This window comes from Pelodiscus sinensis, chromosome 18, assembly GCF_052426305.1.
Source record: "Pelodiscus sinensis isolate ZL-2025 chromosome 18, ASM5242630v1, whole genome shotgun sequence".
Lineage (NCBI taxonomy): Eukaryota > Metazoa > Chordata > Testudines > Trionychidae > Pelodiscus > Pelodiscus sinensis.
The window spans coordinates 24940764-25084942 of NC_143069.1; the positions used below are offsets into that span (position 1 = coordinate 24940764).

At 48.3% G+C, this 144179-nt stretch overlaps 1 protein-coding gene and 1 long non-coding RNA gene across 2 annotated transcripts; one reads left to right on the plus strand and one right to left on the minus strand.

Annotated features, from left to right (window-relative positions):
* Positions 1-9879: 9879 nt before the first annotated feature.
* On the minus strand, positions 9880-10808 carry LOC149523303 (uncharacterized). Its single transcript, XR_016347180.1, has 3 exons — positions 10671-10808; positions 10400-10504; positions 9880-10010 (listed from the first exon to the last, which is right to left on the minus strand). It is a non-coding gene; the product is annotated as an uncharacterized LOC149523303 (long non-coding RNA).
* Positions 10809-28849: 18041 nt separating this feature from the next.
* On the plus strand, positions 28850-83523 carry LOC149523304 (maestro heat-like repeat-containing protein family member 2A). The gene is made up of 5 exons (XM_089770420.1): positions 28850-28955; positions 31880-32022; positions 35344-35466; positions 36296-36458; positions 83498-83523. Exons 1-5 carry the CDS (start codon positions 28916-28918, stop codon positions 83521-83523), a joined length of 495 nt encoding a protein of 164 aa, XP_089626546.1. The 5' UTR covers positions 28850-28915.
* The last annotated feature ends 60656 nt before the right edge of the window (positions 83524-144179 follow it).

The window sequence follows — 144179 nt, forward strand, 5'->3', positions numbered from 1 at the left end:
GACTTACTGACTGAATTGCTCCTCATCCTGGAGCACTTGAGTTGGTGCACGCGTAACCGCAAATCCAGGGCACTAGATCTGTGACTACACGGCTATAAACCTGGCCAAGTGCCTCTGTCACCAGACGGTGCCTGTGGTCGGTCTTTGTGCATAACAGCGAGATCTGCAGCAGGAGCAGGCTGCGTTACCTGCACTGACCACTGATAACACCAGAGCTCCAAGAACAGAAGCACTGAGCCACGCTGCTGAGGCAACCACATCACAGCTCTTAACACTAGGAGCCCGTAAGTACTCCTGTAGACCCTGCTTTCGCTGGCATTAAGCCAAACAGCGTCCACAGAGCCCCCTGGCACTCCTGCGCCCTGCTGTGCAATGCAGAGGGAGAGATGGAGAAGAGAAAGGCCCACGTGTTCCTTTGCCCTGGCCCAGGCTAGCCTATGCCACTTCCCATGGTTCTGTGGGCCAGACTTGCAGGGCGGGGAAAAGAGATGTAGAGGTCATGGTGGGTAATCAGCAGAACATGAGCTCCCATTGTGGCGTTGGGGCTTAAAAAGCTATTGTAATTCTGGGATGTATAAACAGGAAACGCTTGAGCAGGAGTAAAGAGGCTGTCTCGCTTCTGTGATGGATGGGAGGCCCACTGTTCTTTTCTGAACATCCCAGTATTCAGTAACTAAAGGGTTAAACCTAGCTAGCTAGAAAGTGTTGGCAGGGAGCCAGGAGCACCAGTGAGAAGAAAGAGTTCAGATCTGCATTAAAAGGGAATCTGTCTGCTGTTTTTCTTTGTGAGTTTAATCCTGGAGCTGTGGAAGGGGATGAGGGGGGGGATGAATTGAACTGGGCAGGGACATCATGCCTAAAAAAAAGAATACCTGGGCCTAGAATTGGACTGGACCTTGGAAGTGTGGATACTTGAGTAGATAGAGAATGTTTATTTAGATGCGATCAGGTTATTTTTTTGTTTTGTTGTTTGGTTAAACTCCTCTGTGCTAAATCCATATCCCCTCCTCTCCCCACTATAACTTTAAACTGAATCCCAGGGATGCAATTGTCTGTGTTTTAATCTGTTCTTTTCTCAGTTGCGCTATAACTCCTAGCAGCCAAGTCAGCTTTACAAATGAATACCTTTTTGTTTTCTTAATATAATCACCTATTTTAAGGCTATGATCTGATTTTGTATCCTGGAAAGTAATAGGAGGTCTGTGTATACCTGCCTAAGACTAAGAGGACAGCTATCAGAAATTACAGTTTGTTTTCATTTTTCTTTTTTTCTTTCCAAGTGCTAAATAAAAGGGAATAATCACATCTCTGGATCTGCTGGCGGTGCTCCTCCTAATGCCCCCTAATATGCCATTAGCCTTCTTGGCTACAAGGGCACACTGTTGACTCATATCCAGCTTCTCATCCACTGTAACCCCCAGGTCCTTTTCTGCAGAACTACTACTTAGCTGGTTGGTCCCAGGCCTGTAACAATGCTTGGGATTCTTCTGTCCCAAGTGCAGGACTCCGCACTTGTCCTTGTTGAACCTCATCAGATTTCTTTTGGCTCTTGTGTAAAAGAGTTTGGGGTACCCTTCTGGAATACGTTCCCAAGTGACTTCTTCCTGCGTTCAAGAAGAAAAAGTTTTTTTCCACTTGGGTAGAGGCAGCAACCCTCCTAAGCTCAGGGAATCTGTGACCTTGGGGAGTTTTGAAGCAGAAGCCCATAGAGACACGGTATTTTAAGGTCTCTTTTGGGCCCACACCTTCTGCACTCCAAGTGCCAGAGTGGGGAACCGACTTAGCCTCTTTATTCGGCACTTGAACTTCTGCTGCTGGAGTTCTGTGCCCAGCTCTGGTGACCAGAATTCCAGATGGATGTTGATAAATTGGAGAGGGGTCATGTCAAGGCTGTTTCCCACTCTGGCACTCCAAGTGCAGAAGGTGGGGGCCCACAAGAGACTTTAAAATACCCTGCCACTGGAGGCTTGTGTTGGTGTTGCTGCCATCATCCAAATGCACAAACCCCTTTGAGAACCAGACAGGCGCATTTCAGAATTCCCTCCTGTGGGGTACCTTCCTTGTCCTTGACACTCCCTCCAGAGAGAGCTTGAAAACCTGTAATTTCTCCTAGAAGTATGGCTTGCTGTCTTAGGCACGTGCATACAGAACCTTCCGCCCTCTAGGATGCAGGAATCAGATCATGGTTTTAAAAATGTGACGTCTATTAACAAAACAAATACACTTGGTGAAACATTACTTAGAATCATAGAACCATAGAGCTGGAAGAGACCTCAGGAGTCATCAAGTCCAGCCCCTGCCCAAGGCAGGACCTATCCCAACTAAATCAACCCATCCAGGGCTTTGTCAAGCCAAGACTTAAAAACCTCTAGGGATGCAGATTCCACCACCTCCCTAGGGAACCCATCTCAGTGTTTCCCTACCCTCCTAGTGAAATAGTTTTTCCTAATATCCAACCTAGACCTTCCCCATTGTAACTTGAGACCATTTCTCCTTGTTCTGCCATCCGTCACTACTGTGAACAGCCTCTCTCCATCCTCTTTGGAACCTCCCTTCAGGAAGTTGAAGGCTGCTATCAAACCCCCCTCGCTCTTCTCTTCTGCAGACTAAACAAACCCAAATCCCTCAGCCTCTCCTCATAGTTCATGCGCTCCAGCCCCCTAATCATTTTGGTCGCCCTCCGCTGGACCCTCTCCAATGCGTCCACGTCCTTTCTATAGTGGGGGCCCCAGAACTGGACACAATACGCCAGATGTGGCCTCACCAGAGCCGAATGAAGGGGAATAATCACTTCTCTGGATCTGCTGGCAATGCTCCTCCTAATGCACCCTAATATGCCATTAGGTTTCTTGGCTACAAGGTCACACTGTTGACTCATATCCAGCTTCTCATCCACTGTAACCCCCAGGTCCTTTTCTGCTGAACTGCTACTTAGCCAGTCGGTCCCCAGCCTGAACTATGCTCGGGATTCTTCCATCCCAAGTGCAGGACTCTGCACTTGTCCTTGTTGAACCTCATCAGATTTCTTTTGGCCCAATCCTCTAATCTGTCTAGGTCACTCTGGACCCTATCCCTGCCCTCCAGCATATCTACTGCCCTCCAGCGTATCTACTTGGTTGCTAGGTGTTACAAAGAAACTGAAAAAAGAAAGATTAAAACACAGAAAATCGCTTCCCTGGGATTCAGTTTGAAGAGTTCTAGGGTAAAGGGGGATAGTTACATGTGCTTAGCAAAAAGAAGTCCAACAAACTAAAAAAATAAAGAAAATAACCTAGTAGCGTCTGACTAAAAATTCCCTGTTCTACTCACATCTCTCTTGTTCCAAGATTTAGTCTTTCCCTAGCCAAGAAAGTTGCTGGATTCTGCTTGCCCAGGTTCCTGGCTTAATTCACATCTTCCAGGCATGATCACACAACAACAGGCACATCACTGCTTCCAATTCAAAACCCCAAATTCTGTTTCCATTTTCTTTCCTGGCCTCCTGTCAACTCGCTTCCTGCTTCTCTAGCATTCCTGGAGACTTTCTAGGACCTTTTGTCTATGGTTTCAACCTTTCCAGGCAAGACAGTTAGGGTTAAGTCCCAAGACTTTCAGGCAACCGTCTGCTTTTGACACGACCTGCCTGTTTCTCTTCAGCTAACTCTTGCTTACTTTGGTTCAGGCCTCAGGCCTTACACCAGGCCCATGCTTCAGGCCCATCCTTTCTAGTACAGGATGTAGCCTGGTAACAAAGCCCTGACTGTGGTATCAGGAAACCTGGGTTCTATTCCTGCCTCTCCCACAGGTTGGAGAGGTTATTCCCTGTCTGTAAAATAAGACTAATGATACTAACCTTCCCTTTTTAGACCTACACACAGCAACTAGGGATTTTTATTAACTACTCAAATATCGGTGAGCCTGGCTCGCTAGATGAACCATCCGGTTCCTCTTGGAATCATGTTAAATGCTTGATCCCCATGACCAAAGTCTCAGATACCGGGAGAAGTGACACGGGGGAATAAAAGCTGCTGTCTGAGGTAAACTACCTGGCAGGAATCCCCTGGAATGGGAGCCATCGCTACCAGGAGCCCAGGAATAACAAGACTCCAAAAGTCCAGCTGCCAGGCAGTTTGACCATCTCCTTCAGGCCAGTGGCCCAGAATTCCAGGACATCTTTGGGCCTGGGTTTAAAAAGAGGCAGTACCGTGTGCTCAGCCCCTTTTTATCCATCCCCTTTCCCTCCATTGGCACGCAACCCTCAAATGGCCAAAGGTTTCCCTTTCCCTCCCTCCTTGGTTAAACAAGCTGGTTAAACAGCTCGAGGTGATGGCGTGATAAGCACCCACTGACAGAGTCGCTCGGGTTGCAGGGCCAGCGTAAGTCCGCTTTTAAAACTGCCGGCCATAGCTGCAGCTACGGGAGGGGACTCTAGCAAGGGCCTGGAACAAGGAACAGGGCTCCACTCCTGCATGGGATTCGGGCTTCCCCCAGGCAGATGCTCTGTTGCTGCTTTCCTGTCTCTCCCTTCTCCAGGTGGAAGAGGACGGTTAGCCAGTGTTCCCTGCAAGCTGAGCTCTTGGGCGGCCAGCCAGGAGACATTCAAATGCTGCCCAGTTTGCTAGCCGGTAGCATGTGTTTCTACTGGTGGTGCATGTGGTGTACTGGGTGTAGACATAGATCTTGTTGTTGTAGTAACTGCGTTAGGTCACTGGGGGTCAGCCCAGCTGGTTTGGGTTTTTTCTAGCTAGCTCCGTGCTATGCAATAAAATGGACACTTGCAACTACTCAAGCTCTCTGTATTTCCACTGATTTCTTCCCATGCTGTGAAACTCCACGTGACGTAACAGTGCACATCCGTGCATGCCTTGGTGCACATAACAAAATGTATTCCGCACAGGAGTGGGGGTGTCACGTTACTGAATTGGAGGGAAGCAGCCAGATCGCTGCTGCACCCCTAGGTGGGGGTGTTGGCCCCAGAAATTGGTATGGGGGGAGCCATGTGGGGTATTGAATGGGAGATTATTGTTTGTTAATCTTATGTACACTATTTATGTGAGTATATAATGTCTGTGTGTGTAGGTAGGAATCTGTAATCTGTGTGGAAGCTGAATATTTCTGTGAATGTGGTTAAGCATGGCTATGGACAGGCTGAGTAGCAAAGCCCTGTGGAACAATGACTCTCAATAGGCTATGGACACACCCAAAGAATGGGATTTGTCACCTGAGGGCAGCCAGCAGGAAACATAGAGTTTGGCCTCTGACCAGGTGACTTGCTGGATACAAGAAGAGGCCAGGAAGGGAATAAAAGGGGCCATGTGGTCGAGGCCATTTTGTTCTCAGCTCAGCACTTCATCCCAGAGGCAGCACTGCAGGGATTGAAGAGCCCGGAAGACCTGTGAACCCATCCTGATCGTAGGATGTGCAATAAGGACTTTTAACCAGCAGTTGCAACATCTCTGCTAGAGCCTGCATCGAGACCTGGGAGATTCGGTGCATGTAACGTACTGTACTTTAATAACCTTACTCTCAGGCTTTTCTTTCTTGTAATAATAAACCTTTAGATATAGATTCTAAAGGATTGGCCCAGCGTGATTTGTGGGTAAGATCCAGAGGGTAAATTGACCAGGGATCTGTGGCTGGTTTCTTGGAACCGGACAGAACTTGTTCGGGGTAGGTGGGATTGGGTGCTAGGACCCCCCACCTGTGTACAGGCCCGGGGCCATCTGTGGCACGGATATTGCTGGGGTGTCGGAGGGGTTTTGCTCGGGAGACTTCAGGCAGGCAGCTGAAGCGCTCTGTGAGACTGGTTTGTGGCCTGTGTGGAGAGGTCGCCAGTCGGGGGCTGTAAGGAACCCTGGATTTGAGCAATTCGCCCTGAGCGGATGCCCTTAGCTGTGCCCAGACACGGCCCGGTCCGCCACAGTATCCTGCCGACTACGCCACTGTGGCGGACCGGGCCGTGTCTGGGCACAGCTAAGGGCATCCGCTCAGGGCGAATTGCTCAAATCCAGGGTTCCTTACAGCCCCCGACTGGCGACCTCTCCACACCCTTCTGTGGGTGGAGCCGGCCTATGACCCCATACCAAAATCAATTAAGTGGCCCCCTTCTGAAAATTATCGCCCACCCCTGTCACAGAATCATAGAAAAGTCTGAGTGGAAGGGACCATGATAGGTCCAGTGTTTCGCAAACTTTTTTTATAATGTACCCCCTTTAAAAAAAATGTGTAAGTACCCCCAGTACCTACAGTTTTCAGACACACACAATTTTTTTCTACCGTTGCAACACATTTGTTTAAACAACTGCATCGTAGCCGGGCGGGCGATGGCATTTTTGGGTGTAAAAGGTACAAAAAGAATAAAGCGCTGTCAAACTGAAAACAAAAATTCAGTTTTCGCCAAATTTCAGTTGTGTTGACGTATCAGTTGTGTTGACGTATCCCCCAGACATCTCTTGAGTACCTTTAAGGGGACTCGTACCACTGGTTGAGAAGCACTGATCTAGTCCACCCCTGCACCGAGACGGGACCAAGCATGTTTGTCTCACCTCTTGGCTCCTAGGACACGGCTTGAACTAACGCACTTGGAAAGACATTATCGTTTATACGCCCAAAGTGCTTCGTCTCAGTGTATTACCATAAAATCTAACTGACCGAACTCTGACCTTTCATTTCCCTGTCACTTGGCCAGCTACAGCCTCACACGCCTTCGGCATCGATCTCAAAGCCCTCGTCACGCTTTTACACACCTGTGCTGACACGCTTGTGAGCCAGGCACACTTGTGCGACACGTCCCAAAGCACTTGCTCCAGGGCATTACATCGCACTTGCCTGCCTTTGATGGACAGGGAAAGGGAGACCTGAAAGGCCTCTCCAAGGTCACCAGTGCGAGAGTGAGCGCAGAATTGCGGAGCAAGGGGTCTAACACACAACTCTGTGCCTTAGTCACTAGGTGGCATTAGATTAGAACCCGGGAGTTCTTACACCCAACCCCCTGCCCCCTCCACTAGGCCATGCTGCTGGCCTCCCGCCTCTCCCCCAGGGCTTGGAGACAGACGGGAGGCTGGAGCCAGCCTGCGCAGAAGGGGCTGTAACGCTTACAGCACGTTCATGACACTGCCCCTGCGCAGCCCCTCTCAGATCCACACTCGGAACCCACAAGAAACACCCCAAGAGCAGAGATGAAACCGCCACTCACCTGCAGCCCAGCTTCCAGGAAGGGCAAAGCAAAAGCGGCGCTCGCGGATACCAGCCCAGCCTGGCACCTGCTTCCTGAACTTTGGCCCCTTTCCTCCAAGATAGCAGGAGGCTGCTCTGGGCCTTTTGTGCCCACGACGGGGCAGAAAAGCAAACTCAGCTGTTGGTTCCATCTTGCGGGCAGAGCCCCGGCAGACAGTGGCAGGCGGGGGTATCGACTGACCCTCCAACCCAGGATATTCCCCCCACACCTGGATTCGCTTCCTAGTCATCCCCATCTCCCTGCACGATCCTTGTTTCTCATCCCGCCGGTCCGAGAAATTGTCAGAGCAGGTTGATCCCGACCTTGCCAAGGGCTTAGGTTACATCACAAGGCTTTGCCGCCACAGCTGGCTTGGCTTGGGTGTGTGGCAAAAGCCCCCCCCCCCACCCCTCCCCCCCCCCCCCCCCCCCCCCCCGCTGGCACAGCTATTCTGGCAAAGCCGCCAGGGCAAATGGCAACTCTGCCGAAAAGCATCTGCTGGCTTTAAGCTCCCTGCGAGCTGTTCTCATCGCTCAGCCATCACCACCACTGCCCTGCCTCTGTCCTGCTCCTCATCCCCGCCCCCACTCCTATCCCCTGCTCTCCTCCATCTCCTCCCCCTTCCCTTCTCCTGCCCCTCCCCATTTCCACCTGCCCTGCCCATCCCCGTCCTCTCCCTCCCCCCGTCTGTCCCCCTCTTATGTGAGGGCTTTGCTGGAAACGCCCCCCCCCCCAAGCCAGGGAGATCTCCCCTCCGGGAACAATTCAGCCCCCCCCATCTCGCTCCCTCCACTCCACAGTATTTCCTCCATTCCCCACAGTTGAAAATTGAGCTCCCCCATCCCCTCAGGTGACAGTCGGGCTCCCCCATACGCAGCTGCCTAGGTAGGCACCTCCGCAGCCAGAGCCTGCCCCTGGCGCCCACGTCCCCTCCCCGACTGCCTGTCCCAGGCGACCACCTGAACCTGCGTCCCCCATTCCCTCAGATCACAGCTCCCTCCCTGACCCTGCACCCCCCGACACCCCTCCCCCAGGCCAGACTCCTCTCTGGCACCCGCACCCCCTCCCCCAAACCCTCTGCTCCCCCTTCACCCAGGTCACAGCTCCCTCCCTGACCCTGCACCCCCCCGACACCCCTCCCCCAGGCCAGACTCCTCTCTGGCACCCGCACCTCCTCCCCTAAACCTTCTGCTCCCCCTTCACCCAGGTCACAGCTCCCTCCCTGACCCTGCACCCCTCTAGAGCCCCTCCCCCAGGCCAGAGTCCTCTCCTGCGCCCATACCCCCTCCTGGACCCTGCACCCCTATCCACCGCCCCAGATCATACCCCCCCCCTGCACCCAGGCTCCACCCCTAAGCTCCCTTCTGCACCCAACCACCCCGTCCCAGACCCCAAAGCCCTCGGTAGAAATGTGGCCCTTGATCAGTTGCCAAAATGGCCCCCCCATTACAAATTATTGACCAAGCCTGATCCAAATGTTTTTTGAAACATTGTTTAATGAGAATGTAAATACAATTCAATACAATTGGGAGGGTTGGGGGGAGGGGGACGCAGCTGCTGGCTCCTCAGCTCTTGCTGCTCTCACTGGGTGTCTTCCTGCTGCAAGGGAAGCAGAATCCGTCACATTCATCCCTGGGGACTCAGGGGAACTGGCCCCCCAGCATTTCCACCCTCCTCCCCCCTGCTCTCTGGTCACCCCCCGTCAGGCCCGCAGGGTGAGCTCCTGACCCCCCCCCCCCAGAGCTCCTGACACCTCGGCCCCCTCCCGCCTCCTAGGACAGTTTCTGTGTTCAGAGCCTCCCCACCCCCAGGGACGCTCGCAGGGGCAGGAGGGATTCTGCCAGCAGGGACGTGGGGTGGGGGCAGCCTGAGGAAAGGGGCGGGGGACTCCCTGAGGGGATGGGAAGGAGACCCTGGCCCTGCCCCACTCTCCTGATCTGCTCCGGCTGCTCACCATGTATTCCAGGAGCTGATGGGCCTGCCCATGCAGGGCGTGGGCCAGGACCAGCCCGGCCTGGCTGGGGCGCCGCAGGGGGGAGCGGGCAGCGAGCAGAGCCTTGTCCAAAAAGCAATTCTCCTGCTCTGCTGTGAAGAGCTGCCCAAAGACCTGAAATCAAGAGCACAGGAGGTTTCAGCTGACGGCCCAGAGCCCGGCCCCAACTCCTGGGGCTAAAACAGCTTCCTCCTCCCCCAAACTCCCTTCCAGACCCTGCACCCAGACGCTCTCCTCACCCGGCACCCCAACCCCTGCCCCAGGTCACAGCTTCCTCCTGCCCCCAAGACCCTCCTACCCCCACGAGGGCCCCAGCCAGCCCCACCCCCGAGCCCTGCCCTGCCCTGGCAGCGCGTCCTTACCTCTCCCACCCTCACGCTGTTGCTGTGAGCCAGGACCCATCTTTCTTTGTAGTAGTGTCTGCACCACAGGTCCTCTGCCTGGTGGATGTTGAGGCCTGCAAGAGACACAACAGGGTCATTCTGCTGGCAGGTCTGAGCCCTTCCCCTCCCACGGGTCCCTGCAGGCATCCCTGGGCAAATGGAGGGGCACAGGGGGCAGAAGGGGAACACAGAGGGACGCATCCCCCCTTGGGCCAGTCTGGGGGAAAAGGGCTGGGTCCCCTCCCCCCGCCGCCGGCACCCTCAGGGTGTCCCTGGGGCCCAGGTCCCGGCTGGGTTCCTTACCCCTGTGGTGCAGGAGGAGTTGATACAGGCTGTGCACCCCCTCCCGGGCCAGCCGGCTGACGTCTTCGGATGGGTCCGAAATAAAAAGGCCCAGCTGGGCCACGTGGTGCCCCATCCTCGGCCAGTCGGCGGAGTTCTGAGGGGAGAGAAGAGGGGGGGTCCCTCAGCATCCTGGGGCTGCACGTCCCATGCAAACGGCCGCCGAGGCGGGTCTGAGCTCGGGGGACGGACAGAGACACCTCCCGGGGCGGGGCGGGGCCGGCCTTGCGAGGAGACAACCCTGAGCAATGGCCCCGACTGAAGGGTCACTCCGGGGGTGGAACAAGGGGATCCACTGACGGCCACTCCCCAGTCCCCAGGCCCAGTCCCTCAAGAGCCCCCCTGAAGGGCCCAGGGTCGCCCCTCCCTGGGGAAAGGGGAACGCGGCCCATTCCCGGCCCATTCCCGGCCCTGCCTCTGCCTCCCGGGGACGCTCCCAGCCCCGCGCCCTGCAGCCCCAGGCCCCCCGGCTCCGAGGTCACTTACGTCAAACCCCGGGAGGGTGGTGGCGACTCCCAGCAGGGCCGTGGTGCTGCCAAGGGCCCTGGCTCGCTCCTGGGGCAGGCGGGACTCCAGCCACGGGCTCAGGTGCTGGGGGGGAAAGAGGCAGGTCAGGACCCGTAGGGAGGTGCCGGTTCTGGGCAGAGCCTGGGGCTCCTCTCGGACTGTGCCCCCCCCAGCCACTGACACTGCTCCTCTCTCGGCCCCCCCCCCGAGGAAGCAGGGACAATGGCCCCGTCCCCCCCACAGGGCTCACCTCCATTATGAGCTGCAGCCGGGCGGTGTCTGGGGACTCGGCGAGGAGGCTCGCCAGTAGGGCCTGGAGGTCGTAGGGAAGGGCCCGGATGAACTGCTGCAAGACAAGGGGGAGCCCTGGGTCAGAGGGGGGTTGGGGGATCCAGGCCACCCGCTGGCTCCGGGGTCCAGCCTAGAGCAGGGTCTGAGCCGCCTCGCAGAGCAGGGAGGAGCCCAGGCTGGGCATGGAAGGGACGGGCCCCCCGGGAGAGCAACGGGAACTCTGGAGGGAAGGATCCAAACCTGCAGCTTCTTCCCTCCCTCTGCCACCCCCCCCCCACTCCTCTCTGGAGCTCCAGCCCAGCCCAGGAGCAGGGCCCGGAGGGACGTACCTGAGTGTTGATGGGCTCCTGCTGCCAGTCCCCAGACACAGTCTGTCCCACGGCCGCCGTCAGCAGGGGGCTCAGGAGCTGGGCCCGCAGGGGAGGCTGCAAGGTGCTGGCAGGAGAGAGGGGCAGAGACTGTTAATTGAGCAGCAGGAGACAGAGACTTTCCCACTCCCTGGCCAGGGGATCTGCTCTGGGGGGAGTCGGCGGGGGGTCGGTACCTGAGGCTGCAGGCGGCGTTGAGGCAGTCGGCCAAGACCAGCGGGGGGGGCGAGTCCTCCATGATCTCCTGGGAGACCCAAGGAGACAAAGGGGCGTGTGAGGCTGGGCCCCCAAGAGACGCTCACGCAGCCAGCGCCCCCACCCAGCAGGATCCAACCCCACTGCCTCCCGCTGCCCTGTAGCCCCCCTGCCCGGCACAGGGCCCCTCCCAGCACCCCCCTCCCAAACCGGGACCAGCTCAATCCTTGTCCCCAGGCCGTCTCCTGCCCCTCACTGCCCTGGTGACCAGCCTCTGAACCTCCTCATCCCTGCTCCCCAGGCGCATCCCCAGCAGCCCGCTCGGCTCCCTTCCAGCCCCCCATGGCCCGGGGAGACCCCTCCCTGTCCCGAATCCCCCTTCCTGTCCAGCACCCCACACCTGCCCCATTTCTGTGTCCCTCCCTCCTCCAGCATCCCCACCCACCCTCCCCATGTCCACCTCCAGCCCTCCTGGCTCCACCCATCCCGTTTCCAGCACCCCCACCCGCCGCCATGGCCCAGGCAGACCCGCGTCCACCCCACGTATCCCCTCCCCTCCTCCCGGCTGCCGCGACTCGCTTACAACGATCCTGGCCATCATGGTGTCCTTGCAGCAGCGCGGCGCCAGGGTGTCCTCGCCCCTTTGGAGGGCGGCGAGGCAGGCGAGGGGGATGGCCAAGAGGAACCGCTGCAGGGCGGCTGGGCTCTGCACCCCAGAGAGAGTCTGTGAGCCTGGGGCCTGCCTGCCCCCCACGGACAGCTGCAGGGCTCAGGTCTCCCAGGAGTGGAGGTGGGAGCTGCTGGTTGTCCAAGCACCCACACTCCCCCCCCAACTGCTGCCTCAGGCTTGTGGGGGCCCAGCTGGTGCATGACAAGAGCCCCCAGCTTGGGGGGCCCAGGTCATGCAGGAGAAGGGGCCCCAGGGGGATCCCCAGGGACAAGCCCCTCCCGGAGGGGGGGGGACGTGCTGGGAAGGGGCCGGACAATCTCGGGTCCCCCCCGTGTGGAGAAGGTTCCTACCGTGTCCCGGGTGTGGAGCTGCTCTTCGATGTCATAGATGGCCCCTTCCTCCACCCGGGAGTCCACCCGCTCCTGGCAGAGCTCCGCCGAGGCGCAGGGGGGCTCTGTGCGGGAGGGAAGGGACCAGGGTGACTCCAGCGGCCAGCAGGGGTCACGCGCCCCCATGTCAGGGACCCAGGGCAGGTTGGGCCCCACACGCCCCTCGCAGGGACCCATCCCCCTGCCACCCTCACATCTACCAACGCCCTCAGCAGAGCCCCCACCAGGAACAAGAGAGCCAAGCAGCCCCCCCCCCCATCCATTGCCCTGGCTGCGGGGCAGACACTGGGGCTGCCCCCCCAGGGTACTGGGTGAGCCCCTGGGCCCAGCGTGTTCACGGCCCCTCACCTGGGTCTGAGCGGCTGCAGGAGGTGGCCCGGCTGCAGCTGGAGGCCCAGGCGCTGCTGCTGACGGACCTGGACCCACAGCTGCAGGGGCTGGTGCGGGGAGCGACGGGCTGGGGGCTCCCGGAGACTGGCAGGTCCCCGGGGGCCGGGCAGGGCGATGCCCCCTGGTGGTAATGGGGGCTGGGCTCCCGGGGCAGGTGTTTCTCTCCACAGAGGAGGCCCCGGAGCCACCCTACCCGGCTCCCCCGCTGGGCTGGGTCCCGCCTGCCCAGCCGCCTCTGGAGCCAGGTCCGGGGGGGCCTGGCCGGTGGGCGAGTCGCCCCGAGCTGGTGGGATCCAGCTTCCCCGCCCGCGGGGACGGAGAAGCTGCTCCCCACCGGCCCTGGGGCCATCTTCAGGGCTTTCTTGAACCACAGCCGAAAACGTTTGGCCATGCTGGAAATGAGGGGAGCAAAGGGGAGCTTGGGGCGCAGCCTGATGAACGAAATCCAGGGGTTCCAGCTCCCCAGAGCGACTGCCCCCAGCCCCCAAATGGCCCCTTGCTTATCGGTTCGGTCTTGCACAGGCACTGCAAGGACCTGAGGGTATGTCTACACTACCCCGCTAGTTCGAACTAGGAGGGTAATGTAGGCATACCGCACTTGCAAATGAAGCCCGGGATTTGAATTTCCCGGGCTTCATTTGCATAAGCGGGGAGCCGCCATTTTTAAAAGCCCGCTCGTTCGAACCCCGTGCAGCGCGGCTACACGGGGCACGAACTAGGTAGTTCGAACTAGGCTTCCTAGTTCAAACTACCGTTACTCCTCATTCCACGAGTCTCCTGCCCATCAACAGCCCCTTCTTGGCCAATCAGGGGAGAATCTAAGGTGTGGGGGGTGGAGCGTTCTCCCCAAAGACACCGGCATAGACTTGTTCCAGCCCCACCTCCCCAGTCCCCACAATGGGGGCTGCATCCCCCACCCCACGGCTCCTGCAAACCACCCCCCGTCCTTCAGCTAGTCTGTTGGGTCCCAAGCTGGGGGAGGCAGCAAGGGAAGGTCACAGAGGAGGCAAGAACAGAGCAGAAATGTGGGGGGATGGAGGAAAAGGGAAACCAACCAGGAGAAAGCCCCAGTGGCGCTAAGGACGCAGCCCAGGTGAGGAATCACCTTCTGGCCCTTGACCGAGGGCTGGGCCTGCCTGGAACCCAGCCGGCCCCGGGCGGGATCCAACCCCTGGGGGCTCTTACCTTCGTCACAAAGGTGTCGGGATGTGGAACTCACAGAACGCGAACGAACCGTGAGGAGGAGACGCACCAGAGCTAAAGCAACCGGGGGTCTCCAAAGTCCCCTGGGCCCGCCCCCCGCTTTTATCAGCCTGAGATGTGGGTCCCTCTGTGAGGTCACCACCTCCCCACCTGCCCTTTGCCTTATATGCTGAGGGCTGCCCAAAGCCCCTGTGAGGTCACCGCCCCCCCCTCACCCTGCCAGGCAAATGTCCTGCCTCTGGCCACCCCCCTGGGAAGTTTGAGCCATTACTAGGGGTCCCTCCCCCTCCCTCATAGGCTGCTCCCTGCCCTACACTGCAGGCTTCTTGCACGAGAGCTGTTTCACACTGGAGTTCTTGCGCAAAAGGTCTCGTGCAAGAGTGCCTCCACCCTGCCATAGGCTTTTGCACAAGAGCGTCCATGGCAGTGTGAACGCTCACTTGTGCAAGAAAGCTCTGATGGTCATTTTAGCCATAAAAGTGTCTTGCTCAAGAAGCCCCTGGTGCCCGTCCACGCTGCCTTCTTGCACAACAGCTCTTGCACAAAGGGGGCTTAGTCATCGTCGGGAGAGGAATAACTCCTGTGCAAGGAGCCCTGTTCTCTGATGCTTTACTGCAAATTTACTTCTGCAAGAACACACGTAGAGTGTAGACGCGCCACAAGTTTTTTCGCAAGAACACGCAAAAACAAGCCATGTGGATGTTTTCTTTTTAGGCAAAAGCCCCTTTTTACACAAGATCGGTCGGCCTTTTTGCAGGCATAGGGATCTTGTGGGAAAAGGGGGTTTTTTGCACAAAAAGTAAACATCCACACGGCTTGGTTTTGTGCACAAACCCCGAGCACAAAAACGGATCGGCAGAAAATATGCAAATGACATTGCGTGTCATAGAGTCCCTCGTTAGCATATTTGTTGCCAAAAAAACTCGTTGTGTAGACGTAGCCTAGGAGAGAAGCGATCTCAGACACAAAGCCCTTCAGTAAGAGGGCATAGCCCTGGGGCGTGGTAGGAGACGTACGGCAGACATGGGAGGTCACTCTCCTAGCTATTTGGCACGGAGGAGGCCTCAGCTGGAGCACTGTGTCCAGATCTCAGGGCCATGCTTTAGGAGAGAGAGTCCAGAGGGGAACTATGAAAAGGGATTAGGGACGTTAGATATTCACTGAGGAGTCAATTAACCTCATGATTTCTTATCGGTTACTTGACTTTTCGATAGTCCCCAGGGGCCAGCTGTCTCAGTCCTGGCTCGCGCTGGGTCCGGGACCTACCCCCTCTGCGGCTCTGCATTTACAGTGTGTTAGGAGCCAGGCAGGCAGGCAGCCTTGCTCAGTTCCAGTTTGCACCAGGTCCAGAAGCTCAGACCCAGCCCCCAGGCAAGGGCTGCTGCCAGCTTGTGCTGCTGCCTCTGATACAGAGGCAGCAGTACGGAGTGCCAGGAGGGAACTGGTCTAAAAAGCACCTCCCCTTGCGACCTGGCTGCCTGTCATCCCACGCTGCTGCCTCCGTTTTTGGCGAGAGAGAGCCGCCTGTCTTGAGACACCGGTGGGGAGTCGGATTTTCAAAAGGCAGGTCTCTGTCCTTTGTGAGCCTTCCAAAGCGCTTCGGTGGGGGGAGGGGGCAGGAAGGCGGACGACACTCAGGAATTGTAGCACCCAAATCCACGGAGTGTTTCGCCAGCACCTCCTGCAACAGAGCCCAATCCCTGACAGGCTTTTAGGCAAGAGAGATCATTTGAAAAAATGACAGACACAGGGTTTTCCGTCACCGCTCTCCCTTTCTTTTATTTCCCTGGGCTAACTGGCTTGTTCCTCTTTGGCTAAGGATGGAAGGGTATGTCTACACTACAATGTTAGTTCGAACTAACAGACGTTAGTTCGAACTAACATTCATAGCCGCTACACTAGCGCTCCGCTAGTTCGAATTTGAATCGAACTAGCGGAGCGCTTAGTTCGAACTAGGAAAACCTCATTTTACGAGGCTTAAGCCTAGTTCGAACTTACTAGTTCGAATTAAGGGCTGTGTAGCCCCTTAATTCGAACGAGTGGGAGGCTAGCCCTCCCCAAGTTTCCCTGGTGGCCACTCTGGCCAACACCAGGGAAACTCTATGCCCCCCTCCCGGCCCTGGACCCCTTAAAGGGGCACGGGCTGGCTACGGTGCCCGTGCCAGGTGCAAGCCTGCTAGCACCCAGCCAGCAGACCCTGCACCTGGCACGGCACAGAGCCACCCATCCGATGTCCCCCAGCCCACCCCCTCTTCCCGGGACCAGGCTGGCGGCTCCCGGAAGCTTGCCCGGGACCGCAAGAGGCGGGTACATTCCTGGGCTAGTGCGGACATCGTGGACCTCGTCCACGATCTCCGCACTAGGCACAGGAAAGTGGCCATCTAGGGCAGGAGAGCTGCCAGCCTGGCCACCCAGGAGCAGGTTTGCATGAAAATCAAGGGGGTCCACTGAGACCCCCGACCCTGAGCCCTGAGCTTACAATGGCCGTCCTGGGTCAGACCAAAGGTCCATCTAGCCCAGTAGCCTGTCTGCCGACAGCGGCCAACCCTAGGGACCGTGGAGGGGATGGACCAAAGACAGTGACCAAGCCATTTGTCTCGTGCCATCCCTCTCCAGCCTTGCACAAACTTTGGGCAGGGACACCACTCCTACCCCCTGGCTAAGACTACTCCATGGACCCAACCTCCATGACTTGATCTCACTTCCCTTTAAACTCTGTTCTAGTTGTAGCCTTCACAGCCTCCTGCAGCAAGGAGTTCCACCGGTTAACTATTTGCTTTGTCAAGAAGAACAACTTTCTCTTACTAGTTTCAAGCCTGCTACCCAGTCCTTTCCTTTGGTGTCCTCTAGTCCTTCTTTATGGGAACTCAGGAAGAACTTTTCTGAATGCACCCTCTCCACCCAACCCCTGCTTTTAGAGACCTCTATCCTGTCCCCCCTCCGTCTCCTCTTTTCTAAGCTGAACAGTCCCAGTCTCTGTAGCCTCTCTTCATCTGGGACCTGTTCCCAACCCCTTATCATGTTAGTTGCCCTCCCCTCTCCCAGCCTTAATCTTCCCCTCTCCCACCTCCTTTTCCCAGTCTCCCCCAGTTTTGTTCAATAAAGACAGAGTCAATGTTGGAAGAAACGTTATCTTTATTTTGTACATCAATAAGAAGGGGGGCAAGGGAAGGGTAAGTGGAAGGAGGTGAGAGAGGAATGGGGTACAAGCCCCCGATGGGGAGGACTGGGCTGGCTCTGCAGGATTCTGGGGGTGGAAGCTCTCCTGCAGCCCCCCGATTACCCCCTCTCCCCAGATGGCAGCCTGTGGCAAGTGCAGCCGGGCTGATGGCTGAGTGGTGTGATGTGCCCAGTGTGGGTACTCCGGGCACTCCAAGCCAGGACTGGTTTTCAAGCGGGGCACCCCTTAGAACTGTCTGTCCGGGGTGGGGGTCGGGACCCTTTAAGCGCAGCCCTCGGCTAGCCTGAGACTGCATCTCCACGCTCTAAGTCCTCCTCTGATGCCCTGCTGGCACTGCTTCCGGCCATCATTAAGCCCTATTCAGAGTCCACTCAATGTGGACTTGCTAGTTCGAATTAGCAAAACTACTTTTTTAGTTCTAGACGCGTTAGTTCGAATTAGCTTAGTTCGAACTAGCGCTGTAGTGTAGACATACCCGAAGAGAGGAGCCAGCAGGGGTAGAATAAATTGTGTACCAGGTCCTGGAAACAAGAGCATCTCCTCCAGATCACCCATCCACACCTGAACTGTTTAAAAGCTTGGCTGCCAATAAAGACACCTTAGCTCAGCAAATGCCAAGCCAGGCACCTGTGTTTGGACACGAGGGGTGCACAGGGATGTGAGAACCAGAAAGGCTGATCTGTGAATTCACCCCCAACCGTCCCAGTACAAGACAGACGCTTGCGCCAACCAGCAGGGGTCACTGCTCCTCGGGTTTGGCTTGGACAAAGGTGCCCATCTGTTTGGTGTTCGCGTCTCGGAGCTGCGCCAGCTGCCTCTGGCCACGGCGGAGCAGATACTCGATGTGCATCACGTCGGTCCGGGGGATGCTGGCGTTCTTCCGGAACTCAGCCTGGATGCGAGGCAGGAATCCCGGCTTCTCCCGGCCGGTGCGCAGGAACTGCCTGTATAGGCTCAGGACGTGCTTCTGCATCTTGCTATGCCGGGCCATGGTGCGCCTGGGGAGCCCTCCCAGGCCACGGGGGGGCCAGCGCCACGAGGCAGGGGCTGGAAGTGAACAGAGGCGGAGATGTTAGAGCAGCATCTCATTCCCAGACGCGCCTGTGCGGGCATTTCCATGCACTTTTCACCCCCACCTGCTAGGGTTACCAGATGGTTTAAAAAAAATACCGAACAGCAGGGGCCGGGGGGGGGGGGGCGGGACTGGCTGGAAGAGAGGGGGTGGGGGGGAACCGGCCGCCGGGAAGCAGGGCTGGCTGGGAGGGGGCTGGAGGGAGCGGGGCTGGCCGGGGGGCAACCAGCCGTCGGGAAGCGGGTCTAGTTGGGTTGAGGACCAAGAGGTGGGGGAACCGGCCGGCAGCGCTGCAGAGATGTACCAGAGCCTGGGTCGGATTCATCTTTGGTGGGCCCTGGCTCCTAGACCATAGACACACTCCCCCCCTCCCACCCTCCCGGAGGCCCTAGGGAAAATGGCACCCCGGCCCTGTGGACATGGTGCCCTCTCTGTTTCCCTTGGCCCCGTAGGCACTAAGCTCCACTCCTGCCGCCCAACTCCTACAAGGCCCGACGGATTTCTCTGTGGCCCCCGACCCAAAAAAGGATCCCCCCAGCCCTGTGTTAGGGGATACGAGGGAGTCCCGCACCAGCAGCGGTCTGCACTGGACAGGAAACCATCCGCCCAGCACGCGCGGGAAATCACAGGAACCCAGCCTGGACGGTCCGATGCCCCAGCCCTGACAGAAGAAAATCAAGGTGTGCTTGAAGTGCCACGCCCACCATCCCTTGGTCCTCTGGGGCATTCGGCACATCCTGCTGGGTGAAAGGGCCGGTCACAGCTCCAGGGTCTGTCACACTTCAGGGCCTTTGCCATTTCCTATTCACCGGGGTCAGGCAGATAATCGCCCCGAGCTTTCCCAGCACTTTTCAGCATCAGCTCTCAAAGGGGGGCAGCGTGACCCCCATGGGATCAGGGGAATGTAAAAGAAGGAATGGGGCAGGGCGGGGCAGGCAGCCAACGGCTTCGCCTAATGCAGTGGTCCCCAACCATTTGAGGTTTCCCGGCGCCAAGGGGCGTGGCCGTTTGCCCGCAGGGCGCCCTGGCGCGGGGACCCCCATTGTGCACCTGGGGGCGGGGACCCCCCCATAGCCACATTGCCGGGCGGGGCCCCCCCATAGCCACATTCCCAGGGCCGCCCCCCCCCCACAAGCACCGCACGCCCAGGGCCGGGCCCCCGCCAAGCGCCGCGCGCCCGGGACCGGCGCTCTCCCCCCAAGCACCGTGTGCCCGGGGCCGGCGCACCCTGCAAGCGCCACGCGCCCGGGGCCTGCGCTCCCCCCATGCACTACGTGGCCAAAGCGCGGCAGCCAATCTGCGGCGCCCCGGGGCCGGCGCTCACTGTGCACCATGCGCCCGGGGCCAGCTCCGGCACCGCACATGCGCCACGTGCCTGGGGCCAGGCCAGCCCTGAGCAATTGGCGGGCGCATACAAATGCGAGCACCGTGTTGGGGACCACTGTCCTAATGTTAGCAGTGGGGACACCAAGTTTGGAAGTGAATGGTTAACCAGTAAGCCGGTTATGGTTAACCAGTGGGGGCTGGAGCAGCCCTCCACCAGGCATAGGCAGAGGGCACTCTGGCACACCACGGGTAGGGTTGCTCAGCAGTCACAGCAGTGTGCCACGGGGGTAGGTGTTGGGGCTGCTCCAAGTCCATCTTTAACACGTTCTACGTGTCCCATTTAATCGGTTAACTGGTTCAACATATTGTTTAACTGGTTAGCTAATTAAATGAGATTTTACATCCCTGGCACCAAGGTGGCTAAAAGTATGGTTGAACTGGGACTAGAAATTCCAGGATTTTGACTTTTTTTTCTGATCTCACACAGTTCTGCAAATAAATTCACATTTTGTTTAGATTTTAACTATTTTTAAATGTATTACGGTGGATTACGGAAGATAAACTTTAAAGAGAACAAAGAGAACATTTCAGGAATGGAAAACTACATTTTAATGTTCTGAAATGGTGGAGTTTTCCCCTTCCAAACAAAAGGTCCCTAAAATCAGCGTTTTCCAATGGAAACACACCCCCTCTGAAAACTTCCTTCCAGCTCTAGTTAAAACGGCCGTATTTTGAAGTGTATAATCAACCTCTGGAACTCACTGCAAAAGGATATTAATGATGGCGAAGGAAAGGGGAGGGAATCATAGAATCATAGAGCTGGAAGAGACCTCAGAAGGTCATCAAATCCAGCCCCCTGCTCTAGGCAGGACCAATCCCAACTAAATCAACCCGGCCAGGGCTTTGTCAAGCTGAGACTTAAACACCCGCTGTGTACAGCCTGTCTGATCCCTTCTGGGGAAGCATGGGTGGGAAGAAAGAATTAGACAGGGTTAGACAAACCCGTAGGTCTTGGTTGACTTCGTCCTGCTTCAGGGCAGGGCACTAAACTTGGAGACTGCTCTAGTCAGACCAACATTTCAATCAATCTTGTCAAGAAACAGGCAAAAAAAAAACCCCAACCCAAACCAGGGAGAAACACGTTCCTTGGTTTGTAAACACAGACACAGAGAACAGCTCCTTCCGCTGGGGGGGTGGGAATAAAGAAAATAATCCCTCGCCCCCTCCCCTTCCTATTTGGTCCTAAAGGATGAAGATTTGTGCAGGCTGAGGGCGCAGGACTGATATTCAGGGAATGGGGAGCATGGGGGAGAAGGGGGCAGCTTGCTTACAATCCAGGGGCAACCCCGTGTCTCGGGGCTGGCCCAGCACAGGCAGGATTTCTGCAGCGCAGGGGGACACGAGGTGAAACAAGCAGCGACTCGGCCGATTGGGGCTTGTTATTGTAGGGTCGCATTGAAGCAGACACTGGCACCAGCGTCGCCTCCAAGAGCGAGGGGAGCGCGCGGCCTGGTAACCCCGGACGGACCCGGACCAGGACCCCCCTGCGCTGGGGGGCCAGGAGTCACCGCCCCCCGCCCCTCACCTCCGCCTCCTGCCTGCTCGCAGCTCCCGGGCCCGCGGCAGCAGCTGTGCCAGCCGGCTCCGAATGTTGAAACACCAGCAACCTTAGCCCTCGCTTCCCATTGGCTGGAGGGCCCCAGGGGCGGGCGCAGGAAAGGGGAAGCTCCGCCCTTCGAGAGCCACGTGGGCCGGCAGTGGAAGTTGCAAGTCAGCTGGAGGAGAGAGGGGCCCGGCCCGGCCTGCGCACGTGGCTTTCACCGCAGCGCTCACCTGCTATGCCCAGGAAAGCTCATGATCCCATTGACACGGTTTGTTAATCTTTAAGGTGACTATATGTTGTGTTTTAAGTTTTTCCTGTTACAGACTCACTCAGCTATCCCTCTGAAACTCGTGGGCTCTGTCTACACTGCAGGCTTCTTGCACAAGAACTGTTTTGCAGAAGAGTTCTTGTGCAAAAGGTCTTCCATACGAGCGCGTCCACACTGCCATGTGCTTTTGCAGAAGAGGCTGTTCACAGTGGTGACGATGGCAGAACGAGGAGTGATGGTCTCAAGGTGCAGTGGGGGAGGTGTAGGTTGGATATTAGGAAAAACTCTTTCCCTAAGAGAATGGGGAAGCACTGGAATGGGCTAACTAGGGAGATGGTGGAATCTCCATCCCTAGAGGTTTTTAAGTCCTGGTTTGACACAGACCTGGTTGGGATGATTGAGTTGGGATTGGTCCTGCTTTTGGGCAGGGGGCTGCACTCGATGACTCCTGAGGTCTCTTCCAGCCCTGGGATTCTATGATTCTAAGGCAAGGGACTTCTTTTATTTGAGAGCCCCAATTCCTTCAACAGCAGTATAGCTCTAATCCATGGAGCTCCTGAAGAGCAGCTCTGCATCCCTTTCTATGGCAGCCCAACTGTCCTTGGAACTGGTCAGACCAGTGTGACATCCCCCTGTGTAGGCATAATGAGCTAACGTGTCCTTCACTCCCATGCACCAACTTTGCCACTTATCAACTATGTTTTTAATTTGTTCGAAGGGAAAGCTGAATGAAGCCAAAATTAATGAGTGTTTTAACTTGTAACAAAATACAGGACTGTGTAGCACTTTAAAGACTAACAAGATGATTTATTAGATGATGAGCTTTCGTGGGCCAGACCCACTTCCTCAGATCCACTATTTGATCTGAGGAAGTGGGTCTGGCCCACGAAAGCTCATCATCTAATAAACCATCTTGTTAGTCTTTAAAGTGCTACATAGTCCTGTATTTCGTTTCAGCTACACTAGACTAACACGGCTACATTTCTATCACTGTTCTAACTTGTGTTTCTGTTCCCAGGAAATGTTGAAACGGTAGATTCCTAGGGACTGTCAAGTAGAAAGATTGACCCAAATTAGTTACTTGTTTACTTTCTTTGGCTCCACTGGAATCTTACAACAGGGATTAACTAGCTCCATTCATATCTATAATTAACACAAACAAAATCTACGTTTAGTGACAGGTAAGGTTTCCTGAGCACATGTCTAACAATCCAGACATTTAAAATCAGAAGTTAGTGGAAGGAGGCTGAAAAAGGTGAGGCTTTCGAGAGAAAAATTGCCCGAGAAAGGGTTATTTTGAACTCCAATTTACTCTGTATCAACCCATTTTTCCATTAAACCAACCTAAAGTACTATAAATAGGACTCAAAGTTTATGTCCTATGTTTTAGTTTTTGTCATAAACACCACAAGAAAAAAATATGAAGCAAATGGGAAAAAAGGGAGGATACGCGTTATGAAAAAGCAAACAGTTGATAGGAGAAGCTAAAATTGGGGGAAAAAATCTATAACCAGTAACATAAAGGATAATTAGGAAATGTTTAAATATATCGGGAACAAAAGAAATCAGAGGAATGGTAAAGATCCATTACTGTATAAGGCTGGTCAAATTGCCAATCATGATGAAAAAAAGAAACTTCAGCAACCTGCTTGGAATTTAATGCGTTGAACTACACACAAGCCATAAAGATTGGATGTCTTTCTAAAACATATGTGGTAGCTCAACCGAGGGATGTTAAATTGCGCTTAATCAGCTAATCCAGTAGTTGGTGGAATTTCCATCGACTACTCAATTAGTCAATAAGGGTATGTCTACATTAGCTCGTTAATTTGAGCTAGGTAGGCAAAGCAGGCAACCGGAGTTGTAAATGAAGCCCGGGATTTAAATAGCCCAGGCTTTATTTGCATGTTCCCGTCCGGTCGCCATTTTGAAATTCCACTAGCCCGAAGTAACTGCCGCGCGGCTATAGAATGAGATGTAACAGTTAATTCGAACTAAGGACTTAGTTCGAGTTACCGTTTCATTGCCACATGTAGCTGGCAGGAAGGGACCTCGAGAGGTCGAGTCCAGTCCCCTGCCCTCATGGCAGGACCCAGTACTGTCTAGACGAGTGTTTCTTAAACTTTTTAAGACCGAGGAACACCAAACAATTTTTTTTTAATGAGGATTTTTTGTTGACTCCTGAGGTCTCTTCCATTTATAGGATTCTATAAATGTGCTTGGTACCTGTGCCTGGACCTTTATGCTTGATCTGGCTTATACTATTTCTCTTTCCTGCCTGCGGGTCCACTGAGCCAAAGTCTTGCTTCCTAGATTTCAGGCCTGTTGCTGTTTTTATGTTACCGGCCTTTATTCGGGCCTGCTGATTTTATGTTACCAACCCGCAACTTACTACAGAGGCAACTGAGTCCCAAAAAGGAGGAGCAGCTTGTTCAAAAACACAGCAAGCCAGTGGCAGCGCTAGGAATAGGACTCGTATGTCCCAACTCCCTGTCCCCTGCTGTACTAACCAGACCAAAATACTTTGACCACCAGGGTCTGAAGCCCCACAGACAGGGGCCACGGATGGGGAGGGGGAGAGGCAAAGGGGGCAGTTGTCCCGGGAGCTGATGATTTAAAAGGGTCCAGGCCTCTGGGTCACTGTATCGACTATTATGGCAGCCGCCACTGCCAGAGACCCGGGCAAATGAAATCAATCCTAGAGCTCTGTCTGGTGCAGGGTGGGTGGCGCTAAGGCCTGATTGGCCCTCGCCTTGTCCCTCCTACCTTTAGCTTTGCCCCTTTGAGGGGGTCTAGAGCCGACCCCCTCCCATACATTACCCAGGGCCCGACAACGTCTGTCACCAGCCCCGTTGACATGAATGTCCCCAAATCCCTCAGACCCAGTACAGTCCCCCCCTCCTCCCCCCCCCTCCGGATCCTTAATTCTTCTCTTGTCATCTGATTGCTTCAAGCATTGTTACAGGCTGGGGACCGACTGGCTAAGCAGCAGTTCAGCAGAAAAGGACCTGGGGGTTACAGTGGATGAGAAGCCGGAGATGAGTCAACAGGGTGGCCTTGTAGCCAAGAAGGTTAATGGCATATTAGGGGGCATTAGGAGGAGCATTGCCTGCAGATCCAAAGAAGTGATTATTCCCCTTTATTCGGCTCTGGTGAGGCCACATCTGGAGTATTGTGTCCAGTTCTGGGCCCCCAACTACAGGAAGGATGGGGACGCATTGGAGGGGGTCCAGGGGAGCTTGACCAAAATGATTCGGGGTATGGAGCACATGACCTATGAGGAGAAACTGGGGGATTTGGGTTTGTTTAGCCTGCAGAAGCAAAGAGTGAGGGGGGATTTGATAGCAGCCTTCAACTTCCTGAAGGGAGGTTCCAAAGAGGATGGAGAGAGGCTGTTCTCAGTAGTGAGGGATGGCAGAACACGGAACAGTGGTCTCAGGTTACAGCGGGGGAGGTCTAGGTTGGACATTAGGAAAAACTATTTCCCTAGCAGGGTGGTGAAGCTCTTTGATGGGTTCCCTAGGGAGGTGGTGGAATCTCCATCCCTAGAGGTTTTTAAGTCTCCGTTTGACAAAGCCCTGGCTGGGATGATTGAGTTGGGGTTGGTCCTGCCTTGGGCAGGGGGCTGGACTTGATGACTCCTGAGGTCTTTTCCAACTCTAGGATTCTATGATTCATCCGTGCAATGTCACTGGAGACGCAGGGAGGTACACTGTGGGCGAAAGCCCCGATCTTGCTTCTGGTTTTGTACAGGCGGCCGTGAAAGTAACTTTACAGTTTCTCACAGGTACTGTCCTATTGCAGCCCAGGTCTCTGCAGTTCTTGCTGGAGCTGCGCACCAGGGCACTTTCACCTCTGTGTTCAGGATTCAGAGTTATCTCGTTTCCCAAAGATCTTCCCTGGAGCTGTTCAGAGAGAGCTTGCTCCCTCTCGCCACAGTCTCTCTTAAGGCAACCATGTTCTTCAGAGCCTCTGGCCTGACGTGGAACGGGACGGGGGACACCACAGAAGAGGCCAAATTCGCCGGGGGAAACACTCCAAGGAAATGGATGCTAAAGAGGGTCCATTCGCCAAGACTCATGTGCGGGGCCTCTTTGATTTCAGTGTTGTTACTGTAGACCAGCGCGCGCCCGTTGAGATTATGGTCCCTGAGCCTCTGTTTGTACAGCGGGACGTTTTCCTCCTTCAAGCCGATTGTGTCCATCTGGAAGAGAAGTGGGAGCACCCGTTAGTGCCGTGCATCTACTGAACATGTCGCCAAACACGTTTTTAGGAAGGGTCCGCTATAGCTCCCGAGAGGAACCTGTCTGGGCTTGCTCAGATTCTAGCAAACAAGGCGGGCCGGCCGGCTGTGGGGCCAGGTATGGTACCCGGCACACCCCACTGCCGTGTGCTTGGATTCTGCTAGGGGCACCGCTGAGCAAGTTGGCACGGCAGGGGAAATAGCATGCTCTCTGCAGGCAAAAGCTAGCAATGCAGGGATCACTGGAGGGGTGTGTTGAAATGAAGAGGGAAGGTTTCCTGACCCTGCTTGTAGGCTGGAGGGAAGCATGCAGTCAGCCTGACGGGGGTGGAGTTGGGCCTCTCGACCTAAGGCTATATCTACACTGCGGGCCTTTGCAGGCAGAGAGTATGCTAATGAAGCACTCGTTAGCAACTTCTTGGCACTCATTAGCATGCTCTCTGCAGGCAAAAGCTAGCAGTGTAGACATAGCCTCAGGGTTCCTGTGTGTTATTCTGGATAAGGGGTATTACGCTGCAGGCCTCCAGCAAGAGTATTTATGTTTTTGCCTCTCTTCTCTCTGGAGTGCATAACAGACAGCTACGGGTCTCCCAGTCTTAAAACCGACCAAAGTCACTTCAGAGCGTAAAGGATGAACCCGGGGAGAGCCAGCCAATGGCTTCGGGGTTGGAGGAAAGAGCTGCAAGGAACCGAGTTGTTCCAAGAAGAAATGTTTTGTGCAAACCAAGAGTCAGGAGCAGCAGAAAGTGGGGGAACTAGCAGAGCCCGGACTGTGGCCATCACCCTTTCCCCCTCATCCTCACTCTGCCCATTCCCCCTCATGTGCCCCCCTACTCCTGAGGCCTCAAACCCACACTGCGCCTTCCCCGAAAGCCCCCATCCCACACCGCCTGTTCCCCTCAACATCCTACCCCCACTAGTTCTCGCTCCTCTCCCTCCAGTTATGCACCAGTTATGTGGGACAGTTTTCTCCCAGCTCTGGGGCCCGTAGTCAGGGCTGTCCCTAGGCCCATGGGAAATATGTAGCTGCATAGGGCACCGGAAAATTTGGGCACCAAATTTTTGAGTTCCCCAATGCAGCAGCCATGTGTTCTTGTATGTCTGAGGATATGCCTCTGCCGGTTCGTCTCTGGGGACGCTGTGTCCTGTCTGCTGCAGGGCTTTTCCCTTCGCCCTCCCCCACGTGCTCCTCTCAGCTGGCAGTGTAATCCACACACCTAGTGTGTGTGGTTCACTGTCCCTTCGTGTGGCAATTGGACCTCTTAAGCCAGAGATAAGAACAAGGGAGCTCTACATCCTAAGCTGGGAGCCAGCTGCCTTCATGGCTCCAGCTGTCGAGGCCTCTAGGGGTGTGTCTAAACTACATGGCTCCATCGATGGAGCCATGTAGATGAGGCTGATCGGCAGAGGGAAATGAAGCCGCGATTTAAATAATCGCGGCTTCATTTAAATTTAAATGGCTGCCGCGCTCTGCCGACCAGCTGATGATCAGCTGTTTATCGGCAGATCGGGGCAGTGTGGACGCTCCCGTCGACATGAAAGCCCTTTGAGGGCTGCCTCAGTTTACCCTACAATTTACCAGCACTGAGGTCACGGAGCCTTGCAGGTCCCTTTGGCTCTGGTTAGCCAGTCATAGCAAAAGGAGCTGTGGCTGCTGCTTCCCATGGCTCCCTTTGGCTGCAAACAGCAAATCGGATCCAATGGGAGCCATGAGGCTTTGTGGCTGCGGCACCAGTAAATAAACACACCAGTGTAGCCAGTTAGCAGTTTTCTCAAAGTGGTTTCATGGACCATTTTGAGTGTCACTGCTTTAGACGTCTACTCACAAATTCAAGGAATAACAGGAATAAGCAGTCAGAATTGGGAGTACTAATAGACAAGTCATAACTGAGCTTAAGTGGCATCTCAGATACTTGATGGGATAAATCTCATAACTGCAGTATTGGCATAGAGGGGTACATCTTGTTCAGGAAGAGCATATAGGAATAAAAGGGAGGTGGTGTTGTATTGTACACTTGTTCTGAGTTCCAGAAAGAGGCACGAGGCAGACCAGCTGAAAGTCTCTGGGTAAAGACGAAGTGGGGAAAACACATCCAAACCAGGAGGAGGAGGGAGATGAGGCATTTCTAGAACAAATAAAACAAATATCCAGACCCTTATAGTAATGAGGGACTTTACCTACCTAGACATCAGTGGGAAAAGTAATATGATAAAACACAAAATATCCAATAAGTTCTTGGAATGTCATGGGGACAATGCTTTGTTTCAGAAACTGAAGGAAGTAACCCAGGGCATAGGCATTTAAGAATTGATTCTGACCAACAGGGAGGAGATGGTTGTGAACCTGTAGGTAGAGGCCTATTTGGGAGAAAGTGATTATGAATAAGGCTGTGAATCATTCATGGAGGTCACAGAAATCATGAAACAAAAAACAGGACTATGTAGCACTTTAAAGACTAACAAGATGGTTTATTAGGTGATGAGCTTCCGTGGGCCAGACCCACTTCCTCAGATCAAATAGTGGAAGAAAATTGACACAACCATATATACCAAAGGATACCATCAAAAAAATGAACACATATGAAAAGGACAAATCAAATTTCATGTGTTCATTTTTTTGATTGTATCCCTTTGGTATATACGGTTGTGCCAATTTTCTTCCACTATTTGATCTGAGGAAGTGGGTCTGGCCCACGAAAGCTCATCACCTAATAAACCATCTTGTTAGTCTTTAAAGTTCTACATAGTCCTGGTTTTTGTTTCAGCTACACGAGACTAACACGGCTACATTTCTATCACAGAAATCATGGATTCTGTGACTTTCTGGGACCTTTGTGACTTCCACAGTAGTTGGCGTGGTACATCTCAGGGCATCCCTGGGGCCAGATGCTGTGCTGGAGCATTGGTTGGAGAGCAGTCAGGGTACCCTGGGCAGTTCACCCACCTGGAGTGGAAGTAGTAGTGGCACCCTAGCCTGCTCTCAGAGCGGTGGAGTCTGCTGGAGTGCTGCCTTTCCCCAGCACCTAAAATTTATTTAGGGCAATTTTTAGTAAAAGTCATAGACAGGTGACAGGTCATCTTAACCATAGTTCTCTCCAGCAAAGTGACAGAGTCCCTGTGTGCCTACCTGGTCATCAACAGTTTATGGAATTTGCTTAGGTCACAAGGATGTCACAATAGTGCTTGTGTAAGTTTAACTGGAAGTTCTGGTTGACAGACTGAGAGGCCATCTATCTCTCAGTACTGGAGCTAGTTGGAGAAAGGATTGAGAGAAGGTGTTGAGGAAAGACTAAACCATGAATACATTTGTGAGTGAACAGGAGGTAATTGATAGAGGTAAGGGTCACTATTGTATTTTTTATATCCAACCTGTAGCCACACATACACATTCAAGAGCATGGGTGCATAGAAACGTGTAATATTCTCCATTTCTATGACCAGATCATTAGCTGCTGTAAATCCAGTGAGCCTCTACTGACTTCCCTTTTAATTGACGTGAGTTGAAGGACTGGCCTACAGCCTCTGAACCTGGAAACTTTCCTGACAACCTGTGTCACTATTGGATGTTATGGGGAAGGTCTTCTTTCCTTTCTCCAGTTGTTTTATGTTGTTAATATGGGTCCTTATTTTATGACTTCTGCATCCTTGGAGCCAAAATCCAGTGGTGCAAAGCATCAGAGATGGGAGAAATTAGAAGAGAAAACACAGAAGGACTTCTCTTCTAGCTGACTGTGTCTAGACTACAAAGTTCTATCACTTTTCTTTTGAAAGAGGCTTTTTTTCTGACAGTTGGCCCGTCTACACTGGGCCAAATGTCAGAAAAAAAAGCCTCTTTCAGAACATCCCTTCTTCCTCGTAGAACGAGGTTTACTGAGATGCTGAAAAAACATGTCTGCTTTTCCAATATTTTTTTGGAAAAGCAGACGCATTCCTTGGACGTGGCAGAGCTTTTCTGGGATATCTCTGGTATCCTGGAAAAACTCTGCAGTCTAGATGTACCTGCTGTCTACTTAAGATATTAAGTGGATAGCTAGCATATTAAATGGAGGATAACAAAGCGTTTCTTAGCAACACTAGTGCTCTTAATCCTTCACCATTACTATTGCAACTCTATGGGCAATGTAAGTTACAGTTCTGATTCCATCTGCATCTGGGTGTTGGAATCGAAGGGTAAGGATGGGTAATCGCCTAATCTTGAGCAATCTTTCATGGGAAGGGTAAATTCTGATCAATTCCTCCTCCATGCCTTGGAATGCTGTTACAATGGAGACAGATAAATATGGCATTTCAGATTTCTTGTTAAATATTAAGTCTCCAGGAGAATTTCTGCTCAGAGACACATGGGAGATAAAATCCTGATTTTATTAATACATCAACTATTTCACAGTTTCATCGAGTTTAAGGCTGGTAGGTCATTAGATCATGTACTTTAATCTTCTGTATGTCACAAACCATTACGTTTCACCTAGCAACCCTATGCTGAAACCAAAACTTGTCTTGGACTAAAAATTGTCACTCTTGAAGGGTATGTCAACACAGCAGTGTTAATTTGGAATAACTGATGTTATTGCAAAATAACATAGTCCGCATCTACACAGCAAGCCATTATTTCAACATAATGTCAAATAATGTCAAGCTGGAGGACTTCTTTCTCCGACTCCTATAACCCGCATTTTATGGGGAGTAAGGGAAGTAGGAGGAAGAGTGCTCTTTCCCCGACTTCCTGCTGTGTAGACAGCGCCAAAAGCCAAAATAAACTATTTCAACTTAAGCTGCACAATTGAGAGCTCAAGTTGTGTAGCTTATTTCTGCTTTAGCCCTGCTGTGTAGATGTGCCCAAGGCCTAGGAGACCAAGATGCTGTGTGCTGCAGACAGAGGATAGGAGAAACTGAAATGCTACCAATGCCTGAGGCCTTTGCAATGGTAGAGAAATGATTAGGTCAGAAATGCCCTGATGATCCTGGTGGTTGATCAGTGCCCCATACTCCCGAAGAAGACAAATTCCCAACCTCCCAAACAATAATCCCTGCTAGTCTGACCCAGGGAAAATTCCTCCCCACCCTCAAATCTGGAGATCAATTGCATCCTGACCAATGTTCTCTCCAATTCTACGTGTAGAATACATTTTATGTGCATTGAGGCATGTACGGATGTGTACAACCATTAGAAACACATGTCTGCCACCCAAGTGCTCAGTTTACGGGTAACACTGATCCTGACTATGTGAGCAAGACTTACCAAGACTTAATCTCTGAGGCTTCACATAAAGGTATGGGGCAATCACCCTACCCATGGAAAACACCTAGCTAGATAATTTCATGGAGGTTAGGTCCATAAAAGGCTATTAGCCAGGGGATAAAATGGTGTCCTTGGCCTGTGTTTGTCAGAGGCTGGAGAGGGATGGCAGGAGATAAATCGCTTGATAATTGTCTTCTGTCCACCCTCTCTGGGGCACCTGGTGCTGGCCACTGTCAGCAGACAGGATACTGGGCTAGATGGACCTTTGGTCTGACCCAGTACGGCCGTTCTTATGTTCTTATGTTGTGCATTGGGGGAAAATCTTTTAGGGTCTCTAGAGGCAACTGGACAAATACCTATTCCATGTGTCTTCTCTGCAAGTATTTAAATTACCATAAAATAAAACTGAAGCCTTTTTTCAAAACAGAGTGCATAAAGTTTGACTTCTAAATTCATACAGTGGGGTCTTTAAAAAGTGGCTTGATTTTCAAGAGATACTGAACCCCTAGAAGTTCTTTGCACCATCCATAGGTAATTCTGGGTGCTCAGCACTTTTGGAAATGACACCCTGACTAAGCAAAACACTTCAGCATGTGTTTAACTTTAGATTTATTTGTTGGCATTGAGTTAGGCATGTGATTAATTTGTTGAATCAGGATGTAGGCGTGTTAATATGGATTGAGGAGTTTTAGTTTAGGCACCCAGTTTTAAAAATCTTGGCTCTAAATTATTCTGTGTGCTATCAAAATGCCTACATTAATAGTAAAGGTGGAAAAGATTATTTTATGTGGGGATCTTTTTTAAAAGGAGCAGCTTTTCCTTATTATAATCCGTCCCCCCACAATAGCTCTGCAAACAGACATGGTCACCATGAGGGAAGAAAAGGATTTGCATGATTCCCAGGTCCACTTATCACCATGTCTGGTCTCCTACAGAGTCTTTACTAGATAGTGAATTAAAGACACAAGCCCTGAATCCCAACATCAATGATAACCAGCAGAATCCTTTCCTTTAATTTCAGCTGTTTACAGCGAGGTTGTTTTCCTCCTGGACCATATGGACGATCAAGATAAGGCCTCTATTGCCCTTCAGATTGTCAAGATAGCTGAGACCAAACTGGCTGTCGTTGTGACTGTTCTGCTAGAAAAACTTCAGCAGGATGAGGTAGGGCAGTTTCATCAAATCACATCTGTTTTCCATGTTTCCACTCCAAATTCTGTTTGACTTCATGGAAGTAATTCAATACAGAACTTGGCTCAGCCCACCTTCAGTGTAAGCAGTATTTACCCTTCTGTCTTCATGCAAAACTCATCATGCAAAATTCTGTTACAGATCAGGATGATATAATAAAGAGACACTCAGAGGAGCACTGTCCTTTTGTACACACTGGAGTACATGGGCTGTAGATTATAAAAGTGCACTGTAGGGGTATCTATAATCTCTTATAGCAGTATTTTGTCCTCCTTTAGCATCTTCATCCAAAAACCTCAAAGCACTTACCTACTTACGCATGAATTAGGTTTTACAGCACCTTTGGGAGAGTGATAAACATCCCCATTTACTGATGGGCTGTGTCATGGGGAATTAAATAACTTGCTCAACACCACATAGTGAGTTAGTAGAAGAATGGTGAATAAAACCCATGTGAACTGACTCTCTGCTCTAAACCCAAGACAACACTTCTTAATTATAATGACATATGATTGGGATATAGCTCTGAAGGGTTCTTAAATAATCCAAACCCCTTTTTCTTTTATTAATACTCGCATCCAGCAAAGTCCATTTCTCTATTAAGGGTCAACACAGAAGGCATTTTAGTTTCAAGTACCAGGAAGCCAAGACAAGCAGTTCATTTCTGGCTCGCTTGAATAGTGTGGGGCGCTTGTATTCATAAGTTATCAATTATGATTTTCAATTAAAAATCCTCCTTACATTTAAAAATGAATGGAAAGAGGCAGAGCCTCTCCCCACTAGAGCAGTAATAATAGAAGTTTGCAGCAGCATCCTTTAAAAGCACAACCACTGGAATGTGTAGCCAACCATTGGCTTTGAACATTCCAAAGTGCTTTATGACCTTAGCAGGCAGTTCACACCTTCAGCTGCCTGAATTCAGAGTTATAGACTCACAGGAGACAGATGTGAAAGGCTTGTTGGATCATCCAATTTCCCAGTAGTGCCTTTTTCATTTTTTTGGGCCAAACCAATTTTAAAAGCTCCTAGTGACTGGGTTTCCACCACTTTCCAATGAAGACGATGTAATAACCTGATAGATGTCTTATAGCTGGGGCATTTTTCCTGATGTTAAAGTCTAAATTTTAGGTCTCTGATACTGCCCCCTGCTGTGCAATGTACGTGCTGCAGGGTAAGAAACACTGACTCCTAAGCATCCTCACTCCACAGTGCATGCTATGCAGCAAGGAGGTGGTGGCTGGCTGGAGTAGGCAGTCACGGTTGTGCTGACTCTGTGGAGGAGAGCTGACCTGATCTGAGCCCAGGGGAGTCCAGTTGTTTTCCCACTGTGATGTGATACGATTCATTTTAGATCCAAGAGAAACCAGGACACTCCAGGGATACTTAACCACTTTCTTATTTATTGCAAGCTTTAAGCAGTTATGACAGTTGTTTAAGTTTTACAAGCCTTAAAAACAATTACTACACAATTTAAACCTTAAATGCCATACATTCTAAAGCAATAAGATAGTGCAAAGCAATGCAAAAGCAATTAATAAAAGAGCTACTATAATACAATAAGAAAGACTAGTTCACTTACACTTCACCCGTATGCTACCTACAGTAGCAGGCAGGAGGTCAGGGTTCCTTTTCGTCCCATGCATTGGAACACCATGCACTGGATCACCGGTGTGAAGGGCCTATTTACTTCTAGTTACATCGAGCAGTACCTGTTGGTCAATCCTGCTCATTCCCTCCCACTGATTGTTCTTACTAAGCCCATTTTATAGCAACGCGAGACTTGGTTGTTCTAATAATATTTACCAATTGATTACGTATTGTGTAGGATATGGAACATGCCCAATACCCTATCTGGAGTACATCCTGTCACTCAGGATGTTGCTGCTATGTGCATAGTTGACAGCTGTATGGCTGCATCTGTAATTTGTGGTTATCAGAAACAGAAGTACCTGTACAAGATTGCTTGCCATGTGTTCTTGACATAGTCTCACGTACCATGCTTCATCTGCATTGTTATGCAAAACATTCCTTCCTCTCACAGCTTCTCCCATGACCTTGCCTGCATGCTTATGTGCACCAGACTTGAGACAGGCCTGGGTTTTGCTTGTTAGAGATCCGCACGTGTTAAAGGGAGACGTGGCCATTTATTGTCAAGGCAGGCTCCCCTACACCCACCCAACCTCACCCTGATGCATGAGGTCAGATCCCATAGAGGTTGCAGGTCTCTATTTAAAAGTCAGTTCTGCTGGCCTCTCTGCACTTTTTAAAATTTTCTCCTGAATTACTTCCAAGCTGTTGATCTTTTCTGGGGAATGTGGTGCCAAAAAAGTGAAATAAGCCAGAAGCAGTCACACCTCAGATGAACAATGAGAAACTGTTGTCTTCCTGCTTTATGACAAGATTCCTGTATGTAACAAACCCAACCCAGATGGCTGACTTTTTTTTTCACTGTCACTCCAGGTCACTTGTTGTTTCCCACTTTTCTCCCTCTCATTAGGTCAGTTATATTGACCCCCTCTCTAGGTGCGCTAGTTTGCAGTTCTCTGAAATCAGTCTTGTTCTGCTCAGGTTTCTAATTTCTCTGTGCCCCTCTTTATTATTTCTCTGTCACAACTCATACCTTCAACTCCTCCATATTTAGTATCATCTGTGAATTTGAACTTTGATGGACCCCATAAAAGAGACCTTCAAGTGTGCTACTGTCAATGTAGAGGTAACTCCTGAGCTAATTTTCCCTAAAAGCTGCAGAAGATTTACTGCAGGAGTTGGGTATTTTATCATTGTATTTACAAATTCTGTCTGGAGTGGATAAAAAAAGGCATGATGCTAATAATAACAATAACAACAATAACAATAATAATAATAATAACAACAACAATAATAATAAACGAAATTAGATAAGGGGGCAGTGCAGGGCCCTTATTCTGATTAAAAATTTGTAAATTGCTCAGCTTCTTCTGAAATGCTGCTAGCTGGGGTGATTGTGGAGGGCATAGCAAGTTTTATACAAATGAAGACTAGGGGTTACTTGAGTGAGTATGCAGGCTGAGAATCAGTGTGGTCTAGTGGAGAGGACTCCAGATAGTGAATCAGAAGACCTGAATTATTTTCCTGGCTATTGATCTGCTCTTTTAGCCTGGGCTAGTTGTTTCATGTTTAGATTGTAAACTCTTTTGGGCAGAAGCTTATTAGCGTAAGTGTTACTATATTGCGTTACTATATTAGCTTATAGCATTACTATATTGTCATCAAGGAAACATTTCCCCCAATTGTTCTTTTATGTTTTGTCCCCAGAAAAACAGAGTAGACATTTACTGTATCCTGGAGAAAGTATTACAGCAGGATGCCCAGGTCCTAAAGAGAAGGCTACTGAGCAAAATAATAACACTTGCCTCAAAGCACATGAGAGAGACTCAGGTAAGTTAGATTAAGGGAAGTGTTGGAGCATAAGCTTTTGTGGTCAAAGACCCACTTCGCTGCTTTTGCAGATTCAGACTAACACGGCTACCCCTCTGATACTCAGGTAAGTTAGTTTTCCCTATATGCTAATGACAAGAATGAAAGCTTAAACTAATTAAAACATTTTTTGTAAACTATATACTGAAACTCCAGGATTAATGACTGCTAGGGGCCCACAGATCCCCACACCGTCCTCCAGAAATCCCAGGTCCTATGCAGCATGTGACTAGTTTCATCTTGTTCAAGTTACACGTGTGCTTAAGTGCTTTGTAAGGTCAGGATATTGTGACATATATCAGATGCAGAGAGGCCTACCGCTTCTTAACAAGCAAGTATTTTGTGAAGTCTCCTAGGGATTTCATTATTGATACTGATTTTGTGTGGAAGGTGCTCTGATACTATGGTGTTAAGCAGCAGGATGAAACCTTTAAACAGAATCTGAGCTGTTTCCAAAAGAAGCAGTATTTGGATTTAGGGTATAGTTTATTCAGGAAAATTCTCTGAATATCTTGAAGCTGCCCACCTCCTCTGAGGGAAAAATATCATGTCACTATGATAGCCAATCATCCACCACAAATAGCTAATAGCGAATAGTCTAAGCAGCTTGCAAACAACTGAAAGGCTGACAAGTGTTTAGGCAAACGATTCAATGATTATTTATGACTCATGATTCTGTTCTCAGAAAGTTGGGTGGAAAACAGAAATAAGAACTTGATTCATTTGAGCAGCATTGGCTGGTGTAGTTGGCTTTAATCACTTCAGTCTCTCTCTTTTTGTATTTTTTAAGGAAGCAACAAATGAACTAAAAGTGGCAGCGAGCAACACATTAGTGGCTCTGGCACGCTGCTATTTCGGTGAGGTGATGTATGAGCTTCAATGTCATCTGAATCCACTGAAGCTGTCTGACGTGTTCACTTTGATTACGCTGGGCAACCTATCATCAGCCTATCGTAGGTCAACTTCCATCTTTTGTTTCAAAGTTATTGTCTTCCATTTAAGGACAGAGGTTCACGCTCTGTACAGCTACACAGAGTGCTATTTGGGGGGCATGAGATGAACTGCTGTGGCTGGTTCCAGTTGCTAGACCATGAGCTATCCACACCAAGGTGCAAGCTCTTATGCCCCATTTGAAGTTCTTAAAGGACAGGATTGAGGAAAATCAGGTCTAGTGGAGCTCTTCTCCATTCCATTTCTCATCCCTCCCCAGTGCTCTCTCTCCTACTCTGGGAGAGGATTGGGCATCTGGCACAGCTGCACATTGGTGGAGAATGCTCCTCCTCAGGGTAAATCCCCCACTGATTTTTTACTTCTGCCTTATCATTTGTGTACGCAGCACAAAATGACCTAGGAGCCCATAGCATCCGACCCAGCGGTGTTTCTAAATGCGATAGTAAGAAGGCAGATAACAGTCAATTGTCTCTCTTCCTTTTCTTCTGGTCCTTCTTTTCAGCACTCAAGTGCATTCCTTTTGTGGGAATGACCCTGTACGGCATGAGCTCCATGCGGATGTTAGACGACGAGAGCAGGCTGATGCAACAATTTTGTGGTGGTAAGTGCCAGCACTTATTGTAGATGTCCAAAATGGATATTTAGGGGCCTTGGTACAGAGTTAAGTGACTGATCGTTTACAAACAGGCTCTGAACTGGATTGTACCAGGGGCTGAGTCCTCATGCTCCTGTGGCACTCAGTGGAGTTGAGAGTACTCCTTACTTTGCTGGAGGTGCTGAGCATTTGTAAGTTCAGGCCCTTTATGACTTGTGGCTATTTTAAAAATAAACAAAAGCTGATGCTGCCCATGTGCCAGGAAACTCCTGGGGGAGAATGTGCAGGCAACAGACTGAATTACATTTAAAAATTTCCCGTTTTCCACCCCTCCACCCATTCCTCCTCTTTAGTTGCTTAATTATCATCTCCTTTCACCCTCTTTCTCTGTCCTCTGGTCTTCTCCACTTCTCTCTTCCTTTGCTTTTTAGTTGATGCTCAAGTAAGGCCACGTCTACACTATGCAGAAGATCAATGCTGCTGCAGTTGATCACCAGGGTCCAAATTAGCACGTCTAGTGAAGACCCACTAATTCGAACTGAGTGGGTGCTCCCGTTGGCACCGGTAGTCCTGCTTCTCATGAGGAATAACACTCCTGTCAACCTTCCACTGTGTGGACAGTCTGAAAACACGATTTAAGATACGTCAACTCCAGCTACATAATTAACATAGCTGGAGTTGCGTACCTTAAGTCAACTTTCCCCTTTAGTGTAGATCAGGCCTAAGGGATTAATCCTACACCTTTGAGATAAATGGGAATTTTGCCATTAGCTTCATAGAACATAGGATTGAGCCTTAATTTTCCTTTCAAGGGCAGCGGGTGCATCTAATTTTAGGGCAAAATGCTGTCAAATCTCAGTATAGCTAATAGGAGTTAGGGGCACTGAACATCTTTCAGACAAACTGTAACCCAACAGGAAATCATACAGTTTTAGGGCTAAATAAGCAATAACTGCAGAGGACATGAATCATTCAGAAAACAGCTGGTCAAAATATTTTGGTTTTGTATTACATTTTTCATATTTTTTTCCAAGTTGATGGAATATTAAACTGAAAAAATGTCAATGACAGTTTTAATCAGGATGTGTTCAGTGTTTTTGTGCAGCTAAAAAGGTGGCTGAAATTTGTTGATTTTTGAAACATGTGAATGATCTTTGTAATTTGAAATTTTGAAAAAAACAAGAGTAAACACTTTTAATTTAATTTCAACTACCTTTACAATCAGCTCTAATTAAGAGGTAACAAGGGAGAAAAAAATATGTTTTCAAATGATGGGAATTAAAAAGAGATGGAGAGAGACAAAAGAGAAGAAAGCCTTTTGAGAAACAAGAAACGGAAAGGAGGGAAGAGAAATCATTCAAAACTGTTATTGGATTTCATCAGCTGTTCCTGAATTGGGAATGGAATTGTAATAAACTACAAGCCTGGGTGTGTCCACTGATAAAACAACGTATCCTTATTACTAGTGCATCCTTTTCATATTGCCTGTCTTTTTTCCTTCCATGCAGTTCTGGAAAAATGGTCAAGGGCAGTAAATGTATATTTTAGTAACTGGGAAAAGTGGCCATTTCCCAAAATGGGTAAATCTCAGTTCTGTGATGAAATTCTTCCCCTCTATCGTCATGTGACAAGCAAATGGACCACATGTGAAGATTTGGAGGTGAGAATTGTAGGCTTTCTAAACCTTTATGAGAAATTGTATTGTTAAATTCTCTGTGTATGGCACTCTTTGTGATGATGGAGTTCAATGGCAGGTTCTTTGGGATAGAACGGAGTATGATGTAAAACATTTAAAAAAGATTATAATGTCACAATCTCATGGAAATTCTGTCTGTACATAGTGTACATAGATTCCAGTTTTGTCACCTGACATGCAGATGAATATAGGAGAATGGGCTAAATTCATTCCTGGCAGATGTCTATTCAGTTCCAGTAGAGTTACAGCAGGAATGAGTTGGTTTAGTGTGCATACTAATCTGGGGAAATATCCCACTTGGGAAAGTTGTGAGGTGCAGTAGAATATAATTCTGAAACCAACACCATAGCTGTGTCTAGACTGGAAAAACTTGCCAGCTGTCTACACTGGCTGCTTGAATTTCCGGAAAAGCACTGACGATCTCATGTAAGATCGTCACTGCTTTTCCGGAAATACTATGCTGCTCCCGTTCAGGCAAAAGTCCTTTTCCGAAAGACTTTTGCGCAAAAGGGCCAGTGTAGACAGCACAGTAGTGTTTTCTGCAAAAAAGCCCCGATCGCGAAAATGGCAATTGGGGCTTTTTTGCGGAAAAGCGTGTCTAGATTGGCCACGGACGCTTTTCCGCAAAAAGTGCTTTTGCGGAAAAGCATCCTGCCAATCTAGACGTGCTTTTCCGAAAATGCTTTTAATGGAAAACTTTTCCGTTAAAAGCATTTTCGGAAAATCATGCCAGTGTAGACGAAGCCATGCATGAGTCTTAACTCTTTACCAGGAAATATTGAGATAGGGCTGTTTCAACAGTGGAAAAGGGAAATTGCACTCGTCAGAAGTAGAAAAGATGGGCCCATTGCATGATATTGAATGAATTTGTAGGAACATAAATTCTGTGTCTCTATGTAGCTCAAGCAGGCCATTATCAAAGCCCTTGGTACTATGATGAGCCTCCTCCTGCATAAAGAAGAGCATCAAGATAAGGTGTTCGAACAGATCCCATGGCTTCTTGAGCAATATAAAGAGGATGTTAATGTTTTTCATGTCACCAAGGTGAGATACTTATTAAAATAACTATCAATGTGTGCGCATAGGTGAACTGCACTAGCTGCTACCAGTGGCGTTTCCTGGTCTACATAGTGACTTGTTAGATAATAGATAAACACACAAGTCTTGATTTTATAGACATGGTGACCCAGGTGATTTACTGGTACATCCTATCAACTCTGTGTCTCTCTTTTAGATTATAAATAAACTCCTCAGAGCAGGGGCTGCTGTGTGTTGTCTCTGGGCAGTATTAAGTAAACTGCCAGTAGCTGAAAATTAATACTAAGAAGGCCTGAAGTGCATTGCTTTAGATTATATAACTAGATAGATATAAAATCACTGTCTATTTCATCTACTGTTGTGTACAGGGCTGTTGTAGCTGTGTTGGTTCAAGGATATTAGAGAGACAAGGTGGGTGAGATAATATAATTAAAGATATTATTTCACCCACCTTGTCTCTCTTATTTCATCTACCCTCAGTATCACATGACCAAGGTAACTCTTGTCTGCTGATAGTGAGAGGATGGAGTGAGGGCAGTTGGCTTCAGTAGTATGATTGAGCATGCTCAGTCTCTGTGAGCTGGCTCAGTACAAGCCAAGCAGCAAATCCAGGGCCACAACCCTGCTGCCCTTCCCCCCTCCCCACTTCCTCCATGGTTTACTCCCAATGTATGTTGGCTTTCTGGTCCAGAATATGTGGTTGCTTTTGGGATTGGAATGCCCATGACTTTGAGGGAATCAATGTCTCATGGACTTGACTAAAAGTATCAGAGGACTACACAAGAGCCTAAATGTAGTAAAATATGTAGATTTCATCAGAGCTATCCTGGAAGCTTCAAGCAGCAAAGAAGAAAAGTGTGTAGGTACAGGAAGGAGTTAGACTGTCATCTCATTATCAATAGCCTGGAAGAGAACATAAAATCATCATTGATAAAATTGGCAGATGAAATAAACATTGGGGAGTGGTAAATAATGGAAAGGACAACTCACTGATTCAGAGTGCTATAGATCATTTGGTAAACTGGGTGCTAACAATAAATGTGCATTTAAATATGGCTGAATGTAAATAGATGCATCTAGGAACAAAACAATGTAGGTGATACATACATGTTGAGGGATGCTTCCTGAGAAACAGTAACTCTGAAAGATATTTTGGGAAACTTGGTGAATACTCAGCTGAACATGAGCTACAAATGCGATGCTGTGGCCAAAAAAGCTGAAGTGATACTGGGATGCATACATGGGGAAATCTCAAGGAGGAATATAGTGGGAAATGCAAAGTTCATTTCCACACTAGAACTGACCAACAGATATTGGTAGATACCCCTGATACCGGCTTCCTGTGAGAAGAGTGCCTTCCACACCCTGCTTGGCTTATAGCAATTCAGCAGGATGCCATTTGGGCTGCACAGAGCCTCAGCCACTTTTCAGCAGCTCACGAACCAAATATTGCAAACATATATGCAATATACAGCCGTGTGCATTAAGAATATTGTCATCCACAGCACCAGCTGGGGGAAACACCTCTGACATCTTAGCAAGGTATTGTAAGCCCCAATAGATGCAGGACTCACTGTGAATCCAGCCAAGTGCCATCTTAGTGAACACAGTAGGAAGGGGAAAACTATAGCTCCTTGATAAATAAGGTCTAAGGCTTGTGTGACTGCCCCACCTCCATGACAAAGAAACAGGTGCCACAATACTTCAGACACAGTGGCTGCTTAGTACTCAACTTCATCACACTGGGCACCCTATTATTGGACCTGATGAAGAACACCCAATCACAGAAAGTCCAGTAATCAGAAGACTGTGAGGAAGCCTTCCAGGCCCTGTGAAAACAGCTGAACCAAGAGCTGGTCCTATCCCATCCAACTTCACAAAGCCTTCTATCCTTCAAATGGAGGTCTCGGAGGTAGGACCAGGAGTGGTACTATCTCAAGAAATAGGTGGGAAGGAGCACCAGATCCTTTATCTCAGCCGCAAGCTGTTCTCCTGAGAGACCTGCCGCCCTACTATAGCAAGGGAGGCCCTGGCCATGAAGTGGGTGATCTACACCCTGGGGGTATGTCTACACTACAAAGTTAATTCGAACTAACGGATGTTAGTTCGAATTAACTTTGATAGGCGCTACACTAGCGCTCCGCTAGTTCGAACTTAATTCGAACTAGCGGTGTGCTTAGTTCGAACTAGGTAAACCTCATTGAACGAGGACTAAGCCTAGTTCGAACTTACTAGTTCGAATTAAGGGGTGTGTAGCCCCTTAATTCAAACTAGTGGGAGGCTAGCCCTCCCCAGCTTTCCCTGGTGGCCACTCTGGCCAACACCAGGGAAACTAGTCTGCCCCCCTTCCGGCCCCGGACCTCTTAAAGGGGCACAGGCTGGCCAGCACCCAGCTAGCAGACCCTGCACCTGGCACGGCTCGAGCCAGCCACCCGCTGCCACCCAGCCATCCCCCTCTTCCCGGGACCAGGCTGGCGGCTCTCGGGAGCCTGCCCAGGACCGCACCCGCCTGGTTTAGTGCGGACATCATGGACCTCGTCCACGACCTCCGCACTAGGCACAGGAAAGTGGCCGTCTAGGGCAGGAGAGCTGCCAGCCTGGCCACCTAGGAGCAGGTGTGCATGAAAATGAAGGTGGTCCACTGAGACCCCCAACCCTGAGCCCTGAGCTTACAATGGGCGTATTGGGTCATACCAAAGGTCCATCTAGCCCAGTAGCCTGTCTGCCGACAGTGGCCAACCCTAGAGACCCTGGAGGGGATGGACCGAAGACAGTGATCAAGCCATTTGTCTCGTGCCATCCCTCTCCAGCCTTCCACAAACTTTGGGCAGGGACACCACTCCTACCCCCTGGCTAATAGCACTCCATGGACCCAACCTCCATCACTTTATCTCACTTCTCTTTAAACTCTGTTCTAAGTTCTAGCCGTCACAACCTCCTGCAGCAAGGAGTTCCACAGGTTGAATCTTTGCTTTGTGAAGAGCAACCTTCTGTTAGTAGTTTGAAGCCTGCTACCCATTCTTTTCCTTTGGTGTCCTCTAGTCCTTCTATTATGGGGACTAATGGAGAACTTTTCTTAATGCATCCTCTCCACCCCACTCATGCTTTTATGGACTTCTATCCTATCCCCCCTTAGTGTCCTCTTTTCTAAGCTGAGAAGTCCCAGTCTCTTTAGCCTCTCTTTATATGGGACCTGTTCCAAACATCTGATCATTGTAGTTGCCCTCCCCTCTCCCACCCTCTCTCTTCCCCTCTCCCACCTCCTTTTCCCAGTCTCCCCGAGTTTTGTTCAATAAAGAGAGATTCTATTTATGACCACACGTTTTCTTTATTTTGTACATCAGGAAGGGGGGCTAGGGAAGGGTAAGTGGAAGGAGGTGACGGAGGAATGGGGTACGAGCCCCCGATGGGGAGGACTGGGCTGGCTCTGCGTGCTTCTGGGGGTGGAAGCTCTCCTGCAGCCCCCCAATTGCTCCTTCTCCCCAGATGGCAGCCTGCGGCAAGTACAGCCAGGCTGATGGCCGAGTGCTGTGATGTGCCCAGTGTGGGCACTCAGAGCACTCCAAGCCAGGACTGCTTTGCAAGAGGGGCACCCCTGAGAACTGTCTCTCCGGGGTGGGGGTGGGGTCCCTTTAAGCACAGCCCTCGGCTAGCCTGAGGCAGCAGCTCCACGCTCTAAGTCCTCATCTGATGCCCTGCCGGCACTGCTTCCGGCTATCCTTAACCCCGGTTCAGGGTCCACTTAATGTGGACATGCTAGTTCGAATTAGCAAAACGCTAATTCGAACTAGTTTTTTTAGTCTGGATGCATTAGTTCGAATTAGCTTAGTTCGAATTAACTAATTCGAACTAAGTTAGTTCGAATTAGCGCTGTAGTGTAGACATACCCTGGGATATTCTGTACTGGGGAAGCCCTTTCAACTGGTCACCAACCATGCACCCCTCAGATGGATTAATAACATGAAGGACACCAGTGCCTGAATCATGAGGTAGTACTTCCCGCTCCAACCCTATGACTTCTGTATGTTACGCTGGGCCAGGGAAGGCTCATGCAAACACAGACTTCTCCCAAGTGGAAGGAGACGATGAAGAGGAAGGTCCACCAATGGACACCCTCTTAAGGGGGAGTGTTTGTGACAGAGGATACCCCCCATGCATGGTTCAGCGGGGGCTAATCATGATCTGTGGGCTATGCCCCTTCATACTTGCTGGGAATGCTCCAACTGGAACCAGGATATAAAAGGGAGCAGCTCAGTTCTGTCTAGGCTGACAGCTGAAGGGAGCAGAGGTGCTTTGCAGGCTTTTGTGGAGGGACTGCCAGTGCCCTAGGATGCAGAAACCAGCCAGCCTGTGGTTCCAGTTGACCCCCCCACAACCATCCAATGCCACAGATGGAGGAGAGACCACGGAGTTACTGAGATGACCTGCTGCAGAAGAATGGTGGGAAGCAATCTATGTGAACTAAGCATTATTGAGTTGAGGTATTAGTCTTTGACTCTGCATGTTTTGGAAGAAACCCCATTGAGCTGCAAGACAAGGCCCTGGGCTGGGACCCTGTGGAGTAGGTAGAGCCTGGTGGAGAAGGGCTGGCCACTAGGCAACACTGGTTTGCCCCAAAGGGTGGTTGAGCACTAGGTTGCACGGTCGTACCTAGAAGGGCTTGGGTCATTGAGCTGAAGAGCCTCATTAAAGGGCTGCTGCACTGACCCTGACTATTAGGCAATGCTGCTCTAAGAACCAGGCCTGCTATGGTGGTTGGGGAGACTAGGTCACTTGGGCTGCCTTAGTTCTTTAACTCCTCCACAACCTGATACCATCCAAACAGGGTGGACCTACCCTGTGACAGGTGACTTACTTACAGTCTATAATATCTGCATGGGGAAATATATGTAATGACCTAGCAGAGAAAGGCATGACATGATCCAGTGGCTCCAAACTGAAACAGGAGACATTCAGATGGGAAATAAGGTCTACCTTTTCAGTGGTGGGATATTAGCCATTCAAACCATTTACCAAGAGTCAAGGGGATCATTTTAAAATCAAGATTGGATTTTTTTCTGAAAGTTCTGCTTTAGGAATTATTTTGGCAATTTCTAAGGCCTGTGTCATACAGAAGGCCTGACTATTTGATGACAATCATCCCTTTTGGCCTTGGAATCTATGAATTCCATGAACCTGCTTCAGTCATTGCATATTGCTCCTTTGTATGCCCACCTTCTAACTTTCACCCTCTCTTGTAGAGTCTGAGGCAGCTCTTGGAAGTCTCTGGTGAATATAAGATCCTTCTACCTGAAGGGAAATTTCAAGCCATCTGCAGTGCTCTGCACGACCGGGTGAGGGGAACTTGTTCTTGTATCACTTGAGCTTAAGCACAGCAGATCTGAAGCATATTAAGAATAAACATCTTTTGAATGCTAGTGAAGAGCCCGGAGACCTTCTCATGCCTTATTGGTTTCTGCTAGCTTAAGAATAAGCAGATAGTGGTCTCATTTTATTAGCTAAAATCCAGCTCAGTTTGTAAAGCAATTTTAGCATAAGCCAGTTATTAGAGGGAGTTAGAGTTATATAGTAAAAACTGATTCCATCCAAATGGGGAGGACCTATCCTGTGACAGGGTGACTTAATTGCAGTCTATAATATCTATGTGGGGAAACATATGTAATAATCTAGCAGAGAAAGGCATAACGTGAGCCAATAACTAGAAAATGAAGCTGGACAAATTCAGACTGCAAATAAGGCCTACATTTTTATGGTGGAATAATTAACCATTTGAACCAGTTACCAAGGGTCAAGTCTTGATTCAATTAGCTCTGCTGCTAAAAACACTTTGAAAGCATGAACTTCTGTTATCCAGTGTCTCGGTCATTGTTTCTGATTCTTGTTGTGCAGTCAGTACCATTTCTTTTGGCTTCAGAGCTCTATTTGGAAAGGTAGGAAGTGAGTGCTTAGAAATTAATTGAGCATCTTCTTTTCAGTTGCTTGTTCTGATTAGTTTTCCTTTGATCACTTCTCTTCTTCCCACAGATCTGTTCTCCAACTCAGCAGCTCATCATGGAAAATCAAATGGAGCTGTGCTATTGTATCCTACTGCTAGGTAGGGGAAGAGACTCCAAATTACACAGTAGTTTCCTTGTAACTTCCTTCTTTTGTAGGTGTGGTAAGAATGAGCTTTCAGTTGTTAGTGAGGATGTGATTTCTTCCTTTGCAGCCCGTTCTTCTCCTGATGACCTCATAGCATTTCTGCACTCGCAGCTGAAGATTGAGAATGAGACTGTTCGTGTGGCAACCCTGAATCTGCTCACAGCTATTATTGGTGCTGACTGTAAGTAACACAGGAGTAACTGTGACTGCTGCGATCATCGCCATCGTGCTGGGGGTTGAGTTGGGGACATCCAGAGCTAAAAGCATGAGCTGCTATAGGTTGATCTAAAGAACCAAGGCTTTGCAGGCATGGTAGGGCTATAACATACTCATCATCTCTGCAAATGGGGCACAGAGGATCTGTAACACAGGGGCGGATATAGGGCAGGGCGAGCGGGGTGGCCGCCCCGGGTCCCGCGCTTCAAAAAGCCCCGCGCACGCGCCGTGGTGCCACCGCGCATGAGCATGGCGTCACTGTGCATGCGCCGTGGCAAAGGGGGGGCCCCGCGGAATTATGCTGCCCGGGGCCCCGCAAAACGGTCATCTGCCCCTGCTGCAACACATAGAGTCATATAGTCATAGATTATTAGAACTGGAAGGGACCTTGAGAGGTCATCAAGTCCAGTCCCCTGCCCTCATGGCAGGACCAAGCACTGTCTAGATCATCCCTGATAGGTGTCTATCCAATCTGCTCTTAAATATCTCCAGTGGTGGAGATTCCACAACTTCCCTGGGCAATTTTTCACAGTGTTTAACCAACCTAACAGTTGGGACGTTTTTCCTAATGTCCAACCTAAACCTCCCTTGCTGCAATTTAAGCCCATTGTTTCTTGTCCTATCATCAGAGGCCAAAGAGAACAATTTTTCTCCCTTCTCCTTGCGACACCCTTTTAGATGCATGCTCACCAGAGGGTTGGAAATTCACTAAAGGGACCCAGTGCTGCTCTAAGTTACTCCCATGTGGTCACACAGAAATCAACAGGGTTAATTAAGTGCTGAATGTAGCCTAAAATATTTTCAAGGTACAAATACAAATGTAATCTTGTGGCGGATGCATGTTAATAATAATGAGATAAAAACAAAATAGTACTCCTGACTGAATAAGTATTAGACACTCTAGAATAGATTCCGAATTCTGCTATACTGGTGGTAAACACAGACTAACTTCACTGACCTCCATTTGTCTAACTCTCTTACAATATTTCCATCAGGATAGTATGATGGTGCTATTTACAGAAGTGGAAATACTTCAGACTTAGACTGGTGTAACTGAGATCAGAGTCTGGTCCTATATTTTCCCCGCTGATTCTGTATATGAGTGAAGCTTGGTAGTACTCTTAAATAGGGCACAGGACACATTCTAATGTGGAGCATGAGTGTTTGGAACAAAGATATACTATATTGCACACTTCTCCTTATCTTTCAGTGCCTGAGACAAGAGTTAGAAAGTTTCTGATTGTGAAGGCAGTGAAATCTGCTCTCAGTGATCAGAGTGCTAAGGTAAGATTGTGTGTGGAATAGTGGTATTGCTGTTAATATCTGGGAAGTATTTCACTCAGTGGAGAGTCTGGCAACGAGACACATTTTTAGGCTGAGATTATTAATAGGGTTTCAATTAATCACAGTTAACTAAAAATTAATGCGATTAAAAATTGAAATTTATTACATATTTTTGTGGGTTTTTACATTTTCAAATATATTGATTTCAATTACAACACAATGACAAGTGTGTACTATGCACTTTATATTATTTTTATAACAAACATTTGCATTGTAAAAATGACAAAAGAAATAATATTTTTCAATTCATCTCATAGAAGTGATGTAGAGCAATCTCTTTAGCGTGAAAATGCAACTTACAAATGTAGATATTTTTTGTTAACTGTAATGAAAGAATGTAAAACTTTAGAGTCTACAAGTCCATTCAGACCTACTTCTTGTTCAGCCAGACACTAAGACAAACAAGTTTGTTTCCATTTATAGGAGAAAATGCTGCCTTTTTCCTAATTACAGTGTCACCTGAAAGTGAAAACTGGCATTTGCATGTACCAACACTGGTACTTCTGTAGCCAGTGTTGCAAGGAATTTACATAACAGATGTGTTAATCATTTGTACTTCAGCCACTATTCCAAAGAGATAAAAGAAAAAGCAAAAGGACTCTCATATCCTGTCTCATATTGCATGCAGAAGAGATAATAATAACTCGTGCATAATCTCTACCCTTGCAGGTGAGGATGGCAGCTCTCCATTTTGTCCTGAAGCTGCTCAGTTCAGGAAGTGTGGAGAATTGTGCAGCAGGGGATATGGTCGCCTATGTATTCGGAGAGTTCGATGTGTCCACCAGAAATCTGGTAAGGAGAGTTCTTAACACTTAGGACTCAGTTCTGCCATTCTGGCATGCTGATTGTTCCCCTTGACTTCAGTGGGAGCTTTGGATGCTCAAGGATGCAGCTGGACTGAAGGATTAGAGCTAGAATCTGATCAGTGATATTCGTGTAAAGCCAGGGTAATGCCCCTGACTTCAGTGGCATTATTTTGGATTTACACAAGTGTAACAGAGACCAGAATCTGATTCTGGATATTTATATCTGACAGTGCGACCTACATTACTTAGACCTCGGGCAAGTCAGTGAAAATTCTGACAACACAATCTTTCAGTGAAATGCTCTTGTATAAGGAAGCACATCTTTTTTATAAATAGACTCTCCAAAGAACACAATGGTGCCCAATCCTGTGGCTGCTGAAGCATACATAAACTATTAGCAAAACACTGAAGTTATGCAGCCTACATCAAGATGTCTAGAACCTGGAAAAGTTTGCTGCACACGTCATTCTCTGTTCTATGTGTACTAGTTCAAAATCTTTTCAATGGGTATTTCCAGCTATGGGCAGAGTCATGGACTCCAGACACAGAGTTCCATGATGGGATCCATGATATACATTAACTTTACAGTAAGTTGTTGAGGATCTTAGCTCTGCCTGGCCCTTTAGCTACCAAGTGGGAGCTTATGGCAGTACTCACCAACTGCCTCTTTTTCATCCTACCCATCTCAAAGAAAGTAGGAGGCAACTCTTTCTCATCAGGCCACATTTGCTCTTATTTAAACTGAAATCAGTAGAGCTGATCAATATTTAGTTTGGTGTAAGGAAGAACAGAATTTAGCCTATAGATAGACTCACATTCACTATGCACAGAATGATCAAGCTGCTTGGGGCATCAGAACAAACAGAATGGCTCCCTCTATGTTCTGCATATTTATTTCCACTGGGCAGAGTCTGAGTGGCTCTCCTCAGAGATAAAAAGAAGAAATGTTCTTTTTTGAAAAATTTTTTGAAAAGAGTTCAGGGAACTCTTTTATAGAATCATAGAACGATAGGGCTTGAAGAGAATTCAGGAAGTCATCGAGTCCAACCCCCTGCTAAAAGCAGAACCAATTCCAACTAAATCATCTCAGCCAGGGCTTTGTCAAGCTGGGACTGAAAAACCTCTAGGGATGGAGATCTCACCACCTCCCTCAGTAACCCATTCCAGTGCTTCACCACCCTCCTCGTGAAATCGTTTTTCCTAAGATCCACCCCCCCCACACACAACTTGAGACCACTGCTTCTTGTTCTGTCATCTGTCACTACTGAGAACAGCCTCTCTCCATCTTCTTTGTGTCCCCTTGTGCTGGGGTTTTCCTAAGCCTGGGTTCTGACCCACCAGTTAGGTGTTTCTGTTATTCTCTTCCCTTAAGAATCTCCATCATTCGAGGTTTTTAATGCCAGGCTTGGCAAAGCCATGGCTGGAATAATTTAGTTGGGGCTGGCCCTGCTTTGAGCAGGGGGTTGGACTATATGACCTCCTGAGGTCCCTTCCATCCTTAATCCATGATTTTATGATTTGTGCACTCCTAATGCAATGGAAAAGCTCTCCTAGGTCAATATTCAGAAAGGCTTTGTAAGAAATAGACACCGATTCTACAGCCAGTGTTTTCCCACTAGCTAGTAAATTCTATGTATCTATCTCATAGCAGGGGACATTTTATGCCAGTGGTGGACTGAGATCTAGTTTTTCCAGTATAGTTAACACTACATGGACAGGAAAGAAAATCATCAGCGCAGTAACCAAATTCAAGAGGACCAGTGAGAACTGATCACCTCTCGTAAAAGGAATGAATTAGTATTGAGTTAAGCTCTGTGTATGGAAACTCATTCACCAAAGACTTCCTGCTCTTCAGACATAAACAGAATAGTTTGAAGAGCTGAGGGGAGGGGAGTTAGGTGCAACGTTGGTATGAAAATAAAGTTATAAAAGGAGCTGGGCTGGGGAGACTTCTCTGCTCTAAATAAAAAGAAATGCTCCTCTCTGTCATTTGCCACTCAGCATGGGAGAAGCTGTCCAGGAAAGAGAACACAGCACCGGACCCCAAACTGCATGCAATGTGCTAGACAGCTGCCATCAGACAGTCTACAGAAGCCCTCACATACACAGAGCCAGACTCATCTCTCATGTAACTCCTTTGGCTTTGATGGAGTTACGTACACCAGAGGTGAATCTGGTCCCTGGGACTTGTATATACAAGGGTCTCTTTTTGGAGACATATCAATCTTTTGCTATATGGAAGTTAAATGCTTTGGAGAGGGATTTTAGTGACAATCAAACCTATTTAAAAGAAACGTTTGGGAGGGATTTTCTGGTACTAACTTTGTCCATTCTCCTGCTTTGCCAACAGCTACTAGAGACCTGGCTCAGTTCAGGGCAGGAGTGGGAGAGAGAAAGGGCCTTGCAGGCCAGTGTCTGGCTGCTAACTGCCTATCAGGAGATAGTTAATAGCACAGTGAGTATAGTTCTACTCTTCCTTGAGCTGACTTCCCAACTTCTATCAAATCTGACATTCAACGTGAATGCATGAGAAATTCTACTAGGCCTGCAGCTGGGGCCTCAAAGTGAGTAAGATCCCTCTGCTTCCATAAGAGAAAGGTTTCCATAATAGTGCTGTGACAGCACTCAGGCCAGACTGTAAGAAACAGGGCAGGCAGTTCCCCAGACTAGTGATTTTATAATTAGATTCACCAAACCAGTAAGAAAAGAGCTTCTACTCTGGTTAACAAAATACCAAACAATAGTACCCTTTAGGCATTCCAGACCTTGGTTCCCATCTAGACAACTAAGTCTAATATAATCACCAATCACAAAGGACTAGACACTTATCCTTAGGTTAATATGAATCACAGGTCTTCCCTAAATATCAGCCAATCCTTAATAACGGAATATCAGATTTGTTGTTAAAAGGAAAAAGAAGAGAGTTACAAATGGTTAAGTGATAGATAGTTGTTAAAATGACTTTCACTTTTCATAGTTCAGGATCACAACCATGGTGGAATAAACGGCTGGCTTGTAAAAGTCTCTCTGGAATCATGCTAACCGGTCAACATCCAAAGCCAGTTTAGATGCAAAGGCTGTTAGTTTTTCCATGCATTTCCCAGACTATTCCAAATAATTATTTGGAAGATCTATGTCCTATGGCTTACACGTCCCCTGTTCAAAGTTTAAGCAGACTGGAGAGAGAAGATCAGTCCCATAACTTGTCTTTTATAGCTATTCTAGCCGGTTGGCAAGCCTCCTCACAGAAATTGTCGAAGCAGGATCTCTCCCTGAGAAAGAATAGGTCATGCAGATCTCCTGTCGTACTTTGTTTTGAAGTTAATTTTCTATTTCCTACGCATACACTGGTAAATGGGTGATAGTCATTCACATAAAGTAATTAGCCGATCGTAGTCTTCCATTACAACACAGATAGTTAAGCTGAAGGCAATGTACAAACTATTTTCTTGTACTATCTTCTATCTTTGATCTTAAGGTTAACTGAAGACAGTTGCATATAATTAAGGCAATTAAGACATGAAAAGGAATTGGAATCTACAAGCTAATTTGGTTATGTTAAACTTCTAGCAAGATATAAATACAGACAATAATACATAACATCTACCTTTCATATCTATTACCAAAATGCATAATGTTGGTGATCGCTAGTCTAGGACTTTTCTTTGGGTACGTCTAGACTACAGGGTTTTGTCGACAGACGTTTTGTCGACAGTATCTGTCGACAAAACTTCTGTCGACAAAGAGCGTCTAGACACATTCAGTTCTGTCGACTAAACAAGCTGCTTTGTCGACAAAACCCTGTAGTCTAGACACAACCCTACATGCAATAACACCTTCTGTCGACAGAACTCTGTCGACAGAAGGTGTTATGCCTCGTAAAATGAGGTTTACCAGCATCGACAAAACTGCTGAGTTCTGTCGACGTTATGTTGACAGAACTCAGCGGTAGTGTAGACGCAGGTATAGTTTTGTCGACAAAAGTCCACTTTTGTCGACAAAACTCAGTAGTCTAGACACACCCTTTGAAATAACATAGAAGTGACTTGTCTTGATACAATTGCAGTGCCGCTTGTTAAGTTATTGTGGTCACACATAGGTTGGCTGTGTCAGTGTCATAGATGCATTCCTATACTCTCAGGCTGTTAAAGTTGAAGCAAAATGCAGGACAATGTAGCACTTTAAAGACTAACAAGATGGTTTATTAGATGATGAGCTTTCGTGGGCCAGACCCACTTCCTGATCTGAGGACGTGGGTCTGGCCCACCAAAGCTCATCATCTACTAAACCATCTTAAAAAATAAATCAATAAATAAATAAATCTTGTTAGTCTTTAAAGTGCTACATTGTCCTGCATTTGCTTCAGCTACTCCAGACTAACACAGCTACATTTCTATCGCTGTTAAAGTTGAATTTCTATTTCTATTTAATCGGATAAGAACATAAAACATGAATGGCCATTCTGGATCCCCCAGACAAATGGTTCATGTAGCCTGTCTTCTGACAGTGGTGGGTGTTATATGCATCAGAGGGAACAAACAGAACAAGGCAATTGTTGAGTGATCTCTCCCCTGTTGTCCAGTCCCAGCCCCAGGCAGTCAGAGATATAGGGACACCCATATCATGCATCTCTGATCATCTTATATGGCTCTATCAAACCCCCCTGTAAGCATCTCTTTTCTAAGATGAATGGTCCCAGTCCTTTTAACTTCTCCTTGTATGACTTGTCCCATATCCCATATCATTTTTGTTGCTTTTCTCTGAACTTTTTCCAATTATAACCTAACTTTATTTAAGTTGGAGGACTACAATTGCTTGCAATAGTCAAGGTGTGGGTGTACCATGGATTTGAAACAGTGGCATGATGATATTTATCATATTATTATTCATCCCTTTTCCTAGTGGTTCCTAACATACCATTAGCATTTTTAACTGCAGCTGCATGTTGAACAGATGTTTTTAGAGGACTATCCACAATGACTCTGAGATTTTTCTTGAGTGCTACAGCTAATTTAGACCCCATCAATTTGCATGTACAACAAGGATTATGTTTTCCAATGTGCCGTACCCAGGTACAGTAATGGAGTTCACAATAAGGAAGGCAAATAATGTCCAGTATAGCCGGAGAACTTTCATTCTTCATTCTTTTAAAATTAGCCTCAGGAAACTTTTGATCAGTTTGGATCGCTGATTGGGCTGTTAGCACCATATACCTGTGCTTCACTTACGACATCGCGTCAGTGGGTGGTTGACTGTATCAACTGTCTTCTCAATATACAAGGTGAGGAGACCATGAGCAGGTGTAAGTAACTCTTCACTTTCTTTCATTGTTGTAATGACCATTTTTTCCATCTGTAATTCTTTCTGTCTTGTTAGCGACACTTATATAACAGAACGATTGGGGCCTTGTAAGTACATTGCTGGAAGAGAACTGCACAAATAATAAATAATCTGCAAATATTAGAGGGTGGACAAAATATAGCACACAGGCCAGATCTGCCCTTCTCCCCAGAATTTCTGTCTGGAGCGCTCAGCTGATTAGCAAGCATGCCAGCAGCATGTGTTCAGCTGCCCCTCTCCGACCTTGCTCCATCCTGTCTGCTGCTAGTGGTGTGTGGAGGGGAGGTGAGCAGGGAGACATGCAGAAATCAGGGTGACCCTTTTGCCCCTGTCATCATCTCTGCAGAGCAGAGTTTGGGGAGAGGGACACATACAATAGTGCTGCTCCAGTCTGAAGTATGGTGAGTAACGGAGTGCCTATCTAAAGAGGCACTGTTTCTAAGATTTCTCTGGCAGCCAGCATGTCCCTCTCTCTCTCTCTCTCTCTCTCTCTCTCTCTCTCTCTCTCTCTCTCTCTCACACACACACACACACACACACATTGTCTCACACACACTCTCTCCCCCGCCATATGCCCATATGCCCCCGCTCTGCAGAGTGGGGTGGGGAGAGGGAGATGACAGAGCAGGACAGCTTTCCCTTAAAGAGACAGTTCATGATTTAGAAGTGAGCGAAGAGCCTGGGTTTCCTACCTAAGCTTTTGGTCAGCCCCATCTCTTTTACAATGAGAGTTCAGTGGAGGGATTCTCCTCCAAATCAGAACCTCAGATCAATCTACATGAGTTGTGCTTGACTATGAGATTAGATTTAAATACTGAGAGCAGAGTGGCTACTGAAACCAGATATACAGAGAAAGATGCTCCACACAGAATACAGTGCCTGTTTAATCCTGTATGAATCACAATGAATCACATGCCATTACCGTTAACTTTCAGACATAGGGGCTACGTCTAGACTACATCCCTTTTTCGGAGGGATAAGGGATCTTTCGGAAAAGGCTTAATTTTCCGCAAGATCAGCATCTAGACTGGCGCTTTTCTCCGGCAAAGCTCCGTGCCGAAAAAAGCTGCAGCCATTTTTATGCTAATGAAGCAGGGGAGATTTAAATCCCCGCTTCATTAGCAATTGCGATACGTCTAATTTACATCCCTTTTCCGAAAAAGGGATGTAGTCTAGACATAGCCTGACGGTAAAATTCTGACTCCGTTAAAGTCAACAAGAATTTCGTCATTGGCTTTAGTGGGGCCAAAATTTCACACACAGCTGGTAATAACATACCCCATAGATCCTCCTGTATGATTATCTATGGATCAGAGGTTCAGTTTTATTAAATGTTGCCATACTTTTTCTCCTTTTCTCTATCCTAGGTCAGTGCACTAACCTGGGGTCAGCAGAGGAGGAGCTGAGTTGTCTCCGTGAGGCACTAACAACTCCAGACCCTGAGGCTCTGTTTCAAGCATCTTCCAAAATGGCTAAGGTAACAAACACTAGGTGACTGTCCTAGTGGCTGTGCACCATTCATTTTCCCTTGTCCAGAGGACTGGAAAAGGGCAAATCTAGTGCCCATCTATAAAAAGGGAAATAAGAACAACCCAGGAAACTACAGACCAGTTAGTTTAACTTCTGTGCCTGGGAAGATAATGGAGCAAGTAATTAAGGAAATCGTCTGTAAACACTTGGAAAGTGGCAAGGTGATAGGGAACAGCCAGCCTGGATTTGTAAAGAACAAATCATGTCAAACCAATCTGATAGTTTTCTTTGATAGGCTAACGAGTCTTGTGGATAAGGGAGAAGGGGTGGATGTGGTATACCTAGACTTTAGTAAGGCATTTGATACAGTCTCGCATGATATTCTTATCAATAAACCAGGTAAATACAACTTAGATGGGGCTACTATAAGGTGGGTGCATAACTGGCTGGATAACCATACTCAGAGAGTAGTTATTAATGGTTCACAATCCTGCTGGAAAGGCATAACAAGTGGGGTTCCACAGGGGTCTGTTTTGGAACCGGCTTTGTTCAATATCTTCATCAACGATTTAGATATTGATATAGAAAGTACGCTTATTAAGTTTGCAGATGATACCAAGCTGGGAGGGGTTGCGACTAATCTGCAGGATAGGGTCACTAATTCAAAATGACTTGGACAAATTGGAGAAATGGTCTGAGGTAAATAGGATGAAGTTTAAGACAAATGCCAAGTTCTCCACTTAGGAAGGAACAATCAGTTTCATACATACAGAATGGGAAGCGACTGTCTGGGAAGGAGTACGGCAGAAAGGGATTTAGGGGTTATAGTGGACCACAAGTTGAATATGAGTCAGCAGTGTGATGCCGTTGCAAAGAAAGCAAACATAATTCTGAGATGCATTAACGGGTGTTGTGAGCAAGACACGAGAAGTCATTCTTCCGCTCTACTCTGCGCTGGTTAGGCCTCAATTGGAGTATTGTGTTCAGTTCTGAGCACCGCATTTCAAGAAAGATGTGGAGAAATTGGAGAGGGTCCAGAGAAGAGCAACGAGAATGATGAAAGGTCTAGAGAACATGACCTATGAGGGAAGGCTGAAGGAATTAGGTTTGTTTAGTTTAGAAAAGAGAAGATCGAGGGGGAACATGAGAGCAGTTTTCAGATATCTAAAAGGGTGCCATAAGGAGGAGGGAGAAAACTTGTTCATCTTGGCCTATGGGGATAGAACAAGAAGCAATGGGCTTAAACTGCAGCAAGGGAGATTTAGGTTGGACATTAGGAAAAAGTTCCTAATTGTCAGGGTAGTCAAACACTGGAATAAATTGCCCAGGGAGGTTGTGGAATCTCCATTTCTGGAGATATTTAAGAGTAGGTTAGATAAATGTCTATCAGGGATGGTCTAGACAGTATTTGATCCTGCCATGAGGGCAGGGGATTGGACTCGATGAACTCTCAAGGTCCCTTCCAGTCCTAGTATTCTATGATTCTATGATTGTTTTATGCTTTTGTGATGTCTTTCCACACTTGGAGCGAGCTATGGGAGTGAGGCATTCATGGGTAATCAGTAACATGCTTTTCATAGGTATATGCTATGAATGCCATGTAAAAAACAAACAGATTCCAGACAGTTGCATGAACATGCCCATGCATGTGCGCGCGCACATCCATCCATCCATCCATCCATCCATCGATCCGGGGGAAAATATGTGAGCGGGACATCAAGCTGAGAAACCAGTCTTGGCACCTTGTGTGTTTACCTGAACCTATATTTGTGTGCATGCATCTCTTTGCATATTTTTATATTTTGTGAAAAGATGTCATGTACATAATAGAATATAAACTGGAAATTTACATCCTGTTTGTCCCATACAATGTTGTGCTAACTGTACAACCTAAGATCTAACCTGATATTATTAGTGTAGAATAGAGATGTGGTAGCTAGAAAGATTACAGAGAAAATTTTAATTGCAACTGCCTTGCCAGATAGGAGCCCAATTAGCAATTTGCTGATGAATACATTATTTTCCAATACAGCTCTTAGGCCTCCTTTCTTAAAAGTACTGGAGCCGACTATCATTGCAATCTTTCCTGTTTTTGATCTGTCCACAGGTGGTTAGTAAGTACTTTCCCTCTGAACAAGCCACAGATTTTATTGAGGCCATACTGGATGGTATGCGGTCTGCTAGCCCCTCCTGTGCCACAGCAGCCGGTCTGTGGATGAAGATCATCCTGAAGGAGTGTGGAGGTGCCATGCTGGATGAGGTAAAATAGAAGCTGGAGAGGTTTTTCTGGCTAACCTGCAGGCTTTCAGGTCTTTGCCATCATTTGCAGTGAACACAAGTCTTGCTGTTTCTCCCCCTGGGATTGGAAGTTAATTCCATCTGTGTTCCTATCCTGAGTCAGGCAATGGGGGAATCAACAGCAGAAGACAGAGATAATCTAACGGTACATCTGCACTAGCTCGTTAGTTCGAGCTCGGTAGGGTAATGAGGGCAAGCGGAGTTGCAAATGAAGCCCGAGATTTAAATATCCCGGGCTTCATTTGCATGTTCCCTGGCGCCACCATTTTTAAATCCCCCTTACTCCAAACTCCGTGCCCGCGGCTACATGCGGCATGGACTAGGTAGTTCAAATTAAAGATCCTAATTCGAACTACCGTTACTCCTCATGGAATTAGGATCTTTAATTAGAACTACCTACTCCGTGCCGCGTGTAGCCGCGGGCACGGAGTTCAGATTAAGGAGGATTTTAAAATGGCAGCACCCGGGAACATGCAAATGAAGCCTGGGATATTTAAATCCTGGGCTTCATTTGCAACTCTGCTTGCCCTCATTACCCTACCTAGCTCGAACTAACGAGCTAGTGTAGCCGTACCCCAAGGGAAAAGGAAGATGCTTGATTAGTTGTCTATCTTGTTGTCACAGTTTCCAGCCATGAAAGGCTTGGAAAAATTAGACTCCGAGTAAAATGCAAAAAGAGAATATCCGGCCCCAAGAGACAAGCTAAGTGAACTACATCTTCGGGCCTCAGATAATGAGGGGTCTCTAAAAATACCCCCAAATTACTAGTTTTTACTTGCCTCTTTGCCTATGTATAGATAGATAGATAGATAGATAGATAGATAGATAGATAGATAGATAGATAGATAGATAGATAGATAGATAGATAACTTTATTATTTCTCTTTTCATTGTCCTTTCTGTTAGAATAATACATGTTTTTTTGGAAATGCAATGAGGCCTCTTTAACTTGACATAGCTTAGGGCCTCAGCATGTCTTAACCCGGTGTTGCAGCCAGGTATGGGCAGAGATATGCATAATTTTTGTGGATTAAATCTATGCAGCCATGTCTAAATACTTGTTTTTTGAAGGGAGGAATTTCTACAAGAACAGCAAATTGCTAAACGACTAAATAAAGGTTTTGGCTCTGCAGAATGAATGCAGAGAATGGAAAAGGGACATTTTTTCTGGTTTTATTCTGTCCAGGTGCCAGCTATCCTGAGGAGAATATACATTCATATGCCTACCATCAAGCAGGGTAGCTTGAGGCAGTTCCTGGTGGAGGCAGTGTCCATTCTAGCCCACCAGCACCTAGAGGCAGTGATCTTCAGCCTCCTCACCAAACGTCTGCCGATGGACAGGTATATAGTGCTCCTTACAGTGTTCATTTTGGTAACCATGGATCCCACAGCTTCACTGGAAGATGTAAGGCTTCATTTAAGCCACAGACAGGTTGAGATAATTCCTAAAGGTTAATAGCTTGGGTCTTTCTGCAGAAAGGTCCAAGACCACGTCAAGGTGGGTGCAGGGAGAAATTAAGTTTCATTCTGTTTCCATTAATTAATAGTTGCTTTGGCATCCTAAAGACTTCCCTTTACTGGCATCACTGGAGTGGACTTTTGCCTCTCCAGACCCCTGAACTAACATCACCCTGGAAATTGCCAGTGACTGTTCGTTTTCTGGTAGCATGAAAGCTTCAAATCCAAATTCCTGGCTGATTAGCAAGGATAGGGCACCAGGCTTTTGGTATCAGGAAGGGTATGGCTGCTGGAATGGAGTTGTCATTCTTGGTACTTAAAGACAGGGCGGTAAGCATATCTATCATTTCATTCAAACATCCCTAGCTGAATTATCAGTCATCTGTGCTGGAATCTAAGAACATAAGAACGGCTGTAGTGGGTCAGACCAAATGTCCATCTAGCCCAGGATCCTGTCTTCAGACAGTGGCCAATGCCAGGTGCCCCATAGGGAGTGAACAGAACATGCCCATTCTGGCAAATAGAGGCCAGGGAATGCCATTTGTAAAGAGGTCATGGGCTAGCCACAAATATTTGTTCTCATAGTTGTACATCCAGTTAGTAGGAAGATCATTTTTCTTTCTTCAACTTGTCTCCCAGGCCCTAGATCTTTGGGCATCATATGCTCATGATTCCATATCTACTGAGAAGTAGGAAAACAGGAACTGTGATTAGAGCTCTGTGTCCTTTCCTTCTGAAGTCTAGCATTAATGGTTATGGTGCAGTAAGGCTAGGGTTGTGTCTATACAGCACCCTAAACTTGAAATACGATGCACAATTTGCACTCCGCAAATTGCCTATCATATTTTGCATAGCCTATTTTGAAATGTGGCGCTTCTACACAGCACCAAATGTCGAAATAATGTGCTATTTCAAGCCATCCCTTATCCCTCATGCAACAAAGTTTATTGGGATGGCAAAATAGTGTGCCCATTATTTTGAAAAATATTTCAAAATAACGGGCTGCTTCTGTAAATGTGGGGTAGGTATTTCGGGATACCTCCAGGATCCCAAAATAGTCATGCACTGTAGAAATGTAACCTGAAATGTAACTTAACTTAGTTCTGTAACTAGAAACTCAATATGTAAAACATGAGGACCATATAAGGAGGACAGCACTCTGAACTTGCTCATCATAGGCAGGGCTTGACAAATAATACAATCTACTCATCCATGGCGTGTAGATTGTAACCTGGAAGAGCCGGGTTCGGGCGATCTGTGCATGCGCAGATCGCCGGACAGCGCGGCTGGTGAGCCCTGATCATAGTCAAGGAGAAAATGTGTTCTTTACTTGAATATGATGCATATAGTCAGAGCCACAAAAGTCTCCAGGGGTCACATATAACCTATGTTAAATTGCAGTAACACCACTGAGCTGTGGAGATCTCTGGGGACAGATCCCTTGCTCGCCCCTCAAGTCCTGAAGGTCCTAATAGAAAGAATAAAGACTCCAACAAGCCAAGAAGGAAGCATGACCTCAGAGACAGAAACTGACCTGCATTTAGCAGCTGCTGCACCTCTCACAGTAAGTTAGACGACAGACATGTATTTCTCTGCTTTGTGACAAACATGCTGATGGAAAGCTAGATGAGTGGGATAATATTGTCATCTGGGCACTTCTTTTCTGAAGTACTGTTTCCTGGATTCCAGCTGTGCTTTCTGTGGCAGATTTAGAGTATGTGGCTGATTCACTTAATAATATCTGGCAATTAGAAAGTCTTTGAATCAGATTTCTTACAGTGCTTTGCAAATGTTTTGTGCAACTCATAACATGCCTTGATAGGTCCTACACATTTTTACAGCTATGGGACGCTAAGGCACACATGGAGTGAATTGCTCTCGGTCATTCATCAAGTTAGTGACAGGAGTGAGAATTTAGTCCAGCAGGTATCAGAAGGGGAGAGCGTGTGATAGTGTTAGGAAGAGACCTCTTCTTTTACCATGCTCTCCTTTCAGGCAACATGTGCCATCTTTGAAGTGGTGTCAGCATTGCAGTTGAGCAAAACTGTGCAGGAGCTGTTCCCGGAGTTGTTCACTGTTCTTCTGCAGCAGATCAGCCAAACCCTAGGACAAAAGATGCCTTTGCCCAGGATGAGACGCCGAAGGAGGTTATTTAGAAAAGGACAACAACTATGTGAGGGCAACCCTTGCAGGTAATTAGAAGAAAGGGAGCAAAACAAAGAGAATCCCAGTCCATTTGTGTGACACTCCCCAGGAGTTCTCAGGGTTATGAGGCACCTTACCATCACCTGCTTTTAATATGAGAAAGTCTTGTTTGTGCTTGCTATAGGTCAGTTCCCTGAAACCACCAAGCTCTGGCAACACAAACACTACTATCTAGGCCTCCTCAGGCCTCAGTCTCTTTGTCCTCTCTTTCTGACTACAGCTTAGAGAATCTCTATCAACAGATTCTCCTCTAAGAGAAGTCTCCCTGCGATTTACGTGCATCTCCCCACCAATCGGCTTTCCCCCATCTCTTAGTTTAAAAACTGCTCTACAGCCTTTTAAATGTTTAGTGCCAGTAGTCTGGTTCCACCCTGGTTTAGGTGGAGCCCATCCTTCCTGTATAGGCTCCCCCTCTCCCAAAAGTGTCCCCAGTTCTTGATAAATCCAAACCCCTCTTCCCTACACCATCGTCTCATCCACGCATTGAGACTCTGAAGCTTTGCCTGCCTACCTGGTCCTGCGCATGGAACTGGAAGCATTTCCAAGAATGCCACCATAGAGGTCCTGGATTTCAGGCTCTTTCCTAGCAACCTAAATTTGGCCTCCAGGACATCTCTCCTACCCTTCCCTATGTCATTGAGACCTACATGTACCACGACCACCGGCTCCTCCCCAGCACTACACATAAGTCTATCTAGATGCCTCTAGCATTTTGTCTCTTTTGCTCTCTGTTTCCCTCAAACACTGCTGTGGATGTCCCTTTAGGCAGATTCCTTATTCATGGGAGAATAGGTTTGTTGATTCTATAGCCCCACTCTAGCCAGGCAATCAGGTACATTTCTATCCAATTAGGCTTTCTCTGGGGAAGCTAATTAGTACTAGTAGTTACCAGAGTGCTGACCCCAAGTACAAGCTCTCAGCACCCTGTCACATCTCGCTGGACATAGGGCCCCAAAATATCCATTAGTGATCACTAATCTCTCTGTGTCCCAGCTTTTGGGGTCTGATTGTGAATTTTTTCCATATTACTGTACTGTGCTAGTGCCCATACACCTTGCAGATAGGAGAAAGTGACTGCAAAATGTTGTCCATAGCAACACTAGTAATATGAGATGTAGGAGACTGAAATACCTCCTGGGAATTAAGTCCTTCCAAAAACAGTGGTCCCCAGGATACTGTCAATGGATGAACTGTCAATGAACAACAGACCTGACAAGTAACTGGGGTTTCCTGACTGCTTAGGCTGTGCCTTTCTATTGGTTACTACAGTTCTGTGCCTCTTTTCCCCCAGGCTTTCTATTGAAGCATTAGAGGCTGTGCTTCTCAAGGCTATGAATGAGAAGCTGATACGAACTCTCTGGAAGCAGAAAACTTGGATGCTTCTTGAAAATCCGCAGACTCACCACGAGGGGGTGTGTTTGCTGGTGAGGTAAGAGATCTAGGAGACAGCACTTCATCCTCAGGGATCGGCAACAAATAGAGTGACTGACAGGGAACTTTCAGGTATAGCTTTGTGCGGGGTGCCCTGGGTGAGAAACACAGAGCTTCCATGCGTAGGTTTTAGAGTTGTATGGTCATAGCAGCTAAGCTTTTGAAGTGCACAGTCTGCCCCATAAGTGGTTCCTTTTGTCTTCCAGGGTTCTGCAAAGATCTGGACTAATAACAGTGGAGATCATACAGAGCCTCCTTCCCTGGGTAAATTCCCCATCAGAAAAGCAGCGAGTCACCAGCACAGCTTTCTTTGCTCAGGTATGAGCAGTTCCACCATTAGGCTGTTATCTGTTGTTTACCTTTCTCTGAGGAATTGTACAGTTCAGTTCATAGGAATTCATTTTAGATAGTAGAATGTGTCCTTTATAAGGAAATCTCATAAGGAACTTCATTACACCTTTCTTAATCATTTTCTCATTGTTATTTTTGGGGCCTATACTAGCCTAGCCTAGCTGCCTATTCTAGTTGCTGGTTAAGAGAGAGTGAGCAAGATATAGATAGGCTACGTCTACATTGGCAAGATTTTGCGCAAATAGGGTATGTCTACACTACAGCACTAATTCGAATTAACTTAATTCAAATTAGTTAATTTGAAATAAGCTAATTCGAATGAGTGCATTTAGACCTAAAAACTAATTCGAATGAGCATTTTGCTAATTCGAAATAGCATGTCCACATTGAGTGGACCCTGAACCGAAGTTAAGGCTGGCCAGAACCAGTGCCGTCAGGGCATCAGGTTAGGACTTAAGGTGTGGAGCTGCTTCCTCAGGCTAGCCGAGGGCTGTGCTTAAAAAGACCTGACCCCCACCCCGGACAGACAGTTCTCAGGATTCCCCGCTTGCATGTCTAACTCGATGGGGACATCAAAGCAGTCCTGTCTTGGAGTGCCCTGAATGCCCACACTCGGCACATTTCAGCACTCGACCATCAGCCCGGCTGCACTTGCCGCAGGCTGCCATCTGGGGGAGGTCAATCAGGGGGCTATCAGGATCCAGGAGGCCCTACAGGAAAGCTTCCACCCCGAGGAGCCCGCAGAGCCACCCCAGTCCTCCCCATCGGGGGCTCGTGCCCCATTCCTCCCTCACCTCCTTCCACTTACCCTTCCCGAGCCCCCTCTTCCTGATGTAAAAAATAAAGGACATGTGTTCAAAAATAGAAACTCTCTTTATTTAACAAAACTGGGGGCAGAGGGGATTAACCTCTGGGGGACTGGGAAAAGGAGGTGGGAGAGGGGAAGAAAGAGGGTGGGAGAGGGGAGGTGGAAACCTGGGAGGAGGGAGCTGGAAGGGGGAAGCCAGGGGAAGAAGGAGGAGGGGAAGTATCAAACTATGGTACGCCATATCTTCAGAACTGTGTACAGATGTGGTCTTCTCACCTCAAAAACGATATGGCCTTGGAAAGGGTTCAGAAAAGGGCAAGTACAATGATTAGGGGTTTGGAACAGGTCCCATATGAAGAGAGGCTAAAGAGATTGCGACTTTTCAGCTTAGAAAAGAGGAGACTGAGGGGGGATATGATAGAGGTCTATAAAATCATGAGTGGTGTGGAGAGGGTGCATAAAGAAAAGTTCTTCATTAGTTCCCATAATAGAAGGACTAGAGGACACCAAATGAAATGAATGGACATCAGGTTTAAAACTAATAAAAGAAAGTTCTTCTTCACACAAAGTTCTTCTTATAGTCAACCTGTGGAACTCCTTGCCACAGGAGGCTTTGAAGCCTAGTACTATAACAGAGTTTAAAGAGAAGTTAGATAAATTCATGGAGGTTGGGTCCGTGGAGTGCTATTAGCCAGGGGGTAGGAATGGTGTCCCTGGCCTCTGTTTGTGGAAGGCTGAAGATGGATGGCACGAGACAAATGGCTTGGTCATTGTCTTCGGTCCATCCCCTCTGGGGTACCTGGTGTTGGCCGCTGTCGGCACACAGGCTACTGGACTAGATGGACCTTTGGTCTGACCCAGTACGGCCATTCTTATGTTCTTATGTACTAAGCGCAGGGCTCAGGGTCGGGGGTCTCACTGGAACAACTTGATTTTCATGCAAATCTGCTCCTGGGTTTGGATGTGGCCTTTGGTGGCCAGGCTGGCAGCTATCCTGCCCTAGACGGCTGCATTCCTGTGCCTAGTGTGGAGGTCGTGGACGCTGGAGGCCTCCCCCCAAACCTCGATAATGTCCACGATCTCTGCACTAGACCAGGCAGGCGCCTGCCTCTTGTGGCCCTGGGCAGGCTCCTAGGAGCCGCCAGCCTGGTCCTGGGAAGAGGCGGAGGGCTGGGTGGCAGCAGGTGGCTGGCTCATGCCATGCCAGGTGCAGGGTCTGCTGGCTGGGTCCTGGCAGGCTTGCCGCTGGCACAGGCACTGTAGCCAGACCATGCCCCTTTAAGGGCTCTGGGGCTGGGAGAGGGGCAGAAAAGTTTCCCTGGTTTGGCCCAGAGTGGCCATCAGGGCAACCTGATTAGGGTTAGCCTCCAACTAGTTCGAATTAAGTGGCTACACAGCCCTTAATTTGAACTACACAATTCGAACGAGGCGTTACTCCTCGTAGAATGAGGTTTACCTAGTTCGAATTAAGCGCTCCGCTAGTTCGATTTAAATTCGAACTAGCAGTTTGTATGTATAGCCGCTATTAAAGTTCATTCGAACTAACGGCTGTTAGTTTGAATCAACTTTGTACTGTAGACATACCCATACTTTTAACGCAAGAGTTTTTGCGTTAGAATATTTGCGCAAGAGAGCGTCTACACTGGCATGTGCTGTTGCGCTAAGAGGCGCTTTTCTGCAAAATCATCCGTGCCAGAATAGACGCTCTCTTGCGAAAGAAAGCTCCGATGGCCATTTTAGCCATTGGGCTTTCTTGCACAAGAAATTAATGTGGCCTGTCTACACTGGCCTCTTGCGCAAGAACAGTTGCACAGGAGGGCTTTTTCCTGAGCGGGAGCATCATAGGTTTTGCGCAAGAAGCACTGATTTTAGACATTAGAATGTCAGTGTTCTTGTGCAAGAACTCCCCACCAGTGTAGACAGGCAGCTGCTTTTGCGCAAAATCATGCCAATGTAGATGTAGCCATAGAATTTGAATTACTAGACCTTTTCTGACAATTCCTAGGGCTAATACTGACCAACAGCTCCTGATTTTGGTCTAGCTCAGCAAATCTTCTAAATGAATCTAGTGTCCTAATACTATAAAATAAGCAACATACAAATACATTAACATCTATCTTAGATTCTCATGAATGTAGAATAATAGATTCATAGATCATTAGAACTGGAAGGGATCTTGAGAGGTCTTCGAGTCCAATCCCCAGCCATCACGGCAGGACCAAGCACAGTCTAGATCATCCCTGACAGGTGTTTGTCTAACCTGCTCTTAAATATTTCTAGTGATGCAAATTCCACAACCTCCTGAGGCAATTTATTGCAGGGTTTAACCACCCTGACAGGCAGGACGTTTTTCCTGCTGTCCAACCTAAACTTCCCCTGATGTAATTTAAGCTCATGGCTTCTTATCCTATCCTTAGAGGCCAAGGAGAACAATTTTTCTCCATCTTCCTTAAAACATCCTTTTAGAAACTTGTATTATCTGAGTACTTCAAAATGAGAATGTAGTATCTGAGTGCCTCAAAACTCTTTAAAAGTATGTATCCCTACAACACCCCTGTGAGGCAGGGAAACACTATTAGTCCCATTTTGCAAACAGGAAACTGATGCACAGAAGGCCTAAGTGACTTGCCCAACATCATCTAGGAAGTCTTTGAGGGTGCAGGAAATTGAACTGGAACCTCCTAAGTCCTAGGCTGCTGACCACTGGAGCATCCTCCCTCTCCACAGCCTTGCTATAACGTCTGTGTCATATTTCACATTTACGCTAAGTCGCTATTTTAGAGGCTCATCTGGTGGTTCTAGGAATCTGTTTGTGCCCCCAAATCTTTCTACACCCCACCTAGGAAAGGAGTCACAAACGTGGGTTTTCAAGGTCTGCCTAGAGAGGCCTCATGAAAGCTGCCAATCAGAGCCCAGCTGGCTCAGATATATGGAGCTACAGGGTTTTATTAGGTCAGTTCCTTTCAGGAAGTGGAGGGCCAAGAAAGGATGCTATTCTCTGGCCAAACCAATTCACAGGGGTTTATTTCAGGCAGCATTTTCTGAAGCTGAATTTGCAGAGAGAGAGTCCTTACGAGCCTTCAACATATAATTAGAGGGAGAAACTGAAAGTGGCCCCATAGGAAGAACCCAAGGAAAAAGTAGCAATAAACTGAAATGAAGCAATGACTCGCTGCTATTTCTAGGTTGGAACCAAGAGTAGTGGGCAGGCCCAGGTTCCCCAGTGGCATAAACCCGATGAAGGGGACAAGGCTTATGGAGAGGTTGAACAAAGAACAGAATATAAAGGGTCCAGAGTTGGGGCTGAAGACCCTAGTGAGGGCAACAGGACCTAAAAGGCATTTGTTTGGACTTTGGGACTTGGCCAGAGGGCTGAGCCATGGAAGACTCACTAAGATCGACTGGCAGGATGCACCTGGGCGAGAAAAGGACTGTGGTATCAAATGCAGTCACTGAGAGGCTTTCAAGGGATGAGCAATCCCCCATTATAGTGCCTAAAAGGAAAAAATCCATGTTTTTAACACAGTACTCATTCATATAGAATAATAAATTACAGTGTATTACGTGTCTCCTCAAATTATATTCGCTATCTTAATGAACATATTAGAGCTAATGGACATGTTGATTTTATTTCAGCTAATGACTGATCCCATACTCAGGGAGAAGAAGATCCTTAAGTCTGTGTTACATATATTAGAAGAAAGGTCACGGGACAATAACAGCATTGTCCGTCAAATGGCTGTAAGAGGCCTAGGCAATTTAGTCTATGGGGCACCTGAGAAGGTAAGATAGAATACTGAATACAATGCAGCATAACTAGAGAAACTAAAGGAAACAATTGCTCAGGATTTACAGAGGCCATGCACAATGCACTAGGCCAACTTCTGCTCTCTCATACCCCTGTAACCTCTTTGCAGTCAATACACAGCAGGTTTGTTCCCTTGGTAAGCTGGGCATAAGGAAACAATATGGACTTAATATGATCATATGTAAATGTATACTCCCAGGAATGAAGAGTGTAGGCTTTATTTCCAAGATGAGAGATTCTATTCCAGGAAACAGAGACACTAAAAAACTCAAATCATGATAGATAATCAGCTGAACGTAAGCGCCCAGTACAAAGCTGTGACCAAAAGAGCTGAGGTGATCCTCGGAGGCATAGACAGAGGGATTCTGAATAAGAATAAAGAAGTTATTTTACCTCTGCTTATGGCACTGGTGTGAGAACTGCTAGAATACTATGTCAGGATCATGCCTGCAATTCAAGAAGGATGCTGATAAATTGGAGAAGAGTCACAAGAATTTTCAAAGGGCTAGAAAATGTGCCTTTAGATTCAATGGGGGGGGGGGGGCGGGGAATGAAGCTAAACTAATTCAGACTGCTAGTAAGGCATACATTTTAATGGTAATTTTAATCATTGGAACCATTTACCAAGGGTTGTGGTGGGGTCTCTATCAGTAGCAACTTTAAAAACAAGATGGGCTGTTTTTCTAAAAGAGGTGCTCTAGTCAAACAGACATTATTTTGGGGAGGTTCTGTGTTGTGAAGGAGGTCAGACTGAATGATCACAATGGTCCCTTTTGGCCTTCAAATCTAAGTAATTAGAAATCTAATAGGGTTACATAGGCGTAATATGGCACAGAGTTTGGCTTATTGTAGCTAGTACCTGATGTAAAATATAGCTATAGGTCATTAGGGGGGCAGATGAAATTCCCACTGCTTCATAATTGCTAAAAAAAACATATTAGAAATGTGGTTAGTGGAAAGTGTTTTTTAATGTCATACGTCTGAACAGGTGAAAAAGTACAAGAAGTTTCTTCTGGAGGCACTGATCAGGACTTTAGAAGACACTTTCAGTTCTGAAGTCGTCGAAAGCATGAAGGCACTGGCCAAAGTCCTTAAGGAGCTGAAAGGGAAGGACATAGGTTCTTCCTTCAGAGACCTCACCACACAGATCCGGAAGTACTTCGATAATGTACGTGAACAGAAGCCTTCAACCCCAGTTCAGCTGACATTGATGAGGCTCCATTTACAATGCATGATGTGTCCTCACTGGGCATTGTTCATGTCAGAATGAAGTGATTTTAGGCCTTAGGGAAGAGATGTGTTTTATGGAGGAGCAGAGAATTAAGAAAATGAGGATGCCATCCCTGCTCCTTCAGTCTCACCCTTCTGTTCATCTTTATTTCCAATGAGAATGGCAAAGGAAGTATGAATACTAGATTAGGTAGCTGCATAACAAGGAAAATGGGCATACAGGGTGTAATAGACTGTTTTGGGCCTGCTCCATACGATTTTTATGTCAGATGGTTGAAATTATTCCATTTTGCAGAGAAGTTTGAGATTTCAAATTTTGGTTTTGTTCCTATTTGGGGGACACACCCCCCAGCCCAAATTTCAAAACTCTTTGTGAAACAGTAATACTATTCTCAACCCAGCTCTACTGGGAGCCTTGCCTGAGGGCAGTCTACTGGCAGACTATGCTGGAGACAGGGAACCTGGAAACACTGGGAATTAGAGGTGCCAGGGTGCACATTTCCTGGCTCCTTGTCAGCCTGCCAGACAGGCTGTTCTGAAGGTGAGGGCCAGGAAGCCCAAGATCCCAGTCAGCCTGCTAGATGGGTCACCAAGAAGCTGACCAAGTACCCCTACTTGGCTTCTGGAAGAATTTTGTCAAAATTGAACTGTCTTCAAAGTATTTTGATGAATCAACACATTTGGCCCAAACTTGATTAATTCCAGTTCTTCTAAACTTCTGTCGTTGGAATCACTCTACCCTAATGTAGAAGAGACAGCTGTGCTAGATACATGATGTGGTTATTTCTTCGTTACCAACCTGTGTGGCTTTCTTGGCTATAGGAGGACAACACTCTTCGTGCATTGGCCTTTGTCCTGTTTGGTATCCTGGCCGGCTCTGCAAAGAGAAAATGGAAGGCCTATTTTGCCAAGCAGGTTAGACAGAGCTGGGTCACGCTTCTTATGCACCTGCAAGATCCAAGCCCTGAGGTTTCAATGGTAAGAATGACAGTGACTTAATTACTAAGCAAAAAGAATCTTCCTCCTGATGCCAGGGGAGCTCTGCTATTCCTTCCCGCAGTGGAGACCTAAATTCTTCCCTCAGTTCATTGCCCTCCTTTTGAGTTAATCCCAGACAGGCTGGTCCTTAGCAGCCAGGGTTGTCTCACTGGATTTCAGGATAGGTCATGGGTCTGATCCCAAGAGTTCATTCCTGCCTATCTCTGCACCCCACGTTCCTGCCTCCCCACAACAGAGGAAAGACCACAGCTATGCCTAGTGAAGCAGCTTTCATAGCTACATCCGTTCTGAAAAAACATTGCTGCTATCTCCAGTTTTCAGTATTATAAAATCATAGAACCATAGGTTTGGAGGAGACCTCAGGAGGTCACTGAGTCCAACCTCCTGCCCAAAACAGGACCAGCCTCAACTAAACAATCCCAGCCAGGGCTTTGTCAAGCTAGGACTTGAAAACTCTAGATTTAGAGGTTCCGTTGCCTCCCTAGGTAACCCATTCCAGTGCTTCACCACCTTCCTAGTAAAATAGTTTTTCCGACTATCCAACCTAGACCTCCCCCACTGTAACTTGAGACCATTGCTCCTCATTCAGTCATCTAGTACCACTGAGAACAGCCTCTCTCCATCCTCTTTGAAATCCCCCTTCAGGTAGTTAAAGCCTTCTATCAAAGCTCCCCTCACTCTTCTCTTCTGAAGACTAAATAATCCCAAATCCCTCAGCCTCTCCTTGTAAATCATGTGTTCCAGCCTCCTAATCATTTTTGTTGCCCTCCGTTGGACTTTCTCCAATGTATCAACATTTTTTAAGTAATGGGGTGCCCAGAATTGGATGCAATACTCCAGAAGTAGAATCCCTTTCCCCCTATTAAAGTCATGCTGGCATATTTTCTGTCTATTACTTCAGGGGAATCCCTTTTATTCTTGGGGTAGATGAGCAGTCAAGGACATGAGTTCCATTTGAATGAGCACAATACGTGTTATGGAACAATTCAATGGTGCAACCCTCTTTTTCAGGAGTGCAGAGCTACATTTCATCTCTGTGCCCCATTTTTGGGACTGAAGAGGCTCCAAACTATACTTAATGAGCATCTTAGTTGGAGAACCGAGCTGAACCCTGAGGAGCTCCAGATGGATATCTGCAGACACCTTGTGAGTGACCTATAGAATTATATGAGATTATTGACAGCATAGGCTTGTGGTGTAGAAGCAGGGGGAATGTGTGATGGGCAATGGAAGTATCTATGGGTATGTCTACTCTACAAAGTTAGTTTGAACTAACGGACGTTAGTTCGAACTAACTTTCATAGGCGCTACACTAGCGCTCCGTTAGTTTGAATTTAATTCGAACTAACGGAGCGCTTAGTTCGAACTAGGTAATCCTCATTCCACGAGGATTAAGCCTAGTTCAAACTTACTAGTTCAAATTAAGGGCTGTGTAGCCCCTTAATGCGAACTAGTGGGAGGCTAGCCCCCCCCAGGTTTCCCTGGTGGCCACTCCGGCCAACACCAGGGAAACTCGTATGCCCCCCTCCCGGCCCCGGACCCCTTAAAGGGGCACGGGATGGCTACGGTGCCCATGCCAGGTGCAAGCCTGCCAGCACCCAGCAGGCAGACCCTGCACCTGGTGCGGATCGAGCCACCCACCCGATGCCCCCCAGCCCTCCCCCTCTTCCCGGGACCAGGCTGGCGGGTCCTGGGAGCTTGCCCGGGACCGCAAAAGGCGGGCTCCCTCCTGGGCTAGTGCGGACATCGTGGACCTCGTCCACGATCTCCGCACTAGGCACAGGAAGGTGGCCGGCTAGGGCAGGAGAGCTGCCAGCCTGGCCACCCAGGAGCAGGAGTGCATGAAAATCAAGGTGGTCCACTGAGACCCCCGACCCTGAGCCCTGAGCTTACAATGGCCATCCTGGGTCAGAACAAAGGTTCATCTATCCCAGTAGCCTGTCTGCCGACAGCGGCCAACCCTAGGGACCCTGGAGGGGATGGACCGAAGACAGTGACCAAGCCATTTGTCTCGTGCCATCCCTCTCCAGCCTTCCACAAACTTTGGGCAGGGACACCACTCCTACCCCCTGGCTAATACCACTCCATGGACCCAACCTCCATGGCTTGATCTCACTTCCCTTTAAACTCTGTTCTAGTTGTAGCCTTCACAGCCTCCTGCAGCAAGGAGTTCCACAGGTTGACTCTGTGCTTTGTGAAGAACAACTTTCTGTTACTAGTTTGAAGCCTGTTACCCATTCCTTTCCTTTGGTGTCCTCTAGTCCTTCTGTATGGGAACTAATGAAGAACTTTTCTGTATGCACCCTCTCCACCCAACTCCTGCTTTTAGAGACCTCTATCCTGTCCCCCCTCCGTCTCCTCTTTTCTAAGCTGAAAAGTCCCAGTCTCTTTAGCCTCTCTTCATATGAGACCTGTTCCCAACCCCTGATCATTTTAGTTGCCCTCCCCTCTGCCACCCTCTCTCTTCCCCTCTCCCACCCCCTTTTCCCAGTCTCCCCCAGTTTTGTTCAATAAAGACAGATTCCATTTTTGAACACAATTGTCCTTTATTTTGTACATCAAGAAGAGGGGCTAGGGAAGGGTAAGTGGAAGGAGTTGAGGGCGGAATGGGGTACGCGCCCCCGATGGGGAGGACTGGGCTGGCTCTGCGGGCTTTTGTGGTGGAAGCTCTCCTGCAGCCCCCCAATTGCCCCCTCTCCCCAGATGGCAGGCTGCGGCAAGTGCAGCCGGTCTGATGGCCACGTGCTGTGATGTGCCCAGTGTGGGCACTCCGGGCACTCCAAGCCAGGACTGCTTTGCAAGCGGGGCACCCCTGAGAACTGTCTGTCCGGCGTGGGGGTTGGGACCCTTTAAGCACAGCCCTCGGCTAGCCTGAGACAGCATCTCCACGCTCTTAGTCCTCCTCTGATGTCCTGCCGGCACTGCTTCCGGCCATCCTTAAGCCCGGTTCAGGGTCCACTTAATGTGGACATGCTAGTTCGAATTAGTAAAACGCTAATTCGAACTAGTTTTTTAGTCTAGATCCGTTAGTTTTAATTAGCTTAGTTCGAATTAAGTAATTCGAACTAAGTTAGTTCGAATTAACGTTGTAGTGTAGACGTACCCTATTAGAGTGGGATACAGGACTGAGGGTGAGAGGAATGTAAATCTGCCATAGATTCCCACTTTCCCCACTTCTACACAGCCTCCTGTCCTTTCTTTTATGTACTTGTTTAAATTAAAAAAAAAGTCTGAGTGAGTCCAATAACTGACAGCAGTGGCAAGAGGAACACAGACTGTTTACTTGTGGTTTGTAAAGGCATGTGTTGGCAGTCAAAGGGCATTTCTAGCCAGAGAGAGCTCATGTGTCCCTGATTTTCTCTAGGCCAAAGAGAAGGCTGAGCTACTGGAGAACTTTTACAAAAGCACCATCACATACTTCTGCAGCAGCTGGGAAGAGATCCGGGCAGTTGCAGCCAAGTTAGCTGGTGAGAGAAAGTGTGCCGTGTCCCTTTTGGTATTCCCTTTGAGGTAGACAGAAAAAGTCCCTGTGTGCAGCACTGAGCTACTATTAATCTCTCCGTGCTGTGACTTCTCATGCATAAATGGAGATGTTAATGTTCTCCTACTTCTCCAGTGTGGTGTTAGGAGGAATTTGTAATTTGCAATAGAATGCTTTGAGATGGCGCAGTCATTTAGTAGCAGAGGCTGGCACACTGTCACGTAGGGTATGTTTATTCTCCGATCAAACTAGTGTGCTAAAAATAGAGTAGCTGTGGCAGGAGTAGCAGGAGGGGTTAACTATTCCAAGGATGATCCCATCCAAACCCAAAAGTCTGTTCTCAAGGTGGCTAGCTCCTCCGACTGCTTCTGTCATCTGACCTGCACTCTATTTTTAGTAGTCCGAGTTAGTGTGGACTCAAACTATAGACCTAAGCTCAGTGTTGTTGACTGTTCCTTACTGGTGCTTCATCACTGGGAGGTAGGCAGGCCACCGCCACACAGTGCCTGCTGTTGCAGGTTCCTGATTGCCTTGCCCAGGAAGCACTAGATTCCTCCCCTTTGGCCCTGTGCCATCCTTTCCTTAGCACACCCATGCAAGCCAGGCAAGCATTGTGGCCTAATTAATTTATCCATGTGAGATCCTTGCTTAGTACGCACTTATTCCTGGCCCCAGCCCTTTGTTCACACCACTAGATTAATACACTATCCTAGTATATCTCCACTAACTGACAGCAGTGGCAAGAGGAACATAGATTGTTTAAAGCAAATGAGGTTTTATGTAAACATTCTTAATTTTTTTCTCTTCAGTGTGGACGCTAAACTTGTCTAGTATTTTCTTGCCTACAGCTCACCTTAGACCCACAATAGAAGCCAAAGGGCCAATGTTATCACCTTGCACTTAACAAGAGAAGGTTTTTTATTGATGTTTATTTTACACTGCTTATTTAGGCATCATCCTGGAACATACGGACACCAAGAATATGAAATGGCTGGACATGGAACATCTGTTGACCTGTAAGTAACAAATACAGGTGAAATCCTATTCATTAGTGAGTTATAAAGAAATTTAGCTGACAAGCAAGCAGTAACTGAAACCACAGGTGTGAAGTGCATCAGCCACACATCAAAGGACAGATTCAGCTTTAGTCTGCTCTGAAAGAGGTACGTCTACACTACAGCGTTAATTCAAGTTAACTTAATTCGAAATAGTTAATTTGAATTAAGCTAATTCGAATTATGCATCTATACACAAAACCTATTTCAAAATAGCATTTTGTTCTTTTGAAATAGCGCGTCCACACTGAGTGGACCCTGAACCGAAGTTCAGGCTGGCCGGAACCAGTGCTGGCAGGGCATCAGGTTAGGACATAGTGTGTGGGGCTGCTGCCTCAGGCTAACTGAGCTCCGTGCTTCACGGGACCCTACCCCCACCCCGAACAGACAGTTCTCAGGGTTCCCCGCTCGCTTGTCTACCCCGATGAGGGAGAGCAAAGCAGTCCTGTCTTGGAGTGCCCTGAGTGCCTGCACTCGGGACACCACAGCACTCGGCCACATGGAGCCAGAGCTGCCCCTGGGCACACCGGTGCGTCTCGTAGGGTTGTTGCCATCAGCCCAGCTGCACTTGCTGCAGGCTACCGTCCGGGGAGTCCATCGGGGGGCTGTCAGGATCCAGGAGGCCCTGCAGGAGAGTGTCCACCCCGAGGAGCCCTCAGAGCCACCCCGGTCCTCCCCACCGGGGGCTCGTGCCCCATTCCTCCCTCACGTCCATCTACTTACTCCTCCCTAGCCTCCCTTCCTGATGTCAAATAAAAGACATGTATGTTCAAAAATAGAAACTGGGTTTATTGAACAACAGGGTGAACCTCTGGGGAGACTGGGGAAAGGAGGTGGGAGAGAGGAATAGAGTGGGTGGGAGAGGGGAGGGTGAAACCTGGGAGGAGGAAGTTGGAAGGGAGAAGCAAAGGGAAGAAGGGGGAAGGGAAGATCAGGGCCCAAGGTTGGGGGTCTCACCGCACCAACTTGATTGTCATGCAAACCTGCTCCTGGGTTCGCATGTGGCCTTTGGTGGCCAGGCTGGCAGCTATCCTGCCATTGACGGCCGTGTTCCTCTGTCTAGTGCGGAGATCATGGATGCTGGGGCATCCCTCCCAAACCTGAATAAGGTCCATGATCTCCACCCTGGACCAGGAAGGCACCCGCCTTCTCCAGCCCCTGTCAGGCTCCTGGGTGCTGGCAGACTGCTCCTGAGGAGCAGTGGAGGGTTGGCTGCCAGTGCCTTGCTGGCTCACGTTTTGTGGCTACTGGCTCAGGGGCCCCAGTGGCCACTGCTGGCTCTTGGCTGGTAGGCTTGGATCTGGCACGGGCCAGGGTCTATCCCTTTAATGGCTCTGGGGCCAGGGGGAGAGGAGAGGAAGTTTTCCTGGTTGTGCCCAGAGTGGCCACCAGGGCTCCCTGGGAAGGGCTGGAGGCCCCCTATTTTGAATTAATTGTCTACACAGCACTTAATTTGAAATAGCTATTTCAAATTTGGTGTTACTCCTCGTAGAATGAGGTTTACCAAATTTGAATTAAGCGCTCTGCTATTTCGAATTAATTTCGAAATAGCGGTTTGCATGTATAGATGCTATTAAAGTTAATTCAAAATAACAGCTGTTATTTTGAATTAACTTTGCGGTGTAGACGTACCTGGAGGAAACTGCAGCCAGTGTGATATAAGTCAGTGCATCTCCTGGCTACCCTGGCAATGCCTCTTCCCAACCTGTGTGATCCACTCTTTGGGCTCCATCGGCTCCCTGGGAGCCACTTTTTGCTACCCCAAACTCCACACCATCAGATTTATTTCTGTCAGGAGATGTAAAATAACTTAAAAGCAGAAGCTATTGAGTCAATGGAGCACCTTCCAATTGGATGAGTTTCTGGTAGGGTCAGGGTCTCCCCTCTCCCCCCTCCTCCATCTCAGTTTGGAGCTTGGAAGGATCCCAATGGAGGAACCTAAAGCTTTGTTTGTAGAGAGAGCTTCTGTAGCTTGGTACTCACTGGTACTAAATCTCCAGCTACTGCAGGCATAGGTGACTATATGAAAAGTGAGTCATATTCTCTGTAATTCCAGCTCTCCAGGTCCTACAGAATGACCCAAGTCCCATTGTCCAGCTGGTGGCAACTCAGGTCCTAAGAGACATCTGACCTGGATGAGTGCTCGGGGAATGAAGCACAGACAAATAGAAGAAAGAGCTCCTGCTTCTGTTTCCAGCTTGCACATCATATACTTGGGTGGGAAGCTAGACTGAACGCTATATCTGCTAGCTGTCTATGGGGTAGGGGAGTAGTATAAGGGCCCTACCATCAATCAAACATTAGCCCCGCCCCCTGACCCTGGAAGTCCCCCCCCCCCCGACTCCCCGGAAGTCCCTTCTCCCTTGTCACTGGCAGTCCCGCCCCTGGAGGGTAGTACATCCGGGTCGAGAGGGACAGGTGACCGGAAGTAAAAAAGGATGTCATGTGACCCCGGTTAGGCCCGTCCCCTGTCACCGGAAGTCCCGCCCTTGGGGGTAATACATCCGGGGTAAAGAGGGGCAGGTGACCGGAAGTAAGGGGTGTCATGTGACCCCTCTAAGGGCTTGCCCCTCCTCCCTCTACCAATCAGGAAGGGCTTTCCCCGTAGGAACGCCCCGCGAACCGCTTTGACCAATCGGGGGGCAGTTCCGGGAACGGATGACCCGCCCAGAAGTGGGTCGTGTGACCCCTCTAAGAACTCAACCCGCCTCCCTCCACCAATCAGGAGGAGTTTTTTCCCTGTAGGACCGCCTCGTGAACTGCTTTGACCAATCGGGGGGCAGTTCCGGGAACGGATGACCCGCCCAGAAGTGGGTCGTGTGACCCCTCTAAGAACTCACCCTGCCTCCCTCTACCAATCAGGAGGGTTTTTTTCCCTGTAGGACCGCCCCACAAATCGCTTTGACCATTCGGGGGGTGCAGTTCTGGGACCCGTTGACCAGACCGGAAGCTGGTCGTGTGACCCCTCTAAGAGCTTCCCGTGACACCCTCTGTCAATCAGAGCATAGCACTTCCCCATAAGTTCTAGCGCCACACAAAAGAGGCCATCTTGTTCCAAGATACAGCTAGGACACCGCAGCGGCACGCCCACGCTGTCTGAGCACGTTCCGCTCAAGCAGAGGCGGCAACAATACCTGCAAGAGTGGTCATGACTGTACACTGTGTGGCAAAACTCACAATAATTTTTCGCTCCGAACAACTTTTTCACATCCAGAACCCCATAGTAATGCTCATCTCCGCCAAGCGCCGCGCGCCCGGGGCCGGCGCTCCCCCCGCAAGCGCCACGCGCCCGGGGCCGGGGCCGGCGCTCCCCCCGCCAAGCGCCGCGCGCCCGAGGCCGGCACTCCCCCTGCCAAGCGCCGCGCGCCCAGGGCCGGCGCGCCCCCCCGTGCAAGCGCCACGCGCTATGTGCCCAGGGCCAGGTCAGCCCCGAGCACCTGGCGGGTGCATGCAAATGCCCCTGCGGGCGCCATAGCGCCCGTGGGCACCGTGTTGGGGACCACGGACCTACGGCAATAACAGTATTTAATAAGATTTCCAAACACAGTTCAGCACATAGGCCCTGGAGCTTGCAGTTTATACCCTCTGGAGTCCAAGTCAAACAGTCATGGTACCGCTGGGCTGGCGCATTTATGACACAACCCTCACAGTCCTCAAAAAGCTTTTCCCTAAGACAGTGACTAAGGACGGTATAAACACCAACGCGTACAATAGAGCGCATAACTTTTTTACGCTTATGATGTGGCACTGGCTCAACTAGGTCAATGCACAGCCACCTCCTGAATTCTTCATGGCCGTCATCCTAGGCGTTCTCTTCAATGCTTTGTATCGGTGTTGAGCAAAAACAAGGTGGGCCCGGTTCGTCTTCCTCGTCCGATGCAATGCTGTCCTGGGTCTGACGGTCAGCTAGAAAGGCATCGTCAAGCTGTCAAAAGATTGGCAGAAAGAAATAATGTAAGACGCTCTGGTCATTTTTTTTTTAAAGTTTACAAAATCCCGGATTCCTAACCCCATGATGCCCCAACTTCGATCTTTCATTTACCTATTTGGCTTCTTTTCCATGCGTCTTGTCCGACTCCTGGGAGCCATGGGCACCTTCTTCCTCCAGGCTATCTAGCTTGTCTGGCTGCATCGTGAGCGGTTGGGTTTCGGTGTCAGATATTGGTGTATCCATCAGCGGGTGGGTCAAAGGGCTCCCTTCAACTTCTCCTTCCTCCTCGGAACTGTCGCTGATGTAGCGCTTTCTTCTCGGCACCAAAACAAAGTTGGTGAAAGAAGCCATGTTTCCGCTCAGCGTTTGCACGCTCTCTGAAACACGCGCTCTTGGAACAAGATGGCCTCTTTTGTGTGGCGCTAGAACTTACGGGGAAGTGCTATGCTCTGATTGGCAAAGGGTGTCACGGGAAGCTCTTAGAGGGGTCACACGACCCGTCTTCGGTCTGGTCAACGGGTCCCGGAACTGCACTCCCCGGATTGGTCAAAGCGATTTGTGGGGTGGTCCTACAGGGAAAAAACCCCTCCTGATTGGTAGAGGGAGGCAGGGCGAGTTCTTAGAGGGGTCACACAACCCACTGCTGGGTGGGTCATCCGGTCCCAAAACTGCCCCCCGATTGGTCAAAGGGGTTCGCGGGGCGGTCCTACAGGGAAAAACCCCCTCCTGATTGGTGGAGGGAGGCGGGGCAAGTTCTTAGAGGGGTCACACAACCCACTGCGGGGCGGGTCATCCGGTCCCAGAACTGCCCCCCCCGCTTGGTTAAAGCGGTTCGCGGGGCGGTCCTACAGGGGAAAAACCCTTCCTGATTGGTTGAGGGAGGCGGGGCGAGTCCTTAGAGGGGTCACATGACACTCCTTACTTCCGGTCACCTGCCCCTCTTGACCCTGGATGTATTACCCCCAAAGGCAGGACTTCCGGTGACAGGGGACGGGCCTAACGGGGGTCACATGACACCCGGTCAGCTGTCCCTCTTGACCCGGATGTACTACCATCCAGTGGCCGGACTTCTGGTGACAGGGGAGAAGGGAATTCTGGCGGTCAGGGGGCGGGACTTCCGGGATCAGGGGGCAGGGCTAACGTTTGATTGATGGTAGGGCCCTTATACTACTTAGGGGATTCCACATGCCGGGGGAATTCACTAAGGGTGGCTTTAATTGGCATTTAAGCATCTAACTGTGGATTTTGGTGATTTCCTTTAGATATCCAGGGCCTTTAACTGTGCTTGTATTGTCCAGTCTCATAAGTTGCTGAGTGTCCTCAAACTCCCTCTGATGATATTGGGAGTTCAGAACACTCTGCCCTTCAAAGAAGGGACTCAGCAGATATCATTCGTCCTCCAAATTTAGAGGCTATGATCCTCCACCTCATAGAAAAAGTTTCCTGAATAGTTAGGTTTCTAGTCTCTCTCAGCACTTTACTCTTGCCCTCCTGGGTTCTGGGCCTATGAGGAGTCACCAGACAACAGTTAGCAAAGGAGGGTAAAAGGCTGAGGGGGTCTGGGATATCATTGTCTGTGGTTCTCAATGGGGAGAGAATCTTCCTGTGATGGCTGAATATGGGAAGGGGATCAGTGTTTTCCCCTGTTGAATTGACACTTTCTGATAATTCACTATATTAGGTAATAGGAGTTCCCCTAATCTTGTGGTGTTTCCTGTTTTGGAGATTGTTTTCCATTCCATATCCAGCAGCTTAATCCCAACCCATATTATTATATTTATTAAGGGGCATTGTACAAATGCTGATGACTCTTTAAGTTTATTTCTCAGGTGCTGGCCATGCTGTGTCTCACAAACAGTCACCTGTAAATAACCCTCCCCTGTAAATAATATAGTGTTTGTATTTACTGTGCACATGTTTCCAATTAAACTCTTTGAAGTATCTGTTTCAATTACTCAGGGGCCTGATTTCTTCTTTCAGAGTATGTCTACACTACAGCATTATTTCAAAATATCTTATTTCGAAATAGCGCGTCTACACACAAAATGCATTTTGAAATAGCGTTTTGCTATTTCGAAATAGCGCGTCCACACTGAGTGGATGGTGAATCGCATTTAAGGCCGGACAGAATCAGGTCCGGCAGGGCATCAGGTCAGGAGTTACTTTGTGTGGCTGCTGCCTGAGGCTGTCTGAGGCCTGTGCTTAAAGGCACCCCCTTGGACAGCCAGTTCTCAGGTTTCCCTGCTTGCTTGCCTACCTCCATGAGGGACAGGAAACCATTTTGTCTCTGTGTGCTCTGGTTGCCTTCACTCGGGACATCACAGCACTCTGCAACGTGAAGCCAGAGCTGCCCCTGGGCACTCTGGTGCTTTTCGTGGACGCGTTGCTGCGGACCTGTTTGAACTTTCTGCAGGCTGCCATCTGAGAGGTCCATCAGGGGGCTGTCAGTATCCAGGAGGCTCTGCGGGAGAGCTTCCATCCTGAGGAGCCCTCAGAGCCTCTCTGGTCTGCCCCACTGGGGGCTTGTGCCTCATTCCTCCCTCACGTCCTTCCACTTACCTCTCCCTAAGCCCCCTTCCTGATGTCAAATAAAATACACGTATTTTCATGAACACAAACTATCTTTATTTAACAAAACCCCGGGGGAGAGGGGGGAGAATGAAACTCTGGTGAGACTGGGGAAAGGAGGCGGGAGAGAGGAGAAGAGAGGGGGGGGAGAGGGAAGGGGGAAAACTTGGGGGGAGGAAGCAAGGGGAAGAAAGGGGAGGGGAAGGTCAAGGCTCAGGGTTGGGGGGCTCTCCAGACCAACTTGATTTTCATGCAAACTTGCTCCTGGGTTCACATGTGGCCTTTAGTGCCACGCTGGCAGCTATCCTGCCATTGACGGCCGCATTCCTCTCTCTAGTGCAGAGATCATGGACATTGGGGGCAATCCCCCCAAACCTGAATAAGGTCCATGATCTCCACCCTGGACCAGGAAGGTGCCCGCCTTCTCCAGCCCCTGTCAGGCTCCTGGGAGCTGGCAGACTGCTCCTGGCGAGTGGTGGAGGGCTGGCTGCCAGTCTTTGCTGGCTCATGTTTGGGGGCCACTGGATCAGGGGTAGTGACTGCTGGCTCTGGCCTGGCAGGCTTGGAACTGGCACAGACACTGTGGCCAGAGCCAACCCCTAAAGGCTCCGGGGAGGGAGGAAGGAGAGGAGTGATCTTGGTTGAGGCTGGAGTGGCCACCAGGGCACCCTGGGAAGTGTCAAAGTCAGACAGGACTCACAGATTTGGCAGACTGCTCTGTTTATTTCAGCAAAGCTTTGCTAAAATGCATTCAGAAAATGTGAGTACCATACAAGGTTCAAACCCCTTGATTTTATACAGTCAAAAGGCCAAGTTAACAAGATCAAAGGGTGTGGCAAAACTTCACATTATTAGTGTGGTTAAGTATCTTCATTTCAATATCAAGCACACAGCAATCTCCTGGCTATATCTCCCTGATTATCTAGAATTGCTTTCTGTCTAACACCTAATGTTTCTCTTCCTGTTAAACTCAGGCCCAAATTGGCTAGCACCTTGATCTGCATACCTACAATCAACATTAACATACTTTTCTTCTTCTTCTTAAAAGACAAACAGAATTCCTTCAACTTATTCAATTATTACAGTACAATTCATCTTTCTCCTACAGTATAATTCTTTCTACTTTCACAATCCCTCCTTTTGGTCAAGCCTCGCCTATGACCAACAATTACTGGGTTCCTTGCATTAACCGTTCTTTGTCTTTTTGTTCATTAGTGATATTTAAAAGCATCAGATTAGCACTCTGGTGAGGGGACATGTCTGTGACATGTCTTGCACAGTTTTGGATACAACAGGAGATTAACTGAAAACATACAAAAATTATTAAGATTCCAAATAGGATAGTCAGGGCTTCCTGAAACAACCAGTTTCCTATGCCAGAGAAATTGGACAAGTTACTTAGCCATTTTCACAGGGAACTTGGCTCTTCGTTGGAAAGGTATGCAATCTTTTTTAAGTAGCTAGCGCGATCTATTCTATCATTGGTGTTGTCTGGTATATATACACAACATTCTTTGCCAATGAGAGCACAGGTCCCTCCTTTTGCTGCCAGCACTATATCCAATGCCTGACGGTTTTGGAGGACCACTTGTCTGATCGCTCCTGTTTCTTTGGCCAGGGCCCTTAAACTTTTTCCAGTTTCATTTTCCATGATTTTAACTACTGTTTGTAACCTCAGAAGCCTTTTTGCATGATGTATTACTCCCCCAAGTGGGTCAAAGGAACCACCAATAGCCTCTTCCCAAGTTAAAGGGCTTATGTGATTCACATACCATTGGGCATCCGACAAGTCCCTTCTTTTTCGCCTAAAATTACGGAGGCGTTCTCATGGGAAGGACTCTAACACTCGGAATTGTGGGAAGAGTTGGGCGGGATAACAGATACCTGACCAGTTAACTGGTAATGTGGTATAGGCCTTTGTTCCACAGACCCAATGATGCCCTATCAAAGCCGGGAAGGGTCGGTTGCACCCCTTTGCCATATAGGTGTCTACAAAGGAGGAGTAATATCCCCCGAAGGGCACACGGTGATTCTCCTTACGGGGAGTGGTGTTATTTGCATGGCATTAAAGATTGTACTGATGTTACAATATGCTGGAGACAACTGCTCCTCCCCAGATTCAGCCCCGTCCCATTACACACCAAACACCAGTGACCTTTTTTCTCCTCCACACTTATCCGTTTAGATACATTTATTCCCACAATTATTCCCACTGCTTCCCAAGTGTCATTACTGTTCCATGTCTTGTTAAACGGGTGAGGCCTGGGGAATTAAGTGGGATTGCCAAGACAGGAACCAGCTTGTGAGTGGGATGGAATGTGGCTGCAGACCCAGCAATTAGAGATATTAAGGGTCTGAGCGATCCATACTTGCTGGTGGATAAAAGAATTGTCATTGTCATTGTGGATTCCCCAGATCTTAAGACACCAGTGGCCGAGGAACAGGCCCCACCAGAGGCACATGTTGGAGGCAAGACCCTTTTGGTTCTGACAACCTCCACTGAGGGAACCGCAGTTACGGTTTTATGTCCACCAGGCAGCAGGCGCTAGGCTCACTACTGCTTCTTCTTGGGCCTTGCTTTTGGTCCTCATCTGCTTCAGGCAATCCTTACGCGAACGTAGGTTGTAAGGTATTGCAGGCTGTTCCTCTACGTCTTCTTCTGGAGTCAAAATTGACTCTGCATGGTCCTGAGGTGATGATTGGTCCGCTGGGGATGGTGCCTTCTTACACTGCGAAGCCTGTATCCATGCTGTGATGCCGGATAACTTAACAGCCATCTGGGCAGTGAACAGCACCTGATGCAGGCCCTTCCACCGGGGTTCCATGGCGTGTTTTCGTTGGTGGTGTCGTACGTAGACCCAATCACCTGTCTCGAGAGTGTGGCAGGCATCCGAGGTGGGTTCCGTCGGCCAGGCGGCTCGAACCTGTGAATGGAAGTGACTTACAGCTTGCATTAGTCCCTTGCAGTACTGAAGGAGTGTACTGTGAGTCAAGTTCAAGTCTGAGACTGGAGTAATGGTAGCCATTGTTCACATAAACAATTTCAAAAGGACTTAGTTTATGTCTTTGGGATGGTAGGGACAGTGCAGCAGGTGTGTGACATGTAACACACGATCCAGGTGCTGAACAAGTTGTTCAGTAAAACGTGTACCCCGGTCACTGGACAGAGTGGCAGGAGTTTCTTTGGCAGGCATAATATGATTTAACAAACATTTGGCAACAGACAGCGAATCAGCTTTGCGACAAGGAAAGACTTCAATCCAACCCGAAAATAAGCATACCATAACCCAAATAAATTCATATAGTTGACACACAGGCATTTGTACAAAATCAAGCTGCCAATGCAAGAACAGTGCTTGGGGCAGGCCCCAGAACCCTTGAGCTACCTTTACAGGTTTGCCAACATTGTAGCTTTGGCAAGTGGTACAGGCGGCACAGTGGTGAGCTGCAAAAGAGCTGAAATGGGGGGCCCACCATTCTGCCTTAGTTACAGCAGAGATCATACCCTCCTTTCCGACATGCGAAACGCCGTGTAGCAGGGCGGCCAGAGCTGGGTAGAGCGAAAAGGGGGCCACAAAGGCACCAATAAGGGGGAGCCAAAGGGAATCAGGGTGTAGAGAGCAACCCCGGGCGACCCAGGAGTCTTTTTCTGTTTCTGAGGCAGAGTCTTGGAGCAGGGTGACTTTAGAAAGGGACTGCGGTGGTACAGAAACAGAAAGGGAACCGAGAAACGCACCTGGGGAAGGTTCTATGGCAGCATTACCCTTAGCAACATCAGTATCTGCTGTGGAGTGACCAGGGCACTTAACAATAGCTAATGCAGATGGGAGTGCATACAGGAGAGCAGCAATGTAGGGGCCATTCTTGATAGGGGTACCAGCAGAGGTAAGGAAACCCCGAGCTTGCCAGAGGGTGCCAAAGTCATGTACAACCCCAAAAGCATATCGAGAATCAGTATAAATGCTGGCGGAGCGTCCCTCAGCCAGAAAGCAAGTGCGGGTTAGGGCAACTAGTTCAGCGACTTGTGCTGAGGTCACAGAAGGTAAAGGCGCAGCTTCTAGGGTTTCAGAGAGTGATACCACAGCGTATCCTGCGAGGAGACGACCTTGGCTATCTCTAAAGCAGGAACCGTCAGTGAATAACACAAGGTCGGAGTTAGAGAGAGGGACATCAGAAAGGTCGGGGCATGAGACGGTGACAGCAGAGACACTTGCAAGGCAGTCGTGGGGTTCACCGTCATTAGCCAGAGGAAGGAGAGTGGCAGGGTTCAACTGAGAACAGCACTTTATGGTGATATGCGAAGCCGAAAGCAGTAAAAGTGAGGCGGGCGGAGGAAAGGTGAGCTGTATTACATTGTAGCAGGAGAGTATCTATAGAGTGAGGGACCATGAGAGAAACAGGAGAGCGGAGGACAAGGGACTCAGACATTTCAATTAGGCGTGCCGCGGCAGCCACAGCACGCAGACAGGGGGGTAGACCTTGGGCAACAGGATCCAAGGTGGCAGAGAAATAAGCTACTGGACGATTTTTGCCACCATGCTCCTGAGTAAGAACCCCAAGTGCACAACCAGATTGCTCGTGGCAGAAAAGGGTAAAGGCTTACAGTAGTCAGGTAACCCTAAGGTGGGGGGGGGGGCAGTGAGAAGCACTAAAGAGTCAGTTTCTGAGGCAGATAATGAAGGGGAACAGAGGAGTAGATCATTTACACATTGGACCAATGTGGACCCAGAGGGGAAGACCAGGTTAACAAGGTCTTTGGCTAATGCTTGGGAAAAGTAAGACGGGCTTTCTGTGTACCCCTTGGGAAGCATACTGCTGCTCCTTGTAAGAAAAGGCAAAAAGATACTGGAACTTAGGGTGAACCGGGACAGAAAAGAAAGCAGAACACAAATCAACAACAGTAAAATGAGTTGCATCTGGCAGGATAGAAGCCAGATTGGTTGCTGGGTTAGGGATTACAGGAAAGGTGGGTACAACAATGCAGTTAATAGCTTGAAGATCCTGAACAAACCGCCATGATTTACCATCAGCTTTTCGAACTGGGAGGATAGGAGTGTTACAGGGGCTGGAATAGGGGACAATAATGCCTTGTTCCCACAGGGTGGATATGACCGGAGCTGAAACCTCTAAATCCCAAAAACCCGGTGCCACAACCCCTTCTCCGACCTTATCCCCATTCTTGGTACCCTCCCCGTTCCCAGTACTGTCTGCCCTGCCCTGAATAATGCTGTATTTGCAGAGCTATCAACTTTTGTGAGGACTGCTTCTCTTTCCTTTTAGAGTGCAGTGGCAATGCTCTGCCACTGCTTGCAATTTGTCCATGGTCTTGGCCTCCCATCCAACACTTATTTGCTTTAACATACTGCTAATAGCAGATAAGAGGCTATTAACAAACACATGCGCCAGGGTGCCCTGTCCATTTTTACCTGGTTGCTGTACCCCAAAAAACCCCCCAAAAAAACCAAACAAACAAAAAAAACCATCAGTCAGTCTGTGTGATAGTTGCCCGTTTTTTTTTTTTTTTTCTTTGTTGCTGTTTACGGGGTTATAAGTAGCTTACACAGTTGCAGGAGGTCTGCTTCAGAGGGTTCATAGGCATTGCACACTAGCAAAATTTCTCTGCAAATTTGGTAGGGTTTTCCTGGGGCTTTGGAAAACCTTTTAAAATCGAGTGGAGCTCCGTGTGGGCCAAGGGTTTATAGCTTCAAGTAGGACCGGTCTGAGTCTTCTTGGAGGACGGGGTAAAGGGAAGCGCTCGATCTGGTGGTGGGAGAGGAGGTTTCCAATAAAGCTTTTTCTTATAATTAGAATTTTTAAGGGAGGCGAGCTTCGATTCAGTTCATTTAAGATTTGCCTCGTCCCACCACTGCATGAAGCAATCTACCTCTCCTCTAGCCAATTTAGTTTTTGGGAAGGCCAAGTTTGTCTTTTAAGACGTCCACTTGGTCTTTGTTCCAAGATCCTAACAGTGGCCACTGAGTTTTGGGATCCCCCCAGAGTCAATCTAGATCATTTTTCCAGAAATTTACAGGAGTCCGGACCCTTTCTAAAATATATAAACTGAGCCAGGGTCCCTTTAGGGAACTATCCCTGCTTAGACGTCTAGTTACCCATACAGGAGGACTTCATACACCAATTACACAAGGAGGAAATTCGGGTTCGTCAGAGCGGTGCCCAGTGCAACACACAAAAGAAGCCCACAGGCTACTGCCTCAATCGCCCTTGCGTTCACTCCAAGGATTTTATCCAAGGTGCGGTGCGGCTGCGATTGTGCAGATTCCAGTCACACAGACCGCGGGGACAGGAGCCCCTTGGTCGGCCAGTCCCTGGACAGGGATGGCTCCCAGACTCACTCACACCACAGGGAAGACGGATAGACACAGAGACAAGACAGTCCTCAGTCCGGACAAAATAATTACCTGACCAGAGTCCTGATGTTAGATCCCGGGATCCCTACCAGAACAGAGCAGGAACCAACAGGTTCGATGGCGTAGACTTCGCTGTGGTTGTGCACCTTTCCGTTCTGGTGGAGGACCGCTCGGGCCAAATGCCCAGGTGCCGGCTACCACGGTCATCCTGCAAAACAGTCAGGGATCACACAGCCTCAGCGAAGACGGTTGCCATCTCAGTGGGACCTCCAAATTGTCAAAGTCAGACAGGACTCACAGATTTGGCAGACTGCTCTGTTTATTTCAGCAAAGCTTTGCTAAAATGCATGGAGAAAATGTGAGTGCCATACAAGGTTCAAACCCCTTGATTTTATACAGTCAAAAGGCCAAGTTAACAAGATCAAAGGGTGTGGCAAAACTTCACATTATTAGTGTGGTTAAGTATCTTCATTTCAATATTAAGCACACAGCAATCTCCTGGCTATATCTCCCTGATTATCTGGAATTGTTTCCTGTCTAACACTTAATGTTCCTTTTCCTGTTAAACTCAGGCCCAAATTGGCTAGCACCTTGATCTGCATACCTACAATCAACATTAACATACTTTTCTTCTTTCTCTTAAAAAGACAAACAGAATTCCTTCAACTTATTCAGTTATTACAGCACAATTCATCTTTTTCTTACAGTATAATTCTTTCTACTTTCACACCTTTGACCACCAGGGTCTGAAGCCCCACAGACAGGGGCCACGGATGGGGAGGGGGAGAGGCAAAGGGGGCAGTTGTCTCGGGAGCTGATGATTTAAAAGGGTCCAGGCCTCTGGGTCACTGTATCGACTATTATGGCAGCCGCCACTGCCAGAGACCCGGGCAAATGAAATCAATCCTAGAGCTCTGTCTGGTGCAAGGTGGGTGGCGCTAAGGCCTGATTGGCCCTAGCCTTGCCCCTCCTACCTTTAGCTTTGCCCCTTTGAGGGGGTCTAGAGCCTTGCCCCTTTGAGGGGGTCTTGAGCCGACCCCCTCCCATACATTACCCAGGGCCCGACAACGTCTGTCACCAGCCCCGTTGACATGAATGTGCCCCAAATCCCTCAGACCCAGTACAGTCCCCCCCTCCTCCCCACCCCCCCGGATCCTTAATTCTTCTCTTGTCATCTGATTGCTTCAAGCATTGTTACAGGCTGGGGACCGACTGGCTAAGCAGCAGTTCAGCAGAAAAGGACCTGGGGATTCCAGTGGATGAGAAGCCGGAGATGAGTCAACAGGGTGGCCTTGTAGCCAAGAAGGCTAATGGCATATTAGGGGGCATTAGGAGGAGCATTGCCTGCAGATCCAGAGAAGTGATTATTCCCCTTTATTCGGCTCTGGTGAGGCCACATCTGGAGTATTGTGTCCAGTTCTGGGCCCCCAACTACAGGAAGGATGGGGACGCATTGGAGGGGGTCCAGGGGAGCTTGACCAAAATGATTCGGGGTCTGGAGCACATGACCTATGAGGAGAAACTGGGGGATTTGGGTTTGTTTAGTCTGCAGAAGCAAAGAGTGAGGGGGGATTTGATAGCAGCCTTCAACTTCCTGAAGGGAGGTTCCAAAGAGGATGGAGAGAGGCTGTTCTCAGTAGTGAGGGATGGCAGAACACGGAACAGTGGTCTCAGGTTACAGCGGGGGAGGTCTAGGTTGGACATTAGGAAAAACTATTTCCCTAGGAGGGTGGGGAAGCACTGGGCTGGGTTCCCTAGGGAGGTGGTGGAATCTCCATCCCTTAGAGGTTTTTAAGTCTCGGTTTGACAAAGCCCTGGCTGGGATGATTGAGTTGGGATTGGTCCTGCCTTGGGCAGAGGGCTGGACTTGATGACTCCTGAGGTCTTTTCCAACTCTAGGATTCTATGATTCATCCGTGCGATGTCACTGGAGACGCAGGGAGGTACACTGTGGGCGAAAGCCCCGATCTTGCTTCTGGTTTTGTACAGGCGGCCGTGAAAGTAACTTTACAGTTTCTCACAGGTACTGTCCTATTGCAGCCCAGGTCTTTGCAGTTCTTGCTGGAGCTGCGCACCAGGGCACTTTCACCTCTGTGTTCAGGATTCAGAGTTATCTCTTTTCCCAAAGATCTTCCCTGGAGCTGTTCAGAGAGAGCTTGCTCCCTCTCGCCACAGTCTCTCTTAAGGCAACCATGTTCTTCAGAGCCTCTGGCCTGACGTGGAACGGGACGGGGGACACCACAGAAGAGGCCAAATTCGCCGGGGGAAACACTCCAAGGAAATGGATGCTAAAGAGGGTCCATTCGCCAAGACTCATGTGCAGGGCCTCTTTGATTTCAGTGTTGTCACTGTAGACCAGCGCGCGCCCGTTGAGATTATGGTCCCTGAGCCTCTGTTTGTACAGCGGGACGTTTTTTCTCCTTCAAGCCGATTGTGTCCATCTGGAAGAGAAGTGGGAGCACCCGTTAGTGCCGTGCATCTACTGAACATGTCGCCAAACACGTTTTTAGGAAGGGTCCGCTATAGCTCCCGAGAGGAACCTGTCTGGGCTTGCTCAGATTCTAGCAAACAAGGCGGGCCAGCCGGCTGTGGGGCCAGGTATGGTACCCTGCACACCCCACTGCCGTGTGCTTGGATTCTGCTAGGGGCACCGCTGAGCAAGTTGGCACGGCAGGGGAAATAGCATGCTCTCTGCAGGCAAAAGCTAGCAGTGTAGACATAGCCTCAGGGTTCTTGTGTGTTATTCTGGATAAGGGGTATTACGCTGCAGGCCTCCAGCAAGAGTATTTATGTTTTTGCCTCTCTTCTCTCTGGAGTGCATAACAGACAGCTACGGGTCTCCCAGTCTTAAAACCGACCAAAGTCACTTCAGAGCGTAAAGGATGAACCCGGGGAGAGCCAGCCAATGGCTTCGGGGTTGGAGGAAAGAGCTGCAAGGAACCGAGTTGTTCCAAGAAGAAATGTTTTGTGCAAACCAAGAGTCAGGAGCAGCAGAAAGTGGGGGAACTAGCAGAACCCGGACTGTGGCCATCACCCTTTCCCCCTCATCCTCACTCTGCCCATTCCCCCTCATGTGCCCCCCCTACTCCTGAGGCCTCAAACCCACACTGTGCCTTCCCCGAAAGCCCCCATCCCACACCGCCTGTTCCCCTCAACATCCTACCCCCACTAGTTCTCGCTCCTCTCCCTCCAGTTATGCACCAGTTATGTGGGACAGTTTTCTCCCAGCTCTGGGGCCCATAGTCAGGGCTGTCCCTAGGCCCATGGGAAATATGTAGCTGCATAGGGCACCGGAAAATTTGGGCACCAAATTTTTGAGTTCCCCAATGCAGCAGCCATGTGTTCTTGTATGTCTGAGGATATGCCTCTGCCGGTTCGTCTCTGGGGACGCTCTGTCCTGTCTGCTGCAGGGCTTTTCCCTTCGCCCTCCCCCACGTGCTCCTCTCAGCTGGCAGTGTAATCCACACGCCTAGTGTGTGTGGTTCACTGTCCCTTCGTGTGGCAATTGGACCTCTTACAGCCAGAGATAACAACAAGGAAGCTCTACATCCTAAGCTGGGAGCCAGCTGCCTTCATGGCTCCAGCTGTCGAGGCCTCTAGGGGTGTGTCTAAACTACATGGCTCCATCGATGGAGCCATGTAGATGAGGCTGATCGGCAGAGGGAAATGAAGCCGCGATTTAAATAATCGCGGCTTCATTTAAATTTAAATGGCTGCCGCGCTCTGCCGACCAGCTGATGATCAGCTGTTTGTCGGCAGATCGGGGCAGTGTGGACGCTCCCGTCGACATGAAAGCCCTTTGTCGACCTCCCCTGATGCCTCGTGGGATGAGGTTTACCGGGGAGGTCGACAAAGGGCTTTCACGTCGACGGGGAAGCGTCCAGACTGCCCCGATCTGCCGACAAACAGCTGATCATCAGCTGGTCGGCAGAGCGCGGCAGCCATTTAAATTTAAATGAAGCCACGATTATTTAAATCGCGGCTTCATTTCCCTCTGCCAATCAGCCTCATCTACATGGCTCCGTCGACGGAGCCATGTAGTTTAGACACACTCCTAGAGGGCCTAGGTTCAAATCTGCTACGGGGTTCAAATCAGCAGCAGCAGCAAGCTAGCAAGCAGAGAGGATCTGCAACTCTGCTCTAGTTCCTGAGCCCTGCTTGGGGTAGGGAGGTAGTAGGAACGACCAGACCTCCAGCAGAAGCTGCATGAGGGGAAAAGGCCCAGGCAATCCTGCAGAAGGGCCCTCAATTATTCAGGGCCCCACGATTTGCAAAGATGGCTCTGCCTGTAGCCATCATCTGTGGGCAGCTGCTGTCACATGAATGACATGCTTCTTGCGATGAAGAGGCATGGACATTCTATCGACAGCTGGCCCTGCTCGAAGGAAGGAAACCCAAGGGTGACCCACCTCTCGGCAGACATCCTCCACCGTCATACCCAGCAGAGTGCAGGCGCTGAGCTTGTCGAATTTCTTTGTCCGTTTCAGTCTGTGGCTGCCACGTTGCAGCTCCATCTGTCTTTTCAGGGATGGGTCCAAATTGACCGTGAAGGGGAGGTAGAAGAGGGCCTCCTCCACCCGAAACCTGCCGCACAGGAAAGTGTGGAACAGCTCGGGATCCTGGTCCAGTTCCAGCAGCTTTTCCATCTGGCCTTTCAGCATGTCCAGCTCTTCCATGTACTTCTCGTAGACCTCCCACAGAGACATGTCGGGGCGGAGCGGGCTTCCATGGCAGCTGCCCATTCGACTCCTCTGCTCCTCATCCTCGATGCACTGCAAGAGCCAGCTCAGACGGCACGGCCACTGGTTGGCAAGGAGCACCCATTCCACCACCTTCTTCGGACACACTTCATCCTTGGGGATGTTACTCGCCAGCAGCCTGATGGTGATGGTGACGGTGTTCACGATGCGCCGCATCTGCACCACGTTGTCTGTCATGAATTCCTTCAAGGCGTCATCCAGGAGGTAGTCGAAAGCATCTTGAATGAGGTCTTTGGCTCGGATACCTTTCCCGCAGCTGCCGGTTCCCAGCGCTGGGGTTCCAACCATGAGAGGTATCTGGCTGTCCTCTGCAACTGGATTCTGGGCATCGTGGTTGGCCGAATGGTAGCGAGAGATGTTGAGGAAGTCAGAGCTGGCTTCCATCTTGCCATCCTGCCGGAAGCCGACCTCTGCCTCTAGCTGCTCCTTGCGCGCAATGATATTCCTGATCAGCCTCCGCTTGGTGTCGCAGTCCATCCGAGGGACAGAGAAGGGCAGGGTGACGATGCGGTTTAAGAACTCGTAGCCGTTGTTGGCCATACCTCTCATATACTTGGAGCTTTCCACGCAGTCGACAATGATGCTGGAGTCAACAGCCAGGATGGAGATGAAAGCGGCGTCATCGTCTGAGAGGAGGATGTTCATGGCATCAAGGACGCCCACCACCTTGTCAGGGCTGCATGTATCCAAGTGGGTGATCTCCAGCACCACCCGCAGCTTCCGCCGCTGGAAGATCTCCATGTACTGCAGGAACCCAGTGATTGTCCTGACTTCGCTTTTCACGCAGCTCATGAAGCCCAGCTGTGCGCTGAGAGCCGTCTGGTTCATCTGTCTCTCCAGCTGGCTCTTCTGGGTGACGATAATGTTTCGTACCACTGTGATAGTGAGCCGTATGGCAGCTGCTGCAGAGACGCTGACAGCCGTCACCCCAATGCCTTCCACGACAGCTATGGCGTCTCCCGAGGCATCCCCGATGGGGATCCCAAACACTAGGAGGAGACCACCCACCCCAATAGCTACCATGATCAAAAGGATCACAGCCACCCACAGCAGGAGGAAGAGGAACTTCTTGCTAACCCATTCCTGATCCCCTGGTCTTTCGATGATGCTACATTTCCTGTCTATGGTCCTGTAAATGCTCATGGGTAGGAGACCAAAGTGGCTTTCGATGCCGTCGCACAGTGTGGTAATGAGGCCTGCCCAAAGCTGGTCGCAGCCCGCGTACTCCCAGGCGCTGAAATGGATGAAGACGTGTTTCACGTTCCTTCTCCACTTCTGCTGCTCCGTCAGGACCGGCCGGTAGAAGATCATGAGTAACAGGAGCTTGAGTAGATCCCGGCCAGTGTTGTCACGCTGCATCTTCTGCGTCCGCTGAAATTCCTCCTGGTCTTTCTTCTTCGATTCGTTTTCCATGTTCTCTGAGATAAAAGAGGAAGATATGTTAGGTACCTGGCAGTGCCTTAAATCTCTCCTCCTGAAGGGTCTTCCAGCTTCACAATCCCTCCCTTCTGGGAAGCAATCAAGAATGGGTAGCTCTTGGCAAAGCCATCCTTAGGATTGATGGGATCCTACACCGTTCTATTAAACTGGTGCCCATCTGCCCAACAGCAGCCCAGATGGATGTTGAATTTTTAGCGATGTGATTTTATAACCCTCATCCACACACTAATAAACAAACACATTTTAAACTAAGGTCCTGTCGACTCTCACAGTAAATTCAGCAAACATTTAGCAGAGGTTGGCAAATGCCTGTTAAATGGCTTCATTACTATGTCGTCGATGTTCTGCCAGTAGCTCGAGCAGACTTTGTCACTTGTAAATTAACTAGATCTTCTAGAACTTCTGCTGCTGGAGGAAGCAGAGCCACAGACCATGGATAGGAAGATGGTTGTCATCCACTAATCCCCATCCCCACAAGGTTCCTTCCCCGTCTTACGTTCCCCGGGGCAGTACTCACCCTTGATTTTGTGTAAGAGCAGGTTTTTGCAATGTCCCCATGGTGCATAAAACCCAGCAGTCACTGGCGTGGGCACAGTGTACAGGGCCTTTGCTAAAGCGAGGCAGTAGATATCCTCCTTGGTCTGGAACCCTGCAACGGGGATGAGGTAAAACACGAAGATTAGCCTCACCGAGCGCATCCACAGTGGATGCTCAACAGTGTCTCCTCTAATATTTTTCGGTTCAAGGTACTAGGTACAAGGGGAGGGAGCAAACAAATGTCCGAAACCAGACAAGTTTATTTTAGGCTATAAATATTGGGGTGCCTGGCCTTACCCCCTTTGCATGGCCGAAGGGACAACAGAGACTTACTGACTGAATTGCTCCTCATCCTGGAGCACTTGAGTTGGTGCACGCGTAACCGCAAATCCAGGGCACTAGATCTGTGACTACACAGCTATAAACATGGCGAAGTGCCTCTGTCACCAGACGGTGCCTGTGGTCGGTCTTTGTGCATAACAGCGAGATCTGCAGCAGGAGCAGGCTGCGTTACCTGCACTGACCACTGATAACACCAGAGCTCCAAGAACAGAAGCACTGAGCCACGCTGCTGAGGCAACCACATCACAGCTCTTAACACTAGGAGCCCGTAAGTACTCCTGTAGACCCTGCTTTCGCTGGCATTAAGCCAAACAGCGTCCACAGAGCCCCCTGGCACTCCTGCGCCCTGCTGTGCAATGCAGAGGGAGAGATGGAGAAGAGAAAGGCCCACGTGTTCCTTTGCCCTGGCCCAGGCTAGCCTATGCCACTTCCCATGGTTCTGTGGGCCAGACTTGCAGGGCGGGGAAAAGAGATGTAGAGGTCATGGTGGGTAATCAGCAGAACATGAGCTCCCATTGTGGCGTTGGGGCTTAAAAAGCTATTGTAATTCTGGGATGTATAAACAGGAAACGCTTGAGCAGGAGTAAAGAGGTTGTCTCGCTTCTGTGATGGATGGGAGGCCCACTGTTCTTTTCTGAACATCCCAGTATTCAGTAACTAAAGGGTTAAATCTAGCTAGCTAGAAAGTGTTGGCAGGGAGCCAGGAGCACCAGTGAGAAGAAAGAGTTCAGATCTGCATTAAAAGGGAATCTGTCTGCTGTTTTTCTTTGTGAGTTTAATCCTGGAGCTGCGGAAGGGGATGAGGGGGGGGGGGATGAATTGAACTGGGCAGGGACATCATGCCTAAAAAAAAGAATACCTGGGCCTAGAATTGGACTGGACCTTGGAAGTGTGGATACTTGAGTAGATAGAGAATGTTTATTTAGATGCGATCAGGTTATTTTTTTGTTTTGTTGTTTGGTTAAACTCCTCTGTGCTAAATCCATATCCCCTCCTCTCCCCACTATAACTTTAAACTGAATCCCAGGGATGCAATTGTCTGTGTTTTAATCTGTTCTTTCCTCATTTGCGCTATAACTCCTAGCAGCCAAGTCAGCTTTACAAATGAATACCTTTTTGTTTTCTTAATATAATCACCTATTTTAAAGCTATGATCTGATTTTGTATCCTGGAAAGTAATAGGAGGTCTGTGTATACCTGCCTAAGACTAAGAGGACAGCTATCAGAAATTACAGTTTGTTTTCATTTTTCTTTTTTTCTTTCCAAGTGCTAAATAAAGGGGAATAATCACATCTCTGGATCTGCTGGCAGTGCTCCTCCTAATGCCCCCTAATATGCCATTAGCCTTCTTGGCTACAAGGGCACACTGTTGACTCATATCCAGCTTCTCATCCACTGTAACCCCCAGGTCCTTTTCTGCAGAACTACTACTTAGCTGGTTGGTCCCAGGCCTGTAACAATGCTTGGGATTCTTCTGTCCCAAGTGCAGGACTCCGCACTTGTCCTTGTTGAACCTCATCAGATTTCTTTTGGCTCTTGTGTAAAAGAGTTTGGGGTACCCTTCTGGAATACGTTCCCAAGTGACTTCTTCCTGCGTTCAAGAAGAAAAAGTTTTTTTCCACTTGGGTAGAGGCAGCAACCCTCCTAAGCTCAGGGAATCTGTGAGCTTGGGGAGTTTTGAAGCAGAAGCCCATAGAGACACGGTATTTTAAGGTCTCTTTTGGGCCCACACCTTCTGCACTCCAAGTGCCAGAGTGGGGAACCGACTTAGCCTCTTTATTCGGCACTTGAACTTCTGCTGCTGGAGTTCTGTGCCCAGCTCTGGTGACCAGAATTCCAGATGGATGTTGATAAATTGGAGAGGGGTCATGTCAAGGCTGTTTCCCACTCTGGCACTCCAAGTGCAGAAGGTGGGGGCCCACAAGAGACTTTAAAATACCCTGCCACTGGAGGCTTGTGTTGGTGTTGCTGCCATCATCCAAATGCACAAACCCCTTTGAGAACCAGACAGGCGCATTTCAGAATTCCCTCCTGTGGGGTACCTTCCTTGTCCTTGACACTCCCTCCAGAGAGAGCTTGAAAACCTGTAATTTCTCCTAGAAGTATGGCTTGCTGTCTTAGGCACGTGCATACAGAACCTTCCGCCCTCTAGGATGCAGGAATCAGATCATGGTTTTAAAAATGTGACGTCTATTAACAAAACAAATACACTTGGTGAAACATTACTTAGAATCATAGAACCATAGAGCTGGAAGAGACCTCAGGATTCATCAAGTCCAGCCCCTGCCCAAGGCAGGACCTATCCCAACTAAATCAACCCATCCAGGGCTTTGTCAAGCCAAGACTTAAAAACCTCTAGGGATGCAGATTCCACCACCTCCCTAGGGAACCCATCTCAGTGTTTCCCTACCCTCCTAGTGAAATAGTTTTTCCTAATATCCAACCTAGACCTTCCCCATTGTAACTTGAGACCATTTCTCCTTGTTCTGCCATCCGTCACTACTGTGAACAGCCTCTCTCCATCCTCTTTGGAACCTCCCTTCAGGAAGTTGAAGGCTGCTATCAAACCCCCCTCGCTCTTCTCTTCTGCAGACTAAACAAACCCAAATCCCTCAGTCTCTCCTCATAGGTCATGCGCTCCAGCCCCCTAATCATTTTGGTCGCCCTCCGCTGGACCCTCTCCAATGCGTCCACATCCTTTCTATAGTGGGGGCCCCAGAACTGGACACAATACGCCAGATGTGGCCTCACCAGAGCCGAATGAAGGGGAATAATCACTTCTCTGGATCTGCTGGCAATGCTCCTCCTAATGCCCCCTAATATGCCATTAGGTTTCTTGGCTACAAGGTCACACTGTTGACTCATATCCAGCTTCTCATCCACTGTAACCCCCAGGTCCTTTTCTGCTGAACTGCTACTTAGCCAGTCGGTCCCCAGCCTGAACTATGCTCGGGATTCTTCCATCCCAAGTGCAGGACTCTGCACTTGTCCTTGTTGAAACTCATCAGATTTCTTTTGGCCCAATCCTCTAATCTGTCTAGGTCACTCTGGACCCTATCCCTGCCCTCCAGCATATCTACTGCCCTCCAGCGTATCTACTTGGTTGCTAGGTGTTACAAAGAAACTGAAAAAAGAAAGATTAAAACACAGAAAATCGCTTCCCTGGGATTCAGTTTGAAGAGTTCTAGGGTAAAGGGGGATAGTTACATGTGCTTAGCAAAAAGAAGTCCAACAAACTAAAAAAATAAAGAAAATAACCTAGTAGCGTCTGACTAAAAATTCCCTGTTCTACTCACATCTCTCTTGTTCCAAGATTTAGTCTTTCCCTAGCCAAGAAAGTCGCTGGATTCTGCTTGCCCAGGTTCCTGGCTTAATTCACATCTTCCAGGCATGATCACACAACAGGCACATCACTGCTTCCAATTCAAAACCCCAAATTCTGTTTCCATTTTCTTTCCTGGCCTCCTGTCAACTCGCTTCCTGCTTCTCTAGCATTCCTGGAGACTTTCTAGGACCTTTTGTCTGTAAGCAGGGGCTGAACTGCTGCTTGCTGTCAGCCAGCTGAAAGGAGGGGTGGGTGTGCCCACTACAGTTGTTTAGCTCTACAAGGTAATTAACTGTTAACTGTTGACATGTAAATACTGCTCAGGAGAGAATCCAAGGTGTGGCTATGTAAATCCCATTCAGCCAGGGCTGATGGAGGGTCAGTGTTGGAATGGAATGTGGAGAATTGTATATAATTTGGGACTGTTGTGGGGGTCACTAATCATGCTACCCCTAAATGTGGGAACTGTCAAACATGCCACCAGTGCTTGCAGGAGAGACACCACCATCATGGTAAGAGGTCTCGGAAGAACAAGCGTCCCCCCTTCCAGAGTTGAGTGAACAGAGCTGGGGGAAAGGGTTAAAGGACTTGAGTTAGCCTGCTTCACACCTACCAGGTGTGAGCTGTAAGACTGGCCCAGCCTGCACCTTTCCCCCTTTGTTTTAAGGACAGACCTAAAGCAGACTCCCTGAGGAGTCTTTTTGTTTGCTAGTCCAGTGAAAGCTGGATTCAGTTGAGAGCTGAAATCACTGGTTTGGCTGAGAGTTGAAATCACTGAGCTGAAATCACTGGTTTGGCTGAGAGCCAGACCTACTGCAGCCAGTAGAGTGGCAGCAGGCGAGGAGCGGCGACTAGCGGCGTGGCGCGGCGGCAGGCGAAGAGCAGCCATCAGCGGTGTGGTGTGGTGTGATGGTGGACGAGGAGTGGCCATTAGCGGCATGGCGTGGAGCGGCGGCAGGCGAGGAGCAGCCATTAGCGGTGTGGCATGGAGCGGCGGCAGGCGAGGAGCGGCGACCAGTGGTGTGGAGCGGCAGCAGGCGAGAAGCGGCGACAGGTGCCCAGCGGAGCATCCAGAGGTGTGGGACGAGACAGCTGGTGAAGCATAGCGGAGTTTCGTATAAGGTGCCCCCTATCTATCTCCCCACCCCCATCTCTACCCAGGTTGGGAGGTGAAACCCTGCGGGTGAACTTTGGGACTCTGGGTGGCACAGAGACTTGTGGGGACAGAGACTTTTGGGGAGTCGGTGGACTTCGGGCGAATCTTGGTCGGGGTGCGGGCTCATGTTTGGGTTATGAACTCTATTTGTGGTGTTTTCCCCAAGCTAATGCCGTATGAAGTCTTCCTCTGTTTCATTAAATGTTCTTTACCTACACTCAGACTCAGTGCTTGCGAGTGGGGAAGCATTGCCTCTCAGAGGCGCCCAGGGGTGCGTGAATTTCCCAGATCACTGGGTGGGGGCTCGAGCCGGTTCTTTGTGAGATTGACCCCAAGATATTGAACCCAGCCCTGGTTCCTGCCAGGCCTACCCGGCAGAAGGGCTACATATTATATTATATTATATTATATTATATTATATTATATTATATTATATTATATTATATTATATTATATTATATTATATTATATTATATTATATTATATTATATTATATTATTTCTTTAAGGTAGAGGTGGGGAATCTCAGGCCTTTGGGCTGAATACGGACCCCTGGCTTGCCTGGATGTGGCCCCTAAGGCTAAGGGGGCTCCCCCATCCCGAGTACTAGAAAGCTCATGCCTGCTGTGGAACTGGAGCACACAAAGTCTACTAGCCTGGACCCCATTAGGTTCTGGCTTGTGAGGGGATTGTGGGGAATGTCTTTCTCCTCCGTTAGGGGCCACGTCAGTACGGGGCTGGTTTTTCTTTTTTTGCTTCTCACTTGTGTGCAGCCCCAACTGATTTTTCCATGGGTCAGTGGCCCCTGACCCAAAAAAGGTTCCCCACCCCTGATGTAAGGTATCACAGGCCTCTTCATTGTTTATGGAGTGAGATGAGTCAGGGCACTGGTTTCTTTGGGGAGACCCCTGCCAGGGGGTTCAGGAATGTGTGTTTTGGAGCGTGCTTGCATACAGCTGAGCATGCTGCCCTGACTATCGCAGTCTAAAACTGCCTAGTTCTCTCTACAGACCCCTCCCTATGGAGTCAATAGGAATATCTACTGCAACAGGTCCAGAGAGCCAGATTCAATCCCTGGGGACCCATTCAGGGGCACAAATCTGCCTTCCTCAAGGCCTAATGTGAGACCCCAACACCACCACATCATGCCTGAGGAGATGGTGAAAATCTAATGGAACAGGCAATGCTCCATTCCTGGGTGGATCTTAGTTCTCCTCTCTGGCCACTTCGCTTCTGCCTAACCAAAGTGACTGGATCATCCACCATGAATTAGCCCCACAATATTTAACTTAATTAGTGAACCACAGAAAATGAATAATGGCCTGAATGGAGTCAAATAGGACTCAGCCTTACTCTCCAGAGTCCTGGGACTTTCCATGATGTAACATAGGGTGGGGGACAAATGGCTTTGTCATTGTTTCAGTCCATCCCCTCCAGGGTCCCTAGGGTTGGCCACTGTCGGCAGACAGGCTACTGGGCTAGATGGACCTTTGGTCTGACCCAGTACAGACATTGTAAGCTCAGGGCTCAGGGTCAGGGGTCTCAGTGGACCACCTTGATTTTCATGCACTCCTGCTCCTGGGTGGCCAGGCTGGCAGCTCTCCTGACCTAGGCGGCCACTTTCCTGTGCCTAGTGCGGAGATCGTGGACAAGGTTCACGATGTCCACACTAGAGCAGGCGGGTGCCCGCCTCTTGCGGTCCCGGGCAAGCTCCCGGGAGCCGCCAGCCTGGTCCCGGGAAGAGGCGGAGGGCTGGGGGACATCGGGTGGGTGGCTCGAGCCGTGCCAGGTGCAGGGTCTGCTGGCTGGGTGCTGGCAGGCTTGCACCTGGCACGGGCACTGTAGCCAGCCCGTGCCCCTTTAAGGGCTCCGGGGCTGGGTGGGGGGCAGACGAGTTTCCCTGGTGTTGGCCAGAGTGGCCACCAGGGAAACATGGGGAGGGCTAGCCTCCCACTAGTTCGAATTAAGGGGCTACACACCCCTTAATTCGAACTAGCTAGTTCGAACTCGGCTTAATCCTCGTAAAATGAGGGTTTCCTTGTTCGAACTAAGCGCTCTGATAGTTCGATTTAAATTCGAACTAACGGAGCGCTAGTGTAGCGCCTATGAAAGTTAGTTCGAACTAACGTTGGTTAGTTCGAACTAACTTTGTAGTGTAGACATACCCTTATTTCTTGGCAATTTTCCTTGTTATGTGTGTGAATGTTTTTTTAATTAAGATAATTTTAAAATCAGAGGACATTTCTTTCTAATTCCTCTCTAGAAACTGTTCTTGACTGTGAATCCCAGGGATGAGAAATCTTATTCGAAAAAAAATGTTTTACGGATGTTTTTGTTTTAAGAACATAAATACAGTCCAGATATGGCAAATATGTGTAACTCATATGCTTGTGTGGCCCATGGCCTAGAAAGAGTTAAGCTTACCTGAGTCCTTCTGTACTGCTGATTGGGAGCCACTTGTGGTAAGTACCTCCCAGCCACAACCTGCACGCCTGCTCCCTGTGCCAGCCCTGAGCCCACCCAAACTCCCTCCCACAGCCCACACTCTTCATCCCATCTTGTACCCAACACTCTGCCCCAGCCTGAAGCCCCCTCCTACATCCAAACTTGCTCCTAGAACTGACACTCATCATTCCCTCCTGCACCCCAACCCTGTGTCCAAGACAGATGAAAGTGTGCGTGGGAAAGCAACCAAGGGAGGGGGTGGAGTCAGTGGGGCTTTGGGGGAAGGATGGGGTCTTGGGGTAGGGGTAGATTCTGTGTTGCCCTTAAACGCAGAAAGTATTCTTGGACATAAAAAGGTTTGAGACCACTGCTCTAGAGAATGCCCATACATTGAGGCCACATTACAGAGATTTGGAAGTCATCTCAGAGAAGATCGGAGAGGACTGAGTGTCTGTGTGTTAAAGGATAAGTGTGCTTTTCTGCACGTGAACCATTGCGCTGCAACAAATGTGACTGAAGCTAGGTGAGGAAATCTGCATAGGAAACAACAATAGATTTATTGCCTGGCAGTTTTATTAAAAAAGTTATTTCAAAGTTATGCCAAGTACCCTTGCACTTGTGTGCATTACAGGCTGGTCTGTAGGAATTTCTCTAGAGGGGTACTTTTTTTGGACATGTGGACAACAATTCTTTTAAATGATAAAGGAGTTCAAAATAGTCATGCAATGGAGAATTTGAGTGGAAACAGTAATTGGTAAAATGATTTTGTTATACCTTCTGGGATCATGGCAGACCATGGCCCTCCTGCTCCCTCGGCTGCCTCTGTCTGTTGCTGCTCTATCTGCTTGGCAAATGTGGGTGGGGCTTCCAGCCAGTGGGGCTGGACCTGGGCCTGGGCCATACCTCATAGGTGGAGGCACTGTTCTCCTAGCCCTGCCGCCCTGCCACTAGCCTTGCCCCACTGCAACCCTGCATTCTCCCATCTCTCTAACACAATGGTTCCCAAATTCTCTTGGCCCGTGACCCACCTGGCTCAACACAAACCTTTCCAAGGGCCACCAGTTGCTAATGGAAACTTGCTGTTAATTACATAATTATGTCCAAGCCATTTTGCTAGTGCTGCAGCAAGGGAGAACAGTGTAATTTAACGAGTAAAAAGGAACTATTCGTTTCAATTATTAAACTGATTAAGCACTGCAATTTTCTTAAGTTAGTTTATCAAGCTTCATTTTAAAGAAAGTAACATATTCATTTATGTCCAACACAAAAGATTCCCATGTTTTCTTTATTTATGGCAGGGGTGGGGAACCTTTTTTTGGGTTGGGGTCCACTGACCCACAGAAAAATCAACTGGGAACTACACAAGTGAAAAGCAAAAAACCCCAAAACAACCCCAAATAAACAAACCCCCCCCCCCCCCACTGATGCAGCCCCCAACTGAGAGGCTTCACTTCTTTGGTGCTCCAGCCCCAATGCGCGGGGAGGGGGCGGAGGAGGACAGTGAGGACTGAGGTTCAGGGCTTCCCATAACCCAGATTTACTCCTTTGGGGTTCCAGAGTTAGTGGATTTTGTGACCCCCCCCCCCTCAGCCCCTGGGTTTAGGACAAAAATGGGGAGTCAGTGTGTGGGACAGGGCTTCCAGTGAGAGGAATGGTGGTTCAAGGTCTGGGTGGGAGGTGAGGTGCCTGAGCAGGCTGAGAGTAGGGTGCCTGGCTGGGGGAGGGATCAAGAACAAGGAACGTTGCAGTGTGTGGCCAGGAAGGAGGGTTCAGTAGCAGGGGAGGGTGCAGGAGCCAGCTGGGGGAAGGTGTCTGGCTAGGGGAAGGGTGCTGGAGCAAGGCGGAGGAATGCAAATGCAGATGAACAAAATTGCAAATGAAGCATGGATTTGAATTTCCCTCATTTCATTTGCATAATTGCATCTGGCCACTTTTTCGAAATACCCTATTTCAAAAAAAGAAACGCTGTCTAGAAACGGTTATTTCAAAAGAAACCCCTTCTTTCAAAATAACTGTTAAACCTCATTTTTTTAGGAGTAAGGATTATTTCGAAAGAAGGGTTTTCTTGTAAAATAACCACGTTTAGACAGCATTTCTTTTTTTGAAATAGGGTATTTTGAAAAAGCAGCCAGGTGCGATTATGCAAATGAAGTGCAGGAAATTCAAATACGTGCTTCATTTGCAATTTCATTAGTCTGCATTTGCATTCCTCTCTCGAAAGAGGAATGCAACGTAGACATTCCCTAAATTGGAAACCAACTGGCTAAGCAGAAGTTATGCAGGGAAACACTTTAGGATTACAGTGGATAAGAAGCTGATACTAGTCAAGAATGTGCCCATGGTGCCAAGCAGGATAATTGGGATGCATTAGGAGGAGCATTTCCAGTAGATCTAGGGAAGTGTTTCTTCCCCTTTATTCAGCACTGGTGAGGCCACATCTGGAGTATTGTGTCCAATTCTGGGCCCACCATTACAGACAGGATTTACATGCAATTGATAAAGTCCATCAAATGGCAACAAAATGACTTATGACTTAGGAGGAGAGGCTGAGGAATCTGGCTTTATTTAGTCTACAGAAGAATGAGGGGGTAGGGAGGAATTTGATAGCAGCCTTCAAATACCTGCAGGAAGATTCGAAAGAGGATGGAATGTGTCCGTTCTCAATGGTGACAGATGACAGAATGAGGAGCAATGGTCTCAAGTTGCAGTGGGGACTGTCTAGGTTGGATATTAGAAAATACTATTTCACTAGAGGTGCATTTACACTGCACCCTACCCTCAAAATAAGGGTACATTTTGAAATAACAGGCACATTTAAAGACACGGAATAACTATTTTGGGATACTTCCAGTATCCCGAAATAATGTCGCTGTCTACACGTGGCCTAGGAGGGCAGTGAAGCATGGGAATCAGTTACCTAGGGAGGTGGTGGAAGACTTCGTCCCTAGAGATTTTTTAGTCCTGCTCTGATAAAGCCCTGATTTGGATGATTTAGTTGGGGTTGGTCCTGCTTTTAGCAGGGAATTGGACTTGATGACCTCCTGAGCTCTCTTCCAACTCTAGGATTCCATGATTCTATGAAGATTGACCTCCGGAGCCTTGATCTTCTGGTAAGTAGAGATGTGCCCTAACTGCCTGAGGTTAGGAAGAAGTTCATTTATGTGCAACTTATTCCTTAAACGAGACCATGTACTAGATTCCATGAATCACTAGTTTGATTTAGCACAGTGATTCCTACATGTTTTCCGTGTATAAGCAGAGTTGGTGGAATACTGCAAAAAAAGTACGGCTATGTCTACATTGGCATGATCTTGCGCAAATACTCTTTAACGCAAGAGTTCTTGCGTTAAAGTATTTACGCAAGAGAGCGTCTACACTGGCATGTGCCTTTGCACAAGAGCATCCGTGCCAGTGTAGACGCTCTCTTGCGCAAGAAAGCTCCGATGGCCATTTTAGCCATCGAGCTTTCTTGCGCAAGAAATTCATGTTGCCTGTCTACACTGGCCTCTTGCGCAAGAACAGTTGCACAGGAGGGCTTATTCCTGAGCAGGAGCATCACAGTTCTTGCACAAGAAGCACTGATTTCACACACTAGAACGTCAGTGTTCTTGCGCAAGAACTCCCCTCCAGTGTAGACAGGCAGCACGTTTTTGCGCAAAAGCGGCCACTTTGGCGCAAGATCGTGCCAATGCAGACACAGCCTACATGTTCCCTCAAATGTTGAATGGCTATTCATTTTCACTAGGGCAGGTCAAAAACTTCTCTCTAATCTAATTATTAATGGAAAGCTGGACTCTCAATTACATCACATTTTTCACAAAAAGTGATTTTTCACAGAAAATGTCTTTTGTCTACAAATTCATAAGGGTTTCACTCCTATTGAGGAGATGTGGCTATTCTTTAGATCGGGGTGGACAAAAGTCTCTCAGCGGGCTGGATCCAGCTCGCTTTGGGCTTTGATCCGGCCCGCGAGGCAATTACAGACCCCTCCTCCTAATGACAGGACTCATGATGGGGAGGAGCTCAGCTGAGCCCCTACATGCCCCACACTGCCACTGGAGAGGAGGCAGCGCCAGGACTCAAGCACCTCTATAGGGCCAGCCTGGAAGCATTGCTACCGCAGCCAGGCAGCCAGGGGCCAGCCCAGGAGACACTGCTTCTGCGGCCACACAGTCTGGGGTTGGCTCCGGAGGATGGAGACGCTGATACCACGGCACCTCCAGGGCTGGACCCGGACGGCCTGGCTGCAGTAGTGGTGCCTCCAGGCCAGCCCTAAGACACAGTAGCAGCACCTTCAGGGCCAGCCCTGGGTCACATAATTGTGGTAGCAGTGACTCCAGGGCGAGCCCCAGGCCATGTCTCCGCAGTAGTGGCACCTCTGGGGCTGGCCCCGGGCCATGTGACTGCAGTGCCTCTGGGGCAGCCTGTAGGGCCTGCTGTGTAGCCATGACAGTGGCACCTCCTGGGCCAGCCCCAGGCCATGGTGCCTCTGTGGCAGGTGGTACCTGGGGTCCGGCCGCGTGGCTGCGGCAGTGGCACCTCCAGCCTCTGGGGTGGCCTGTGGCTGCAGTGCCTCGGGGTCAGCCCTGGATCGCGTGGCCACAGCCGCAGTGTCTCCGGCCTTCGGAACCACGTGGCCCGCAGAAGCAGGGCCTCCCTCTGGGGCAGCAAGGACAGCGTGGCTGCAGCCATTGCTGCAAGGGAGCACGAAGCCAGGTAAGGTTCCCCCTCATGTCCAGACCCCCTCACTTACACCCTAATCCTGTCATTTACCTCCCCACCAACACCCAGCATCCCCAGCTTACTCCGACACCCTCCTTTGTTCTTTAACCCTCTCTCCTGGCCACACACTGCACCCTCCCTCGTTCTTGCTCCCTCCAACTGGCCAGAAACCCTACTCCCAGCCTGCTTCTGCACCCCAGCTACCTCCCAGATCCTGCACCCTGTCCCTATCCTACTTGCTGGGAGTCTTGTCTCACACACTGTCCCCTTGGGGACAGCCACCACCAGTGTCACAGAGAACGAACCTGGCACCCTTGAACACAGGAAGGATAAAGGGGGCCCTGAAGGTAGGGAGGTTGGAGGGCTCCTTCAGTGTCACAGTGGATAAGGTACCTACCTCTGAAGCCTCATTTTTATCCCTACGCCAGAGTCTAATCCACTAACTCCAGAACTCCAGAAAAATAAGTCTGGTCTATGGGAAGCCTGGAACCTCAGTTTCCCCCTTCACTTTCCCTCACTCTGTGAAGTTGTGGCCACGAGGAGTAACGGTAATTCGGACTAGGAAGCCTAGTCCGAACTACCTAGTCCGTGCCGCGCGGCACAGGGTTCGAACGAGCCGGGATTTTAAAATGGCAGCGCCCGGCTTATGCAAATGAAGCCCGGGAAATTCAAAGCCCGGGCTTCATTTGCAAGTGCGGTATGCCTACGTTACCCTCCTAGTTCGAACTAGGAGGGTAGTGTAGACATACCCCTAGAGTCCCAGGAGAGAACAGCATTGGCAGTATTTAATGATCACACAGCGGTGTCAGAGCTGTTCACATTTCTCCAGCAGGGAGAAGGGCCATTTGCAATGACCATGCAGAGCGAGAGCCTGGATGGCCAGGTCTCAGCTGAGCTCCTTTGGGCACTAGAAGACATGTTGATCTCATAAACAACTTTGCCATTTGCTAGAAGTGCCTTCTCCTACCAAGTACTGCTGGCCCTTGCCCATGCTATTGGCTCCTCTGTCTCCTGCTGCCTCTCATCCATTTATCCCTCTCTTTTGCTATTTCTTTCCTCCCCCTTCTCTTGGGACCCATCTAATGTTCATCCTTCCTGCTGCTGCCACCTCTGCTCCTGCCCTTTCACCCATTTGCTGGTGCTTTCTCCCACTTTTAGCTGTCTCCACCGTCAATTTGCTGCCTTCTGCTGCTGCTATTACCACAGGCTTCTCCCTCCTCCCTTCCTAACTACTCTGTGATCTTGTCCAGGAAGACTGCTGATGCTGGGGGGTCTAGATTGGGATCTGATAAGAGCTGATCCAGCTGCTGTGGCATATGGTGGATCTGGCCAGCAGGAAGGTGTTTGTCTGAGAACGGCCCGCACAGACTCAGGGGATGGGATTGCCCCTGTGCATTCAGCAGGGAGTCTGGAATGATAGGATGGGGAGGGAGTGGAGATGATAACAGATTGGCTATCCAGCTGCCCAGGGGAGTTGAGGCTGGAGCCTGTGCGCACTGAGGAGAAGGTGCTGCCTTGGCTAGCAGTGCAGATGGAGTTAGGCAGTAGCCGAGACCACCCCATGAGAGGGCTTGTGGTCAAGCAAATTACTGCACCAAGCCCTGTTGTGCGCCCACCCACACAGGCTTTTTCCTTGGGCCTCCAGCCTGGGAGGCAGCTGTCCTGCATGCTAGGGGTCACTGAGGGGGGAAATGCAAAGCCTTGCTTCCCATAAGCATTCAGAGACTTTCTCCTTGGCCTGGGTGTTTGCTCAGTACTCTATACCTCACCTGCACCCTAACACTGTGCTCCAGCCTAGAGCCCCTTTCCTGCACCCAGTTTCCCTCCCAGAGCTTGCATCTCTTACCCCCTCCTGCTCCCAGAACTCTTGGTTCCAGCCTGGAGCCTGCACCCCCTGTCCCGGCCTAATGAAAGTGTGTGTGTGGGGAGAGCAAGTGATGGAGAGAGCGGGGAATGAAGTCTGTGGAGCCTCAGGGGTAGGGTGGGAGTTGCCCTAATACTTAAAAAATGTTCTTGTGCATAAAAAGGTTGGAGGCCACTGGTGAAGACATTAGGGATGTAGGCAGTTCCCAGGGATGTAGCTTCACTGTGGCAGGGAAACCACTTCCCTGGGAGCCAGGCCAGCAGGGGCTGACAGGCCTGCTCTCAGGGAGGCATCGCTGTGGGCTCAGCAATATAATGCTTATTTAAGAGCATGCAGCATGTTGCCCGTGAGATTTTCAGTGGTCACATAGTTACCTATTTAATCAACTTTTAACATCCCTAGTAGACATACCCTGTCTGCTCCATTCACATTCTCACTCAGCATGGGTGCTTGATACGAACAAAGGAATGGCCAGACTGGGTCAGACCAAAGGTGCATCTAACCCAGTATCTTGTCTGCCAACAGTGGCCAACACCAGATACCCCAGAGGGAGGGAATACGAGTAATCCTCACGTGATCCCACAGATCCTCTCCCCTGTTCAGTTGGAAAACAGTACTTCTCGTGGGCTAGCACTCATCAGGCTTTCTAATGCACTGCAAGAGCCCAGCATATAAATTACTTCTAACATGTTATTAATATTTCTAAACCCAAGCATAACAAATATCTCAGGTCAGGCCTGAAAAAAGTCATTCATTTGGCTTAAAAATCATGAGGTTTTTTAAAAAAATATTATTTTTGGACTGTTTTCTGGATTCTGAGTCATTTGGGTGAACTCATGTCATATTTTAAACTTCTCTGTAATCATGACGGATAGAAACTTACTTTTTGAAGGCAAACACTGAGTTGTACATAATCATGAATCCAAGAGCTAGGGCTTGGAGGAAAAACAAAACTAAACAAAACAAAATCCTGCTAAAGTTGGCCACACACATAGATAATCATACTGTGCTGAGAAGCTCTCAGTATCTGTAGCTCCCACTGACATCTGTGGAAGTTGATGACACTAAGACTTTTGCTCATTGCTTTGGATCCGACATGCCAGCCTTGGAGTTTATGGATGTAGACTGTCGCTCTCCATAGACAGCTCAGCAAGTGTGTGGATACATTTCAAAGTGCTTGCTAGTCCCTGCCTACATGTGCTCTGCATGTTAGGAAATAAAACGGGTTTAAGTTGTATTTCCTAATGATTATAGTTGTACAAGTTGACAGGCATATATCACTACACGTTTTTATGAGTCCCTGCCTTTGAGTCAGCCTTATGTGTGTCACATCATTTCTTTAAAAGAACAAACTAACTGTTGGGCTACTGTGTATGCAGGCATGTATGTGCATGTCTGAAGAGATATATCACAAATAAATATCCTTTACTCCTTAATCTTTCATTGTGTCTGTGTAGAGTACCATTGACATGAATGCAGACACACAGATCTATCTGTGTGGATCATTTTGTAGGAGTAGGGCCCAGATCCATAAAGGTATTTAGCCTTCTAACATCCATTGAAAGCAATGGACTTTAGGGCTACGTCTAGACTGCAAGCTTCTTTTGGAATAAGCTTTTCTGGAAGGGTATGTCTACACTAGCCCCCTAGTTCGATCTAGGGAGGCTAATGAGGGTGACCGAAATTGCAAATGAAGCGCAGGATTTAAATATCCCGCGTTTCATTAGCATGTTCCCGTCCAGTCGCCATTTTAGAAATTGACTAGGCCGAAGTAACTGCCCGCGTCTACACGCGGCAGTGAAACGGGATTCCAAATTAAAGCCCTACATTGAATTAGCTGTTATTCCTCCTGCAATGAGGTTTACCAGTAGTTGCTTCTGGGTGCTGTTGCCTAAGGCTAGCTGAGACATGTGCTTACAGCGACCCCGCTGCTTGCTTGCCTACCTCTGCGAGGGACAGCAAAGCTTTTGCAGTGTGTGCTCTGGTTGCCCGGCTTTTGGACACCACAGCATACTCTTTGCCATGGAGCCGAAGCTGCCTGTGGGCATGCGATGGCCCCACACTGCTGCAGCTTCTGTTTGTGCAGGCTGCTTCCTGGCCCTGCACGAGCTCGACACCGAGCTCATCATTGAGACCCTCTCCCTGTGTGCGGAGCAAGGCCCTGGCAACTGCATCCCACAGTGAAGAGACGGTTTTGGAGGCTGGACACCAGTTCCGACTGGTGCGACCAGCTGGTCATGGAGTGGTGGGACAACCAGCAATGGCTCCATAACTTTCGTATGAGGAAGGCCACCTTCATGGAGCTGTGTGCCTGGCTTGCCCCTGCCCTCCATTGACGGGATACCCAGATACGACCCGCCATCCCCCTGGACAAGTGGGTCACCATCGCTGTCTGGAAGCTCGCCACCCCAGACAGTTAGTGGTCTATGGGCAAGTAGTTTGGCATGGGAAAGTCCACTGTCCGGGCCCTCCTCATGGAAGTAAGGTGTTCTCAGAATCTCTGGGGGGGGGGGGAAGTCTTGGAAAAGGGGACCCTAGGGAAAGGGGTGCGAGGCTGTGGGGGGTGGGCTGGGAGTGGAGGGAAAGTCCCATCCCTGGGGGGGATGTGCCATCCCGCCCTCACACAGCCCTGCAGGGGGTGGGGGACGACTCATAGGGGGTGGCTCCTGCGGTGTTTGAGGGGGAAAGGAGGAAGAGGGACTCCGGAACCTCCCAAGGGCTCAGGCACCCCCTCTCATTCTCTGTTTTCTGTATTTCTTTGTCTCCTTCTGCAGGTGGTGAAGGCCTAACTCCATCCTGCTATACAGGGTCATCTGCTTGGGAGACCTGGACCCCATCATGGCCAGATTTGCCACCCTGGGCTTCCCCACCTGCGGTGGGGCCATAGATGGAACCCATATTCCCATGCATGCACCACAGCATCGAGCCACCCAATACATCAACTGCAAGAGCTATTTCTGCATGGTGCTGCAGGCCCTGGTCTACCACCATGGACAGTTCATGGACATTTTTGTTGGGTGGTTGGGCAGAGCTCACGATGCACACATTTTCAGGAATTCCAGCCTCTACCACTAGCTGGAGGTTGGCACATTCTTCCCCCAGCGTGACTGTCAGGTTGGGGATGTGCAGATGTAGGGATAACATATTAATATATTGAAAATGATTCCCCCAAATGAAAGTGACTCCCCATAATTTGTTCCCCACAACTTAAAGTGTTTAGATTTATTATTAATTCTTCTTCTTCTTCTTCTTCTTCTTCTTCTTCTTCTTTGTTAAGATTGTTAAATGTTTAGATTTATCATTATTATTGCCCCTTTAGAATATAATGTATTAGGTTATGTAATTTAGAATTTAAGAATATAATCCTATGTAGCCAGAAACAGCCCCCCCTCTGTGCTCCAGGGCATGCTCAAGCTTGTGCAAGGGGCTGCTTGAAATTGACATTGCAGAGATACATTGTAACAATGCACTGTCAATCCACTAACTCTGCTATGGGAGCCAAGCCCTGTAATTGACTAAGGGCATTATTACTTACTTAACGCCTGTTCTCTTTAAAACATTGTAACTTTATTCAGCACTCAGAGAATGTTTTAAGCAATACCATCCAGAAACTTTTTGTAACTACAACTCTGAGATATGTAAAGTTATTATTATACAAAAATATTGTATGGGAAACATTAATTAAGGAATGTATGTAAGAGAGAGAGTGCTTGGATGATGAGTGAATGGTTCTGAGAGGTGCCAGCCTGAGAATACAGCAACAAAGGGCTGAAAAAGGCGTCAGGTGCCAGTGCAACCAAAAGGTGTCAAATACTGAAGGTCCACCCGATGAGATCACTGTCAAGCACCTGGCAGCCACCCTGGAGACATCAGCATGATGCAGCAATTTCCATAGACTGGCATAGGAAAAAATTCCTATAAGAACTGGACTAAAAAACTATGGAATCAGAGTCCAAGGTTCTGCTGCCAGCCTACCAGGAGCTTCAGATGCACATCTGATCAGGACTTCGCTCCCCACTACCATCACTTGTGTACAGAATACCTGGCCATTTTTCTGTCACAAGCAACTTCCAGGCTGGTAACTATAACAAATACACAGAACCTGAATAAATGGATGAATGAATGTGTATATGTATAAGGGTTAAGTAGTTAAACAACGTTGTTTGCTTCTATCTTTTCTTTATTTTTTATTATTATCTTTACAATAAACGTGGCTTTTTGCCTTATCCCCCTCATAAGATCCTGCTTGCTTTTATTTGGTATAACATAGATGCCACTGTGCATCATGGGGGATGTGGCCTACTCCTCATGCCATGGCTGATGAAGCTATACACCTGCCACCTGGACCTCAGCAGGGACCAATTTAATACCCACCTAAACAGGGCCTGTATCCATGTGGAATGCGCCGTGCACAGCTGCCATCCATCAGGCCCATCAAATGAGGGTGCACATCTGGGAAGCTCTGAGGGAGAGTTTCTTTGAAAGACCCCACCAACTCTCCCCATGACCCCCCCCTCCCCACTAGAGGCCTGTGCCTTGCCCCTCTCTGCCTTTCCCACAACAATCTTTCCCTTCCCCCCTTCCTTGGTATCAGTACAGATACCAGTTTTGTGTTGAAAACCAAGAACTTTGTATTTTGTCCATAATAAAAGTAACTAGGGAGGAGCAGGATTCAGAACCTAGAATCATAGAATCATAGAACCATAGAGCTAGAAAAGACCTCAGGAGGTCATCAAGTCCAGCCCTCTGCTCTAGGCAGGACCAATCCCAACTAAATCAACCCGGCCAGGGCTTTGTCAAGCCAAGACTTAAACACCTCTAGGGATGAAGACTCCACTACTTCCCTAGATAACCCATTCCAGTGCTTCACTGCCCTCCTAGTGAAATAGTTTTTCCTAATATCCAACCTGGACCTCTCCCACCACAACTTGAGACCATTGCTCCTTGTTCTGCCATCTGTCACTACTGAGAACAGCCTCTCTCCAGCCTCTTTGGAACCTCCCTTCAGGAAGTTGAAGGCTGCTATCAAATCCCCCCTCACTCCTATCTTCTGCAGACTAAACAGACCCAACTCCCTCAGCCTCTCCTCATAAGTCATATGCTCCAGCCCCCTAATCATTTTGGTTGCCCTCTGCTGGACTCTCTCCACATCCTTTTTGTAGTGGGGGGCCCGGAATTGGACACAATACTCCAGATGTGGCCTCACCAAAGCCGAATAAAGGGGAATAATGACATCTCTGGATCTGCTGGCAATGCTCCTCTTAATGCAACCTAATATGCCATTAGCCTTTTTGGCTACAAGGGAACACTGTTGACTCATGTCCAGCTTCTTATCCACTGTAACCCCCAGGTCCTTTTCTGCAGAACTACTACTTAGCTGGTTGGTCCCCAGCTTGTAACTATGCTTTGGATTCTTCCGTCTTGTTGAACCTCATCAGATTTCTTGTGGCCCAATCCTCCAATTTGTCTAAGTCACTCTGGACACTATCTCTGCCCTCAAGCGTATCTACTTCTCCCCCTAGCTTAGTATCATCTGCAAACTTGCTGAGGGTGCAATCCATCCCCTCATCCAGGTCATTAATAAAGATATTGAACAAAACTGGTCCTAGAACCAAACCTTGGGGCACTCCGCTAGAAACCAACCACCATCCTGACATTGAGCCATTGATCACTACCCGCTGGGCCCGGCCTTCTAGCCATCTTTCTATCCATCTTACCGTCCATTTATCCAATCCAAATTCCCTTAACTTGCTGGCAAGAATATTGTGGCAGACGGTATCAAAAGCCTTGCTAAAGTCAAGTATATCACATCCACTGACTTTCCCACGTCCACAGAGCCAGTTACCTCATCATAGAAGCTAATCAGATTGGTCAGGCATGACTTGCCCTTTGTGAATCCATGCTGACTATTCCTAATCAGTTTCCTCTCTTCCAAGTACCTCAAAATGGATTCCTTAAGGATCGCTTCCATGATTTTTCCAGGAACCGAGGTAAGACTGACCAGCCTATAGTTCCCTGGATTGTCCTTCTTCCCTTTTTTGAAGATGGGCACTACATTTGCCTTTTTCCAATCATCCGGGATTTCTCCCGACCTCCACGACTTTTCAAAGATAATGGCCAAAGACTCCTCAATGACATTTGCCAACTCCTTCGGTACCCTCGGATGCATTAAGTCTGGACCCATGGATTTGTGTACGTTTAGCTTTTCTAAATAGTTCCTAACCTGTTCTTTACCCACCAAGGGCTGTCCATCTTCATCCCATCTTGTGTCATTTAGCGCATTAGTCCGGGAGCCCACCTTGTCCGTGAATACAGAGGCAAAGAAAGCATTGAGTACTTCAGCTTTCCCCACATCATCTGTCACTAGGTTACCTCCTTCATCTAGTAGGGGCCGCACACTCTGTCTGATCACTTTCTTATTATTAACATGCCTGTAAAAACCTTTCTTGTTATCCTTCACATCCGTAGCCAATCGCAATTCCATTTCCGCTTTCGCCTTCCTGATAACCCCCCCGGCATTCTTGAGCTATACATTTATAGCTCTCCCTGGTCATTTGTCCAAGTTTCCACTTTTTGTAAGCTTCCTTTTTGTGCTTAAGTTTAGCAAGGATTTCCCCTGTAAGCCAATCCGGTCTCCTACCATGTTTGCCTCTCTTGCTACGTGTCGGGATGGTTACTTTCTGTGCCTTCAATAAGGCTTCTTTAAAATACTGCCAGCTGTCCTGGACTCCTTTCCCCTTCATGTTAGCATCCCAGGGGATTCTGCCCATCCGGTCTCTGAGGGAGTCAAAATCTGCTTTTTTGAAGTCCAAGGTGTGTATTTGACTACTCTCTTTTCTTCCTTTGGTCAGGATCCTGAAATCTACCATCTCATTATCACTGCCTCCAAGGTTGTCACCCACCTCTACTTCCCCTATTAGTTCCTCCCTGTTTGTGAGCAGACGGTCAAGCTGCGCATGGCCCCTGGTTGGATCCTTTAGCACTTGTGTCAAGAAGTTATCCCCAATATTGTCCAAAAACTTCCTGAATTGCCTGTGTACTGCCATATTGGTTTCCCAACAGATGTCAGGGTGATTAAAGTCCCCCACAAGAACCAGGGCCTGAGATCTGGAAGCTTCTCTCAGGTGTCCGAAGAAAGCCTCATCTACCTCATCCACCTGATTCGGTGGCTGGTAGCAGACACCAACCACAACATCACTGCTGTTGTTTGCTCCTCTAAACTTAACCCATAGACTCTCAACAGGTTTTTCTCCCTCTTTATACTGGAGTTCAGAGCAGTCCTAGTGCTCTCTTACATATAGTGCAACTCCTCCTTTTCTTCCCTGGATAGGGCCAAGGAGGAGGGGGACTCAGGGCTGGGAGTGGTGCGTGGTGCAGCTGGAAGTGCCACCTCAGGTCTCAGGTCCTCGGCAACCTCAGGAGGTGGGTGGGGCCTGGGACAACAGGAGAAGCAGGAGCAGGGAGGGCAGTGGGAGCAGCGGGGACAGGGACAGGGACAGGAGCTGGGTGTGCCATCATTTCATATATGGTAGCACACATGTTTTGGCTCTGCTGCACCATCTGAGCCCATATTTGGGTCCCATCTAGACTGCAAGCCTCTTTCGAAAGAGCATCTAGACTACAACTGGTACTTTTGAAAAAGCAAGCCACTTTTTCAAAAGAGAGCACCGAGACCGTCTGGATGCTCCCTTTCGAAAAAGCACAGTTTGCAATACATAGTGCCTTTTTTTGAAAGAGCACTTTTGAAAAAAGGCGTTATTCCTCGTAAAACGAGGTTTTCCATAGTTAAAAAACCAGCCATGGTCTTTCGATTTACTTTCAAAAGAACATGGCAGCAGTTTAGATGCAGGGGAAGTTTTTTCAAAAAAAGGCCACTTTTTTGGAAAAAACCCTATAGTCTAGACACACCCTGGCTACATCTACATTGGCAAGATTTTGCACAAATACTTTTAACGCAAGAGTTTTTGCATTAAAGTATTTGTGCAAGAGAGCGTCTACACTGGCATGTACTTTTGTGCAAGAGATGTGCTTTTGCGCAAAAGCATCCGTGCCGGTGTAGACGCTCTCTTGCGCAAGAAAGATCTGATGGCCATTTTAGCCATCGAGATTTCTTGCACAGGAAATTCATGTTGCCTGTCTACACTGGCCTCTTGCACAAGAACACTTCTTCAAGAGGGCTTATTCCTGAGCGGGCGCATCATAGTTCTTGCGCAAGAACTCGCGGCCAGTGTAGACAGGCGGCAAGTTTTTGCGCAAAATCTCGCAAATGTAGACACGGCCCCTGAGCGTCCTCCTGGTCCTTCTGGGCCAGGATCCGTTGCATGCCTTGGAGGATGACCACGTGCTGTCTCATCAGGTCCCCCTGAACCCTCCTGCACTTTTAGCTCCCCCAGGGTCAGGCGGCTGCCTCAGCTGGCGGTGATCGCCCATTAGTGATGCTAGTCCGGCTGTGGAGAATAAAGAGGAAGAGGCGGTCAGTCATCCATGCAGACACTGTCCCTGAGTCCGTGCCCTCCTCTGTGAGCTGAGAACAAGAGTCCTCAGGCTAGAGGGCAGGGATGTTCCAGGAGCAAGGCTATGTGTGGCCTGGACATCGGCCCTGCCTCACAGAGGCCCTGAGGTGCCCAGGGGACCATGCTTCTTGCTCCCCCCCATCCTCATCCCACAGACAGGCAGGGCAAGGGAAGTGGTCGGCCACAGTGGGATGCCATGGGCAGGAGAGGGGCCTGGAGCAGTCTGCTCTTCCATGGGGGCTGCACGCACACCTGCCAGCGCTGTCCGTGGAAGTGGGTGGTGCCTCAAGTGTGCAGGCATTCCCGTGTGTCATGTGCGGCACTCCTAAGTCTGTGTGCAGCCATGTGTGTGCCCTTGTCCCCAGCCTGCTTCCAGCAGTGGTTAGTGGTGGGAGGGCATCTCCCACAGGGGTCAGATGTGTGTGTGGCCTCCCCAGAGCCCGTGAACAGGACCCTGGGGACAGGGCCGGATGGAGGCATGGGTGAGCCGGGCAGCTGCCCAAGGCGCCAGCCGATGAGGGGCACCTAATGGCAGCTGCAAGGGGTGCATGGCGTCCCTTACAGCTGCCATCAGGAGCCACGTGCCCGGATCCCGCAGCACCGGCCCCGCGGCGCTGGCCAACAGCACCCTTCCACCCATGGCTGCGGGGCCCTGCACGGCCCAGCGTGCTTGCCAGCAGCGCTGGCCGGACCAGGCTGGGCAGCGCATGTGCTGTGCACCCTGGGGGCGGCCCCGGGCTGCGCGCCAGTGGCCGTGACCAGCTCGCGCATGCGCCGAGCGCCCTGGGGGGCAGGCCCACGCATGCACCCTGCGCCTGGGGGTGGCGCCGCATGCCTGGGCCCAGGGTGCCAAAGGGCTCGGGCTGGCCCTGCCTGGAGGTGCTTTGGGGCTGCCTCCTGGGGCTGCATGTTGCAGACTGGCACTGCATGTAGTTCCACGTGCACGGAGTGTAGCACAATATCCAGGCCAAGATGACCAAGCGACGATTGCATCCCATCCCCTCTGCGCCCACCTTCCCTGCCCTGTGTGTGTGAAAAACAGAGCACTCACCTGATGATTCCTCCCCGTCCTCAGAGAATGCGTGTAAGACATCCAGGCCCTGGGGTACGGGCTTGAGGGTGAGGGTGACTGTGCTGGCTGTCTCCTCCTCCTCCTCCTCCAGCTCGTCGTCGGATTCTTCCTCCTCCTGGCCTGGGAGCCCTGGGTTGGCAAAGATGAGCATCTCCAGCCCCAAGTCCACCACCAGGGGGGAGGAAGGGGCTGAACCACCCCCCAGGATGTGGTGGAGCTCAGCGTAGTAGGGCTAGGAGTGGGGTCCTGCCCCAGAGAGAGAGCTGTGCTCCCTTGCCCTCGCATAGCCCTGGCAGAGCTCCTTCACTTTGCTCCATACTTGTATGAGGTTCTGGAAGTGGTGGCCTCTTGTGGCCCGAGCCTCGGCCATCCGACCGTATATGTCGGCGTTGTGCCACTGGGAGCCGAGATCCTGCAGGGTCTCCTGCTCACCCCACACCTACAGGAAGGCCAGGATCTCTGCCCCGGACCACTATGGCACAAACCTCTTTGGGCCTCTGGCTGAGTCCTGGGAGCCCTGGTCATGCTCCCTGTGAGGGCCAGAGAGGTCTCAGGAGGCTTGTGGCTGGGCCATGGGTCCCAATTAGTGTGGCAGTCACAGCCACGCAGTGAGGTGCAGCTCTCTGGGCCAGCCCCCTGCCACAAGTGTTGTCCCAGGTGCCTGCAGCTTTAAGAGCTGGCCGGAGACAGGGACTATAGAGATCTGATTAGTTTGGACGGAGTGGCCACCAGGGCACCTGTGCTATTTCCTGGAGGCCTCTTCTTTCAAAAGAACTCCATCTTCTGCTCTTTCAGACAAAGACGTCTTCCTCGTGAAAGAACCCCTTGGTTCTTTCAACTTTTTGTCAAAAGAATGCAATAGCAGTATGGACGCAAGTATTTTTTTCTGGACTAACGGCAGTTATAATGGAAAAACACTGCAGTGTAGACATACCCTAAGAGCCGAAATACCTCTGAGGTTCTGGGCATAAGGCCCTTAGACTTGGTGTCTGCCCTTTAGGTCTGAATAGGGTTTCCTGTCCCGCAGGTATACTAAGAAAGACATGACACTCCCTCACTCCCGCCTAATTCTCCACTTGAGTCATTTTCTCCTGTTTTTTGTCTTGTTGCTGAAACTTTCAATTTTCTCTTTTTTAAAAAAAAATATTGTTTTGAGTTTCCCCTGCCACTCTTTTGTGCTACTGTTCTGTCACCTGACGTGGCTACCATTGCATTGCGTCAGCTTAGGGTTATCATCTTTCCTGACCAGAGGGATGGGACACCATTGCTGTAAATGGCGTCCAGTCCATCCAGTTGGGAAAAACGGTAAGCCTAATTGTCAGCTCTTCCTAGTCTTGCCTGTGTACAAGAGATGCTTCATTAAATGATGCAACACAGGAGGCAGTTTGTATTGGCCCATGCGAGACACGGTTATATAGGCCTCTCCGAGCTGTCCAGGCCCCACAGTGGATGCCTCAACCATCAGATGGATGGGACCCATGGTGCCCAGGTAATTATCTGGGAAAATCTAGCACAGGGCAGTCAGAGGGGGTCATGCCCCCAAGCACACACCACAGTGGTGGGACCTGGAACAACCAACAGCCTACTGTGCTCCACCATCTCCCAGCTGGGTTGCTCTACTTCACTATGGTGGTGGCCGGGAAGCAGAGTGTCCTGGCCCTAGTCTCAGTACCCAGTGGGGTGAAGCAGGAGTGGGATTTGGGGGAAGGGATAGAGAGGGCTTGGGGCTCTCAAGTTTTCCAATCAGGGCTGCTGCTAATGCAGCAGCAGCCAGAGCCCAAGACCCTATCAATTGCTGCTGGAGCACCACACACTTTGGGTAGCTCGGAGGGAGGAAGTGCCACACCCCTTATGCGCGAAGCCATGTCCCTTCACCTCACCCGGGGTCCACAAAGGACATCATATGCAGAGACACAACTGGTTTTAATGAAGGAACAAGCCATGAACAGGAATTAATGACAATATTGGACTGCTCTCTGTAACAGAGCAGCATTCACCTCTCTTGAGTACCCCTTCTGGCTAAGCACATGTGCCTGCACTCTCTTGTCTGACTTCGGTGACACAGTCTCTGGCCGAGTCTCACTCATTGTGTGTGCTCATCAAAACCCCTTCCAGGGTACACATCTAATCGGAGCCTATCTTGGTTAGCTCTCTTATGTCCTTTCAAGTTTGTTCCCCACTCAAAGAGAGTGGTGTCCCCAGAGCTACCCCACCAAAATACAGCATTTTTGCCCTTACCTCAGGGCTTTATTTCAAAGTCCCATCACAGTCCAGCACTCGCCAATAGCTCTTCACAAGAGCTGTGTCCAGACTCAGTAGCCTTTTTTCGAAAGAACTTCCCCTGCGTCCAGACTCAAGCCGCGTTCTTTCGAAAGTAAATAGAAAGAATGCGGCTTTTCTTTCGACGGCGGTACACCTAATTCTACGAGGAAGAACGCCTTTTTCGAGGGAGATCCGTCGAAAGTAAGTGAGTGTGGACGGGGGGAGCCCTTTTTTTCGAAAGTATTGGCCTCCAGGAAGAAGCCCTGGTGGACAATCTGGGCCATGGGTTGCATGTCTGTGGTTCCTGGCTGCAGCCATTCCTTAAAGGACAGGCACCCTCACAGCCACTTGTTGCAGAGAAGGAGCCAGAGCACACGGCTACTTTGCTGCAGCATGTCCCAGCCCCAAGAGCGTCCTGGCCCTTCCAGAGAGCCTTCTGGGGACCCAGCCAAGGGCTCCAAGCGCCGGGCACCATCCTGGTCTGGCGCAGAGATCAAGAGCCTGCTGGAGCTCTGGGGAGAGGAGGAGGCCTTACAGGCCCTCAAAAGCCGGCGGCGAAACGCAGATATTTATGGCCGCATGGCTGAAGCCCTGGCCCAGAAGGGCCACTACCCCCGCACCCAGGACCAGGTGCGGTCCAAAGTAAAAGAGCTGTGCCAGGGGTACGTCAAAGCCAGGGAGGAGAGCTCCCGTTCTGGGGCAGCCCCCCACTACTGCCCCTACTACCCCGAGCTGAACCAGATCCTGGGTGGCAGTGGAGAAGCACGCACACCACGGCGGTTCGTACAGTCTGGATTGGCAGACCCCATGGTGGACGCTCCCGAGCAGGACCCAGAGCAGTCTGGAGACGGGGACATGGGCCCAGAGGAGGAGGACAGTGAGGAGACGGCGACCCTCACCCTGGAGCCAGTCACCCAGACCCCAGAGGCCTCCCAGGCGTCATCTGGCGCAGGAGAGGAAGCAGCAGGTGAGTGCAGTGAGGTTGTGTAACACCCGGGGGGGGGGGGAGGTAGGTGAGTGCACAGTGGGTGATGCACAAGGGAAACCTGTCATGCTCAGGCTGATGCCCAGGTCACACACACACACACAGTGTAACCTTCAGAATGTCTGATTCCCCTGTCTCAAGGGAGAGGGCATGCCCTTTTGGACAGCTGTTGCACACATGACTGATTGTGATAGAAATGTAGCCGTGTTACTCTGATCTGAGGATGTGGGTCTGGCCCAGGAAAGCTCATCCCCTAATAAACCATCCTGTTAGTATTTTAAGTGCTACAGAGTCCAGTTTTTAGGACTGATTGTGTGTTCTTCTTTTCCTCCACAGCCAGACCAGCCGTGGAAGAGGGCCGCAGCACCCCAGCCCCACCTCCATCTCCATCTCGGGGACATGGGAGCCGCAGACACAGGCGTATCTATGCGAACATCCTCAGGCAGCACGTGGAGGCCGTGCAGGAACTGAACTCCATCCTCAGAGAGAGGGCGGAGGCAGAGGATCGCTGGCGTGACCGGCTCATGGACGAGCTGGTCCTGCAGCGCACGTCCCTGTGTGCCAACCTCAGGGAGGTCTGCGGCTTGCCTGCTCCTGTGCCTGGTCCTGCTCCTCCAGCACCCCATGACCCCACCACACCAAACCCCCCTTCCGCAACAGCATCCCTTTCCCTCCTTGGACCTCCCTCTCCCCCAGCCCCCCCCCAGTTCCCCAGCCCCTCTCTCCCCCTGGCCCTCCTCTCCCCCAGGCTTCCACGTCCTAAGAGCACCCCAGCCAGCCAACCGACAGGTGCACCACCCGATCCCGTAGCCGTGGAGCACCCCAAACACGAGGCCCAGGCAGGAGAGGGAAATCTGGCAAGCACCGTGCAACCTGATCCCCTTCCCCCCTCCAGGTTTCCAGTCCCCTTCCCCCCTCCAGGTTTCCAGTCCCCTTCCCCCCTCCAGGTTTCAAGCACCCCCATCACCCCAGTTAAAGCACAAACAAAGGGTTCAACAAAATGTTTCTTTATTGTAAATAGTGTTTTCAACAACAAAAATGAAAAAAATGTGTTATGTTTGCTACATTTATACTATTGTTTGAGAATATGTACAAACATTAAACATAACATTTTATTTTGCAACACACCCTGGTGTTACTGATGTGTCCAAACAGGGTCAGGAGATGGGTTGTGGAGGGAAGCTTCTATTGGGCCAGGGCCCAGTCCCCAGGCAGAAGCCCCTAAGTAGAGTCAGTGGCCTCCACTGGAGAATTGCTCCCGGAGGGCCTCCCGGATGCCAACAGCAGACCGGTGAGCCTGGCGGATGGCAGCTGTCCGGGGCTCGGCAAAGTGCCTCTTCTGGCCATCAGCACCTCTACCCCACCCTGGTAGGAAGGCATCCCCTTTCCTCTCCACCAGGTTATGGAGAACGCAACACGCGGCCACCACCTCAGGGATGTTGCTCTCCCCCATGTCGAGGCGTGTGAGCAAGCACCGGAATCTGCCTTTTAAACGTCCGAACGCACATTCCACCTGGTTGCGAACCCGGTTAAGGTGAGCATTAAACTGCTCCTTGCTCGCATCCAGGTGGCCGGTGTAGGGCTTCATCAGCCACGGCATCAGGGGATAGGCGGCATCAGCCACTATGCACACCGGCATGTGCACATCCCCAACCGCAAACTCACGATGCGGGAAAAATGTTCCTTCCTGAAGCCTCCGGTAGAGGTCGGAGTTCCTGGAGATGCGGGCATCGTGTGCCCGCCCTGACCACCCAACACAAATGTCCGAAAACTGGCCACGATGGTCGACCAGGGCCTGGAGGACCATAGAAAAGTAGCCCTTTCTGTTGATGAATTGGGCTGCTCGATGGGGCGGTGCACGGATTGCAATGTGTGTCCCATCGAGCGCTCCTCCGCAATTCGAGCAGCTCTGAATTGATGGCCCTCACCACCTGCAGAACGAGACAGGCAACAAAATGTTAGAAGGGGTGCCTTATCTCTTAGGAGGAGAACCCACCGCCCACCTTCCCTCTCAAACACCCCGGGAATCCCCTCCTCAGAACCCCCCCCCCAACAATTCAGGGTGAGTGGAGGAGCTCCCTCCCACTCCCACTCCACTTGGCCCTTCCTGACAGTCTCCCTTCCCCCCACCCCAAACTGTGACTGTCCCCAGACAATGACTTACCTCCATCAGGATGGATCCTACGGTAGACCTGCCCACGCCAAATTGGTGTCCCACGGAGCGGTAGCTGTCGGGGGTTGCCAGCTTCCAGAGGGCAATGGCGATCCTCTTTTCCAGGGGGATGGCGGGCCGCAGGTGGGTGTCTTGCCGTTGCAGAGCAGGGGCGAGCCAAGTACACAGCTCCTGGAAAGTGGTCTTTCGCATCCGGAAGTTGCGTAGCCAGTCTCGGTCATCCCAGATCTCCATCACGAGCCGGTCCCACCAGTCAGAGCTGGTGTCAAACCTCCAAACACGCCTGTCCACGAAAAAGTTTGGAGGCAAGGGCAGTGCGGCTGCTTGACGGAGGAGCCCCTCGTACCTCTGGTCTGGGTCCAGCTCGGGAAGTAGCCTCATGACAGTGTCATGCAGATGCAGCAACAGCTGCAGTATGGTGGTGTGGGGCCATCGCCTGCCCAGGGGCAGCTCTGGCTCCATGCCAAAAAAAAGGGTCTCAAAGCGAAAAACCTCAAAAGAAAAAAGCTGCTGGGGTGTCCCAGGAAGCTGAGCACTCCAAACCAGCACTGCAATGCCTTGCTTACTTCCTCGAGGGACAGCAAAGGCAGCTGCAGGAGCAGAGCAACGGGTGTTCAGGAGTGTCCCTCTCACCACGCGTCTCTGCAAAGGGCAGGCAGGCAGCACCCGGAAGGAAATGCTGCCCCCATGCCCTGGCAGAAGCAGTTCCGGGTGGCTTTCAATTTTGAAAGAGCGTCCAGCAGTCTGGATGCTCTTTTTCGAAAAAGCGGATCGATTTTTCGATCCGCGTATTGTAGTCTAGACGCGCTCTTTCGAAAGAGGCTCTTTCGAAAGAAGCCTGCAGTCTAGACATAGCCAAGGAGCTGTCTGCAGTGCTGCCACTCTCTCAGGCAGCCTGTCTCCTGGTTCTGCATACCTTGTGGCCTCCAGAGACACTGACTGATACTGGTCTTTCCGCTGCTTTTATAGGACTTTCCTGGCCCTGATTGGTTGCTTCTCCCACAGCCACTCCAGTCTGTCTGGAGGACTTTTCTATTGTGTCTCTAGGGTATGGTCAGACCATAGGGCCTCCAGGAGGGGATCCCAAGGCCAGGTCAATTGCATCACGTTCCCTTTGTCTGTAAAAATGTTTATGGACGAAAAGAATCATAGAATCGTAGAATACTAGGACTGGAAGGGACCGCGAGAGGTCATCGAATCCAGGCCCCTACCCTCATGGAAAGACCAAATACTGTCTAGACCATCCCTGATAGACATTCATTTAACCTACTCTTAAATATCTCCAGAGATGGGGATTCCACAACCTCCCTGGGCAATTTCTTCCAGGCTGTGTCTAGACTGCATCCTTTTTCTGTAAAAGGGATGCAAATTAGACACATCGCAATTGCAAATGAAGCGAGGATTTAAATACCCCCGCTTCATTTGCATAAACATGGCTGCCGCTTTTTTCTGGCTCAGAGCTTTGCCGGAAAAAGCGCCAGTCTAGACGGGGATCTTTCGGAAAATAAAGCCTTTTCCGAAAGATCCCTTATTCCTTTTTTTAAGAGGTATAAGGGTTCTTTTGGAAAAGGCTTTATTTTCCGAAAGATCCGCGTCTAGACTGGCGCTTTTTTCCGGCAAAGCTCTGAGCCGGAAAAAAGCAGCAGCCATGTTTATGCAAATGAAGCAGGGGGGATTTAAATCCCCACCTCATTTGCAATTGCGATGTGTCTAATTTGCGTCCCTTTTACGGAAAAAGGATGCATTCTAGACACAGCCCTAGTGTTTGACTACCCTGATAGTTAGGAACTTTTTCCTAATGTCCAACCTAAATCTCCCTTGCTGCAGTTTAAGCCCATTGCTTCTTGTTCTATCCTCAGAGGCCAAGATGAACAAGTTTTCTCCCTCCTCCTTATGACACCCTTTTAGATACCTGAAAACAGCTATCATGTTCCCCCTCAGTCTTCTCTTTTCTAAACTAAACAAACCCAATTCTTTCAGCTTTCCTTCATAGGTCATGTTCTCTAGACCTTTAATCATTCTTGTTGCTCTTCTCTGGACCCTCTCCAGTTTCTCCACATCTTTCTTGAAATGTGGTGCCCAGAACTGGACACAATACTCCAACTGAGGCCTAACCAGCGCAGAGTAGAGTGGAAGAATGACTTCTCATGTCTTGCCGACAACAAGCAGTATAAGAAACTCTATAGAGTAGTGAAGGAAAAAAGAGCCTCTTCCCAGGATTATCCCTGTCCCTGTCCCTACAGATAGAATCATAGAATCATGCGGAGTATAATTTGATGTATTTCTACAACAGGGAATATAAATAACAAACCCACACCACTAGGTGGAGGCAGATATTTTGAGTTTGTGAGAAAACTTTCAAAAAAGAGAAGTAATATTGGAATTCTGCTTTAAGTCATTTGGCTCACATCTCAGCAGAGTGATCTGTACAATGCTGGATCTTTAATTTTTTTCCATGAAAGAACCTGGTTAAAATCTTTTAAATAAATCAGGTTATTTCCACTCTCCTATTTGTCTGTGCTCTAATAGGGATAGAAAAAATATAATTATTGGCTAATAATGGCTTATATTTGAATCAGAGAGTTAGTAAAATTATTTAAAAAGGAAAATCTCTCTAGAAATGCATATTGTTGTTGCATCAAATTCTGCCGTCCTTGCTCAGATCCTCCCAGGTATTGAGATTCCTGGCTCCCATTGGTTTCAATGGAAATTAGTCTAAATACCTTTGAAGATCTGGGCCTCATACCCTACTCTGACAAAACTTAGGTTGAATTAGAGTCAGTCAAACGCTGAGCGGGATTAAGGTGTGCATCTTACTGCACATTGTACAAAAGCTTCTTGCTATCAGTCTATTTTTTGCAGTACAGCTGCTCCCCGAGTTGCAAATGGTCGAGTTACGACCGTTCGCACTTACGACCAAAGCTCCCATGGAGCAGTCGTAAAGGCGGTCCCCGTGTTACGAATGTGACCCGCGCTTACAAACAGCGTGGTCACGTGTAACTCAATGGGGTCCAAGTTACAAACTGATCGAGTTACAGCCAAGTGTTTGGTCTGTAAGTCGGAGAGAGGCTGTAATGTTTTTTCTTTATTCACCAGTTTTGTTTTCTTGCCTCCTTGGACATGTTGGACTTTGTACATAATGGTGAATAAATGGTATATTTATCATCCTCTCTGACTGTAATGTGTTTTGAGTGATGGCAAATTGTCAAGCCATATTCAGTACAGGCTGATCAATTGATACCTATTAGTGAGATAAGCATGTGAATTGTAAGCCCAGGACTTGCTAAGGGCAGGATCCCACTACTACTTGCTGCAGGACAGTGTGCGTTGCTGCAGAACTCTTAGTTGTGTATGTGCACATGACTTGTTTTTGTAAAAATCTGGCCCTGGGGCAAATAAACTAACATTCAACCAACGATTTAGCTTTCTATCTTGTAAAATATAACCAACTGATAAGTAAAATACAACCAAGTAATAAGTAAAGTTTCCTTTTGAGGATATACTATTGCACCAAGATCGGAATGAAGGTTATATGCTAACTTATGAGTTCCCTGACGTCTGCACGGTGTTTGTGATGACTTTGCTACACACATTGGTGTCCTTAATCTGTTCTGTGGTCCTGGGGTTATTTGTCACATGCACAAACATTATTCCTATTGCTGATCCACCCATAGTGGACTGATATTGGATGCCTTGCTCTCATGTGAACAGATACAATGAACAAGCATTGTTACAGTTACCTGTACATGATGCTGTGTTTTTGAAAGGCCTGAACTTATGGAGCAGGCGTAGACAGTGAGGGATGCATAAAACTAGCAGAGACAGGAAGTCTCTCTGTGATGACCATGCCCTTAGCTTCTTGTGGAAGTGACCTCCTGTGCATGTATTAAATATGGAGTACTCTTGAACTGTACTGCTGTACACTTTCTATCTAGCGCAGTTGTATAAGACCCCAGTTTGCACAATGGTATGGAACTGGGGCTTAGCCACAACAGACCCTGAATCAGGGAGAAAGTTTCCTAAATATGTAGTATTATTACACTAGTTTCATGTTGGTACCTGGTCAAAGTAGGCTTATCTTCTTGCTTAATTATCTTCTCTGTTGTGCTGTGAATAAATATTACTTAATGACAGTTAAGGACCATCTTATTCTGAGTTTGTACAGGTCGTAAGGCAATGAGATTCTGGCCTATGACTGGGACTATGAGGCAGTACCGCAATACAAATAATCACATGCTGATCTACAGAAATATTTTTCTGCCTTGGACATCCCCACTAGCTTGAGAGATCCAGATGTATCAGTTAGTGAAAATGGAAGCATGTGAACTTGACAGCTTCAGTTTCAGTCCCCTTGTTTCCTGCACTGAGTGTTTTTTCTGCTTTTTACACTAAATGGTAAGCATGTCCACATAATAGTGTGATGAAGATGGATGGATGGGAGGTTTTGACTTCCTTAGTCATGGCGTACTGTTGCAGGAAGGAGGTTTGCTGGGAAGAGATGGGGTCGATCTGACCACAAAAGGGAAGGACATCTTAATGCAGTGACTCACCAATCTTATTAGAAGGGCTTTAAACTAAGTTGAGTAGGGGCAGGTGACAAAAGGCAACTAAGTTCAAAAGGTATCTTTAATAGAGGACTAGTTCTTTGGGGAGAATCAGATATGGAAAATTAGAGTAGAATTACAGGAGCAACAAGAGGGAAATCCCTGGGGGGAATTTGATCAATCCCTTAGATCAGTGTTTCTCAAAGTGATCCGTGAAACCACTTTGAGAAAGTTGCTAACTGGCCGCGCCGGTGTGTTTATTTATGTTGGAAATAAGCCAGGACACTCTGGATGCAGGTGAAAACAAGCAGAGGATTTATTATACATCAGCTGATGGAGTGACACGCAGGGGTTACCCTGGTGAACACTGGTTAATTAACACAATACAATAGATTATATAGTCAGCAGGAGGACGGAGGAAAAATGATTTGATAGGTCTAGCAGCAAGACGAAATGAGCACATAAGCCAATAGAACTACTCAAGATTACATAATATCTCCACCCATTGCAAAGTAACAGCTCGTTAATTAATATACAGGTGGTTATTGTTCAAATGCCAAAACATGTCAGCAAAACAGTAATAACATTTTAGTCTCCATAGATGATGATGTTGCTATAGGAGGCGGGTATGGCCTTGATGTGGTGCAGCACTTGGTTCTCAGGCTTATTATCTAGGAGTGAAGCAAGACAGTTTAAGCAAATTTTATGAATGTTATCTCAAGCAAAATGTGTTACGTTACCAACTGAGACCCAGTTCGAGTGTTTTAGAACGTGGTTGCTATGGTGCCCAGGGTCTTTTACTGTCTGCAGTTCTTATCCTGACTGTGGTGTTCCCAGGCCTTAATCCTAGAATGGAGTTATGCTGTTTAGAGGCCTACTAGCACATTTAGGGCTGCCTCAGTTTACCCTACAATTTACCAGCACTGAGGTCACGGAGCCTTGCAGGTCCCTTTGGCTCTGGTTAGCCAGTCATAGCAAAAGGAGCTGTGGCTGCTGCTTCCCATGGCTCCCTTTGGCTGCAAACAGCAAATCGGATCCAATGGGAGCCACGAGGCTTTGTGGCTGCGGCACCAGTAAATAAACACACCAGTGTAGCCAGTTAGCAGTTTTCTCAAAGTGGTTTCATGGACCATTTTGAGTGTCACTGCTTTAGACGTCTACTCACAAATTCAAGGAATAACAGGAATAAGCAGTCAGAATTGGGAGTACTAATAGACAAGTCATAACTGAGCTTAAGTGGCATCTCAGATACTTGATGGGATAAATCTCATAACTGCAGTATTGGCATAGAGGGGTACATCTTGTTCAGGAAGAGCATATAGGAATAAAAGGGAGGTGATGTTGTATTGTACACTTGTTCTGAGTTCCAGAAAGAGGCACGAGGCAGACCAGCTGAAAGTCTCTGGGTAAAGACGAAGTGGGGAAAACACATCCAAACCAGGAGGAGGAGGGAGATGAGGCATTTCTAGAACAAATAAAACAAATATCCAGACCCTTATAGTAATGAGGGACTTTACCTACCTAGGCATCAGTGGGAAAAGTAATATGATAAAACACAAAATATCCAATAAGTTCTTGGAATGTCATGGGGACAATGCTTTGTTTCAGAAACTGAAGGAAGTAACCCAGGGCATAGGCATTTAAGAATTGATTCTGACCAACAGGGAGGAGATGGTTGTGAACCTGTAGGTAGAGGCCTATTTGGGAGAAAGTGATTATGAATAAGGCTGTGAATCATTCATGGAGGTCACAGAAATCATGAAACAAAAAACAGGACTATGTAGCACTTTAAAGACTAACAAGATGGTTTATTAGGTGATGAGCTTCCGTGGGCCAGACCCACTTCCTCAGATCAAATAGTGGAAGAAAATTGACACAACCATATATACCAAAGGATACCATCAAAAAAATGAACACATATGAAAAGGACAAATCAAATTTCATGTGTTCCTTTTTTTGATTGTATCCCTTTGGTATATACGGTTGTGCCAATTTTCTTCCACTATTTGATCTGAGGAAGTGGGTCTGGCCCACGAAAGCTCATCACCTAATAAACCATCTTGTTAGTCTTTAAAGTTCTACATAGTCCTGTTTTTTGTTTCAGCTACACGAGACTAACACGGCTACATTTCTATCACAGAAATCATGGATTCTGTGACTTTCTGGGACCTTTGTGACTTCCACAGTAGTTGGCGTGGTACATCTCAGGGCATCCCTGGGGCCAGATGCTGTGCTGGAGCATTGGTTGGAGAGCAGTCAGGGTACCCTGGGCAGTTCACCCACCTGGAGTGGAAGTAGTAGTGGCACCCTAGCCTGCTCTCAGAGCGGTGGAGTCTGCTGGAGTGCTGCCTTTCCCCAGCACCTAAAATTTATTTAGGGCAATTTTTAGTAAAAGTCATAGACAGGTGACAGGTCATCTTAACCATAGTTCTCTCCAGCAAAGTGACAGAGTCCCTGTGTGCCTACCTGGTCATCAACAGTTTATGGAATTTGCTTTGGTCACAAGGATGTCACAATAGTGCTTGTGTAAGTTTAACTGGAAGTTCTGGTTGACAGACTGAGAGGCCATCTATCTCTCAGTACTGGAGCTAGTTGGAGAAAGGATTGAGAGAAGGTGTTGAGGAAAGACTAAACCATGAATACATTTGTGAGTGAACAGGAGGTAATTGATAGAGGTAAGGGTCACTATTGTATTTTTTATATCCAACCTGTAGCCACACATACACATTCAAGAGCATGGGTGCATAGAAACGTGTAATATTCTCCATTTCTATGACCAGATCATTAGCTGCTGTAAATCCAGTGAGCCTCTACTGACTTCCCTTTTAATTGACGTGAGTTGAAGGACTGGCCTACAGCCTCTGAACCTGGAAACTTTCCTGACAACCTGTGTCACTATTGGATGTTATGGGGAAGGTCTTCTTTCCTTTCTCCAGTTGTTTTATGTTGTTAATATGGGTCCTTATTTTATGACTTCTGCATCCTTGGAGCCAAAATCCAGTGGTGCAAAGCATCAGAGATGGGAGAAATTAGAAGAGAAAACACAGAAGGACTTCTCTTCTAGCTGACTGTGTCTAGACTACAAAGTTCTATCACTTTTCTTTTGAAAGAGGCTTTTTTTCTGACAGTTGGCCCGTCTACACTGGGCCAAATGTCAGAAAAAAAAGCCTCTTTCAGAACATCCCTTCTTCCTCGTAGAACGAGGTTTACTGAGATGCTGAAAAAACATGTCTGCTTTTCCAATATTTTTTTGGAAAAGCAGACGCATTCCTTGGACGTGGCAGAGCTTTTCTGGGATATCTCTGGTATCCTGGAAAAACTCTGCAGTCTAGATGTACCTGCTGTCTACTTAAGATATTAAGTGGATAGCTAGCATATTAAATGGAGGATAACAAAGCGTTTCTTAGCAACACTAGTGCTCTTAATCCTTCACCATTACTATTGCAACTGTATGGGCAATGTAAGTTACAGTTCTGATTCCATCTGCATCTGGGTGTTGGAATCGAAGGGTAAGGATGGGTAATCGCCTAATCTTGAGCAATCTTTCATGGGAAGGGTAAATTCTGATCAATTCCTCCTCCATGCCTTGGAATGCTGTTACAATGGAGACAGATAAATATGGCATTTCAGATTTCTTGTTAAATATTAAGTCTCCAGGAGAATTTCTGCTGAGAGACACATGGGAGATAAAATCCTGATTTTATTAATACATCAACTATTTCACAGTTTCATCGAGTTTAAGGCTGGTAGGTCATTAGATCATGTACTTTAATCTTCTGTATGTCACAAAACCATTACGTTTCACCTAGCAACCCTATGCTGAAACCAAAACTTGTCTTGGACTAAAAATTGTCACTCTTGAAGGGTATGTCAACACAGCAGTGTTAATTTGGAATAAGTGATGTTAGGGCTGCCTCAGTTTACCCTACAATTTACCAGCACTGAGGCCACGGAGCCTTGCAGGTCCCTTTGGCTCTGGTTAGCCAGTCATAGCAAAAGGAGCTGTGGCTGCTGCTTCCCATGGCTCCCTTTGGCTGCAAACAGCAAATCGGATCCAATGGGAGCCACGAGGCTTTGTGGCTGCGGCACCAGTAAATAAACACACCAGTGTAGCCAGTTAGCAGTTTTCTCAAAGTGGTTTCATGGACCATTTTGAGTGTCACTGCTTTAGACGTCTACTCACAAATTCAAGGAATAACAGGAATAAGCAGTCAGAATTGGGAGTACTAATAGACAAGTCATAACTGAGCTTAAGTGGCATCTCAGATACTTGATGGGATAAATCTCATAACTGCAGTATTGGCATAGAGGGGTACATCTTGTTCAGGAAGAGCATGTAGGAATAAAAGGGAGGTGGTGTTGTATTGTACACTTGTTCTGAGTTCCAGAAAGAGGCACGAGGCAGACCAGCTGAAAGTCTCTGGGTAAAGACGAAGTGGGGAAAACACATCCAAACCAGGAGGAGGAGGGAGATGAGGCATTTCTAGAACAAATAAAACAAATATCCAGACCCTTATAGTAATGAGGGACTTTACCTACCTAGGCATCAGTGGGAAAAGTAATATGATAAAACACAAAATATCCAATAAGTTCTTGGAATGTCATGGGGACAATGCTTTGTTTCAGAAACTGAAGGAAGTAACCCAGGGCATAGGCATTTAAGAATTGATTCTGACCAACAGGGAGGAGATGGTTGTGAACCTGTAGGTAGAGGCCTATTTGGGAGAAAGTGATTATGAATAAGGCTGTGAATCATTCATGGAGGTCACAGAAATCATGAAACAAAAAACAGGACTATGTAGCACTTTAAAGACTAACAAGATGGTTTATTAGGTGATGAGCTTCCGTGGGCCAGACCCACTTCCTCAGATCAAATAGTGGAAGAAAATTGACACAACCATATATACCAAAGGATACCATCAAAAAAATGAACACATATGAAAAGGACAAATCAAATTTCATGTGTTCATTTTTTTGATTGTATCCTTTGGTATATACGGTTGTGCCAATTTTCTTCCACTATTTGATCTGAGGAAGTGGGTCTGGCCCACGAAAGCTCATCACCTAATAAACCATCTTGTTAGTCTTTAAAGTTCTACATAGTCCTGTTTTTTGTTTCAGCTACACGAGACTAACACGGCTACATTTCTATCACAGAAATCATGGATTCTGTGACTTTCTGGGACCTTTGTGACTTCCACAGTAGTTGGCGTGGTACATCTCAGGGCATCCCTGGGGCCAGATGCTGTGCTGGAGCATTGGTTGGAGAGCAGTCAGGGTACCCTGGGCAGTTCACCCACCTGGAGTGGAAGTAGTAGTGGCACCCTAGCCTGCTCTCAGAGCGGTGGAGTCTGCTGGAGTGCTGCCTTTCCCCAGCACCTAAAATTTATTTAGGGCAATTTTTAGTAAAAGTCATAGACAGGTGACAGGTCATCTTAACCATAGTTCTCTCCAGCAAAGTGACAGAGTCCCTGTGTGCCTACCTGGTCATCAACAGTTTATGGAATTTGCTTTGGTCACAAGGATGTCACAATAGTGCTTGTGTAAGTTTAACTGGAAGTTCTGGTTGACAGACTGAGAGGCCATCTATCTCTCAGTACTGGAGCTAGTTGGAGAAAGGATTGAGAGAAGGTGTTGAGGAAAGACTAAACCATGAATACATTTGTGAGTGAACAGGAGGTAATTGATAGAGGTAAGGGTCACTATTGTATTTTTTATATCCAACCTGTAGCCACACATACACATTCAAGAGCATGGGTGCATAGAAACGTGTAATATTCTCCATTTATATGACCAGATCATTAGCTGCTGTAAATCCAGTGAGCCTCTACTGACTTCCCTTTTAATTGACTTGAGTTGAAGGACTGGCCTACAGCCTCTGAACCTGGAAACTTTCCTGACAACCTGTGTCACTATTGGATGTTATGGGGAAGGTCTTCTTTCCTTTCTCCAGTTGTTTTATGTTGTTAATATGGGTCCTTATTTTATGACTTCTGCATCCTTGGAGCCAAAATCCAGTGGTGCAAAGCATCAGAGATGGAAGAAATTAGAAGAGAAAACACAGAAGGACTTCTCTTCTAGCTGACTGTGTCTAGACTACAAAGTTCTATCACTTTTCTTTTGAAAGAGGCTTTTCTGACAGTTGGCCCGTCTACACTGGGCCAAATGTCAGAAAAAAAAGCCTCTTTCAGAACATCCCTTCTTCCTCGTAGAACGAGGTTTACTGAGATGCTGAAAAAACATGTCTGCTTTTCCAATATTTTTTTGGAAAAGCAGACGCATTCCTTGGACGTGGCAGAGCTTTTCTGGGATATCTCTGGTATCCTGGAAAAACTCTGCAGTCTAGATGTACCTGCTGTCTACTTAAGATATTAAGTGGATAGCTAGCATATTAAATGGAGGATAACAAAGCGTTTCTTAGCAACACTAGTGCTCTTAATCCTTCACCATTACTATTGCAACTGTATGGGCAATGTAAGTTACAGTTCTGATTCCATCTGCATCTGGGTGTTGGAATCGAAGGGTAAGGATGGGTAATCGCCTAATCTTGAGCAATCTTTCATGGGAAGGGTAAATTCTGATCAATTCCTCCTCCATGCCTTGGAATGCTGTTACAATGGAGACAGATAAATATGGCATTTCAGATTTCTTGTTACATATTAAGTCTCCAGGAGAATTTCTGCTGAGAGACACATGGGAGATAAAATCCTGATTTTATTAATACATCAACTATTTCACAGTTTCATCGAGTTTAAGGCTGGTAGGTCATTAGATCATGTACTTTAATCTTCTGTATGTCACAAACCATTACGTTTCACCTAGCAACCCTATGCTGAAACCAAAACTTGTCTTGGACTAAAAATTGTCACTCTTGAAGGGTATGTCAACACAGCAGTGTTAATTTGGAATAACTGATGTTATTGCAAAATAACATAGTCCGCATCTACACAGCAAGCCATTATTTCAACATAATGTCAAATAATGTCAAGCTGGAGGACTTCTTTCTCCGACTCCTATAACCCGCATTTTATGTGTAGACAGCGCCAAAAGCCGAAATAAACTATTTCAACTTAAGCTGCACAATTGAGAGCTCAAGTTGTGTAGCTTATTTCTGCTTTAGCCCTGCTGTGTAGATGTGCCCAAGGCCTAGGAGACTAAGATGCTGTGTGCTGCAGACAGAGGATAGGAGAAACTGAAATGCTGCCAATGCCTGAGGCCTTTGCAATGGTAGAGAAATGATTAGGTCAGAAATGCCCTGATGATCCTGGTGGTTGATCAGTGCCCCATACTCCCGAAGAAGACAAATTCCCAACCTCCCAAACAATAATCCCTGCTAGTCTGACCCAGGGAAAATTCCTCCCCACCCTCAAATCTGGAGATCAATTGCATCCTGACCAATGTTCTCTCCAATTCTACGTGTAGAATACATTTGATGTGCATTGAGGCATGTACGGATGTGTACAACCATTAGAAACACATGTCTGCCACCCAAGTGCTCAGTTTACGGGTAACACTGATCCTGACTATGTGAGCAAGACTTACCAAGACTTAATCTCTGAGGCTTCACATAAAGGTATGGGGCAATCACCCTACCCATGGAAAACACCTAGCTAGATAATTTCATGGAGGTTAGGTCCATAAAAGGCTATTAGCCAGGGGATAAAATGGTGTCCTTGGCCTGTGTTTGTCAGAGGCTGGAGAGGGATGGCAGGAGATAAATCGCTTGATAATTGTCTTCTGTCCACCCTCTCTGGGGCACCTGGTGCTGGCCACTGTCGGCAGACAGGATACTGAGCTAGATGGACCTTTGGTCTGACCCAGTACGGCCGTTCTTATGTTCTTATGTTGTGCATTGGGGGAAAATCTTTTAGGGTCTCTAGAGGCAACTGGACAAATACCTATTCCATGTGTCTTCTCTGCAAGTATTTAAATTACCATAAAATAAAACTGAAGCCTTTTTTCAAAACAGAGTGCATAAAGTTTGACTTCTAAATTCATACAGTGGGGTCTTTAAAAAGTGGCTTGATTTTCAAGAGATACTGAACCCCTAGAAGTTCTTTGCACCATCCATAGGTAATTCTGGGTGCTCAGCACTTTTGGAAATGACACCCTGACTAAGCAAAACACTTCAGCATGTGTTTAACTTTAGATTTATTTGTTGGCATTGAGTTAGGCATGTGATTAATTTGTTGAATCAGGATGTAGGCGTGTTAATATGGATTGAGGAGTTTTAGTTTAGGCACCCAGTTTTAAAAATCTTGGCTCTAAATTATTCTGTGTGCTATCAAAATGCCTAAATTAATAGTAAAGGTGGAAAAGATTATTTTATGTGGGGATCTTATTTAAAAGGAGCAGCTTTTCCTTATTATAATCCGTCCCCCCACAATAGCTCTGCAAACAGACATGGTCACCATGAGGGAAGAAAAGGATTTGCATGATTCCCAGGTCCACTTATTACCATGTCTGGTCTCCTACAGAGTCTTTACTAGATAGTGAATTAAAGACACAAACACTGAATCCCAACATCAATGATAACCAGCAGAATCCTTTCCTTTAATTTCAGCTGTTTACAGCGAGGTTGTTTTCCTCCTGGACCATATGGACGATCAAGATAAGGCCTCTATTGCCCTTCAGATTGTCAAGATAGCTGAGACCAAACTGGCTGTCGTTGTGACTGTTCTGCTAGAAAAACTTCAGCAGGATGAGGTAGGGCAGTTTCATCAAATCACATCTGTTTTCCATGTTTCCACTCCAAATTCTGTTTGACTTCATGGAAGTAATTCAATACAGAACTTGGCTCAGCCCACCTTCAGTGTAAGCAGTATTTACCCTTCTGTCTTCATGCAAAACTCATCATGCAAAATTCTGTTACAGATCAGGATGAAATAATAAAGAGACACTCAGAGGAGCACTGTCCTTTTGTACACACTGGAGTACATGGGCTGTATATTATAAAAGTGCACTGTAGGGGTATCTATAATCTCTTATAGCAGTAGTTTGTCCTCCTTTAGCATCTTCATCCAAAAACCTCAAAGCACTTACCTACTTACTCATGAATTAGGTTTTACAGCACCTTTGGGAGAGTGATAAACATCCCCATTTACTGATGGGCTGTGTCATGGGGAATTAAATAACTTGCTCAACACCACATAGTGAGTTAGTAGAAGAATGGGGAATAAAACCCATGTGAACTGACTCTCTGCTCTAAACCCAAGACAACACTTCTTAATTATAATGACATATGATTGGGATATAGCTCTGAAGGGTTCTTAAATAATCCAAACCCCTTTTTCTTTTATTAATACTCGCATCCAGCAAAGTCCATTTCTCTATTAAGGGTCAACACAGAAGGCATTTTAGTTTCAAGTACCAGGAAGCCAAGACAAGCAGTTCATTTCTGGCTCGCTTGAATAGTGTGGGGCGCTTGTATTCATAAGTTATCAATTATGATTTTCAATTAAAAATCCTCCTTACATTTAAAAATGAATGGAAAGAGGCAGAGCCTCTCCCCACTAGAGCAGTAATAATAGCAGTTTGCAGCAGCATCCTTTAAAAGCACAACCACTGGAATGTGTAGCCAACCATTGGCTTTGAACATTCCAAAGTGCTTTATGACCTTAGCAGGCAGTTCACACCTTCAGCTGCCTGAATTCAGAGTTATAGACTCACAGGAGACAGATGCGAAAGGCTTGTTGGATCATCCAATTTCCCAGCAGTGCCTTTTTCATTTTTTGGGGCCAAACCAATTTTAAAAGCTCCTAGTGACTGGGTTTCCACCACTTTCCAATGAAGACGATGTAATAACCTGATAGATGTCTTATAGCTGGGGCATTTTTCCTGATGTTAAAGTCTAAATTTTATGTCTCTGATACTGCCCCCTGCTGTGCAATGTACGTGCTGCAGGGTAAGAAACACTGACTCCTAAGAATCCTCACTCCACAGTGCATGCTATGCAGCAAGGAAGTGGTGGTTGGCTGGAGTAGGCAGTCACGGTTGTGCTGACTCTGTGGAGGAGAGCTGACCTGATCTGAGCCCAGGGGAGTCCAGTTGTTTTCCCACTGTGATGTGATACGATTCATTTTAGATCCAAGAGAAACCAGGACACTCCAGGGATACTTAACCACTTTCTTATTTATTGCAAGCTTTAAGCAGTTATGACAGTTGTTTAAGTTTTACAAGCCTTAAAAACAATTACTACACAATTTAAACCTTAAATGCCATACATTCTAAAGCAAGAATATAGTGCAAAGCAATGCAAAAGCAATTAATAAAAGAGCTACTATAATACAATAATAAAGACTAGTTCACTTACACTTCACCCGTATGCTACCTACAGTAGCAGGCAGGAGGTCAGGGTTCCTTTTCTTCCCATGCATTGGAACACCATGCACTGGATCACCGGTGTGAAGGGCCTATTTACTTCTAGTTACATCGAGCAGTACCTGTGGGTCAATCCTGCTCATTCCCTCCCACTGATTGTTCTTACTAAGCCCATTTTATAGCAAAGCGAGACTTGGTTGTTCTAATAATATTTACCAATTGATTACGTATTGTGTAGGATATGGAACATGCCCAATACCCTATCTGGAGTACATCCTGTCACTCAGGATGTTGCTGCTATGTGCATAGTTGACAGTTGTATGGCTGCATCTGTAATTTGTGGTTATCAGAAACAGAAGTACCTGTACAAGATTGCTTGCCATGTGTTCTTGACATAGTCTCACGTACCATGCTTCATCTGCATCGTTATGCAAAACATTCCTTCCTCTCACAGCTTCTCCCATGACCTTGCCTGCATGCTTATGTGCACCAGACTTGAGACAGGCCTGGGTTTTGCTTGTTAGAGATCCGCACGTGTTAAAGGGAGACGTGGCCATTTATTGTCAAGGCAGGCTCCCCTACACCCACCCAACCTCACCCTGATGCATGAGGTCAGATCCCATAGAGGTTGCAGGTCTCTATTTAAAAGTCAGTTCTGCTGGCCTCCCTGCACTTTTTAAATTTTTCTCCTGAATTACTTCCAAGCTGTTGATCTTTTCTGGGGAATGTGGTGCCAAAAAAGTGAAATAAGCCAGAAGCAGTCACACCTCAGATGAATAATGAGAAACTGTTGTCTTCCTGCTTTATGACAAGATTCCTGTATGTAACAAACCCAACCCAGATGGCTGACTTTTTTTTTCACTGTCACTCCAGGTCACTTGTTGTTTCCCACTTTTCTCCCTCTCATTATGTCAGTTATATTGACCCCCTCTCTAGGTGCGCTAGTTTGCAGTTCTCTGAAATCAGTCTTGTTCTGCTCAGGTTTCTAATTTCTCTGTGCCCCTCTTTATTATTTCTCTGTCACAACTCATACCTTCAACTCCTCCATATTTAGTATCATCTGTGAATTTGAACTTTGATGGACCCCATAAAAGAGACCTTCAAGTGTGCTACTGTCAATGTAGAGGTAACTCCTGAGCTAATTTTCCCTAAAAGCTGCAGAAGATTTACTGCAGGAGTTGGGTATTTTATCATTGTATTTACAAATTCTGTCTGGAGTGGATAAAAAAAGGCATGATGCTAATAATAACAATAACAACAATAACAATAATAATAATAATAACAACAATAATAATAATAAACGAAATTAGATAAGGGGGCAGTGCAGGGCCCTTATTCTGATTAAAAATTTGTAAATTGCTCAGCTTCTTCTGAAATGCTGCTAGCTGGGGTGATTGTGGAGGGCATAGCAAGTTTTATACAAATGAAGACTAGGGGTTACTTGAGTGAGTATGCAGGCTGAGAATCAGTGTGGTCTAGTGGAGAGGACTCCAGATAGTGAATCAGAAGACCTGAATTATTTTCCTGGCTATTGATCTGCTCTTTTAGCCTGGGCTAGTTGTTTCATGTTTAGATTGTAAACTCTTTTGGGCAGAAGCTTATTAGCGTAAGTGTTACTATATTGCGTTACTATATTAGCTTATAGCATTACTATATTGTCATCAAGGAAACATTTCCCCCAATTGTTCTTTTATGTTTTGTCCCCAGAAAAACAGAGTAGACATTTACTGTATCCTGGAGAAAGTATTACAGCAGGATGCCCAGGTCCTAAAGAAAAGGCTACTGAGCAAAATAATAACACTTGCCTCAAAGCACATGAGAGAGACTCAGGTAAGTTAGATTAAGGGAAGTGTTGGAGCATAAGCTTTTGTGGTCAAAGACCCACTTCGCTGCTTTTGCAGATTCAGACTAACACGGCTACCCCTCTGATACTCAGGTAAGTTAGTTTTCCCTATATGCTAATGACAGGAATGAAAGCTTAAACTAATTAAAACATTGTTTGTAAACTATATACTGAAACTCCAGGATTAATGACTGCTAGGGGCCCACAGATCCCCACACCGTCCTCCAGAAATCCCAGGTCCTAAGCAGCATGTGACTAGTTTCATCTTGTTCAAGTTACACATGTGCTTAAGTGCTTTGTAAGGTCAGGATATTGTGACATATATCAGATGCAGAGAGGCCTACCGTTTCTTAACAAGCAAGTATTTTGTGAAGTCTCCTAGGGATTTCATTATTGATACTGATTTTGTGTGGAAGGTGCTCTGATACTATGGTGTTAAGCAGCAGGATGAAACCTTTAAACAGAATCTGAGCTGTTTCCAAAAGAAGCAGTATTTGGATTTAGGGTATAGTTTATTCAGGAAAATTCTCTGAATATCTTGAAGCTGCCCACCTCCTCTGAGGGAAAAATATCATGTCACTATGATAGCCAATCATCCACCACAAATAGCTAATAGCGAATAGTCTAAGCAGCTTGCAAACAACTGAAAGGCTGACAAGTGTTTAGGCAAACGATTCAATGATTATTTATGACTCATGATTCTGTTCTCAGAAAGTTGGGTGGAAAACAGAAATAAGAACTTGATTCATTTGAGCAGCATTGGCTGGTGTAGTTGGCTTTAATCACTTCAGTCTCTCTCTTTTTGTATTTTTTAAGGAAGCAACAAATGAACTAAAAGTGGCAGCGAGCAACACATTAGTGGCTCTGGCACGCTGCTATTTCGGTGAGGTGATGTATGAGCTTCAATGTCATCTGAATCCACTGAAGCTGTCTGACGTGTTCACTTTGATTACGCTGGGCAACCTATCATCAGCCTATCGTAGGTCAACTTCCATCTTTTGTTTCAAAGTTATTGTCTTCCATTTAAGGACAGAGGTTCACGCTCTGTACAGCTACACAGAGTGCTATTTGGGGGGCATGAGATGAACTGCTGTGGCTGGTTCCAGTTGCTAGACCATGAGCTATCCACACCAAGGTGCAAGCTCTTATGCCCCATTTGAAGTTCTTAAAGGACAGGATTGAGGAAAATCAGGTCTAGTGGAGCTCTTCTCCATTCCATTTCTCATCCCTCCCCAGTGCTCTCTCTCCTACTCTGGGAGAGGATTGGGCATCTGGCACAGCTGCACATTGGTGGAGAATGCTCCTCCTCAGGGTAAATCCCCCACTGATTTTTTACTTCTGCCTTATCATTTGTGTACGCAGCACAAAATGACCTAGGAGCCCATAGCATCCGACCCAGCGGTGTTTCTAAATGCGATAGTAAGAAGGCAGATAACAGTCAATTGTCTGTCTTCCTTTTCTTCTGGTCCTTCTTTTCAGCACTCAAGTGCATTCCTTTTGTGGGAATGACCCTGTACGGCATGAGCTCCATGCGGATGTTAGACGACGAGAGCAGGCTGATGCAACAATTTTGTGGTGGTAAGTGCCAGCACTTATTGTAGATGTCCAAAATGGATATTTAGGGGCCTTGGTACAGAGTTAAGTGACTGATCGTTTACAAACAGGCTCTGAACTGGATTGTACCAGGGGCTGAGTCCTCATGCTCCTGTGGCACTCAGTGGAGTTGAGAGTACTCCTTACTTTGCTGGAGGTGCTGAGCATTTGTAAGTTCAGGCCCTTTATGACTTGTGGCTATTTTAAAAATAAACAAAAGCTGATGCTGCCCATGTGCCAGGAAACTCCTGGGGGAGAATGTGCAGGCAACAGACTGAATTACATTTAAAAATTTCCCGTTTTCCACCCCTCCACCCATTCCTCCTCTTTAGTTGCTTAATTATCATCTCCTTTCACCCTCTTTCTCTGTCCTCTGGTCTTCTCCACTTCTCTCTTCCTTTGCTTTTTAGTTGATGCTCAAGTAAGGCCACGTCTACACTATGCAGAAGATCAATGCTGCTGCAGTTGATCACCAGGGTCCAAATTAGCAGGTCTAGTGAAGACCCACTAATTCGAACTGAGTGGGTGCTCCCGTTGGCACCGGTAGTCCTGCTTCTCATGAGGAATAACACTCCTGTCAACCTTCCACTGTGTGGACAGTCTGAAAACACGATTTAAGATACATCAACTCCAGCTACATAATTAACATAGCTGGAGTTGCGTACCTTAAGTCAACTTTCCCCTTTAGTGTAGATCAGGCCTAAGGGATTAATCCTACACCTTTGAGATAAATGGGAATTTTGCCATTAGCTTCATAGAACATAGGATTGAGCCTTAATTTTCCTTTCAAGGGCAGCGGGTGCATCTAATTTTAGGGCAAAATGCTGTCAAATCTCAGTATAGCTAATAGGAGTTAGGGGCACTGAACATCTTTCAGACAAACTGTAACCCAACAGGAAATCATACAGTTTTAGGGCTAAATAAGCAATAACTGCAGAGGACATGAATCATTCAGAAAACAGCTGGTCAAAATATTTTGGTTTTGTATTACATTTTTCATATTTTTTTCCAAGTTGATGGAATATTAAACTGAAAAAATGTCAATGACAGTTTTAATCAGGATGTGTTCAGTGTTTTTGTGCAGCTAAAAAGGTGGCTGAAATTTGTTGATTTTTGAAACATGTGAATGATCTTTGTAATTTGAAATTTTGAAAAAAACAAGAGTAAACACTTTTAATTTAATTTCAACTACCTTTACAATCAGCTCTAATTAAGAGGTAACAAGGGAGAAAAAAATATGTTTTCAAATGATGGGAATTAAAAAGAGATGGAGAGAGACAAAAGAGAAGAAAGCCTTTTGAGAAACAAGAAACGGAAAGGAGGGAAGAGAAATCATTCAAAACTGTTATTGGATTTCATCAGCTGTTCCTGAATTGGGAATGGAATTGTAATAAACTACAAGCCTGGGTGTGTCCACTGATAAAACAACGTATCCTTATTACTAGTGCATCCTTTTCATATTGCCTGTCTTTTTTCCTTCCATGCAGTTCTGGAAAAATGGTCAAGGGCAGTAAATGTATATTTTAGTAACTGGGAAAAGTGGCCATTTCCCAAAATGGGTAAATCTCAGTTCTGTGATGAAATTCTTCCCCTCTATCGTCATGTGACAAGCAAATGGACCACATGTGAAGATTTGGAGGTGAGAATTGTAGGCTTTCTAAACCTTTATGAGAAATTGTATTGTTAAATTCTCTGTGTATGGCACTCTTTGTGATGATGGAGTTCAATGGCAGGTTCTTTGGGATAGAACGGAGTATGATGTAAAACATTTAAAAAAGATTATAATGTCACAATCTCATGGAAATTCTGTCTGTACATAGTGTACATAGATTCCAGTTTTGTCACCTGACATGCAGATGAATATAGGAGAATGGGCTAAATTCATTCCTGGCAGATGTCTATTCAGTTCCAGTAGAGTTACAGCAGGAATGAGTTGGTTTAGTGTGCATACTAATCTGGGGAAATATCCCACTTGGGAAAGTTGTGAGGTGCAGTAGAATATAATTCTGAAACCAACACCATAGCTGTGTCTAGACTGGAAAAACTTGCCAGCTGTCTACACTGGCTGCTTGAATTTCCGGAAAAGCACTGACGATCTCATGTAAGATCGTCACTGCTTTTCCGGAAATACTATGCTGCTCCCGTTCAGGCAAAAGTCCTTTTCCGAAAGACTTTTGCGCAAAAGGGCCAGTGTAGACAGCACAGTAGTGTTTTCTGCAAAAAAGCCCCGATCGCGAAAATGGCAATTGGGGCTTTTTTGCGGAAAAGCGTGTCTAGATTGGCCACGGACGCTTTTCCGCAAAAAGTGCTTTTGCGGAAAAGCATCCTGCCAATCTAGACGTGCTTTTCCGAAAATGCTTTTAACGGAAAACTTTTCCGTTAAAAGCATTTTCGGAAAATCATGCCAGTGTAGACGAAGCCATGCATGAGTCTTAACTCTTTACCAGGAAATATTGAGATAGGGCTGTTTCAACAGTGGAAAAGGGAAATTGCACTCGTCAGAAGTAGAAAAGATGGGCCCATTGCATGATATTGAATGAATTTGTAGGAACATAAATTCTGTGTCTCTATGTAGCTCAAGCAGGCCATTATCAAAGCCCTTGGTACTATGATGAGCCTCCTCCTGCATAAAGAAGAGCATCAAGATAAGGTGTTCGAACAGATCCCATGGCTTCTTGAGCAATATAAAGAGGATGTTAATGTTTTTCATGTCACCAAGGTGAGATACTTATTAAAATAACTATCAATGTGTGCGCATAGGTGAACTGCACTAGCTGCTACCAGTGGCGTTTCCTGGTCTACATAGTGACTTGTTAGATAATAGATAAACACACAAGTCTTGATTTTATAGACATGGTGACCCAGGTGACAAGTTTTGTAGGTAAAAGCCTCTCATGAAAAGTATCTTCTGTTTCTGGAGATGATAAGGAGGTAAGAAACAAAACACCTTTTCCCTCCCCCCCCCCCCCCCCCGCCCCATAAGATACTCCCTCCTTGTGATTTACTGGTACATCCTATCAACTCTGTGTCTCTCTTTTAGATTATAAATAAACTCCTCAGAGCAGGGGCTGCTGTGTGTTGTCTCTGGGCAGTATTAAGTAAACTGCCAGTAGCTGAAAATTAATACTAAGAAGGCCTGAAGTGCATTGCTTTAGATTATATAACTAGATAGATATAAAATCACTGTCTATT

Excerpts from the sequence above, each read along its gene's own strand:
- LOC149523304 (XM_089770420.1), top strand. The coding sequence starts at position 28,916 with ATGAATACATTTGTGAGTGAACAGGAGGTAATTGATAGAG. Across the intron at positions 28,956-31,879 it reads ACAGGAGGTAATTGATAGAG|CTGTTTACAGCGAGGTTGTT; the intron begins GTAAGGGTCACT and ends CTTTAATTTCAG. Across the intron at positions 35,467-36,295 it reads AGCACATGAGAGAGACTCAG|GAAGCAACAAATGAACTAAA; the intron begins GTAAGTTAGATT and ends GTATTTTTTAAG.